This window comes from Mustelus asterias, chromosome 21 (genome assembly GCF_964213995.1).
Source record: "Mustelus asterias chromosome 21, sMusAst1.hap1.1, whole genome shotgun sequence".
Lineage (NCBI taxonomy): Eukaryota > Metazoa > Chordata > Chondrichthyes > Carcharhiniformes > Triakidae > Mustelus > Mustelus asterias.
In genome coordinates, this window is record NC_135821.1 from 70851947 (window position 1) to 70996125 (window position 144179).

Below are 144179 nucleotides of genomic sequence, written 5' to 3' on the forward strand. Positions count from 1 at the left end.
TGACCCAATCTGACAACCCCTCCCTACCCAACCCACCTGCCACCCTATCCTCTTCTCATCTCACAAACCTGCTATTCTAACCACCTTACCCATGTCACCCTATTCTCTTCCACCCCCAGTTACCCCACCCATCTGCCACACTACCCACTACCACCGAACCTACCTGCCACCCTACCTCCTTATTTTACATAGCTTTTCGCCGTAGTTCTCCTAAGATGATCTGGGACATTCAAACATGTTACTTACTGGAATACACAGTAAGTAGTCTCACTTACTACTGAGACTACTTACTGTGCCTACCCCAGTCCAATGCCAGCACTCGACATCATTACTGGAATACAGCAGCTGATGTAAAAAGGGAGTGACTTCTGTGCAGATTCTCAGCGCTGCTCCCTATGAGATTTGCTGCACTCATTCGGTTTTGAACCATCCTCCATCGGAAGATCACTCAGAAAATTCAGAGGAACCATAATTTTATGAAGGAGGAAAACATTTATAATTGTATATCAAACCAGTATTTGCTGTTGTGTATAACTAAAAACCCATTGTGATGACTATCATAAAATTTTAGTGGTGCATGTAATTTGTTGTCATGTATATCAAATGTTCTGTACATGTAGGAATAGAACTTCAAGGTTTTATGTGTAAAAGAGAATTAAAGAAAATTATTATGAGTTAATTGAGTCCAATTTACAATGTAGATTGTACAATACGTCAAATTTTAGTTGATGTTATTGCAAGTATTAGCCACTTCAAGTGCCCTACACAAAAAAATTACACAAATTATCTCGTCTTTTTTTCGATCAATATTTTAAAAGGATATACGCTTGCAAATACAGCTTTATTGTATTTACTGATTATCACCTTTCATAAATGTCCCTTTTTTGTATAAAGTATTCAAATTCCTTCATGCATTTACAATGACAGTGAGAAATACACTTAATACATCTTGAGTAGCATCAAATATTGCGGTTAAAAATAAACCCCATTTCATTTCCATCAAATGTACATTTAAAGCTGATTGGTAGAGATTGCCAGAAAACATTTTTTAAAAAGCTGGAGTCAGTGCAAATGCTTTTTGTTCTATTTGATGTGCGTTGGAGTTCAGGGAAAGATTTCAGTATTGTCGTGTGAGCTGACCTCATTCTATAAATTGCCTAGCTTGCTAGTGCAAGCCTCGCAGTCTGGAAAGAATGGCCTTAACTTGTTTTTTTCTGTTCACTTCTTATACATAAACAACTTGTGGAACTGAGAGAAGATTTACTCCCTTTCCCCATTTTGTTAATTGTTCTGCTTTTTATGCCTGTCCCCTGAATCCCCACAATTCTTTCTCGTTTCAACCCCTCTCCAGTATTACCAGGTCAGCCTTTGAAGATGTAAACTAAGAAAACTACAACCATATATCCATAAATGTTTCTCATTTTCCTTTGCATAATTACCTTTGGCCATCAATTTATTTTTTTCCCCTAGCAATAGTTATTTCATGTTGAAAATGTGTGGAGTTTGGTCATTCTCCCTATGTCTGCGCGGGTTTCCTCCGGGTGCTCCGGTTTCCTCCCACAATCCAAAAGATGTGTAGGTTAGGTGAATTGCCTATGCTAAATTCTCCCTCAATGCACCTGAACAGGTGTCGGAGTGTGGCGACTAGCGGATTTTCACAGTAACTTCATTGCAGTGTGAATGTAAGCCTCCTTGTGACTAATAAACTTGAAAACTGAGTTTTTTCCACTTTGAAACCCAGGTGGTATCTGAGCCCCATCTTGTCCTCTTGTACTTCCTTCAATTAATCAAATGTATCTTTTTGAAGATGATAGGAATGGAAGTGCCAAATCAGAATTCCTTGGATACTGGGACCAATTGAGCATCCATTGCTGTCCTAGCTGGGTTCTAATGCAAAGACCAGAATTGGCCAGTAATTTCAATACCTGTCTAGGTGTTGCCTTTTATCACTTGGGAAAAATGTTACTTGTTGTTTTAGTACCAATGACTGTGTAGGTGGCATGCAATGGGCCTCCAAGGAGGACTTAATGGGGTGATCTACATGAGAATGCAGATAAATGTACACATTGTGCTGCTTAGTGCACTGGCAGTCCTTGCACAGTCTGTTATCACAGTCAAGGAAAAGGGAGGAGATTTAGCATCCATGGAAGTTGATGCTAAATCTAAGACGGGACTTGTGGACCCAGCTGAGGTGCAGCATTTGATGGTTGCTGTCTCAGCTTCCAATGCAGTAAAGGGAAAGTCACCCAATGACAAGGGCAGCAGATAAATGGGAACACCACAACCTGCATGTTCCCCTCCAAGCCACTCACCATTCTGACTTGGAAATATATCATCGTTCCTTTGCAGTCGCTGGGTCAAATTCCCTCCCTAATGGCATTGTGGGTCAACCCACAGAACATGGACTGCAGCAATTCAAGAAGGCAGCTCACCACCACCATCTCAAGAACAACTAGGGATGGGCAATAAATGCTGGCCAGCCAGCAACGCCCATGTCCCACGACATTAAAAAAATTACAGTTTTGCAGTGGAAGCTCAGACAAAGGCCATAAGATCCATGCTTGCTGTCATACAGGCTTAGGCTGTTCTATCAGTGAACAAAGGGGTCTGAGGGTTCGCCTAATAATCTAGTAATCATCTAACAGATTATGAAGATTGGCGAGGTCCTCTCTTGGGGGAAATGCCAGTAGCTTAGTGGAGAATGGACCTCTCCTCAGGATGACAGCATTCGTGCTCCCACCAGTGTCACTTGGTGAACACCTTTGCATTATTTGCTTGTTGGTTCGCCAGCCCAGACTGTTGCTGTCTATGCCAAAGTGGTGCAAACTGAAGTTGGGTTCTAAACACAAAAGCTGCTTGAGGGTCACCTGTAAGGTCATTATGGTAGCTTGGTATGGCTCCTGCTCTGCCCAAGACTGCAAGAAACTACAAAAGTTTGTGAATGTAGCCCAATTCATCACGCAAAACAGCTTCCCATCCATTGACTCTGTCTACACTTCCTGCTACACGTCTTGGCAAAGCAGCCAGCATAATTAAGGACACCATGCACCCCTGACATTCCCTCTTCCACCTTCTCCTGTCGGGAAACAGCTACAAATGTCTGAGGTTATGTACCAACCAACTCAAGGACATCTTCTCTGCTTCCATCAGACTTTGACTGGACCTACCTTGCATTAAGTTGACCTTTCTCTACACCTTAGCTATGACTAATACTACATTCTGCACTCTCTTGTTTCCTTCTCTATGAATGGTATGCTTTGTATAGTGCGCAAGAAACAATACTTTTCACTGTGTACTAATATATGTGACAGTAATAAATCAAATCTGCAGTCTCTCCTACTGAAAGTCTTCTGCCAGTCTCGCTTGGAGGGAAACTTTCAAGTGATGGTATTTCCATGCATCTGCCTCCCATGCCCTAGGAAGTTGAAATCATAAGTTTGGAAGGTACTGTAGAAGGAGGCTTGGTGAGTTACTGCTGTGTATCTTGAAAATGGTACACACTGTTGCCACTGCATCAGTGGTGGAAAGAGTGAATTTTGAAGGTGATGAATGGGGACTGCTTTCTCCTGGATGATGTCAAGCTTCTTGAGTGCGATTGGAGCTGCATTCATCTAGGCAAATGGAGACTATTCCATCACGCTTTGACTTGTACATTGTAGATAGTGAACAGGCTCTGAGGAGTCATGAGATGAATTACTCATCTCAGAATTTCCAGCCTTTGACCTGCTCTTTTGGCCACAGTATTTATGTGGTTAGTCCAGTTCAGTTTCCGGTCAATGGCAACTCCCAGGCTGTTGATGGCGGTGGATTCAGGGATGGTGATGCTGTTGAATGCCATAGGGAGGTTGTCTCTCTTGCTGGAGATGATCATTATCTTGCATTTGTATTTTGTGAATGTTACTTGCCATTTGTCAACTCAAGCCTGCATTTTTTTTCAGGTCTTGCTGCATGCGGCAAATGTTCCTTCAGTATCTGAGGAGCGAGGAATGGAAGTGTAACCTTTGCAATCATCCACAAACATCCCCATTTCTGATTCATGATGGAGGGGATATCATTGATGAAACAGCTGCAGATGATTGGACCAATGAAACTACCCTGGGGAACTCCTGCTGTAATATCCTGGGGCAGAGTCGATTGGTCTCCACTAACCACAACCACCTTTCTTTGTGTCAAGTATGACTGCAAGTCAATGAATTCCATTGAGTTCAATTTTGTGAGGATTCCTTGTTACCACACTCTGATGTCAAGGGCAGTCACTTTCCCCTCACCCTTGGAACGTGGCTGTTTTCATGTTTGGACCAAGACTGGTGAGGTCTGGAACTGAATGCTCCTGGGAACCTAAACTGAGCGTTGATGCACAGGGTATGTCTTAGTAAGTACCACTTGATAGCACCGTCAATGACATCTTTCATCACTTTGCCAATAATTGAGAGTAGACGGATATAATGGTAATTAGATTTGTCCTGCTTTCTGTAGACAGGCCATACCTAAGCAATATTCCTCATTGTTTAGTAGATGCTAATGTTGTCGCTGTTCTGGAAAAGTTAGGCTAGTGGTGCAGCTGTTTCTGGAGCACAGTGAATACAGCTGGGATGTTGTCAGGGTCAATAGTCTTTGCTATTTCCAGTGCCTTCAGCTGTTCCTTGATATGTGGAGTATTGAATTGGCTGAAGACTGGCATCTGGAATGCTGCAGACCTCGGGAGGAAGCTGAGATGGATCATCCACTTGGCATTTCTGGCTGAAGGTGGTTGCAAATGCTTTTTTTTTTGCATGGCATCCCCATCATTGAGGATGGACATGTTTGTGGAACCTCCTCTTCCAGTTAGCTTTTTCACTGTCCACCAACATTCACAACTGGTTGTGGCAGACTGCAATGTTGAATTATCATAAGCTAATTTACCTGAACTTTCTGGCTGACTAAATTCATTACAATGACCAGCTGCATGTGGCAGCCATCCCCTTGGCAACAACACAAACATTGGTGGTTTCTCAATGTCCGGATGAATTAATAGAAAAATTACCTTGCAGTGGGGCTGAAAGTGAGGGATGCATGGATGGGGACTGCAATGCACGGCATTGCAGAGGTGGGGTGGAGCAGGGTTTGAAATGTGTATACTTCAATGCCAGGAGTATTCGCAATAAAGTGGGTGAACTTGCAGCGTGGATCAGTACCTGGGACTTCGATGTTGTGGCTATTTCAGAGACATGGATAGAGCAGGGGCAGGAATGGATGCTGCAGGTCCCGGGGTTCAAATGTTTTAGTCGAAGTAGGGAAGGAGGTAGAAGAGGGGGAGGGGTAGCATTATTGGTCAGAGATTGTATCACAGTGTCAGAGAGGAGGTTTGATGAGGACTTATCTGTTGAGGTAGTATGGGCGGAGATTAGAAATAGGAGAGGAGAGGTCACCCTGTTGGGAGTCTTTTATAGACCTCCTAAAAGTTCTAGAGAGGTTGAGGAAAGGATTGCGGAGTCAATCCTGCTTAGGAGTGAAAGTAATAGGGCAATTGTTATGGGGGATTTTAACTTGACTAATATTGACTGGAATTGTTATAGCTCTAGCTCGTTAGAGGGGTCAGTTTTTGTTCAAAGCGTGCAGGAAGGTTTTTTGACTCAGTATGTAGACAGGCCAACTAGAGGTGAGGCTATATTGGATCTGGTGCTGGGAAATGAGCCAGACCAGGTGCTAGACTTGGAAGTTGGTGTGCATTTTGGTGATAGTGACCACAATTCGGTTACGTTCACCTTAGTGATGGAAAGGGATAGGCATGAACCTCGGGCCAGTGGTTTTAGCTGGGGGAAGGGTAATTATGAGGCTATTAGGAGAGAATTAGGAAACATAGGTTGGACTAGGAGATTACAGGGACTGGGAACGTCCGACATGTGGAGTTTTTTCAAGGAGCAGCTACTGCGAGTCTGTGATAGGTATGTCCCTGTCAGGCAAGGAGGAATTGGTAGGGCTAGGGAACCGTGGTGCACCAAAAAAGTTTCTTTGTTGGTTAAAAAGAAAAAGGAGGCTTATGTTCGGATGAGACGTGAGCACTCGGGTAGTGCACTAGAAAGCTTTAGATTGGCTAAGAGGGAGTTGAAGAGCGAGCTTAGAAGGGCTAAAAGGGGACATGAGAAGACTTTGGCGGATAGGGTTAAAGAGAATCCTAAGGCGTTCTATAGGTATGTCAAGAACAGAAGGTTGGTTAGGGCAAGTTTAGGGCCAGTTATAGATGGCAGAGGGAAGTTATGTGTGGAACCGGAGGAGATTGGTGAAGCATTGAACCAATATTTCTCTTCGGTGTTCACGCAAGGGGACATGAATATAGCTGAGGAGGACACTGGGTTGCAGGGGAGTAGAATAGACAGTATTACAGTTGATAAGGAGGATGTGCAGGATATTCTGGAGGGTCTGAAAATAGATAAATCCCCTGGTCCGGATGGGATTTATCCAAGGATTCTCTGGGAGGCAAGAGAAGTGATTGCAGAGCCTCTGGCTCTGATCTTCAGGTCGTCGTTGGCCTCTGGTATAGTACCAGAAGATTGGAGGTTAGCGAATGTTGTCCCATTGTTTAAGAAGGGGAACAGAGACTTCCCCGGGAATTATAGACCGGTGAGTCTCACTTCTGTTGTCGGCAAGATGTTGGAAAAAATTATAAGGGATAGGATTTATAGTTATTTGGAGAGTAATGAATTGATAGGTGATAGTCAGCATGGTTTTGTGGCAGGTAGGTCGTGCCTTACTAACCTTATTGAGTTTTTTGAGAAAGTGACCAAGGAGGTGGATGGGGGCAAGGCAGTGGACGTGGTATATATGGATTTTAGTAAGGCGTTTGATAAGGTTCACCATGGTAGGCTTCTGCAGAAAATGCAGATGTATGGGATTGGGGGTGATCTAGGAAATTGGATCAGGAATTGGCTAGCGGATAGGAAACAGAGGGTGGTGGTTGATAGTAAATATTCATCATGGAGTGCGGTTACAAGTGGTGTACCTCAGGGATCTGTTTTGGGGCCACTGCTGTTTGTAATATTTATTAATGATCTGGATGAGGGTATAGTTGGGTGGATTAGCAAATTTGCTGATGACACCAAAGTCGGTGGTGTGGTAGACAGTGAGGAAGGGTGTCGTAGTTTGCAGGAAGACTTAGACAGGTTGCAAAGTTGGGCCGAGAGGTGGCGGATGGAGTTTAATGCGGAGAAGTGTGAGGTAATTCACTTTGGTAGGAATAACAGATGTGTTGAGTATAGGGCTAACGGGAGGACTTTGAATAGTGTGGAGGAGCAGAGGGATCTAGGTGTATGTGTGCATAGATCCCTGAAAGTTGGGAATCAAGTAGATAAGGTTGTTAAGAAGGCATATGGTGTCTTGGCGTTTATTGGTAGGGGGATTGAATTTAGGAGTCGTAGCGTTATGTTGCAACTGTACACAACTCTGGTGCGGCCGCACTTGGAGTACTGTGTGCAGTTCTGGTCCCCACATTACAGGAAGGATGTGGAGGCTTTGGAGAGGGTGCAGAGGAGGTTTACCAGGATGTTGCCTGGTATGGAGGGGAGATCCTATGAGGAGAGGCTGAGGGATTTGGGATTGTTTTCGCTGGAAAGGCGGCGGCTAAGAGGGGATCTTATTGAAACATATAAGATGATTAGAGGTTTAGATAGGGTGGATAGTGATAGCCTTTTTCCTCTGATGGAGAAATCCAGCACGAGGGGGCATGGCTTTAAATTGAGGGGGGGTAGTTATAGAACCGATGTCAGGGGTAGGTTCTTTACCCAGAGGGTGGTGAGGGATTGGAATGCCCTGCCAGCATCAGTAGTAAATGCGCCTAGTTTGGGGGCGTTTAAGAGATCCGTAGATAGGTTCATGGACGAAAAGAAATTGGTTTAGGTTGGAGGGTCACAGTTTTTTTTTAACTGGTCGGTGCAACATCGTGGGCCGAAGGGCCTGTTCTGCGCTGTAATGTTCTATGTTCTATGTTCTATGTTCTAGTTCTACCATCCATGTGCACAAAACATAAATTTGTTTCAGCTTGGTGAAAGAATCATCACCATGGTAATATGTTAGTCTGTCACCATTCCCAATCTTTATTTTCATATTTGTAACATGTTCTCGGATGAGAGTTGATTTTTTAAATCCATCTTCAAAAATGTATTTTATTTCTTTCCAAATCAGCAGTTTTTTTTTTGATAACACGATACTTTGGGTGAATGATTTCTTATATCGATGAAGTTATGCGTGTAGTCAGCTGGAAGCAGATTCCTGAACAAGTTGTTCATCTTTGATTTCTAAGGGAGCGATAAACAAAATAAAAAAGAATGATTTTAAAAATTGAAAGTGGACTAATTAAATATTAATCGTTGGAACACAACCAAATATACTCTATAGTCTTCATGTGGATTGTAAAATATATATTAGTAAAGCAAACTTTCTGATCCTGAGGTTTTAGCTACCTTTTCTAATGGCAGCCAGAAGCTGTTGTGACATTGATTGACTTTTAAACCATTTAATTTTAACTGTTCTCTTTATTTAAAAAGATTACACACAAAATATTACATTAGCCTTGAACCTATACTTGTTGGGGCAGCAAACTGGGAGAGAGTTGAGAAAAACTCCTGGGAAGAATACTAGAAACTCCAAAAGACAGTCAGGGAGGCATGAGAGAACTGGAAATTTGATGAGTTTTTGAAAACCAAAAACAGCAATAAGAAATTCTCTCACTATAACAGCAAAGATGTTAGCAAAGAAGAATAGAGATTCTTAATGGAAACAAATCAAATTGAAACAGAGGAAGAACTAAAAATATAATTTCAAATGATTACTTCATGCAAGTATGTTCTAGGGAAGACCCAAGTAACATTCCTAGTTATATATGATATAAATTTTTAAGGAGTGATAAACAGGTAGAAAAAGAGGGTGGCATCGCAGCTTTAATAAAAGAATACATCAATATAAAAATGTAAGGCTGTTCTGGGTTGTACAAAGCCAAAATCCAAATGGGTAGAGTCATGCAATGGGAAAGAAAATTGCATACATTTTTGGTGTTCTTTACAAATCGCCAAACACAAAACAGTGGAGGAAATCTGCAAACACTTCCGAGAGATATGCAAGAACAAAAGACAGTAATAATAGGTGATAACTATTTCATGGATGTGTGGTCAAAATAGGAAAGATACTTTAGAAAGTATTTTAATTTCTTGAATCAGTGTGCCTCAATCAGACCAGCAAATTTGCTTGATTTAGTTTTTGGAAATTGAGTAAGGTTAATATGTCATCTGAAATTAGGAGAGTGAATGGGAAAAGTAGAACAGGATAATGACGTGTCAAAGAAAAGTCAGTAATTCTGAAAAAGCCATGTTGTCAAAAGCTTTTCCTCTTGCACTCATCAGGACAATTCGCCAAATGGAAAGCGAATTACGATTTATACTTCATGAGAAGAGAGTGCTGGTTGCTTAGCAAGTGGACTTTGGTAGAGCTGCTGCCATGAAGAATATAGTTAACCACAAGCTTTGTTAAAATTCAAAGCAGGCAGGTTGACTGGTCATTCCCTGGGGAATGAACCAGAGAATGACCGTGGCCTCCTTTGTTTTGTTGAAACAGGCGCAATGTGTGTTTTTTTATTGTTTGTGGGTGTTTGTTTTATTTGTGGTTGTCGCTGGCTAGGTCAGCCAGGATAGGGATGTTGCCTATCCCTAATTGCCTTTTGAGAAAGTGGTGGTGAGCTGCCTTTTTGAACCGCTACAGTCCTTGTGGTGTAGGAGCACCCACAGTGCTGTTTGGAGAGGGTTCCAGGATTTTGACCCCATGTCAATGAAGGAATTATATATTTCCAGGTCAGAATGGTGTGTGCCTGGAGGGGAAATTGCAGGTTGTGATTTTTCGCACTGCTGCAGTGCATTTTGTAGATGATACACACTGTTGAGATGTGCATCAGTGATGGAGAGAGTAAATGTTGGCTGGAATTTTCCAGTCGTTCTCACTGGTCCCACTGATGGCGAACACCTGCCACGGGTTTTCCGGTGGTGGGGGGTGCGTACAACAGTTGACAGTGGTGGGACCAGAAGATCCCGGCCAATGGTGGGCCACTACAAAAGACGCCACCGAGGTTGTGGAAAATCCCGCCTGTTGAGGATGGTTGGTTAGGTGGCAGTCACGTGGGCTGCTTTGTCCTCGGTGGCGTTGAGCTTCTTGACTATTATTGTTGGAGTTGCACTCATCCAGGCAAGTGAAGATTATTCCAATACACCCTTGACTTGTGCTTTGAAGATATTGGACAGGTTTTGGGGAGTCAAAAGGTGAGTTATCCGCTGCAGGATTCCCAGCCTTGATCTGCTGTTGCAGCCCCATTATATATGCGGCTGGTCCAGTTCAGTTCCTGGTCAATGGTCACCCCCAGGATATTGATAGTGGACGATTCAGTGATGATAACACTATTGGATATTTAGGAGGGTTGGTTAGATTCTCCCTTGGAGTGGTCAATGTCGGGCACCTGTGAGGCACGCATGTTATTTGCCACTTAGGAGCCCAAGGCTGAATATAGTCGGGGACTTGCTGCAGATGGACAAGGACTGCTTCAGTCTCTGAACAGTCGCAACTGGTGCTGAACATTGTGCAATCATCAGTGAACATCCCCACTTATATCCCCACTCTGACCTTATGATGGAGGGAAGTCATTGATGTAGCAGCTGCTGATAATTGGGCCTTGGACACAACCCCAAGGAACTCCTGCAGTGATGTTCTGGGACTGAGATGATGTGCTAAGTACAATTCCAATCAGTGGAAGATTTTCCCCCGATTCTCATTTACTTCAATTTTGCTAGGGTTCCTTGATGTCACATTTGGTCAGATGCTGCTCTGATGTCAAAGGCAGTTACTCTTGCTTCACATCTTGGGGGTGATTCACCCACGTGTCCAACAGACGGGAGAATGGGAGATTTTGGGGCATACTTAGTTACACGAATCTCTGGCACTCTGTGCTTCAATAGCAGTTGTACTGGAAGAGTTTGGTTTGGGGCACAGCTAATTCTGGAGCTAAGTCTGCAGTACTATTGCCAGAATATTGTCAGAGCCTATTGCCTTTGCAGTACCCAGTATCTTCAGCTGTTTCTTGATATCACGTGGAGTGTATCAAATTGACTGAAGAGTGGCATCCATGATGCTTGGGTTCACAGGAGTAGGCCGAGATGGATTATCTACTCGAAATACTTGGGAGATATAAATAGCTGGGCTACTTGCACATTATTAGCAGTAAGTGACATCAAACTTGCCACTTTGTCTGCAAATTCTGGGCTAATTGCTTACCTTGGTGTACGTAAATGCTCACTAAAAAAATCACATTTAGCTGTTATTGAACTAGGTTTTTGAACATGCTTACATCTCTCTGATTGGGTACTCAGTTAAATAAAGTAAAATATATTGCTTCTATCTTTACCTGAATCTGATTTGTTAACCCTACATAATAAGCCCTTCCAATTCCTTCTTTACATATTTAAGCCAGTCATTATACAAAGAACAAAGAACAGTACAGCACAGGAAACAGGCCCTTCGGCCCTCCAAGCCTGTGCCGCTCCTTGGTCCAACTAGACCAATCGTTTGTATCCCTCCATTCCCAGGCTGCTCATGTGACTATCCAGGTAAGTCTTAAACGATGTCAGTGTGCCTGCCTCCACCACCCTACTTGGCAGCGCATTCCAGGCCCCCACCACCCTCTGTGTAAAAAAAATCCCTCTAATATCTGAGTTATACTTCGCCCCTCTCACCTTGAGCCCGTGACCCCTCGTGAGCGTCACTTCTGATCTGGGAAAAAGCTTCCCACCGTTCACCCTATCTATCCCCTTCATAATCTTGTACACCTCTATTAGATCTCCCCTCATTCTCCGTCTTTCCAGGGAGAACAACCCCAGTTTACCCAATCTCTCCTCATAGCTAAGACCCTCCATACCAGGCAACATCCTGGTAAACCTTCTCTGCACTCTCTCTAACGCCTCCACGTCCTTCTGGTAGTGCGGTGACCAGAACTGGACGCAGTACTCCAAATGTGGCCTAACCAGCGCTCTATACAGCTGCATCATCAGACTCCAGCTTTTATACTCTATACCCCGTCCTATAAAGGCAAGCATGCCATATGCCTTCTTCACCACCTTCTCCACCTGTGTTGCCACCTTCAAGGATTTGTGGACTTGCACACCTAGGTCCCTCTGTGTTTCTATACTCCTGATGACTCTGCCATTTATTGTATAACTCCTCCCTACGTTATTTCTTCCAAAATGCATCACTTCGCATTTATCCGGATTAAACTCCATCTGCCACCTCTCCGCCCAATTTTCCAGCCTATCTATATCCTGCTGTATTGCCCGACAATGCTCTTCGCTATCCGCAAGTCCAGCCATCTTCGTGTCATCCGCAAACTTGCTGATTACACCAGTTACACCTTCTTCCAAATCATTTATATATATCACAAATAGCAGAGGTCCCAGTACAGAGCCCTGCGGAACACCACTGGTCACAGACCTCCAGCCGGAAAAAGACCCTTCGACCACTACCCTCTGTCTCCTATGGCCAAGCCAGTTCTCCACCCATCTAGCCACTTCTCCTTGTATCCCATGAGCCTTAACCTTCTTAACCAACCTGCCATGTGGGACTTTGTCAAATGCCTTACTGAAATCCATATAGACGACATCCACGGCCCTTCCTTCATCAACCGTTTCTGTCACTTCCGCAAAAAACTCCACCAAATTTGTAAGGCACGACCTCCCTCTTACAAAACCATGCTGTCTGTCACTAATGAGATTGTTCTGTTCTAAATGCACATACATCCTGTCTCTAAGAATCCTCTCCAACAACTTCCCTACCACGGACGTCAAGCTCACCGGCCTATAATTTCCTGGGTTATCCCTGCTACCCTTCTTAAACAACGGGACCACATTCGCTATCCTCCAATCCTCAGGGACCTCACCCGTGTCCAAAGAAGCGACAAAGATTTCCGTCAGAGGCCCAGCAATTTCATCTCTCGTCTCCCTGAGCAGTCGAGGATAGATGCCATCAGGCCCTGGGGCTTTGTCAGTTTTAATGTTCCCTGAAAAACCTAACACTTCCTCTCTTGTAATGGAGATTTTCTCTAACGGGTCAACACCTCCCTCCGAAATACTCCCGGTTAACACGCCCCTCTCCTTCGTGAATACCGATGCAAAGTATTCATTTAGGATCTCCCCTATTCCCTTGGGTTCTAAGCATAATTCCCCTCCTTTGTCCCTGAGGGGTCCGATTTTCTCCCTGACAACTCTTTTGTTCCGAACGTATGAATAGAATGCCTTAGGATTCTCCTTAATCCTGCCTGCCAAGAACATCTTGTGACCTCTTTTTGCCCTTCTAACTCCCCGTTTGAGTTCTTTCCTACTCTCTCTGTATTCCTCCAGAGCTCCATCTGTTTTCAGTTGCCTGGACTTAACGTACGCCTCCCTTTTCATTTTAATCAGATCCTCAATTTCCCTGGTTATCCACGGCTCTCGAATCCTACCTTTCCTATCTTTCCTTTTTACAGGCACATGCCTATCCTGCAGCCTTATCAATAGTTCCTTAAAAGACTCCCACATGCCAGACGCGGACTTACCCTCGAACATCCTCTCCCAATCAACATCCACCAATTCCTGCCTAATCCGGCTATAGTTAGCCTTCCCCCAATTTAGCACCCTGCCCGTAGGACAGCACTCATCCTTGTCCATTACTATCCTAAAGTTAACAGAGTTGTGGTCACTATTTGCCACATGTTCCCCAACCGAAACTTTGACGACCTGACTGGGCTCATTTCCCAGAACTAGGTCCAGTATAGCCCCCTCTCTAGTCGGGCTATCTACATACTGTTCCAAAGAACCTTCCAGTACACATTTTACAAATTCCTCCCCGTCCGGACCCCCAGCTCTAAGCACTTTCCAGTCTGTGCCAGGGAAATTAAAGTCCCCCACTACAACAACCCTATTTTTTCTGCACCTATCCAGAATCTCCTGACATATCCTTTCCTCCACGTCCTGTGGGCTGTTGGGTGGTCTGTAGTACACCCCCAGCATAGTGACTGCACCCTTCCTGTTTCTGAGTTCCACCCACAGTGACTCAGTACATGACCCCTCTAAGTTGTCTACCCTCTGCACCGCGGTAATATGCTCCTTAACTAATATCGCTACTCCCCCACCTTTTCTAGCCCCTCCTCTGTCTCGCCTAAAACACTTATACCCCGGAATATTCAGCTGCCAGTCCTGTCCTTCTTTTAACCAAGTTTCCGTCACCGCAACCACATCCAAATTCCGCATAAGCATTAAGGCCCTAAGTTCGTCTGTTTTACCCGTTACGCTCCTCGCATTGAAGCAGATGCACTCCAGACCTCCAGGCCCACTCAGGTCATCCTCCTCCAGAGTGCTCCTCTTCTTAGCTAGCCTTGCCCTGGCCCCCAGCTCAACCCCAGCCTCAGTATTTACTGACCTACTGTTTTGTTCCCCACCCCCCTGCCACACTAGTTTAAATCCTGCCGAAACACTCTAGCAAAACTCCCAGCCAGGATATTTGCTCCCTTCCAGTTAAGGTGTAACCCATCCTTTCTGTACAGTTGCCATCCTGACTTGAAGATTTCCCAGTTATCTATGAATTTAAAACCCTCCCTCTTGCACCAGTCCTTTAGCCACGCGTTCAACTGTAGAATCTCCCTGTTCCGAGCCTCACTTGCACTAGACACCGGGAGCAGTCCAGAGATTGCTACCCTGGAGGCCTTACTTTTTAGCCTAGCACCCAACTCCCTGAATTTCTCTCGTATGACCCCCCTGCTCTTCCTACCTACACCATTTTCACCAATGTGTATAATCACATCCGTTTGACTACCTTCCTTTTTAAATATGCTTCCTACCCTCTCGGAGACATCCAGTACCCCGGCACCAGGGAGGCAGACTACCATCCTGGATTCTCGTTCACTCCCACAGAACCGCCTGTCCATGCCTCTAACCATTGCGTCCCCCACAACTATCGCTCTCCTAAACCCCTTCTTTCCCTTCCGGACCCCTGAGCCTGTCTCCGTGGAGGCAATCTGGTCCTCGTGGCTTACCCCTGGAGGGTCATCCCCCTCCACAGAATCCAAAACAATATACCTATTTTGGAGGGGGACAACCACAGGGGATCCCTCCACAGACTGCTCACTCCCTTCCCTTCTCCCATCTGTTGCCCATCCCTTTCTTTTATGGGAGACTGCCACTGGGGTACTTTCTGGCACGTCACCCTTCTGACTATTACCCCTCCTAACTGTGACCCACGTGTCTTCCTTCCGAGACCCTGGTGTCACTACCTGACTATAACTTTTATCTATTAATCTCTCATTTTCCCTAACTAAACTGAGTTCATCGAGCCTCAGCTCCAGCTCCCTTACACGATCCTTCAGGAGTTGCAGTTCCACGCATCTGGCACAGATATGGACTTCCGGGAGGCAAGTTGTCTCCAGGAACTCCCACATCCCACACCGAATGCAGTATACTGGCCTCCCACTCATACCAGCCATGTCCTTTTTAGTTTTTGGGAGATAAAACAAAAAAGGGGGTGTAACAGAAGAAAAACAAACAACCTTCCTCGCCTTCGCCGAAGCCCTGTGAGCCAAAGCCCTTACAGCTCACACTCTGCTCCCTGCTCACTCCACTGCCCGCTCCAGACGCTGCCCGCTCAAAAGTGCGGCCTGCTTTTAAACCCTCCAAAAAACCTCCCCAGGCTGCTCCTGGGCCTACTTCCTGTTTTGAAAAAAAAACCTCCGATTTTTAAGCCAAATTTAACTGAAAAATAAATAAATAAAATGCAGACACAATCTCTCTTACCCTCAGCCTGCTCCTGTGGAACAATGAGGCTGAAACCTCCAAGGTAAGCCCTTTTTAAACCTTCCCCAGGCTGCTCCTGAAGTGCTTATGAAGTGCTTCGAAAGGCTAGTCATGGTACGAATCACTTCCAGCCTCCCGGACTACCTGAATCCACTACAGTTTACCTACCGTCTCAACAGGTCCACAGCAGACGTCATCCCCCTGGCCCTGCACTCAATCCTGGGACACCTAGCTAACAAAGACATCTATGTCAGACTCCTATTTATTGACTACAGCTCAGCCTTCAACACCAGTATTCCCATGAAACTCATCTCCAAACTCGGTGGCCTGGGCCTCGGCACCTCCCTCTGCGAATGGATCCTGAACTTCTAAGAAGGAACTTCACAGACCACAGTCAGTAAGGATAGACAACAATACCTCCTCCATGATCATCCTCAACACCGGTGCCCCACAAGGCTGTGTTCTCAGCCCCCTACTATACTCCTTATATACCTATGACTGTGGCCAAATTCCCCTCCAATTCGATTTCCAAGTTTGCTGACGACACCACCGTAGTGGGTCGGATCTCAACCAATGACGAGACAGAGTACGGGAATGAGGTGGAGAATCTGGTGAACTGGTGTGGCAACAATAATCTCTCCCTCAATGTCAACAAAACGAAGGAGGTTGTCATTGACTTCAGGAAGCATAAAGGAGAACATGTCCCTGTCTACATCAACAGGGACGAAGTAGAAAGGGTCGAGAGCTTCAAGTTTTTAGGTGTCCAAATCACCAACAATCTATCCTGGTCCCCCCATGCCGACCCTATAGTTAAGAAAGCCCACCAACGCCTCCACTTTTTCAGCAGACTAAGGAAATTTGGCATGTCGGCTACGACTCTCACCAACGTTTATAGATGCACCATAGAAAGCATTCTTTCTGGTTGTATCACAGCTTGGTATGGCTCCTGCTCTGCCCAAGACCGTAAGAAACTACAAAAGGTCGTGAATGTAGCCCAATCCATCACGCGAACCAACCTCCCATCCATTGACTCTGTCTACACTTCCCGCTGCCTCGGCAAAGCAGCCAGCATAATTAAGGACCCCACGCACCCTGGACATTCTCTCTTCCACCTTCTTCCATCGGGAGAAAGATACAAAACTCTGAGATCACGTACCAACTGACTCAAGAACAGCTTCTTCCCTGCTGCTGTCAGACTTTGGAATGGACTTGCCTTGCATTAAGTTGATCGTTCTCTGCACTCTAGCTATGACTGTAACACTACATTCTGCACTCTTTCCTTTCCTTCTCTATGAACGGTATGTTTTGTCTGTATAGCGCAAGAAACAATACTTTTCACTGTATGTTAATATATGTGACAATAATAAATGAAATCAATTATAACTTTGAAAGACAAAACCTTCTTACAAAAATATTCCAAAAATATTAATGCTAATCCTCTCAATTTGCACCTGCTACCAAGAATATATTTTCGAGTTGGATTGGCTTGTGTACAGTTGCATTATTTATTGTATTATTTTGACTGCATATTTGATTGAATGATGGCATGGACTGCAGCATGATAGTGTTCCGATTGCTTGCACGTCGGGCATGCTTTCCTCTGGTCTCTAATGTGCAATAAAAATTAAAGCAGGATGTTGTTTGCAAATGGGTTATATAGTGCACATGAAAGGTAAAAGTGGAAAATGCTGAAAACACTCAGCAGGTTAGGCAGCATCTGTGGTGAAAAAAACAGATTTAGTTCTTCAGGTTGGTGATCTTATATTAGTCCCTATAATTACACATCTAAAGTTCTTTTGCCATCCTCTTTATCAATTCAGATGAAGAGTCATTCTGTGAAAAATTAGTTTGTCGCTTTTCAGTGCCAGCAGATGTGCTGCATAAGTCCATCATTTTCTTGTTTTGTTGTCCATTCAGATTCATTTTTGTGCTGTAAGAAATCTACTTACTCACCAGGCTGCTCAGCTGGCTTTCGAATACTAAAATGCCCATCTTTTCACTTTCTGCAAAGTCGTCAGGGCAAGTCCTTCTTTTATCTGTTCATAGTCATGATCACTGTCATCATCTGCCTCCTCTGTCATTGCTGTGAAGGAAAGAGGGGAAGAAAATATTAACATTTAAAACTATCACATCTGTTGTTGGTGATCAGAGCAAAATGCATTCTGAGAGAAGTTAAATTCTCTTCACAATTTTTAAATAACGTTATGTATGCTACCACACGCAAAAGATCAACTATGTGTTGACCACGTTCTGCGTGAGGAACTTTCTGACATCGTCCAAAATTTGACCTTAACAAATTTAATCATCTTAAACACATCCATTTGATCACCCCTTAACCTTCTTTATTCATCGGAACACCAGCCTGGTTCTGTGCACACTGTCCTCTCAATTAAACCCTTTCAGCCCTGGTATCATGTCTGTTACAGTAGGAAGGAAGTAGCTCAGGTAGCTTAATTATGCTATGAAGCAAAGCATGCTAAATTTAATTAAGCCAAATAAGTACATGTGAAGAAAATAAGCGAGATACATCCCTAATGAACTTGCCTCACTACTGTGGTTTTGGTTGAACCATTCTCTGGCGTACCTCCAGCATTCAGATGTCTCCACATTTCAAACTCAACACTAGACCAAGATATTGTTTGACCAGGGCAGGAGTGCGGTTACAAGTGGTGTACCTCAGGGATCTGTTTTGGGGCCACTGCTGTTTGTAATATTTATTAATGATCTGGATGAGGGTATAGTTGGGTGGATTAGCAAATTTGCTGATGACACCAAAGTCGGTGGTGTGGTAGACAGTGAGGAAGGGTGTCGTAGTTTGCAGGAAGACTTAGACAGGTTGCAAAGTTGGGCCGAGAGGTGGCGGATGGAGTTTAATGCGGAGAAGTGTGAGGTAATTCACTTTGGTAGGAATAACAGATGTGTTGAGTATAGGGCTAACGGGAGGACTTTGAATAGTGTGGAGGAGCAGAGGGATCTAGGTGTATGTGTGCATAGATCCCTGAAAGTTGGGAATCAAGTAGATAAGGTTGTTAAGAAGGCATATGGTGTCTTGGCGTTTATTGGTAGGGGGATTGAATTTAGGAGTCGTAGCGTTATGTTGCAACTGTACACAACTCTGGTGCGGCCGCACTTGGAGTACTGTGTGCAGTTCTGGTCCCCACATTACAGGAAGGATGTGGAGGCTTTGGAGAGGGTGCAGAGGAGGTTTACCAGGATGTTGCCTGGTATGGAGGGGAGATCCTATGAGGAGAGGCTGAGGGATTTGGGATTGTTTTCGCTGGAAAGGCGGCGGCTAAGAGGGGATCTTATTGAAACATATAAGATGATTAGAGGTTTAGATAGGGTGGATAGTGATAGCCTTTTTCCTCTGATGGAGAAATCCAGCACGAGGGGGCATGGCTTTAAATTGAGGGGGGGTAGTTATAGAACCGATGTCAGGGGTAGGTTCTTTACCCAGAGGGTGGTGAGGGATTGGAATGCCCTGCCAGCATCAGTAGTAAATGCGCCTAGTTTGGGGGCGTTTAAGAGATCCGTAGATAGGTTCATGGACGAAAAGAAATTGGTTTAGGTTGGAGGGTCACAGTTTTTTTTTTTTTGTTTTTTTTTTAACTGGTCGGTGCAACATCGTGGGCCGAAGGGCCTGTTCTGCGCTGTAATGTTCTATGTTCTATGTTCTATGTTCTAAATGATTTGCTTTTATTCGCCCTACTGTTTAATTGTACTGTTCAACATTCTATTTGTTTTGCAATTGTTCTTTTGCAATGATTGGTTGTGTTGTGTACACTGAAATATTTGGATCTCTTAACTTCGTCCTTAGCTATTTCAACACTGTCCATGAAGTATGTATCTTACTGTTGCTGACATTTGGGGGTATGATGGCATAGTGGTCAAGTTACTGGACTCGTAATATAGAGATATAGACACATGATACAAGAGACACGAGTTCAGAAACCTGCCACAACAAACAGAGAATGTAAATAAGGTAGATCTGGCATTAAAAAGCTATATGAAACTATTGGATTGTTGTATAAACCCATCTGGTCCAATAATGTCCATTCGGGAAGAAAGTCTGCTACCAGCTCTGACGAAAGGTCATCCTGACTCAGCATCGGTTCTATTCTCTCTCCACAGATGCTGTCAGACCTGCTGAGTTTTTTTAGCATTTTCTGTTTTTGTTTCTGATTCCAGCATCCGCAGTATTTTGCCTTAATCTGATACCTGTACCTGTTCTGATCTGGATGTAACTCCAGATCCACAGCAATGTGGTTGACTCTTAATTGCCCTCTGAAATGGTCTAACAAGCCATTCAGTTGTATAAGGATCAGCAGTAAATGCTGGCCCCCACAATGCAACTTTTGAATGAATAAAATAAAACTGAGAGTGATGCAAACTGTACAGGTGAATATAATATTTGAAAAGGGCATTTTTGGAACTACTTTCAGAACCTCCTCTTGAGTTTCAGTAGCTCCAGCATGTGCTGCCATTGACGCAGTATAGCTGAATAGATTTTGCAATGTAACGAAGTGGCTCAAAGGAATCTCTGCACAGCAAGCATGTCCTAATACAAATTTTACTGAAATGAAATGTTGCCACAGTCCCAGAGGATCATAGGATGCTCTCCCCTTTGAAATGAGGTGGAGTTGCCGGCGTTGGACTGGGGTGGGCATGGTAAGTAGGGTCACAACACCAGGTTAAAGTCCAACAGGTTTATTTGGTAGCACAAGCTTTTGGAGCGTTGCCCCTTCATCAGCTGAGTGAAGAGTTCGGTTCACAAACAGGGCATATATAGACACAAACTCAATTATAAGATAATGGTTGGTTTGCGAGTCTTAACAGGTAATCAAGTCTTTACAGGTGCAAACAATGTGAGTGGAGAGAGGGTTAAGCACAGGTTAAAGAGGCGTGAGGCTTGCAGTACAGTGAAGTGCTGCAGTGACTCTCCTTGATGGAGATGCATGTGTCCAAGAATGCAACCGATTCAGGAGAGTAGTCTGGAGAGACGCTACGGCAATGGATGAATGGACACCGCTCGATGATCACCAGGCAGGAGTGTTGCCTTCCTGTCGGGGAACACTTCAGCAGTCAAGGACAGCCAAGACAGTTCGTGAGGTTTTGCAAGCCCAGGAAAGTCGTGGGGGTTACAGATGGTGTGACATGAACCCAAGCTCCCGGTTGAGGCCGTCCTCATGTGTGCGGAACCTGCCTATCAGTTTCTGCTCAGCGATTCTGCGTTCTCATGTGTCGTGAAGGCCGCTTTGGAGAACGCTTACCCGAAATCAGAGGCTGGATGCCCTTCACTGCTGAAGTGTTGCCCGACAGGAAGGCAACACTCCTGCCTGATGATCGTTGAATGGTGTCCATTCATCCATTATCGTAGCGTCTCTCCAGACTACTCTCCGGAATCGGTTGCATTCTTGGACACACGCATCTCCATCAAGGAGCGTCACCTCAGCACTTCACTGTACTGCAGGCCCACGGATATCCTCACGATGTTCCACTTCTCCAGCTTCCACCCTAAACACGTTAAAGAAGCCATCCCCTATGGACAAGCCCTCCGTACACACAGGATCTGCTCAGATGAGGAGGATCGCAACAGGTACCTACAGATGCTGAAAGACGCCCTCATAAGAACAGGATATGGCGCTCAACTCATCGATCGACAGTTCCGATGCGCCACAGTGAAAAACCGCACAGACCTCCTCAGAAGACAAACAGAGGACACGGTGGACAGAGTACCCTTCGTCATCCAGTACTTCCCTGGAGCGGAGAAGCTACGACATCTCCGGAGCCTTCAACATGTCATCGATGAAGACGAACATCTCACCAAGGCCATCCCCACACCTCCACTACTTGCCTTCAAGCAATTGCGCAACCTCAAACAGACCATTGTCCGCAGCAAACTACCCATTCTTCAGGAGAACAGTGACCACGACACCACACAACCCTGCCACAGCAACCTCTGAAAGACATGCCGGATCATCGACACGGATGCCAAAATCTCACGTGAGAACACCAGGTACACGGTACATATTCTTGTGACTCGGCCAACATTGTCTACCTGATACGCTGCAGGAAAGGATGTCCTGAGGCATGGTACATTGGCGAGACCATGCAGACGCTACGACAATGGATGAATGGACACCGCTCAACGATTACCAGGCAGGAGTGTTCCCTTCCTGTCGGGGGACATTTCAGCAGTCAAGGGCATTCAGCCTCTGGTCTTCGGGTAAGCGTTCTCCAAGGCAGCCTTCACGACACATGACAACGCAGAATCGCTGAGCAGAAACTGATAGCCAAGTTCCGCACACATGAGGACGGCCTCAACCGGGATCTTGGGTTCATGTCACACTATCTGCAACCCCCACGACTTACCTAGGCTTGCAAAATCTCACTAACTGTCCTGGCTGGAGACAATTCACACCTCTTTAACTTGTGCTTAACCCTCTCTCCACTCACATTGTGTGCACCTGTAAAGACTTGATTACCTGTTAAGACTTGCATTCCAACCATTATCTTGTCATTGAGTTTGTGCCTATATATGCCCTGTTTGTGAATCAAACTCTTCACTCACCTGATGAAGGAGCAACACTCCGAAAGTTTGTGCTACTAAATAAACCTGTTGGACTTTAACCTGGTGTTGTGAGAAGCTGACTGGTGGTGATTCAAGGCTGAGGTCACCACAGGTTAAGAAAGCAGGGTCTTCATAAATAACCTCAGCCAGCATAGGAATTGAACCTGTGCTGTTGGCATCATGAACCAGCCATCCAGCCAACTGAGCTAACCAACCCACCCCCAAACTTCCTACAGTTGAATGAGTGCACAATACAAAAAGGCTCTCTCTATGGACCACTAAACATAATAGATTGACCACAATTGGAGTGTATTTAATGGACGGCATACTTTATCATCTCCGTAATGTGTCTCTCAATAAACATCAAGGTTTTTGATAAAATTCATACTGAATAAATGTAATAAATAAAATAATTCATTTTTTCTAACATTTCGATATAGTTCATAATTTTTGCTGTCATTTGTTAACAGGTCTCAAAATGTTATGAGTCTAGAACTTCTCAGTCAGAAACAGAAGACCTGATGAACAATGGTATGGAAACAGTAAGTGACCAGTTAATATCACCACAAACTAACAGAAGAGGACAGTTTTTTTGCCATGTTTCAATGGTGAATTTCTCAGAGTGTGAAATTTGTCAATAAACTATTCAACAAGCGGCCAGAACATGATGGGCGCAATCCTCCCAAAAGTTTTCCGAGGGGAGCAATCTTACAAAGAAAATTCTAAGGGCGGAATTTTATGAAAAACATTCCAAGTGCTGAACAAATGTGGAAATGTGAGAATTTCAGACTCGCGATTTGGATGAGTTTTTAAAAAAAGCAATCTCATGGCACTTAGTCAAAAATAAAAAGCCACCAGTGCCGGAAGAACATTAAATTGGGGGAAGGCTAACTATAGCCGGATTAGGCAGGAATTGGTGGATGTTGATTGGGAGAGGATGTTCGAGGGTAAGTCCGCGTCTGGCATGTGGGAGTCTTTTAAGGAACTATTGATAAGGCTGCAGGATAGGCATGTGCCTGTAAAAAGGAAAGATAGGAAAGGTAGGATTCGAGAGCCATGGATAACCAGGGAAATTGAGGATCTGATTAAAATGAAAAGGGAGGCGTACGTTAAGTCCAGGCAACAGAAAACAGATGGAGCTCTGGAGGAATACAGAGAGAGTAGGAAAGAACTCAAACGGGGAGTTAGAAGGGCAAAAAGAGGTCACGAGATGTTCTTGGCAGGCAGGATTAAGGAGAATCCTAAGGCATTCTATTCATACGTTAGGAACAAAAGAGTTGTCAGGGAGAAAATCGGACCTCTCAGGGACAAAGGAGGGGAATTATGCTTAGAACCCAAGGGAATAGGGGAGATCCTAAATGAATACTTTGCATCGGTATTCATGAAGGAGAGGGGCGTGTTAACCGGGAGTGTCTCGGAGGGAGGTGTTGACCCGTTAGAGAAAATCTCCATTACAAGAGAGGAAGTGTTAGGTTTTTCAGGGAACATTAAAACTGACAAAGCCCCAGGGCCTGATGGCATCTATCCTCGACTGCTCAGGGAGACGAGAGATGAAATTGCTGGGCCTCTGACGGAAATCTTTGTCGCTTCTTTGGACACGGGTGAGGTCCCTGAGGATTGGAGGATAGCGAATGTGGTCCCGTTGTTTAAGAAGGGTAGCAGGGATAACCCAGGAAATTATAGGCCGGTGAGCTTGACGTCCGTGGTAGGGAAGTTGTTGGAGAGGATTCTTAGAGACAGGATGTATGTGCATTTAGAACGGAACAATCTCATTAGTGACAGACAGCATGGTTTTGTAAGAGGGAGGTCGTGCCTTACAAATTTGGTGGAGTTTTTTGAGGAAGTGACAGAAATGGTTGATGAAGGAAGGGCCGTGGATGTCGTCTATATGGATTTCAGTAAGGCATTTGACAAAGTCCCACATGGCAGATTGGTTAAGAAGGTTAAGGCTCATGGGATACAAGGAGAAGTGGCTAGATGGGTGGAGAACTGGCTTGGCCATAGGAGACAGAGGGTAGTGGTCGAAGGCTCTTTTTCCGGCTGGAGGTCTGTGACCAGTGGTGTTCTGCAGGGCTCTGTACTGGGACCTCTGCTATTTGTGATATATATAAATGATTTGGAAGAAGGTGTAACTGGTGTAATCAGCAAGTTTGCGGATGACACGAAGATGGCTGGACTTGCGGATAGCGAAGAGCATTGTCGGGCAATACAGCAGGATATAGATAGGCTGGAAAATTGGGCGGAGAGGTGGCAGATGGAGTTTAATCCGGATAAATGCGAAGTGATGCATTTTGGAAGAAATAATGTAGGGAGGAGTTATACAATAAATGGCAGAGTCATCAGGAGTATAGAAACACAGAGGGACCTAGGTGTGCAAGTCCACAAATCCTTGAAGGTGGCAACACAGGTGGAGAAGGTGGTGAAGAAGGCATATGGTATGCTTGCCTTTATAGGACGGGGTATAGAGTATAAAAGCTGGAGTCTGATGATGCAGCTGTATAGAGCGCTGGTTAGGCCACATTTGGAGTACTGCGTCCAGTTCTGGTCGCCGCACTACCAGAAGGACGTGGAGGCATTGGAGAGAGTGCAGAGAAGGTTTACCAGGATATTGCCTGGTATGGAGGGTCTTAGCTATGAGGAGAGATTGGGTAGACTGTGGTACAACTGTGATTGGCATGACATTCCAAGCGCTCAGGACACACAGTGCCAGCTGTTGGTGCCCTGCAAGCCCACTGGGTCACACAACCTGGCATGACAATCCTTCGGATCCTGGGACCGCCCCCACCCTGGGCACTGCAGCGGACAGTAGTGCTTCCAAACCCACTCAGATGTGGCCCAGGTGCCAATGTGCATGCAAAGAGCAGGTCGGAGTCAGACATTTTTTGCACCAGGGCAGCAGCAGAGTCCCACATAGTGAGTCGTCATCACCCGCCTGCCTGAACCAGTAAATCACTAACACGGACACACTTGTAGACCGAGGGCTTGGAGATCCCTCAGAGGTCCCTGTTGGCGGCCTGGAAGAACACGGTAGCGTAAATGTTGAGGGCCGCCATGACCTTCACCATCACTGGGAGAGGGCGTCCCCCTGACCCTCAAGGTGCCATGTCCACTCAGACCTAACACAGATGCCACACCATTTCCTTGTGGAGCCGGAGCCTGTGGCGGCAAACACTGTCCTGCAGCTCTTCGAAGGACATTTGTGGCCTGACCACCTGAGGGCTCCAATGGCCTTTGAGCCCCCTGATGTGGCCATCGTGTCTGTTTTCTGTTTGTGGAAACTAGTGGTGATTCCTGCTGGATTCCCATTGCGACGGTGGATCGGTGAATACCGGGAGCCGTGTGAATCTGGCTAAAATCTGGTCATGCATGTTTAAATGAAGATTTAAATATGCTAATCTGGTTCACATCCTTGTTGGGTATGAGCCAGATTACATCTCTGTAGGGGGTGCGGGGAGAATCCCAAAAGCGGTTCTCCCTGGCGCAAAGTGCATAATGGCCCCTCTCGTGAGACTCTCCAAACATAACACGAGTTGCGCCTGGGCATGCGGGGCCGGAAATTCGCCCCCTTCCCCCTCCCCCCCACAACTTGTGTGTGTACATCAGGGTCGATGCTAATTGGCTTTTCTCAGCTAGTAAAATAAACTTCTCATAAACACTTGAAAAGAACAATTAGAATGAATTAAAAATAATCTTTTTGTCGTCTCTCAACTTACTTTCAGGGACTTTTGGAGCTGTCATTGTTTTCCCCTTTTGTGCTTTTGCATACTCATTGGGAGCAGCTTGTACAGGTTGTGTGGAGAATGGTTTCCTCGGACTCAGTAGCGTTGCCTCATGCTTGGTGGTAATGTCAGGTTTTAGGGGCACAGGAATTCCCTTAGTGAAATAATTCAGAAAAGAGTTAGCTTTACTCAGCCATTTTCATACTCTTTAGATTTCTATTTCTTCCGTACATACTTTCTCCTGATTACACCTCCTTACCTGAAGTCGCTGATTCTTGCAGGGGTTACTGTACCAGAAGCATCTACACATTCCCAGTATCTCAGCCATATTTTATTTATGGGTATCAATAATGACCCTCAATTTACCCATGGATCTGATCTCCACGCCAGGCATTTTCCAGCAGGGATTACTAGAGACTGATCTGGGCAAGTGCACTACTAGCCCAGTGCATATATAGAGTCATTATAGGACAGAAAGAGGCCATTTGGCCCATTGAGTCTATGCTTGAACTTTGACCAATTCTGAGGCCAAAGTTGCTGTCCAGCTCAGATCAGCTCCCTCAACACAGACCTGGTTCAAGTTCAGCAGTTTCTATTTTGTGTGATTTAATAATGTGGTGGATGTATCCATTAAGTTATTGGTGGGAATTTTTAATAAGGTGATAAGCAACAGTAGCACATTCTGTGAAATACCTTTCTGTCTTTCCCTTAACCTTTCAGACTTACACTTGAAGATCATAACTGCTTTATTAAGTTACTTTACCTGGTTCTTTTATTTGACACTTTAATTTCCATTTTGTGCTCTGTGCCTTCTAGTTCAGTCCTGAATATCTCAAGTTGACTTTACCCTACATATTTATATTTTTATTTTGGATTTCTCATCTTAAAAGGCTTCCACTCCCTTGCCTCCATTAAGACCCTCTTTAAAATCATCTCTTTGACTCTCCTATGGCTTGGTGGTCATTTCTCTCTTGTCTTTGTGAAGTGCCTTGGGACATTATTCCACATTAATGGCACCATAAAAAGAGATGTTGCTATAACATTCTTTCTGCCTCCAGTCATTTAATGTGCTAATATTCCTATTCAACCAGCAAACCAGATCTTTGGCTGAAGGACATTTATTATAGCTAATGGAATCCTTTAATATGCTCACCTCACAGTAGACAGTTCAACACAAGGGTCCTTAAATATTTGATTGCACAGTGTTTAAAATTAGAATTATGTTATTGGAATGCACAGATTGAACAGTAACTAGCATCAGCTCAGCATAAATCAGACTGCATCACTTCATTAACTAGTTACTGTTCCTCAATAATGAGACAAGTTTCAAACATGGGATTGAATTCTACTGTGAATTGAAAGAAAAAGAGTCAACGTTTCTTACTTGTTAGTGAAATGCAGTACAATGCATCTACATTTTCCATGCTACTGGGCATAGAAAATGCTAGTCGAACAGATGCAATACCCCATCTAGTTCTCGCCCACCGTCCCAGTAGGTCCGCCCACTGGCAGGCTGGGGTGGCCAGTGCTGCAGGCACGTCCAAAGACCATTCTTGCTTGCCCGGGCACAGGGGCACCCACAGGCCACTCTGTACAGGGGTTGCCCGTTTCCCATCCTCCCAATTGCACTAAGGTACATTGTGGTGGCATGGCTGCAGTTTCTATCATTTGGTTAAAAGATTCAAAAAGTTGGAGAGAAGGTTGGTATTGCCCGGGCTCTCTAAAGTTTCCCCCATGCCGGGAGAGGTTTCCACCAGTGGGGGTTAAAGTGGGGATCAGGTGTGATCACCTCGCTGGGAGTCAGAGGCCATTGGGGCACCCCCGCCCCCCCCCCGTTGGCACCCTGGCACTGTGTACTGGGAACTGGGCAATGCCAAGGGGGGCCCTACTGGGGGGGCGGGGCGGGGGGGGGGCAAGACCGATCGCTGGTGAATGGGTGAGGGGGGGGAGGGGAGGTGACCTGCTGCGCATTCTGCATTAGGGTTTGGTGGGGTTGGGATGGAGGTGGTGTGATTGGGGCTGGTCATGGGGGGGGGGGGGGGGGGGGGGTTGGACTGACTATGTGGCGGGGAGGGGGGAGTCGGGCTGGCCACAGGGCGGGGGTGTGGTCAGTTGGGTTGGCCTTGTGGGGGAGATCAGGTTTGGCCATGGGGTGTGGTGATGTGGAGATGCCGGCGTTGGACTGGGGTAAACACAGTAAGAAGTTTAACAACACCAGGTTAAAGTCCAACAGGTTTATTTGGTAGCAAAAGCCACACAAGCTTTCGGAGCTCCAAGCCCCTTCCAGGGCAGGCAGCGATCAGAGGGTGGGGTCACGGAGGCCGGCAATCGGGGTGGTGGGGGGGGGGTGTGGGCGGGGTTGGTGGTGGGTGGGGGGGGTGGGTCACGGAGGCTGGCAGTCGGGCGGAGGGGTCAGGAAAGTCATTGGGGAAGCTAGTGATCGGGAGGCCAGCGATGGGGGCGGGGGGGGCAATACACATGCACCGATTTCCCCTCTGACAGATCGGCACATGCGCACTGGCCCGCTCAGCCGGCATTTCAGCGGGATTAGGCCCTGCCAGTGTGAATCCCTCCCATGGCACTCTGTGATGCACCGAGTGCCACAATTCCACCACACTAAGTGAGCCCAAACAACTGGAGGGCACTTAGGTTTTTTTTGGGAAAATTGCCCCAGCAAGTCTGACAGTGCATTTGACAGCAAGAAGTATGTTCTGCTTAAGTGAAAGTTCAAAGATTCAGACAATATGCACTTCATATAAACTTTTCGTTTAAAATCTACATCATATTCAAATTAAATCACATTTGTTTTGAGTATCATCTGAAGGTGAAACAGTCTTTGCTGCGTCAAATTAATCTGGTTTCATCAAACAGAAATTATGATTTTATCTTGCTTTATGAAGGGATCTCTTCCGATTCTGACTAATGTAATAGCTATCTTGCACAACAATTATCTTCACTGGTTATAATTTACATGTTCTGTTATTTTCCGATGGTTCAAAGGATAAGCACACCATGTGGCATTATATAAGTTTACACAGAGCAGGAGACCTGCTGGAAAAAGCCCTGCTGTACGCATTCCTTGGACAGAGTGCCTATGCAGAAGTACACAATCTTGTTTGAATCAGTCCTGGTCCTGTGTATAATAACAGAAATTACACTCAGTACACAAGGCAAGGCCAGGAAAACAACCATCACCTATCCAATTCCTGCTGAAAGCTGTAATTTCCAAGCCCGAGCAACATTCTCCTAAATCATCTTGCTGCTCCCTTGAGAGCAATTATCTCCTTCCTGTAATGTGACCAGAACTGTGCACAAAATTCCAGCTGTAGCCTTACCAGCAGTTTATACAGTTCCACATTACATCCCTACTTTTGTATTCAATACCTCACCCAATAAAGGAAAGCATTCCATGTGCTTTCTTGACCACCTTGTAACGTATCCTGCACTTTTAAAGACCTGTGGACATATACTCCAAGCTCTCTCTCTTCCTCAACCTCTCTCAATATCTTCCCATTTATTAGGAATTCCCTTATTTTGTTTGCCCTCCCCACATTGATTACAGTAAGTAGTCTCACAACACCAGGTTAAAGTCCAACAGATTTATTTGGTAGCATGAGCTTTCGGAGCGTTGCCCCTTCATCAGGTGATGAAGGGCAGTGCTCTGAAAGCTCATGCTACCAAATAAACCTGTTGGACTTTAACCTGGTGTTGTGAGACTTCTTACTGTGCCTACCCCAGTCGGCAACTCCACATCAAATTGATTACCTAACACTTTTTGGGACTGAATTCCATTTGTCATTTCTCTGCCGCACTCAATCATTGAGTTGACAATTATCCTCTTCCGTATCAACAATGTTCATGTCATCTGCAAATTTCCCAATCATGCCACCTACATTTAAGTCTAAAACATTAATTGATAACAAACAGCAATGATCCCAACACTGAGCCTCCAGAATACCACTGGAAATTGTTTTCCATTCGCAAAAACATCAATCAACCATTACCCTTTTTTTCCAGTCACTAAGCCAATTTTGGATCCAACCTGCCACCTTCCCATTAGATTGCAATTTTCTGATCAGCCTGCCATGTGGGACCTTAGCACATGCCTTACTGAAATCCATGTAGATAATATCCACGTACTACCCTGATCAATCCTCCTTTTTACTTCCTCAAAAAAATTCTATTAAGTTAGTAAGACACAATCTTCTTCGAACAAAACCATGCTGACTATCCTGATAAATCTGTGCCTTTTTAAGGGACAGTTTTAACCTGTCTCTCAGAATTGTTTCCAATAATTTGCCCACTACTGATTGGCCTATAATTTTCTGGCCTACCCCTCACACCCTTTTAAAATAATAGTACAACATTTGAAGACCTCTGTGGTATTTTTAAAGAATAGGTTTGCAGACTACGAAGGTACAAACAAACAAATGCTTCATTGGAAAGATGGATTGCATCCCAGGCTGTTGAAGAAAGCCGGGGAAGAAATAGTGGATGCTCTGAGGATCATTTTTCCTATCCTCACTCGATACAGCAGAGGTACCAGAGGATTGGAGGTTGTTCTGTGTTCATTTTGTTCCTAGTTGGTACAAGGGCACTTTAAGGGATCGATCACGTGATGTGCTGATGACAACATCAGACGTTTGCTTGGGCAAACGGGCAATCTATCCTAACAGCCTGTAAAGTAAATATCTTTCCAACATGAACACAGAACAATCTCCAATCCTCTGGTATCTCAGCTGAATCTAGTGAGGATTGGAAAAATGATCCTCAGAGCATCCGTTATTTCCTCCCCGGCTTTCTTCAACAGCCTGGGATACAATCCATCTGGCCCTGGTGATTTATCCAACTTCAAGGATGCCATTCCCTCCATGCTTCTTCTCTCACTATGCTTGTTGTGTGTAATATTTCACACCACTCCTCTTTAACTAGAATGTCTGCAGCAGCCCCCTCCTTAGTGAAGACAGAGACAAAGTACTCATTGAGAATGTGATAATACTGTGCCTTTAAGAAATGTATTTTAGTCAGGTTTCTGTTTAGCAGTTTATTTTATTAACACCAGTACCACTGGGTCTATATCCAGCAGTGTTGTTACTGCAGCAGCATAATTGCTCTTAATTGCTAGAATGTTTGTTTTAATCTAAACTAACACTGTTATGTTCTTTTAGTGTTCCCCTGAGGTTTTGCAGAGTAGGACTTGATTAGGTAGATTGACATAAAAATCAGGTGACTGAATGGAGCTGGATTTACACATAGAAATCAAAGACAGTCTACTGCTTTGGATCTTTAAAGAGAGGCCACTTTCTCTGTGTCTCTTTCTCTCTCTGGAGTTGGAGATTGAAATCTGCCAGATAATAAGTCTCTTTCTCTAAGATTCTGCTGTTTGGGGGTGGATCTATCTCTAGAGTTGGTTATATGAGAGTCAGAAGACTATGTCCAGAGGTGTTAATAGGCTGGAAATCTACCATCCATGTGAGCATATGTGTTTTTGATGCTAACTGGTTCTAAAAAAAAGGTATTTATGTCTATGGGATGCTGCTTACAATTGGTGCTTGACACTGAGCACCTAGCAAGGAGAACAGCTAGATTCAGAAAGCTGTTGAAACAGAACTAACCAAATCCTTCATTGGTCCACCATAGCTGTGAAGGAATGAACCCATTTATTTTAAATAAAGACAGAAAATGATAGAGATAGCTAGCTGTTAAGAATTATAACTTGCCATGTTTAAGTATTTAATTGGTAAAAGTTATGCCAATTCTTTTTGTTATGTTCCAACTGAAACTTAAATGAAGTTTGTTTGGATAAAAGCTTCCCAGTTGGTCAATTGAATCTTATCTGGAGTGGAATACATTGAGCTTATCCTAATGCCAAAATCGTAAAAATTTAAGGTCTGGGCTAACTTCATAATATATCTTGGAGTTTCTGATTTGGTCTCTAACAAGGTTCCTGCCTACATCTTCTGAGTTAACCTGCGAGTTACTATTTTAATCTCTGATATGCTCTACCTTTTCTTTAGTTATTCTCTTGCTCTTGACGTACTGGTAAAACATTTGAGGATTTTCTTTTATTTCACCTACCGATATTTTTTGTTTCCTCTCTTTGCTTTCCTAATTTCCATTTTTACCTCATCTCTGTACTTTCTATACTCCTCTCTGCTTTCTACAGTCTTTCTGTAACTATCATAAGCTTTCCTTTTTGGCTTTATCACGGCCTGCATCCTTCTGGAAAACCAGGGGCTCTGAATTTGGCAGTACCGCCTTTTTTCTTTGTGGAGACATGTCTACACTGTGCCCGTAGAATCTCGTTTCTGAAAGTGTCCCACTGATTTGACACAGTTTCCTTCTTAAAGCTGTATTCAGTCCGCTGTTGCTAGCTCATCTCCCGTGTATGGTAACTTAAAAAAAAAATTTAACATGTAGTTTTGTAACTTTTGACTGGTGGCACACATTTGAAAATTACCTTGCTATCAGCGTACATAACAAAACTCATTCCATCTGGGGGTGACATCGCTGCCAACAGATTAATACAATGTAAAGTGTTAACATGAGTAATTATTAAACCAATTTGTTGCTAATTATTTTCTTCACCTACTCCTTAATAACTACATTTTACGTGTGAGAAGAGTAATGATTTGTGCAGTGGAGTCTTGAGCCCCTTGAGATATTCTATGATGTTAAAGATGCTATATAAATGCAAATTGTAAAAGTTAATGAGATTACAATGGAAGAAGCAAAGCAAAATAGAAAAATTCATAAAATCTCAATTTAAAACGTAAAATTACATGGTGCAATGCTAGCAACAAATACATGAATGTGTTTGGTCAAAATTTATTTTCCAACATTTAAAATAAATTGATAAAAGCAAGATACCGCAGATACTGAAAATCTGTTAAAAGGACAGAAAATACTGGAAAAACTCAATAGGTCTGGCAGCATCTGGGAAAGATAGTCAGACAGACTTGAAACATTGGGTGAGATTCTCCAGCCTCCTAGCCGCGTGTTTCCTGGGAGTGGAAGGCGGCGTGTTGTTCGCTAGTGGCGGGATTCTCTGGCCCCAGCCGTTAACTCTGTTTCTCTCTCCACAGATACTGCCAGACATGCTGTGTATTTCCAGCTATTTTTGATATTATAACCTCCCAGCGCCCTTGTCCAATCTCCCTGTGTTCATTTTATTATGTTCTTTATATACATTTGAGGTGTGTGCAGCATTTATGCTAATCTGCAATTTGTTTATCTAATTGCACAACTAAGCTACATTATCCTGTATTTTAATCAAAACAACTGAAAAAACAATGCTACAGCAAACGGAATTTAAATACCAGTACTAACAATTTATGTATTCAGTGCATCTTACAAAAATGTTACAAGGCAGTGTACAGGAAGAGAATTGAACATTGCAGAGAGAAAATTTAGGGGAGATGATTAATGAGATAGATTTTGAGGAACATAAAAATTTGGGCATGAGAGAGGCATCAAGGCAAACAGCCAGAAGAGGGGAATTAGTCAGAAACATCTTGCTCGTCCCTGCTTGTTACTTTACATCATGGCCTTTTTTATTTTCAGACTTCAATTATAATTCACAACATGAAAGATTTCCTTTGCTTAAATGTCCAATTAACACTAATTGTTTCTCTTCCCAGTATAACATGATCAGGTGTTGGTACAGCTGTGGGTTTTGAAACAAAGCTACTGAAAAATAGCCACAGAATCAGAATTCTACAGTGCAGAAGGAGGCCATTTGGCCCATTGAGTCCGCACTGACCACAGTCCCACTGAGGCTCTATGCCCCATAACCCCATGTATTTACCCTAGCTAGTCCCCCTGACACTAAGGAGCAATTTAGCATGGCCAATCAACCCGCACATCTTTGGATGGTGGGAGGAAACCGGAGCACCCGGAGGAAACCCACACAGACATGGGGAGAATGTACAAACTCCACATGAACAGTCACCCAAGGCTGGAATTGAACCCAGGTCCCTGGCGCTGTGAGGCAGCAGTGCTAACCACTGTGCCACCATGCCACCTCTATGTAAGGCACTTCTTATGTAAATTTAATGATGTTTAAAAAAATCTTTGTAAATCAAACTAAGTTCTAGTTTACACCTGAGCGGGGACGATAATTGGCAAACATACATTTCCTGAAAGAGGTTTATTAGTGACTGTTGGTATTCACAGTGGGTCATCATTTGCAATACCCTTTCTGAGCAAGCAATTAAACAATGACTACAAATGAGAGTATAACTTTGCTCTGTCTGATACAGGTGTTCTACAGTGCGACCAACACATGGTCGAAAACTGAATATTATGGTTCATGGAACCTGTGTTTTAATCTACAAAAGTAAATCGGTAAAATAACAAGCAAAGATGCAGTTTAAGAGAGCAGAAAATAAGTATGTTCTTGATGTGCAGTATAAGATCATAAGGTGAATTCAAGGTGAAGCCAGCCATTCAGCTCATATGGAACATACAAAACTGACAGGCAGTAAGACAGGTTCTGAGATGGCTGGCATGTCTCATGCAGGATCTGCACATGCTGCCACATGTCGGGCAGGTGGTGCTTTGAGGATCAGGTACCTGAGTTTCTTGGAAGTTTTTGTGCTCTCTTGAAAACGTTGACTTTCTTTGTATACCATCACCAAAATCTCTCTATGTGTTTGGTGCCTTCCCAAATGAACTTTCTCCGTTTTGGTCTGTTACAGCCACGGACCTTTAGGGATGCTTTGAAGACATCCCTAAAGTGTTTCTGCTGTTCTCCTTGCAGTCACTTGCCATGATCGAGTTCCAGGTAGGAGAGGTGCTTCAGGTGTCTGGTGTCAGGCACACGAATGACATATCCTGCCCTGTGAAGCTGGTTTTGAGGGATTAGCGCCTCGATGCTGACACATTGGAGATGATGACAAATACCATCATCTGTGTCTACCTCCATTGAGTGGAGGTTCCCAAAATGTTCCACACTTTCTACTATCTTGTCATTGATCTTAATAAATAGTGCAAGTATACGGTTTCAAACCGGTATACCTTTGTCTATGAACATAGAAACTACACTAAAGAATTTACCAGGCTGGTAAGACATGATTTGATAAGAGTCTCCAATTACTTTTCAATAACCAACAAAAACAGGCTATTGGACAAAGTCAGTCCACACTGGTATTTATTCCTCATGTCAGCAGCAATACCAATCCCATGTGCTCTCCTTCTCTGCATGTTCCCCTTTCCCTCACCGCTCCTTCAATCACCTAATTAACTTATTTTTAAAAGCAGATATAGAGGTGAATTTTAACTTCCTCTTGCCCAATGAGAATGATGCAAGGCTGTGGTGGGACGGGGTTAACATGAGAGGAACCTGAGACCGTACCAATTCCACTTGGCAATTATGTTGGCCCCATTAAAAATCATTTCATCATTAGCTTCATTTTTGCAGATGATTTGTCTCTGCAGTTCATCATGGGTGTTATGTTTCTGTGACTCTCTTTGCATGTACTGAGTGTAATTATATAGAACCCAGAGGGAATGAAACATTCCCTCTGGATTCTATATAATTACACTCAGTACATGCAAAGAGAGTCACAGAAACATAACACCCATGATGAACTGCAGGGAATGAAACATTCCCTCTGGGTTCATAGACATCAGAGAACTGTTCTCCCCGTGTCTGCGTGGCTTTCCTCTGGGTGCTCCAGTTTTCTCCCACAGTTCAAAAATGTGTAGTTTAGGTGGATTGGCCATGCTAAATTGCCCCTTAGTGTCCAAAGATGTGGAGTTTGGCTGATCAGCCATGGTAAATGTACAGGGTTACGATGATGGACTGGGGGTGAAGGCCGAGATGGGATGCTCTTTTGGAGAGTCGGTGCAGACTCAATGGGCTGAATGGCCTGTTTCTGTACCATAGGGATTTTGTAGGGATTCTATGAATGGTCTGTTTCTATACTTTCAGATTTTATGTAATGGAGATGTCTATGCGCTCTGATGTCTATGCTCTACATAAGCCTCTTTGCACTTTATTTTATTTGTACCAAAATATCCCTGAGATTCCTTTCTCATTCTTGTACGTACCTAGCTTTTTATTGACTTTGAAGTCAGCTGAGCCTCCTGCTGTGGATGAGAAAGGGCCTTGTTTAAATTTAAAACTTGTGGTCTGATGACAACATTGGTATTATGAGGTTTATTTTCATGATTCATGAGAGGGAGGCTGTCACGCCCAGTGCAGGCCTAAAGAAGGCACAAGTTTTCAAGCTATATTTTAAATATAGACACAAAAGCTTTTAAAATGGCTGCAGCACATTGTGTGACTTTGGCAGTATCCATTTCAGGCAGATCTGAACCTCATGCAAATATCTAATTAAATACAGACAATCACAGCCACTTGTGAAATATATATATCCTTTTGTTTAAGGATGAACCAGCCAAGGACATACATGTTTAAGGACATAGCAGCCTACCCATCTTCCTGATTCACCATGGACAATAGCTTTGTCAATACTCAATGTGTGTTAAAAGTTTAAAGTTTATTTATGAGCATCACAAGTAGGCTTACATTAACACTACAATAAAATTACTGTAAAAATCCCCTAGTTGCCACACTCCAGCGCCTGTTCGGGTACACTGAGGGAGAATTTAGCATGGCCAATGCATCTAACCAGCAGGTTTTTTAAACTGTGGGAGGAAACCGGAGCACCCGGAGGAAACCCACACAGACACGGGGAGAATGTGCAGACTCCGGACAGACAGTGACCGGGAATCAAACCTAGTTCCCTGGTGCTATGCGGAAGCAGTGTGAACTACTGTGCCGTGTTAGACAGATATGAAATCAATCTCATTGGGGGTGATCTTACCAAAAAAATTCGAAGTGCTAAATGAGCATCTAAACGGGAGAGAATTGTACCCATTTTTGGGCGAACTCCTGAGAGAAAAAAATGAAGCAAAATGTGACTTTTGCCAGTAGGGGGACTGGGCAGAGCATATTCTTGCCAGGAAGTTGACTGCTGAGCTATAGGGGCTCCATTGTGCGGGTGCCCCGATCTCCCAGTGCACTGTTTACAGTGTGCACTAGGAGATCTGTCACTTCTCCCCCACCGCCTGGACATTGCAAACCTCCCCCTCCTGCCCCTCCCACCAATCACACCCCCCCCCGCCCCCCCAATTGCCACCTCGGCCAATCAACCCCCTACCCCCTGGCCAATCGCCGCCATCGATTCCTTCCCTGGTCGATCGCTGCCCAGCTGATTCCCACCCCCCCAGATACAGAGCACCCCTCATATGGAGCTCCATCCCTGCCTCACCACCATGGCTTCAGCTCATCATGGCTCGCCCCTTCAGTCCCCACTGCTTCAGGCCCTGCACCCTCCCCTTAGGCTCCACTTCCTGGCACTGCCTGGTGGATAGTGCCAGGGTGCCTAGTGGTCACTGCTGGGGTGCCAGGCTGGCACTTCCTGAAGGGCACTGCCCATCCCTGATCCCTCAATGGCCTCTGGTCCCACCGGTGAGGCCATCACCTCACCCGCATTGGTGGAGGCCAGATGTGATCCTCGCTAGTGAGGATCTCCACCACCGAGCAGGTAAGGACAAGTGAGCCCGGATGATTGTGTCTGGGACTCATTAATTAGATTTAAAATACCTACTGAATATTTAAATCAGCCTCACGCCCTTCCCGGGCCAGAGGCTGATTTCACTGACGGAACAGGGCCGGTAACATTGTGAGAGGCGAGAAACCAGGCAGGAGCCTGATTTTTTGCCGCTCGCCCTATCTTACTGGCTTGTCACGCTGATCGACTGGCATGACAAGCTGATAAGATGGCCCCATCGACTTTTCATTATATTGTAATGGCTACTCATCTCAAACACAAAGGGCCTAGGATTTTATCTGAAGACACACATCTGTGCCAATAGATTGACAATTCTCTGACACAAATTGGATGACTAACAAGTTCAGAGTTGGCATAGGCATGTGGAAGACTAAAAAACAAAGCAACTGTCACAAACACCATCAAATCTGATGTAGGGCAGATAAATTGAACATGTTAGCCTGTAAACCCAAGTGACATTTCGCTGCGGTCAACATTTTGGTGAGTTAGTTGAAAGCATTAATAAATGATCATATCTCTGCTTTGATAGGTAGACTGTGACATTTGCCCAATGCAGTCTATAAAAGCTTTGAGATGGATCACAGGAGATAATGAGGTGTTGTAACCATCACAAATGTGATAAGTTTTATAAGTTAGAGATTAATAAGTAGCAAAAATTCTGCTTTATGACTTCGATTTTGTCACACTTTTCAATTCAGTAACAGTTATTACGGCAGCCTTTGCTCAGAGCAGTTCCTCCCACAGAGTGGTTAGGAGTTAACAACAACAAAGAACAAAGAACAATACAGCACAGGAACAGGCCCTTCGGCCCTCCAAGCCCGTGCCGCTCCCTGGTCCAAATTAGACCATTCTTTTGTATCCCTCCATTCCCACTCCGTTCATATGGCTATCTAGATAAGTCTTAAACGTTCCCAGTGTGTCCACCTCCACCACCTTGCCTGGCAGCGCATTCCAGGCCCCCACCACCCTCTGTGTAAAATATGTCCTTCTGATATCTGTGTTAAACCTCCCCCCCCTCACCTTGAACCTATGACCCCTCGTGAACGTCACCACCGACCTGGGGAAAAGCTTCCCACCGTTCACCCTATCTATGCCTTTCATAATTTTATACACCTCTATTAAGTCTCCTCTCATCCTCCGTCTTTCCAGGGAGAACCACCCCAGTTTACCCAATCTCTCCTCATAACTAAGCCCCTCCATACCAGGCAACATCCTGGTAAACCTCCTCTGTACTCTCTCCAAAGCCTCCACGTCCTTCTGGTAGTGTGGCGACCAGAACTGGACGCAGTATTCCAAATGCGGCCGAACCAACGTTCTATACATCTGCAACATCAGACCCCAACTTTTATACTCTATGCCCCGTCCTATAAAGGCAAGCATGCCATATGCCTTCTTCACCACCTTCTCCACCTGTGACGTCACCTTCAAGGATCTGTGGACTTGCACACCCAGGTCCCTCTGTGTATCTACACCCTTTATGGTTCTGCCATTTATCGTATAGCTCCTCCCTACATTATTTCTACCAAAATGCATCACTTCGCATTTATCAGGATTGAACTCCATCTGCCATTTCTTTGCCCAAATTTCCAGCCTATCTATATCTTTCTGGAGCTTCTGACAATGCTCCTCACTATCTACAAGTCCTGCCAATTTTGTGTCGTCCGCAAACTTACTGATCACCCCAGTTACACCTTCTTCCAGATTGTTTATATAAATCACAAGCAGCAGAGGTCCCAATACAGAGCCCTGCGGAACACCACTCGTCACAGGCCTCCAGCCGGAAAAAGACCCTTCCACTACCACCCTCTGTCTTCTGTGACCAAGATGTGGAGATGCCGGCATTGGACTGGGGTAAACACAGTAAGAAGTTTAACAACACCAGGTTAAAGTCCAACAGGTTTATTTGGTAGCAAAAGCCACACAAGCTTTCGGAGCTGCAAGCCCCTTCTTCAGGTGAGTGGGAATTCTGTTCACAAACAGAGCATATAAAGACACAAACTCAATTTACATGAATAATGGTTGGAATGCGAATACTTACAACTAATCAAGTCTTTAAGAAACAAAACAACGTGGTTCACGTTGTTTTGCTTCTTAAAGACTTGATTAATTGTAAGTATTTGCATTCCAACCATTATTCATGTAAATTGAGTTTGTGTCTTTATATGCTCTGTTTGTGAACAGAATTCCCACTCACCTGAAGAAGGGGCTTGCAGCTCCGAAAGCTTGTGTGGCTTTTGCTACCAAATAAACCTGTTGGACTTTAACCTGGTGTTGTTAAACTTATTCTGTGACCAAGCCAGTTCTCCACCGATCTAGCCACCTCCCCCTTTATCCCATGAGATCCAACCTTTTTCACCAGCCTACCATGAGGGACTTTGTCAAACACTTTACTAAAGTCCATATAGACGACATCCACGGCCCTTCCCTCGTCAACCATTCTGGTCACTTCTTCAAAAACCTCCACCAGGTTAGTGAGGCATGACCTCCCTCTCACAAAACCATGCTGACTATCATTAATGAGTTTATTCCTTTCTAAATGCGCATACATCCTATCTCTAAGAATCTTCTCCAACAACTTCCCCACCACGGACGTCAAGCTCACCGGCCTATAATTACCCGCGTTATCCTTCCTACCCTTCTTAAATAACGGGACCACATTAGCTATCCTCCAATCCTCTGGGACCTCACCTGCGTCCAGTGACGAGACAAAGATTTGCGTCAGAGGCCCAGCGATTTCATCTCTCGTCTCCCTGAGCAGCCTTGGATAGATTCCATCAGGCCCTGGGGATTTGTCAGTCTTTATATTCTCTAACAAACCTAACACTTCCTCCCTTGTAATGGAGATTTTCTCCAACGGTTCAACACTCCCCTCCGAGACACTCCCAGTCAACACATCCCTCTCCTTTGTGAATACCGACGCAAAGTATTCATTTAGGATCTCCCCTACTTCTTTGGGCTCCAAGCATAATTCCCCACTTCTGTCCCTGAGAGGTCCGATTTTTTCCCTGACAACCCTTTTGTTCCTAACGTATGAATAAAATGCCTTGGGATTCTCCTTAATCCTGTCTGCCAAGGACATTTCGTGACCCCTTTTTGCCCTTCTAATTCCCCGTTTGAGTTCTTTCCTACTTTCTTTGTACTCCTCCAGAACTCCCTCCGTTTTTAGCTGCCTGGACCTAACATACGCCTCTCTTTTCTTTTTGACCAGTCCCTCAATTTCCCTGGTTATCCACGGTTCTCGAATCCTATCCTTCCTATCCTTCTTTTTTACAGGCATATGCCTGTCCTGTAGCCCTAACAACTGTTCCTTAAAAGACTCCCACATGCCAGATGTGGATTTACCCTCAAACAGCCTCTCCCAATCAAGAGCTGCCAATTTCTGCCTGATCCCACTAAAGTTAGCCTTCCCCCAATCCAACACCTTACCCTTGGGACACCACTCATCCTTTTCCATCACTATCCTAAAGCTAACAGAATTGTGGTCACTATTTGCCACATGTTCCCCTACCGAAACTTTGAAGACCTGACCGGGCTCATTCCCCAGTACTAGGTCCAGTATAGCCCCCTCTCTAGTCGGGCTATCTACATATTGTTCCAAAGAACCCTCCTGTACGCATTTTACAAATTCCTCCCCATTCAGAGTCCCAGCTCTCAGCGATTTCCAGTCTATACCAGGGAAATTGAAGTCTCCCACTACAACAATCCTATTTTTCCTGCACCTATCCAGTATCTCCTGACATATCCGTTCTTCCACTTCCCTTGGGCTGTTGGGGGGCCTGTAGTATACCCCCAACATAGTGACTGCGCCCTTCCTGTTTCTAAGCTCCACCCAGAGTGACTCGTTACACGACCCCTCTGAATTGTCCTCCCTCTGCACCGCTGTAATATGCTCTCCAACTAATACTGCTACTCCCCCACCTCTTTTGGCCCCTCCTCTGTCTCGCCTAAAACACTTGTACCCCGGAATATTCAGCTGCCAGTCCTGTCCCTCTTTCAACCAAGTCTCTGTCACCGCAACCACATCCAAATTCCTCGTGAGCATTAAGGCCCTAAGTTCATCTGTCTTACCTGCTACGCTCCTTGCATTGAAGTATAAGCACTCCAGACCTCCAGGCCCAGTGAGGTCATCCTCCCCCAGAGTGCTCTTCTTCTTTGCCAGCCTTGTCCCAGCCCCAAGCTCGTCCCCAGCCTCTACACTTGTAGACCTAATATTTTGATCCCCACCCCCCTGCCATACTAGTTTAAACCCCCCTGAACTGCACTAGCAAAACTCCCAGCCAGGATATTCGTGCCCTTCCAACTTAGTTGTGACCCGTCCTTCTTGTACAGGTGCCATCCTCTCCTGAAAACTTCCCATTGATCTAGGAAAATGAAGCCCTCCCTCCTGGACCACTCCTTTAGCCAAGCATTCAATTGTACTAACTCCCTATTCTTAGCCTCACTGGCACGAGGCATTGGGAGCAGCCCAGAGACGGCCACCCTGGAGGCCCTACTTTTTAGTCTATTTCCCAACTCCTTGAATTGCTCTCGTAGGATCCCCCTGCTCTTCCTATCTACGTCATTTGCACCAATGTGTACAATGACATCCGTTTCTTTATCTTCCCCTTTTAAGATGCCTCCTATCCGCTTGGAGACATCCATTACCCCAGCACCAGGTAGGCAGACTACCATCCTGGAGTCCCGTTCGCACCCACAGAATCGCCTGTCCGTGCCTCTAACTGACGCATCCCCCACCACTATTGCTCTCCTAACCCCTCTCTTTCCTTTCCGGGCCACAGAGCCTGACTCTGTGCCAGTGACCTGGTCACTGTGGCTTACCCCTGGAGAGTCATCCTCCTCCACACTATCCAAAACAATATACTTGTTTTGGAGTGGGACAACCACAGGTGACCCCTCCACTAATTGCTCACTCCCCTCCCCTCTCACACCTGTCGCCGAGCCCTTCCTATTATGAGAGACAGCCACTGGAGTACTCTCTGGTACGTTACCCTTCTGACCTTTACTCCTCCTAACTGTGACCCACGTGTCTTCCTCCCGATGCCCCGGTGTAACTAGCTCCCTATAACTCATGTCAATTATTCTCTCATTCTCCCTGACTAGACCAAGGTCAGCAATCTGCAGCTCCAGTTCCGTGACGCGGTCCCTCAGGAGCTGCAGTTCCACGCACCTGGTGCAAATGTGGTCCTCCGGGAGGCTAGGTGTTTCCAGGAACTCCCACATCCCACACCGGAAGCACCGAACTGGCCTATCATTCATAGTTACCCTTATCCTATATAGGTTTGGATAAAAATAACTTACCCTGCCTCGCCCTTTCTGCCTAAGCCCTGTGAGTCAAAGCCCTGACAGCTTTCACTCAGCTTCCCACTCACTCCACAGCCCGCTCCCGACGCTGCCCGCTGTATAGAGTGACTTTTATACTAAAAAACACAATCTCCCAGAATCCCCTGCAGCCTACTCCCACTTCCTCAGAGTTTAAACCTTTGAAAAAAGCCCGCGGAAAAAAACGGATTAAATAAATAAATCACAGCACTTTACTCACCCTCAGTACTCCTGCTGAGAATCTCTCCCTCTGTGCTGTACCACTTCGAACAAATGACATTCTATCCCTCATAATAACAATCCAGATTTAACGAGAAACTATAAGACTTTTGTGGAACTTGTGCTGATATCCCAAAGACTGCTGTGTCGCACAGGTGTATTAACCTCTAATGTCCCTGACACGGCAAGTTACGTATTTGGCAAAGGAACAGAAATAACAGCATCTTCTACCGTAATGCAAGGATTGACTTTGCAAAGGCTATAGGGCTGATTCTTGTTTAAAAATATACAATTTCTGATCACTACCCAGTGGCACCCCCGCTTCCCCTGGTTTGTGTACATTTATATGAATATGTGGTCAGGATAAGATCAAAATGGGCAATAAATGCTGGCCCATGTCCTGTGAATGAATGAGTAAAAAGCCAGACCACATTCAGGCAGTGGATTCCAGATCCTAACCATTTGCTGTGTGAAAAATATTTTCCTCGAGTTGTTTCTGGTTCTTTTGCCTTAAGTTTGTGTCCTCTGGTTCTTGACCTTCTGCCAATGGGAATAGTTTCTCCCTATCTACTCTGTCTAGGCCCCTCGAGATTTTCACCTCTATCAGCTCCCCTCTCATCCCTTTCTCCCGTGAGGAAAACAATTCCAGCATTTTCAATCTATCCAGGTGGTTAAAGTCCCCCCTGAGCCATTCTCATCAATCTTTCTGCAACCTCCCCTAAAGCCTTTACATCCTAAAGTGCGATGCCCAGAGTTGGTCACAGTACTCCAGCTGAGGCTGAACCAGTGTTTTGCAAAGGTCCATCGTAACGTTCTTATTTTTATCCCTTCGGTCCATTTAGATAATCCAGTGTCCTTTTATTAGCCACTTTCTCAACCTGTCCCGCCACTGTTTTCAATATAATAAAACAGAGACTGCATATTGTGCCTTTCACAATATCAGGGATGCTTTTTACAGTGCATGAAGTGTTTTTTGAAGTGAAGTCAGTGTTATAATGTCATTTTACATACATCAAACTCCCACAAACATCAATAATAACCATGGATAAAAGCAAATTACTGCGGATGCTGGAATCTGAAACCAAAAGAGAAAATGCTGGAAAATCTGGAGAAACAGCATCTTATCTTCCGGCTCAGCACTTTACAGCCTTCCGGTCTCAACATCGAATTCAACAACTTCAGAATGATTTGCTCGACCCGACCTCGACCCCTCTGTTTTCATTCTATTTTATTTAATTTTTTTACTGTTCTCTACCTTTTATTTCTTTATTGTCTTTCTTCATTTTTCTTCCCCCCCCCCCCCAACTCTTTCCCCTTTCCCTTGCCTTTTCTCCCCCATTGCTTCTCCTTTTCTAAATCTTACCTCTGTCGCACCCATTCCACTGCCACCACTCCCCCCCCCACCCCCCGCCCCCCACCCCCCTCACCCCCCCCCCCCCCCCCCCCCCCCCCACCCCCCACCCCCCACCCCCGGAGGGAGCATTCAACACAGGTTAAAGAGATGTGTAGACAATACACATCTCTTTAACATGTGTTGAATGCTCCCTCCACCCACATTGTCTGTGCATTTAAGACCTGGCTGGCTGTAGAGATTTGCATTCTAATCAGTATTCTGTAATTTGATTTCTGTGTCTGTGCCCTGTTTGAGAACAGAGACCACTCCATCTGACGAAGGAGCATTGCTCCGAAAGCTTATGGTATTTGCTACCAAATAAACCTGTTGGACTTTAACCTGGTGTTGTGAGACTTCTTACTGTGCTTACCCCAGTCCAACGCCGGCATCTCCACATCGAGATCAATAATAACCAGGTATCCTGTTTCAGTGATGATGGGTGAGGAATAAATATTGGTCAAGCATATAAGCTGGGAGGGCTGAGGGCACATATGGGTTTCCCTGTTCCCTGGTTTATTTGACATGAGCTCCATGTCTATTTTTAAACCCAGGAATAGCTCTGGTCCTTTTTGCCGATTTTTTAACACACAGTGGGGAGGCTGATAGCCAGGTGGCAAATTGTCTAATTAGCTATTTTTCATGTACAGGCTAGACATTGAGAATGTTTGAAGGTATCACAGCCGAGTTGCATCCTGTCCACAAATAGATTCATTTTGTTCACCTCACAGCAGCTGCCTGGGGGGCTGCAGCTGTGTGTTAAACTCACAGGGGTAGTGTGCATTGATGTTGTGGTTTTCTATGTCAAAGTCAAAACAAAATCTGGAATGAAGAATTTACTGATGACCTTTAAATCATTGCTGATTGTCAGAAAAACCCATCTGGTTCACTAATGTCCTTTAGGGAAGGAAATCTGCCATCCTTACCTGGTCTGGCTTACCTGTGACACAGTAAGAAGTCTCACAGCACCAGGTTATGTCCACATCATGGTTACCTGTGATTCCAGAGCCACAGCAATGTAGCTGACTCTCAGCTGCCCTCTGAAATGCCTTAGCAAGCCACTCAGTTCAAGGTTAACTATGGATGGGCAACAAATGCTGGCCAGCCAGCGACGCCCATTTCCAACGAATGAATAAAAATAGCATTTCATAAATTATATTATTTATTTATAAATTACAGGTTTGATCTTCTGATCTAAGGAAGGAAAAACTTGATTGGTTGGATGTGGATAGGATGTTCCCCCTGGCTGGTGAGTCTAGAACCACGGGTCACAGTCTCAGAAGAAGGGTCAGGCCATTAAAGACTGAGATGAGGAGGAATTTCTTCATTCAGAAGCTGATGAATCTTTGGAATTCTCCAGCCCAGAGGGCTGTGCAAGCTTAGTCATTGACCACGTTCAAGGCAGGAAGCGATAGATTTCTGGATACTAATGACATTAACAGTTATGGGGATAAGAAGCAGAGGCCACAGATTTAAGGTCATGGGCACAAGAAATAATGGGATGAAGGAAAATCTTTTCATGCAATGAGTGGTTCGGATTTGGAATGACCTTCCTGAGTGTGGGGGAGGCCGATTTAATTGAGGCTTTCAAAAGGGTATTGGATCATTCTCACAAATTAACAATTTGCAGGTCTACAGGGAAAGGTAGGGGTGTGGCATTAGGTGAATTGATCCTTTCGAAGGCTAGTACAGACATGATGAGCCAAATGGCTTCCTTCTGTTCTGTAACCATTCTATATATATCATTAATAATTCCAGTAAGTTATTCAGGAGAAATGTCTTTATTCAGAGGGTGGTGGGAATGTGGAACTCACACATGCAGTGGGAGGCAAATAGCATAGATGCCTTTGAGGGGAAGCTAGATAAGTGCACGAGGGAGAAGAAAGGATTATGCTGAAGGGGTAAGATGTTAGGGTGATAGGAGGTATATTTGGAGCATAAATACCAGCATAGACTTATTGGGCTGAATGGTCTGTTTCAGTGCTGTTGGGCAGAATTCTCCAAAAATACAACTAAGCGTCATAACGGTGAGAAGGCAGGAGTGATCCATGCTGGTTTTCAGCATGTGCTGCACTGCAATTGTCCCATACTTTGTGCACTGAAAGTGCTGACACTTAAAACACGCCATTATGGGGTCCCCAGCTGTGTCACTCGCCCGAACTGTTATCCAGGGGGAGCTGCATTTAAACACTCCTGCTGCTCAGCCGGTCCATTTTTCAAGGAAGGGGACCTAGGATGGCTTCTGGACGCCGTGGAAGAGAGGCAGGCGACCCTGTACCCCTGAGATGGCAGACGACCCAGGAGCAGGAACTCAAATGCGGCCTGAGGTGCGGTGGCTACGGCAGTCAATGCCCGTGACCTGGCACTGAGGACCAGCAACCAATGCCTGAAGAAGATGAACAATCTCATTCGGGCTGCAAGGGTGACTGTCCATCCGTCTCGTCCTGGCATCAGTCCCGTCTGTCACACCTGGAACAGCCACATCAATCCACACCCTAACACCCCACAGTTGTCCAGCTCCCGACCCGTAGCATCTTCCTCAAATCCCTCTGGCAGCCCCCGCCGTCACGACCCCTGCCTATCAAGGCACGGTGCTGACATACACCTTCCCGGGCTTGCCATCCATCAAGCTCGCTATCATCCCTTTTTGTCTCTGCAGGAGAAGATGGCCCATTACAGAAGGGATCAGGAGAAAACAGGTGGGGGCATTCCTGAATTGCATCTCCTGACCCACTTTAAGGAGCGCGCGATGGAGTTCTCGGGAGGCATCCAGGTGAGCTGTGAGTGACTGAGGTCGGCGTGCACCACAGAGGTGAGGACCCATAACCTTCAGATGACCTTTCACAAGTAAGTTCCAAGCTGCCCTGATACTTGTCCCTCTTGCACAGAATTTTCTCTTGCAGGATCAACGCCTGATGAGGCCGGGTCCTCAAGAGTCAGTGCCCTCCTGCGACTCCCGCTAGCACCTCGGAGGAAAGCTCTGTGGAAAGCACTGACTAGCTATCACAGGCATCACCCACATCATCCACCAGCAGACACACACCTCGGTGGGTGGCATTAGGAGACAGGTTACGGGATCACTTTCCGGTGAGTACCACGCAGCTGCTGATGCACATCAGATGGAGGTAGGAATGTCCGAGGGATCGGGCAGGCGGAGATCTGCCGCTGCGAGGAAGCAGCTGGCCCCCAGACAGATGGCAAGCCACTGGAATCAGTTCTCACAAAGCTGCTGGAGATGCAGAAGCAGAGCCGGGGACTCAGGAGGAGCTGTCAGCAAAATTCCGGCAAATGCAAGGTGTGGTGGACCTCAGTTGTGCCTTTGTCCTATATGGACCACCGTTGTGTGTGCTTGTCATACCTGGACACATCCCCTTCCAGTTTGGGTCCTCCCCTCAGCACCTAGTATAAAGGTGGCTGTCTCCTCCCCCTTGTTCAGTCCAGGTCGGTTATTTGTTGGGATTTGCTCCTGATTCTGTTGTGAATAAAAGCCTACACTTATATTGGCATATCGGTAGTCTTTCGCCTTATTGATAGCGCATCAATTTTATTCACAACAGTTACTAGTATGGAGCAGTTTCTAAAACCCGACAAGTTAGGATTAGACCCTCAAGAGGTTGGAGCCTCTGATAAATTTGATCATTGGTTGGACTGCTTCGAAGCATTCGTCGACACCGCTACGGCCATCGACACCGACGCTGCTAAACTCCACGTGCTCCGCGCCTGGGTAAGCGAAACTGTCTATGGAATCTTCCGGGACACTGCTACTTACGCGGACGCTATCGAACTCCTAAAAGGGCAGTTCCGAAAGAGCCCTAACGTGGTTTATGCAGCTTCCCCTCCCTACTACCCTCAAAGCACTGAGGAGATGCCTGGGCTTCTTCTCCTATTATGCCCAGTGGGTTCCCCGTTATGTAGATAAAGCCCGTCCGCTCCTAAAATCAACCTCTTTTCCCCTGGCGGAGGAGGCCCGTCGGGCCTTCGACGACATCAAAGCGGACATCGCGAAGGCCGCGATGCACGCTGTGGACGAATCCATTACATTCCATTAGGTCACTCTTGTGCACAGCGACCAATACGACCCCTCACGAGCGGATGTTTTCGTTTCCCAGGAAGTCCTCCTCGGGTACTTCGCTCCCGGATTGGCTGATGTCCCCGGGACCCGTCCTGCTTCGGAAGCATGTCCGGACCCATAAGGCAGATCCCTTGGTCGAGGAGGTCCAACTGCTCCACGCTAATCCCCAATATGCTTACGTAGCGTACCCTGATGGGCGGGAGGACACGGTTTCTGTCCGTGACTTGGCACCCGCGGGTGCCCCGGAGGTCACCATGTCTTTCCGCCCCACGGTCCCTGGCGTCTTCCATTCGGAGACTGCTACGCCTCTTCCTCCCTCAGTCCCTGTCTCCAATGTAGTGCGCCCTGAGCCCGTGGCGGCCCCCCACCCCCCAGCTCCGGTTCCCACTGTTCCCCATACGCCACCAGGGCCACTGCTCACTCCTCTCGCCCCTATGTACAGCTCGCTTGAGTCGCCGGAGCCGTCGCCACGCAGTACCCGACGACTGGACGGGACGACGGATCGGTCTGCTTCACACCACCCAGCGCCTTCTCTCGACGCTCACTGTACGGAGCCTGGGCCGACATCGCTCCCTGCTCGGACGACTCTGCGACCTGCACTACGACGATCGCGATGGCGGATCAAGCCACCGGTTCGTCTGGACTTGTAATATTGTTTCCGCTTCACCCCCGTGTTGTTTTTTTAAAAGGAAGGGGTGAATGTGGTGGACCTCAGTTGTGCCTTTGTCCTATATGGACCACCGTTGTGTGTGCCTTTCATACAAAGAACAAACAAAGAACAAAGAACAATACAGCACAGGAACAGGCCCTTCGGCCCTCCAAGCCCGCGCCGCTCCCCGGTCCAGGATTGAATCCTGAATCCAGGATCCCCGCCCAATTTTCCAGCCTATCTACATCCTAATATCCTATCCACCGAGCTGTCCCTCACAGCTACGATGCTTTGTTCATCACAACCTATTAACTCACCCCCACCCCCCCATTCCAGACCATGTGATCTCCAGGGAGAGGCGAAAACCCAGAGTGAAAACCCCAGGGCCAATATGGGGAAAAGAAAATCTGGGAAATTCCTCTCCGACCCCCTGAGGCGATCGAAACGAGTCCAGGAGATCACACAGGCCCTGATCAGAAAATGCTTCCCAACCCTATTCATTTCCACTTCTGCTTTACGAACACCATCTGAATTCCCTGCCCCCGAGACAGGTTCCCAACTATCCGCAGTCTCGCTCGGTACTGGCACCAGCAAGATGATCATAGAATGAAGCCTTGAAATGAGAAACAAAGAACAATTAGCCCGCGCCGCTCCCTGGTCCAAACTAGACCACTCTTTTGTATCCCTCCATTCCCACTCCGTTCATAAAGCTGTCTAGATAAGTCTTAAACGGTCCCAGTGTGTCCGCCTCCACCACCTTGCCCGGCAACACATTCCAGGCCCCCACGACCCTCTGTGTAAAATATGTCCTTCTGATATCTGTGTTAAACCTCCTCCCCTTCACCTTGAACCTATGACCCCTCGTGAACGTCACCACCGACCCGGGGAAAAGCTTCCCACCGTTCACCCTATCTATGCCTTTCATAATTTTATACACTGGACACATCCCCTTCCAGTTTGGTTCCTCCCCTCAGCACCTAGTATAAAGGTGGCTGTCTCCTCCCCCTTGTTCAGTCCAGGTCGGTTATTTGTTGGGATCTGCTCCTGATTCTGTTGTGAATAAAAGCCTACACTTATATTGGCATATCGGTAGTCTTTCGCCTTATTGATAGCGCATCACAAGGCCACTTGCATTTCGGGTGCAGGAGATGGTGCTGACATTACGTGGCACCCAGGCCAACACTGCAAAGGTGGCAACTGCAGTGGAAAGCCTGGGGCAAGAAATGGTAGCCATGGGAGGCAGGGTTCAAAGCATGGCCGTGTCTCTGAGGACCATGGCTGAGGGCCTTGGGAGCAGGGAAGACACAGTGGGCAATTGCCGAGGGGCTCCACAGCTTGGTCCAGACTCAGAGGGCTATTGCTGAGAGCTCGCACACCATGGTGCAGACAATGGTGGACCTCCAGGACTGACAGAGCCAGGTGACGCAGAGGCTGCTGGAGCTCACCCCAGCTGCCCTCTGTCCCATGGCCTGTCCCAAGGGCCCCACAGGCACTCCGAGGGAAGAGGCAGTGCTGGAGGCCAGACCAGGGAGACTCTGGCAGTCTCCAGACCTTCTGAATCCCCCCATTTCTGACACCGGTATGTGACACCCAAGAATCGGCCAGGGCCCCCAGATCCTGGCCCACCAGGGAACGCATCCCGGGGCATCAAAGGCCACGGGACATGGAACACAGGAGATCGCCTCCATCTCTGGTGTGCATCCTGGGGGGGGTTGGGTGGGTGGGGGGGTGGGGGGGCGGGGCGGTCACCCAGACATTACACCAGGTCATGTAAGATTAAAAAGTTGGAGGGTCACCAAGAGGGCAGTGAAGGCAGACACTGTATTTAGGGATAAGGTGGTATGCACTGTACAGGATAATGAGTACAGGATATTACACCCCAAAGCCTTGACTCCTCTGTCTGTGACCGATCTCCCAAAGGGGGTTCCATACCCCATCTGAGTGTTGTACAGTGCAGGAAAGGCCCATCGAGTCTGTACCAATGATAACTACCACTGATGTTGCTCTAATCCCATTGTTCAGCACCGGTTCCATTAGCCTGACTGCCAAGATATTTTAAGTGCTCACCCAAACACCGTGGAAGGGTCATAAGGTAACCGGCTTTCACAAACGTCCCAGGCAGTGCCTTCCAAATCCTCGCCACCCACGGAGATCAAATGGTTTTCCAAATCCCCTCTGAGACTCATGCCCCTCACCCTGAAACTTTTGCCCCTTTGCGATTGACCCCTCAACCAAGGGAAACATCTGCTCCATATTCACTCTATCCATACGAGCTCATGCACCTCAATCATGTCCCACTCTAATGCAACCATTCTCTTCCTATAGTGAGGTGACCAGAGCTGCACACAGTGCTCCAGCTGTGCCATAATAACATTCCATACAGCTCCAACATAACCTCCCGGCTCTTATACTGTATGCCATGACTGATGAAAGCGAGTGTCCCACGTGCCTTTGCAGCCACCCTAATCTTCTGCCCTGCCACCTGATGGCATTCGTGAATGAGTACCCCAAGATCCATCTGTTCCACCGAACTGTCTGGTATCCTGCCATTCATTAAATACTCCTCTGTCTTGTTACCCCCTCCAATGTGCATCACCTCACACGTATCAGGGTGAAATACCACCCGCCACTGCCCCGCCCATCTGACCAACCCATCCATATCTTCCTGTAGCCTACGACTGCTGTTCTCACAATGAACCACCCTTCCAAGCTAGGCATCGTCTACAAACTGACTGACCATTCCCCCACATTATCATCTATATTCTCTATGTATATAATGAATAATAAGGGATCCAGCACTAAAACTTGTGGTATGTCACTGGGCACCAGCTTTCAGTCACCCGAACCGCTTTCTGCCACTACTCTTTGTGTCCTGTTACTAGGCTAGTTTTGGATCCATCTTGGTGAGTTCCCCGCCTTCCGTGTGCTTCAACCGGCTCAATCGGTCCCCATATGGGACCTTGTCCAAGACTTTGCTGAGGGCCATATGAGCTACAATAACTGCACTTCCCTCACCCACACACTCGACCACTTTTTGAATAATGCTAGCAAATTCGTTAGGCAGGACCTCACCCTGCCAAGGCCATGCTGACTATCCCACAATAACCCATGCCTAACCAAGGGGGCCAAATGCTCCTCTTCTGAATTGTCGCCTACAGCTCCCTCACCACTTACATGAGACTCCCCGGTCTGAAATTCTCTGGTTAATGCCCTGCTGGCCCGCTGAGTAGTCCCAGAGATGAGGGCCATAGAGGCCTGCATGGGCCAATAGCGTGGAATGGCATCCTCATCACCCACCTAACCCTGCCCCCCCCCCACCCGTCCCTGGAGCATTGGGTGGCACAGTAGTGCCCCCGACCCTCACTCAGACATGGGCCCGGGCATCTGTGTGCAGCCAGAATACAGGCAGGAGTCAGACTTCGGTAGCACCACAAACTTACCTGAGTTTTATTAAATTATCAATGACACCCTGACTGACCATGAGAGGTCGGGAGCAAAATGGAACTTCAAGAAGGTGCGAGAAGCAGGCTTTTCTGAGAATGAAAATAAGGCAGAAAAACACAAAATGCTGGAAAATCTCAGCAGGTCTGACAGCATCTGTGGAGAGAGAACAGAGCCAACGTTTCAGTCTTGGTCACTCAGACTCGAAACATTGGTTCTATTCTCTCTCCACAGATGCTGTCAGACCTGCAGAGATATTCCAGCATTTTCTGTTTTTGTTGCAGATTCCAACACCCACAGTAATTTACTATTATGCAAATAAGGCATGATGATGGGGAAGAGTTGAGGGAACTTTAATCTGAATCTTATCAAATGGGCCACTCACTATTAGAACTCCATCTCAAGTTCTGTCTTACAAGGAGGGCTAGGAAGAACAGACTCAAGTCATGTCAAATCCATATTCTCAGGCTGTAATAACAAAAGCACTCCCCCCCCCCCCCCCCCCCGCCCCTCCCCTCACCCTCGATTGTTTTAAGTCTTCAGCACCAAATTTGATGTTTCAAAACTGTTGGCCAAGTATTTGCATCCCTTGTCCAACAGTTTGCTCCTGTGCTCCTCAGCACACTCTCTGATCTCTCTCTCTCTCTATCTCCACGATACTCCCACATGACTGTGCAAATGCAGCAGAAGGGAGGCTAAAAATGTTGCAGAGACAAATAGAAGTGATGTATAAAAAGTGAACTGCAAAGGGGAGAAAAAAAAGGAGCATTCCAGAGAGTTAAGAAAGAAAACATGGAGACAGAGAGGAAAGAGGTGAAGGAGACAACAAAAGAGAAGTGAAGGGACAGAAGGAGAAATAAAGTTGTAATAGATAGTATTTTTCAACCATTGTTAATTGTACATCAGTTGAGGGCATTGATCGGGTTGTGAAAGGACACTTATTAGTTTCTGTGTTTCTTACTGATAACGTGACTGAGTTAGGACTTGGAATGTTTCATTCTGTGAATAAATCTAAAATGAAAATCAAGCACTCTTCATAATTGAATCTTTTTAATTCTGGTATCATTCTGGTGAATCCCTACTGCACTCATTTAGAAAGCCAAGTTATCCTTGCTCTGAGGTGCAGTGCCCGGAACTGAACATTGTACTTTTCAAGTCTCAAGATAACCCTTACCTTAGGGGGTAAAAGTGGTTGTTGCTGCTCACAGTCTGGAAAAGGAGAGCGATGAGGGGGTCGAACTGGGGCAGGGCCTGGCGCGACAGTACCTGTGCTTGCTCTTTTGGGTGGTCGAGGTGGGGGACACAGAGCTGGAGTAGAACATTTCCGCAGATTATAGTACATGTAATCAGTCAACTCTTCCAGTGAGATTGCACTTTTAAGGCTACAGTCTTCCTCAGTGCAGCCTTCCAAAAGGCAGACAGTCATGGTTATCCAGTCAACTGGGACTGAGTAGTACTCTGAAGGACCCTCTAAAAAACTGACAACCAAAGAGGATATCTCGATTATCTCCTCTAATTTGATTGCTGGGAAGGATGTTAAGGTATCAGTTGGTAAAGAAGGATCTTTTGATGTGGCTTTCACTTGAAAAGGGAGTTTGAATTTATTACATATTTCCGAGATTTTGTATCTCTTGGTGTCATGGACTTCTTCTACAAATCGACCCTCCAGATATAAAGGAAGCATCACAGAGTCATCCTCATTCTCATCCTCATTTGCATCCTCATCCTCTGGGATCTTATTGCACATGAGCACGTCAATATTTTGAGTTGTGCCTTCAAAGGTCACCTGCCTAGTAGTCTTAAACATGGTGACAAAACGGTCACCCACACATAGAGAAGACGATCCATCTTCACTCCACATGCAATCTTTTGTAACCACAACATTCAAAGAGTCTTCTTCGTTGATGGCATTGCAGAGATCAAACACGGTTGCAAACTCCCTTGGCCGCCTTCTGAAAGTTCCCTTGTAGGTTATGGAAATTAAGAAATGCCGGCTGACCTTATTAAGCACGGAAGTGGCGAGAACTTTCTTCAACAACTGCTTCTTGTGAATTTTCAGGACTTTACCCTTCCTCAGTGAGTGAAACCACTCACCCTTAAAGGGGGGCTGCTCTTCTGGGGCATCCAGGATTTTGACCAACATTGGAAATTTCTCATGCGGCTCATTTATAATATCAGACAATGATAGTGGTTTGATGAATGTAATGTTTTTGTGTTCCTCCGTTACATCCTCCACATCGACCTCCAGAGTTGAGGGTATTTTCACAATCTCTTTTCTGTCTGCAGGAAGATTTGTTAGCTATATTAATAAGCATGATTTCGGATGTTGTACATAAAACCTCAAATTATTCACAATATGAAACATTTTCTATCAAATAACCTTTGAAAAATACCCCATTGCAATGTCCTTTTGGCTTGCATCATGATCCCTCTTGTCATTTAATCAATCTTCCTACAGCTTAATCACAGATCTTCCCATTTGTTCTTTCCACCCCGCCCCCCACACCCCCCTTTCTCTACCTCTCTACTTGCTTTACACCTGTTACATCTCTAACTTTTCCCAATTCCAATGAAGGTGAGCAATGTGAAATGTTGACCCAGTTTCTCTCTCTACAGGTATCTCCATACATGGTAGATGGGCAGGTGCTGAAATCGGCAATGCGCTCATCATATTGAAATATGTAATCAAAAGTCCTGTACCTCACTCCAAGATCCTTTTGGCCAGTCAGGAGCAGGAATCCCACTGGCAGGCAACACCTTATGGTTGCAGGGTGGATCAAGTCAGCTTCACACCAACTTTGCTCTGGGGTTATGATGGGGTGGAGGTGTGGGTGAGGGAGGCAGGAAGGTGCGTAGGTGGGGAGCAAGAAGGGTGCAAGCCTAACCATAATTCCCTCCCTGTAACATTCAGCGCAATGTTTCTTCATATCACATCCCTGCTTCTCATTACAGAAGGGTTACGGAACCAAGAGATGCAGTTAAGATAAAGATTAGGCTTGATCTAATTGAGCGGTGGAACAAGGTTAAGAGACTGAATGGCCTACTGGACATATTTCCAAGTCAGGATGATGTGTGACTTGGAGCTGGTGATGTTTCTTTTCTTCTTCTATGGTATGCGGGTGTCACTGGCAAGGTCAGTATTTGTTGCCCATCCTCATTTGCCATTGAAATGAGAGGATTACGAGGCCATTTCAGAGGGCGGTTAAGAGTCAACCACACCGCTGTGGTTGCAGCAGTCAATTTGCGCACAGCAAGGTATCACAACAGCAATGACCAATTCATCTGATTTTTAATGATGTTGATGAAGGGGTAAATTTAGACCATTGGTACACTGGACAAACCTCTCTGCTTTTCAAATAATTCCATGGGTCTGATATTGCATCTGAAAAACAGCACCTCCAACAGTTCATCAATGTGTTGATGTGCACTGAAGTATTAGACAAGATTATCAGCTTGAAGCCTCCAGATTAGGGTTCAAAGCCATAAACTGGACTGAGAGCTTAGAGTGTTAACACTAAACCAAGGCTGATATTGTAAAGGAAATTCAAAAATAATCAATTTGTTGCCTATATTTTGTTGCCTTGGTGACAGGTGTTGTCCTTTAACCATTCAAGGCCCTGTACCTGTTGAGAAGACTCTTGTCCTAAGTCAGTACCTTCAGAGTAGAGCATGAGAGAAAATTGGAGAGGACAAAAATCTTACATACAGTTACTGTAATAATCACTACCTAGAAGGAAAAAACAATGAAACGGAGAAATAAGAATACTGGTTTGAACTGGGCGTGTATAGTTTAAAATAGAATACCAGGAAAATGGGGAAATAGGAATACTGGTTTGAACTGATCTTGTATACTTTAAAATGAAACACCAGTAAAACAGGGAAAAAAGAATACTGGTCCACACTTTTTTTCCTTCAGGGTAATTAACTGCTTCTATATTCGATAGCATTTGTGAAGCATGTCTTCTTTCAGAAAGTTGATGGGAAGTAATGAAAATATATTTTTACAATTCTTTCACACAATGTGAGCATCGCTGGCAAGGCCAGTATTTATTGCCCCATTCCTAATTGCCCTTGAAAAGGTATTGATGAGGAGCTGCCTTCTTGAATAGAACTGAGTGTCCATTTCAGAGGGCAGTTAAAAGTCAACTTCACCTTGCTCTGGAATCTCATGTGGACCAGATCTGGTAAGGACTGCAGAATTTCTTTTCCAAATAACATTTGGAGGTGATGGCCTACTAGTATTATCGCTAGACTGTTAATCCAGAAACTCAGCTAATGTTCTGGGGACCTGGGTTCGAATCTCATCACGGCAGATGGTGGAATTTGAATTCAATTTAAAAAATCTGGAATTAAGAATCGACTGATGACCATCGTTGATTGCCAAAAAAACCCATCTGATTCACTAATGTCCTTTAGGGAAGGAAATCTGTCCTTACCTGGTCTGGTCTACATGTGACTCCAGAGCCACAGCAATGTGGTTGACTCTCAACTGCCCTCTGAAATGGCCTAGCAAGCCACTCAGTTCAAGGGCGATTAGGGATGGACAATAAATGCTGGCCAGCCAGCAACGCCCATGACCCATGAATGAATTTTTTAAAAATAGTGAATTAGGTGGGTTTTCAGGGCAATCTGGTCACCATTACTGATCCTAAGTTTTTAATTTCAGGTTTCATTTAATTAAATTTAAATTCTCATAATGGGATCTGAATTTATACATCCAGATTGTTCAAATGGGCTTATGGATTATAAATCCAGTAACATAACCAACAATCATAAACATATTGAAAGCATTGAAGTAACAACTAGTCATTGATCTTTCCACATAGCAGCGATTTCAGAATTAAGATACGTTCATTACACTTCTGCAGTGCTAAAGTAACAGGAATAGCTGGGCTTTTAAAAAGGCTTTGCAGCAGAGGCTTGCAATGATCAAAAGAATGATAAATTAGTGCCCAAACCCAAAACAGAACGCACAGTTTGGACTGTGCGATCCATTATTTTGCAATCACTTTACCATTGAGTCAACGCAACCCATTTCAATTCTTAAGGAAATCTTCTACAAGTTGTTTTCTTGGCCCACGAAAATTCATCAAACAGTCTCCAATATGTCCATCTAACTTTAACTCTCCTTCTGACATGGCCAGTAGCTCAATAGAATATTTGAGTTGGTTCTTACTGAATGAGCAAATTGAGATGTGCCTGAATTTCAAAATAATGGATCTCACAGTCCAAACTGTGCTTTCTTCTGTTTTGGGTTTGGGCACTAGTTTATTATTCTTTTGATCATTGGAAATCTCCACTGCAAAACTTTTTAAAATGCCCAGCTGTTCCTGTTACTTTAGCACTGCAGAATGAACGTATCTCAAATGCTGAAATCACTGCTGTATGAAAATATCAATGATTACTTACTTCAATGCTTTCAATGGGTTTATGGTTATTGGTTATGTGCCCGAATTATCTTTTCCATCCGTTCCTATCTTGTGTTCTATCACAAGGCAGGTTTGGATGAAAAGGCCCTTTAATGCACTGAAGTTCATTCAACCACAATATCAATGCATTTCCCCATTAAAATGCCTCACTATTTCTTTAAAGTCAACTGCTCTTCCTGGAAACCGATTCCTTCTTGCCATGCTCTTGCAATGAGTCAGAACCTTATTTACTTTCCTTATTCCATTAACTATGTTACATACCTTTTATAATGTAATGTCTATTCTAGTCTAGTTTATCTAATCATCCCTCTGATGTTGAGAATCAGCCTCAACGGTCTCATTTGTATTGCCTCTAGGCTTCAGTAGCATTTGTGTGTGTGTTGGACACGGAGGCAGGCTTTCAAGGGAACATTGGGAAGAGTGTCCAGGGAAGGCAGGAGTAATAATGTCTGTGAATGGTGGGGGAAATGTCTTGGGAAGGAGGTTAAGGTCTGTGGAGGGGGGTGGGCAGAGTAGCTGGGGAAAGGGTGGAATGCTTTGGTCAGTGGTATAGTCCTGGGGAGTTAACTCAGGGTACAGATGATAGGAAGAAACAGTCATAGTCAGAAATCGGGAGTGGGGTGTGGGAGGATAGAAGTTTCAGGATGAGAGTCTGGTAGGTGAAAGTTTTATGGGGGTGGTCACAGAGGGAGACAACACAAGTGGCTGAGAGGGGGCGGAGTCAGGGTGGACACAGGGATGGTAACGAGTATCGGCTCTGTGTAGAGGTTATTCATGAAAGGATCCAGGGTAATGGCCGAAGGTTCAAGGGTGATAGAGGGGAGAGAAATGGGGATGCTGATGGGTCTATGACGATGGGAGAAGTTAGTGCTTGATGGGGAGGGTAGAATGTGGTGGAGCCAGTGTGAAAAGAGACACACATCATTTTTCCTAACTGACCTTGATTCCAAAGTTAGTCAGTCAGTGAGATCCCTCCAGGAGGGTCTTTTTGAGCACATAGGATTTAAGGTCAATACAAGTGGTGATTGAAGGGACATTGAACTAGATGTCAGTGATGTTCAGCTGTGTTCTTCTCTCTATGGTGAAGGCCACGTTGAAGCAGGCTTGTTCCAGACTCATGGATCTCATAACATCGAGATTCAAGCAAGACGCAGAGTTGCTGTTCACTCTGTGCCATTTGCCATTGGCTGCAGTCAGAGGCAGGGATGGAGGGAGAGATGGAGGTGGATGCCTTCAAGGGGCACAGCAGGTGAATGGCAGCCAACTCACAACTACAAACCTCTATCCTACTGGGCAAATGGTCATGACTGACCAGGGTTCAAGTGGATAGTCTTTCTAAGCTTCCAAGACAATGGTCCCCCTATAGAGTCTGAAGGGTAGTGGAGATGATTGGAATAGTGTCCCCATGAGGCTTCTTCCAAATGGCTCTCTTCACCTTGGTCAAAGAGCAATGCTCATTCATGTATGAATTGAGGGAACGCCCATTTCTGCTCTTCCAGGCTGTCTTTTACCTAGAAGGTATGGGGTGGAGTTGCCATGCCTTGATAAAGGCCAGATGAAGGGCTTAGCACTGGCCTGTTGGATTTGGGATTGAGGGACAACTATAGAGGGACACGTTGATTAAATGAATCACTTCAATTCCTTCACACACCCACTCAATGGTCAGTGATGTTGGCTGCAGGCAACTTTGCCTTGGTAATGCCTCTCAGCCAGATGAGAAGGAGGAGGACACATCGTAGGTTGGCACAGGGCCAGGAGGAGCAAGTGCATGAGTAGCAAGAGGCAGGGGAACCTCAGTGAGGTCAAGAAGCTGGAAAACATCAAGCATTGGCCGGACATTGGGTGTATAGCCGGCGGTACTCTTATCTAGAGATGAGTGAAAGGCGATGCTGGAGGTTCCCTCTTATGTCTCGTCATGCGATTAGTCACATCTGCTAGCTTCTCCAGTATGAGTTGTGGCAGCAAGGACTCTGGAGGAGGAGTGCAGAGCTCCTGGCCTGGAATGAGTGAATATCTGCCCTGGGAAACATTTAAAAATCGTGACAGGATCTTTGTTCCCATGAGGTCAGAGTAGTGACTTCCAGCCCACCCCACTGAGGGATTTGTGGAGCTCTCCATAGATGCATAATTAATGAGCTGAAAAGCAGAAGATTGCAAGGGTTCACCTGCCTTGCTGCCAACGGGAATCATGCCAAATTTCCCACCTGCCACTGTACTTGGGTGGGGGGGATTTTCTGCTTATGTTTTCACCGGGTGGAAATGGCAGTGGGGGCGGAGAATCAAGAGGGAATCCCAAAACACTTTTCATGCCTGGGAGCTTTCCCTGGTTGATTGTCTCCACTTCCCCACCAATGATACAATGGAGTTCCCACAAGAAAGGTTGGGAACTCATTAGCATACATTATCATATAATTAGCGGGCCTCCCACTGTACCATCCCCCCATGCAGGGATCTACCCCTGCCTTCCCCTACTTTGTGAAACAGGAACCTGGTGAATTGTCCCCACCGAGGGTGTGCAGGCCCCAGGGGGGGTGAGGGTGATGCCCAGGCAGCAATCCAGCAGTGTCCCCTGGGGAGGTTCCCTCAGGTTTCAGGGTGGGGGTGGGTTCTCCATGTCCCTGGGGGAGGGGATCCTTGTTTTATTTTTAGATCGAGGTGTCTAATCGAGACTGCTAGTGGGGAAATTCAGAGCCTGCCCCACCAGCGTGACATTGTGGGCCCCGCCTCCTGAATATTTTTGACCGTATCAAAAACTCTTGTGGGAAAAACCAACATTGGAGTGAGTGGATAGAATACCGTTCTTCCTGCCTGAATTGACAATTAGTCAAAAATGATAAAATTCCGATCTTAATATCCAGAATGCTTCAGCTGCTTCATCCACCCATGGATATTTATAGCACAGAAAGAGGCCATTTGACCCATTGTGTCTGTGTGACTTTTAGAAAGAAATTAGTCCCACTGCATTCTCCCCTAGCTTTTTTACCATGCGAGTTGTTTTTAAACTGTGCTAACTCAGGCTAACATTACTTTCAGTTCTCATTTCTCAGCTACTAACTTTAGCAACTTCTAACTGGAAATGCAAAGTAGAGATTTTTATCACTTTGAATTATTTCCAGAATCTGCCAAAGTTCATGGTGACTGAACAAGTCAAATTCTTGTAAATTTTTACCTTTGTACATCCACCCATTTTTCCAGGGATACTGCACGTTAATGACCTTGCCTATAATCTCTTCATGCTATTTTCACATATCAATGTTATTCCAACAGCAGTAGTGATGTGTTCCCAGCAGGTAGGCGTGACCTGGCCATTTAACATAGCTTGGACAGGCATTGGACAAAGTTCTGTGCCTGTATACTCAAAGCCAGGCGCAGAGAAAATGGCTTTAACTTCTGTCAGTTCTTTAACAGAATTATAAAATCAGTATTTTTCTTTCTAAGATGGAGGCTGTTCAGTGCATCAGGTTAGTGTTAGCACTCTGAATCAACTACCCATTTAAGCCTAAGCCCCTGTTCTTTGGCAACGCTCTGAAATCATTATTTTTCAAATATTCATCCACATTCCTTTCAAAAACTATTAGAACATAGAACATAGAACATAGAACATTACAGCGCAGAACAGGCCCTTCGGCCCACGATGTTGCACCGACCAGTTAAAAAAAAAAACTGTGACCCTCCAACCTAAACCAATTTCTTTTCGTCCATGAACCTATCTACGGATCTCTTAAACGCCCCCAAACTAGGCGCATTTACTACTGATGCTGGCAGGGCATTCCAATCCCTCACCACCCTCTGGGTAAAGAACCTACCCCTGACATCGGTTCTATAACTACCCCCCCTCAATTTAAAGCCATGCCCCCTCGTGCTGGATTTCTCCATCAGAGGAAAAAGGCTATCACTATCCACCCTATCTAAACCTCTAATCATCTTATATGTTTCAATAAGATCCCCTCTTAGCCGCCGCCTTTCCAGCGAAAACAATCCCAAATCCCTCAGCCTCTCCTCATAGGATCTCCCCTCCATACCAGGCAACATCCTGGTAAACCTCCTCTGCACCCTCTCCAAAGCCTCCACATCCTTCCTGTAATGTGGGGACCAGAACTGCACACAGTACTCCAAGTGCGGCCGCACCAGAGTTGTGTACAGTTGCAACATAACGCTACGACTCCTAAATTCAATCCCCCTACCAATAAACGCCAAGACACCATATGCCTTCTTAACAACCTTATCTACTTGATTCCCAACTTTCAGGGATCTATGCACACATACACCTAGATCCCTCTGCTCCTCCACACTATTCAAAGTCCTCCCGTTAGCCCTATACTCAACACATCTGTTATTCCTACCAAAGTGAATTACCTCACACTTCTCCGCATTAAACTCCATCCGCCACCTCTCGGCCCAACTTTGCAACCTGTCTAAGTCTTCCTGCAAACTACGACACCCTTCCTCACTGTCTACCACACCACCGACTTTGGTGTCATCAGCAAATTTGCTAATCCACCCAACTATACCCTCATCCAGATCATTAATAAATATTACAAACAGCAGTGGCCCCAAAACAGATCCCTGAGGTACACCACTTGTAACCGCACTCCATGATGAATATTTACTATCAACCACCACCCTCTGTTTCCTATCCGCTAGCCAATTCCTGATCCAATTTCCTAGATCACCCCCAATCCCATACATCTGCATTTTCTGCAGAAGCCTACCATGGTGAACCTTATCAAACGCCTTACTAAAATCCATATATACCACGTCCACTGCCTTGCCCCCATCCACCTCCTTGGTCACTTTCTCAAAAAACTCAATAAGGTTAGTAAGGCACGACCTACCTGCCACAAAACCATGCTGACTATCACCTATCAATTCATTACTCTCCAAATAACTATAAATCCTATCCCTTATAATTTTTTCCAACATCTTGCCGACAACAGAAGTGAGACTCACCGGTCTATAATTCCCGGGGAAGTCTCTGTTCCCCTTCTTAAACAATGGGACAACATTCGCTAACCTCCAATCTTCTGGTACTATACCAGAGGCCAACGACGACCTGAAGATCAGAGCCAGAGGCTCTGCAATCACTTCTCTTGCCTCCCAGAGAATCCTTGGATAAATCCCATCCGGACCAGGGGATTTATCTATTTTCAGACCCTCCAGAATATCCTGCACATCCTCCTTATCAACTGTAATACTGTCTATTCTACTCCCTTGCAACCCAGTGTCCTCCTCAGCTATATTCATGTCCCCTTGCGTGAACACCGAAGAGAAATATTGGTTCAATGCTTCACCAATCTCCTCCGGTTCCACACATAACTTCCCTCTGCCATCTATAACTGGCCCTAAACTTGCCCTAACCAACCTTCTGTTCTTGACATACCTATAGAACGCCTTAGGATTCTCTTTAACCCTATCCGCCAAAGTCTTCTCATGTCCCCTTTTAGCCCTTCTAAGCTCGCTCTTCAACTCCCTCTTAGCCAATCTAAAGCTTTCTAGTGCACTACCCGAGTGCTCACGTCTCATCCGAACATAAGCCTCCTTTTTCTTTTTAACCAACAAAGAAACTTTTTTGGTGCACCACGGTTCCCTAGCCCTACCAATTCCTCCTTGCCTGACAGGGACATACCTATCACAGACTCGCAGTAGCTGCTCCTTGAAAAAACTCCACATGTCGGACGTATTGGCCTAGATTTTGTGGTGGTAATGACAGTAAAATTCAGTGTTCGCCTTACTGCTCCACTGGAACAGACAACAACTTCTGGAGTCTGCACACACGCAGAATAAAGTGGAAATCCAGAAACAGGTGACAATGACTCTATGCTTCTCCAAAGTGTGTTGTTGAAGCACCAATCAATGGCAAATCTATTGAAATTTTACATTGGCAGGCTGGCATTCTCCGGCTGTTCACGCAAGTGGGATTCTTGGGCCCTACACCCCTTGCCACAGGTTTCACGGTGGCATGGGGTGACTTCAGTGGGAATTCCCATTGATAGCGGTGGGACCAGAAGATCCCATCACCAGCAAATGTCACACCACTTTCCGCCGCCAAGAAAAACATTGAGGGAGGCTAGAGAATCTCAACTTCTGTCTCTCTGCAAAAAGAGAGGGAGGGAGATGGTTGTGGTTGTGGAGGGTCAGTCATCGCAGCTCTAGGACATCTTTGCAGGAGTCCCTCCGGATAGTGTTCTAGGCCCAACAATCTTCAGCTGCTTCATCAATGACCTTCCCTCCATCATAAGATCAGAAGTGGGGATGTTCGTCAATGATTGCACAATGTTCAGCACAATTCACGAATCTTCAGATACTGAAGCAATCCATGTTCAAATGCAACAAGATCTGGACAATATCCAGGCTTGGGCTGACAAGTGGCAAGTAACATTCATGCCACACAAATGCCAGGCAATGACCATCACCAATAAGAGACACTCTAACCACCGCCCCTTGACATTCAATGGTGTTACCATCACTGAATCCCCCACTGTTAACATCCTTGAGGTTACCATTGACCAGAAACTCAATTGGACTCACCACATAACAGTGGCTACAAGAGCAGGCCAGAGGCTAGGAATACTGCGGAGAGTAGCCTTTGGGGAGTAACCCAAAGCATATCCACCGTCTACAAGGCACAAGTCAGGAGTGTGATGGAATGCTCCCCACTTGCCTGGATGGGTGCAGCTCCAACAACACTCAAGAAGCTTTACACCATCCAGGACAAAGCAGCCTGCTTGATTGGCACCACATCCACAAACATCCACTCCCTCCACCACTGACGCTCAGTAGCAGCAGTGTGTACTATCTACAAGATGCACTGCAGCAATTCACCAAAAGTCCTTAGGCAGCACTTTCCAAACCCACGACCCATGTCCATCTAGAAGGGCAAGGGCAGCAGATCCTGGGAACACCGCCACCTGGAAGTTTCCCTCCAAGTAACTCACCATCCTGACTTGGAAATATATCGCCGTTCCTTCACAGTCGCTGGGTCAAAATCCTGGAATTCCCTCCCTAACGGCATTGTGGGTCAACCCAGAGCTCAAGGACTGCAGCAATTCAAGAAGGCGGCTCACCACCATCTTCTCAAGGGCAACTAGGGATGGGCAATAAATGCTGGCCCAGGCCAGCAGCACCCATGTCCCACGAACGAATAAAAAAAAACCTTGTTGAATGAAGTGGAACTGAGTTTTTAACATTGCCCTCACTGTCCCTGAAATGCTAATTATATATTCATGGAATGTCAAATTTCTCTGTGACACTTTTCTTTTGCTGAAGGTTTCACTTAATTTTAATGCAATTAAACATTTATTTTGCTATCAGGGAACTTAAATTAAAAATAAATGAGATTTGCTGTGTTCAACATAATTGGCTGCCCCCTTCTTGCTGATATTGCTTGTGCTGGATGCCTGGAGATCCCTTTGACTTGCAGCCAGACTTGAACTGCCTTCAGGAAGAGGAAAGTTAAAGAACAGGGTTGCTAGATCTTTGTGTGCAGCTTTCTTTGAGGTCAATGTTGAGTGTCATAGAATCATAGAGCAATACAGCACAGAAATAGGCCCTTCCGCACAACCGGTCCATGTCTACCATTGTGCCCTCTCAGCTAGTCCCAATTGTACGCATTTGGCCCTTATCGCTCTAGTCCTTTCGCATCCATGTACTTATCCAAATGCTTTTTAAATATTGCTATTGAACCTGCCTCAACCACTTTCTCTGGCAACTCATTCTGTATGCGCACCATCCTCTGCATGAAGAAGTTGCCCCTCAGGTCCCTTTTAACTCTTTCCCCTCTCACCTTAAACCTATACCCACTAGTTTTCAATTCCCCTACCCTGGGAAAGACTATGGGCGGAATTTCCAGCCAAAGTGAAAATGGGTGAGTTGCTGATCCGTTTCTTGGGTGAGTTTTTACACCAATCTTATGCACATAATGCTTGAAAAAACGAGCTAGCCTGTTTCTATCTACTAGAAGCAGTGGGCGGGGTTTAATTCGTCAGCCAGCCTGATCTGGCAGCCCACGTGCAATTCCAACAGCAGAGGCCTGACAGAGAGAGAGAGAGAGAGCTGTCAGGTCTCTGCTGCTGCAGCCAGCCTCAACCCAACACCCACCCCACCGCAATTACAGAGGCCCACTGCCGATTGTGAGCCCCATACTGCCCGGAAATATCGCTCATGCGCCTGCCCCGCCGCCAAGACTAATCGTGCATCCCCCCACCAATCGCTGGCAGAGCGGCAGCGGGCACCCCTTCCCTCCCCTGACCGATCGCAAGCAGAGTGCACAATGGACCCCCTTCCCTCCCCCACTGATCGCAGGCAGAGCAGCTGCGGGCCCCCATGCCTTCACGCCCGCCCCCCCCACCCCCCCCTCCCCCCCTCCCCGCAAATCACAGGCAGAGTGTGCAGCAGGGCCTCCCCTTTTTCCCTGATCGGGCCGCCCTGGTCTGGCCCTTCCCCTCCATGCCCCGCCCCATAGATCCTGCTCCAACAGGCCCTGCCCCTTCAGGCCCCACCCCTTCAGGCCCTGTCCTTCATAGCCCCCCTTCAGGCCCCATCCCCAGTGGGCAGTGACAAAGTGCCACTTGCAGCCAGGCTGCAGTGCCAAGATGCCAGGCTGGCATTGCCCAAGTGGCAACCCCCCCTTGCCCTCAACCTCCCAGGGGAGGCCTCCGGTTCTAACAGCGAGGGCAACACGACTGTTTCCTCTTTATGGGGAGCAGGTATTTTCCTTGCTCTCCTGTTGAGGCCACAAAGTGAGCCTGGAGGATTGAATGCTGGGCTCGCTAAACAGATGCAAATCAATAATTAAATACATCTAAATAAATGATTCAGCCTCTCACCGGAAATGGGCGAGTGGATGACCGCTCCGGAAATCCAATGCTGGTAAGATCGCAAGAGCAGAGAAATCGAGTATGGTCCTGATTTCTCAGCTCTTGCGCAATTTTACTGGCTTGCTCCGGCCATCGATGGGGGGGCGAGCCAGTAAAATCGCAGCCAATGTGTGTTCATCCTATCTATGCCCCTCATGATTTTATACAGTTCAATAAGGTCACCCCTCATTCTCCTACGTTCCAAGGAATAAAGCCCTAGCCTGGCCAACCTCTCCCTATAACTCAGGCCCACTAGTCCTGGCAACATCCTCGTAAATCTTCTTTGCACTCTTTCCAATTTATCAATATCTTTCCTATAACAGGATGACCAAAACTGTACACAATACTCCAACGACTTATACAACTGTAACATTTTGTCCCAACTCCTATACTCAATTCCCTGACTGATGAAGGCCACTCTGCTAAACACCTTCTTCACCTCTCTGTCTACCCGTTTTCAACGAACTATGTACTTGTACTCCTAGCTTCCTCTGTTCCTCAACACTCCCCAGGGATCTACCATTCACTGTATAAGTCCTACCCTGGTTTGACTTTCCAAAATACATCACCTCACACTTATCTGTATTGAAATTCATTTGCCAATCCTCGGCCCACTTCCCTAACTGATCAAGATCCCGCCTGTAATTTTTGATAACCTTCTTCGTCATCAACAATACCTCCTAATTTAATACCATCCACAAACTTACTAACCATGCCTTGTTCATTCACATCTAAATCATTTATATAAATAATGAATAACAAGGGTTCCAACACCAACCCTTGAGACACGCCACTAGTCACAGGTCTCCAGTCCGAGAAACAGCCTTCAACCATTATCCTCTGCTTCCTACCATTGAGCCAATTTTGAATCCAATTTGATAGCTCTCCCTGGATCCCATGCGACCTAACCTTCTAGACTAGCCTGCCATGTGGGACCTTGTCAAAGTCCTTGCTAAAATCCATATAAATAACATCTACTTTCCTAGTCTCATCCATCCTCTTGGTTACCTCTTTGAAAACTCTAAAAGATTCGTCAGACATGACTTCCCATGCAGAAAGCTGTGCTGATTATCCCTAATGAGACCTTGACTATCCAAATGTTGGTAGATCCTGTCCCTTAGAATCCCCTCCAGTAACTTACCCATCACTGATGTCGGGCTCACCAGCCCGTAATTCCCTGACTTGTCTTTGCTATCCTTCTTAAACTCTTTGCTACCATTCTTAAAGCACTCTTGCTTTGCTACTGATTTCAAAGTCCAATCACTTTTCATCACTGTTTCTGGTCAGGCATTTCACCTGAGCAAAAATAATCTCCCAGTCTCTCCCTTTATAATGATGATCTGAAATTATGTTTTTGAGTTTCCAATAAAAGCAACTTTTCTGAATATACTTTATCAAAACTGTCATTACTTTGAACACTTCAAAATCTGGCTTTCCACTAATGATCTCTCAGTTTCCTAGTCTCTCCTCATAACCAAGCCCCTCATTACTGATGGCATCTGAGTGAATTTCTTCTACATTTTTTTTATTCATTCGTGGCACATGGGCATCACTGGCTGACTGGCCAGCATTTATTGCCCTTCCCTCTCAAGCAACCTAATGTCAAGTATCCAAATTGGTTGCAAGAAGTGTCATTTTGACCTTGGGTGACAATGTAAAACAGCTGTCAATGATTTCAGTCACCTGAAGTTAATGGAAATCAGGCGTGATGTGTAGATGTTCATTATATTTGGTCAACTTCAATCAAATTGAGCCCAATATTCTAACTGCAGCCTGAGCAATGATTTGCTTCTGAAAAGAGCTGATGACACAAGTTTTAGTGAAATATTGTGGGTTCTGCACTGACACTTATTGTGGAAAGCACTGAAAGAGCACGGTATTAATTCTGCCTCACTAACAATACCATTCCAATTAGTTTGCAGTATTACAAACATTATAGAATACTTAATGAAAACTGTCTCCATTTTTGTCTCACTCACTTGCGTAATGGACCAATTACCTAGTTCTCTCACACTTAGGATGTAAATATAATTCTACACTTGCGTCACATGATACAGTTGAAGAATGTTTTTGTCATTGTTGAGGTCAAGAAGAAGTGAGTAGTTTTGCCAGAATGTTCACTTACAGTGCATAATCGCTTGAATCTCATAAACAGGTGACAGCATTAGTGCCCCATTTAAGTGCTTGGGCATGCAGATGCCCTTTGTCTCAGCAAACTTTACTTTTCTTTTTGTCAGGATTTTTGACTCAATGACGTCTTTAACTGTGTATAGGCTGTTGTCTTCACATTCATAAAACTCCCCTTTCAACGTAAATGGCAGTGAAACTTGGACCTGCTGAAAATCACCATCAACAATGCAATCTGCGTACATCTGTCCGTCATGGGACTTAGTTGTTTTGATTCTGATGGGCTCTCCCTTTCCAATGACAACATGGTTTGTGATTATATCTCCAAGGGACTGAAAGGTAATTAATTCTGCGTTCTGATTTTCAGTTCCTAATGATTTAATGATTTCTTCAATTGATGTGAAAGGGAATCCATCAGGAACAAGCTTGAAGTTCCCTGCAAAGAAATAAAGAAATTCCATGGTTGTATAATTGTTCAGAATATAATTGTTTTGCACGACATTACATTATTAATTTTAAAAAGTATCACAGTCAAAGCACGATCAAATGCTGACCCAATCTTAATGAATCTTCTGATTTGGTATTAAACTAAACACCTCTGTGGGAAAGCACTTATTGTAAAACAAAGCAATATAAACTGATGGTGCAATTGTTGCAATATTAGATCTATAAAAGGAAATGAAGCAGCCAATCCTTCATATACTGGAGAGTGGTTGAGTTCAGGAACTTAGAGCTCACTGCATGAGGAATAGTACAAATGACATTATGTTTTTGCATTTGTCAGGAAAACAGAGGTAATTTTAAGTTAGTTTTAATACTTGTACTGGTGAATAGTAGAAATTAAGGTATAGATTTCAGTGGTTTTAATTTAATATTTCTGTGTAAGGAAGGATAAATTCTCATTAGATTCATGCTAGACAAAGGTGTTTGCATCTGGGGGCGGTGGTTTGGTTTCAGATAAAACTGCTTCTATTGTGCTTAGAGAGGTTATGGCATGAAAAATAAATAAAAGCTTGGAGAAGTAGAAAGTCATTGCTCAGCAACCGGGGGCACCTTTAGGGTGGGAATGTTTTTTGAGCGTAGATTTTAAGGCTACAGAGGGAACATTTTTCTCAGCTTTGCTAGAAGAAATGGAGTAATGATTAAGAAAACAACTGCAGGAAACTTAAAGAACAGCTAATTAAGAAAACTAGAGAAATTAAAAGTTTCCAAGAAGTATGAAGTTAAAAGAAAAAAATGGGAACTGCTTTCAAGAACAGGACACTACTTATGGAAGTTAAAGTCAGACCTGGGAAGAGAGGAGTGATGAGGTTGGCTACAGACAAGTCACATCATAGATTCCTTACAATACAAAAGGAGGCCATTCAGTCCATCATTTCTGGACCAACTTTCTGATAGAGCATCTTACCCATACCCTATCCCTGTAACCCCACATATTTACCCCACTAATCCCCCGAACCTACACATCCAGGGACAATTTAGCATGGCCTATGTTTGGACTGTGGGAGGAAACCCATGCAGACATGGGGAGAGGGTGCAAACTCCACATAGACAGCCTCCCAAGGTTGGAATCGAACTGGGATTCCTGGGGCTGTGAGACAACAGTGTTAACCACTGTGCCATTGTGCCGTCCTTGCATATCTGAAGCAATTTTAAGGTTTGGTATCCTTATTTCCAGTGTTTGAAGCAAAGATTTTCTGCTGGGGACTGAATATTTGAGTTTGTGTAAAAGCATTTAAGACAATGGAAACCTGAAAGGAGAGTTGGGAAACCTGGTGCTGTATTCTTTGTTAAAAGTGGAAGCTTCGTTTGACAGGATTGTGGGAAAACCTAGAGTGGATTTTTAATGCAAACAGCTAATTGAAAAATTTGTTTAAAAGAAGATTTTAAAGCATGATTTTTTTGACAGTGGAGTTTGGAATCTTTAATGTGATAATCATCTATGGCGGATTGTGAGGAGAAACCCATAAAAGATTGGTTGAGTGGCATCGACCGTTTCTTTCAGATTGTGGAGATGCCGGCGTTAGACTGGGGTAAACACAGTAAGAAGTCTCACAACACCAGGTTAAAGTCCAACAGGTTTATTTGGTAGCACAAGTCACAAGCTTTCAGAGCACTGTTCCTTCATCACTGATGAAGGGGCAGCGCACTGAAAGCTAGTGGCCTGTGCTACCAAATAAACCTGTTGGACTTTAACCTAGTGTTGTGGGACTTCCTACTGTCTTTCAGATTGGGCAGCTATTTTTTGAAAATTGTATACATTTGTGAAGGGGGGAATAAAGGAGTATTGTATTATAATGGAACTTTTTGAGCAGAATTTTCTCAGAAGAATTCTAACTGTTGAAAGGTTTTCTCGCCCATTCGACAAAGCATGTTTTTAATATTGAAATCAGCCTCGCGACCTCCATGGGTGTTCCGCTCTTCATGGAAATCACTGAAAATTCCACCCTTCATGTTTAACGAATGTCTTTTGTTGTTAAAAACTAATTAGTAGTCCTGTGAAGGACAAGGGCAGTAGACACATCAGAACACCACCACATGCTTAGCACTGCTGTCTCACAGCACCAGGGCCCCAGGTTCGATTCTGGCCTAGGACGACTGTGTAGAATTTGCACATTCTCCCTGTGTCTGCATGGGTTTCATCCCACAGTCCAAATATGGGCAGGATTAAGTGGATTGGCCATGCTCAGTTGTCTTTTCGTGTCCAAAGATGTATAGATTAGGTGAATTAGCCATGGTAAATGCGCAAGTTCACGGGAATAGGGGGTTGGGCCTGGGTAAGATGTTATTTCGGAGAGTTGGTGCAGACTCCTTCTGTGCCACAGGGATTCTATGGTTCCATTCTAGGATCTTACCCTTCAGTAACAGTACCAACTGGGATTGTAACACATGCAGAGCACGACATTGCTCCAAGCCAATCACCTAAGTACAGTTTTGCAGTGCGAAGGCCAGTAGCAAAATAAACACAAGCATCTTCCAGTGGGGTGGAACTGGCACAGCTGTTAGCACTGATGCCTCACAGCACCAGGGACCCTGGTCCGATTCCGGCCTCAGGTGACTGTGTGGAGTTTGCACATTCTCCCCGTGTCTGCTTGGGTTTTCTTCAGGTGCTCCGGTTTCCTCCCACACTCCAAAAATGTGCAGATTAGGTGGATTGACCATGCTTAATTAACCCTAGTGTCAAGGGGATTATCAAGGTAAATACGTGTATTATCAGGGTAAATACATGCGGTTATGGGGTTAGAGCCTGGGTGGGATTGTTGTTGGTGCAGGCTCGATGGGTCCAATGGCCTCCTACACTGTAGGGATTCTATGATCTTCCTGCCAAATTCCCATTTGTTGCTGTTTCTGAATGGGCTTCAATATAAGCATCCAACATTTCTACAAGGAACAGGCAGGAGTTTGATTAGGACACAAAGGTCAAGGGACCTAAATACAAGGAAGACTAGGATGTCATTTTAGTTTTTGGAGCACACAATCTCTCCGACTCAACTTCCACCCTGCGAACCCGCTTACTGCCTCTGAACGGAAAGTGGCCATGCTGGAAGACTTTAAAAATGTATTTGGCCAGGCTATTTTGACAGCGAGAACCAAAATAATTTCTCCTCTGGTGTCACAATAAAAATCTTCCCAATCATAGTTTCCAAAGGTTGGTTTAAAGTATGTGGGGGCCCTTTCCAAAAGCTTGATCAAAATGGGTCATGTTAAATACGGAGGCAAAAAATGCAGCTGAGGAACCATTCAGTTAAGAAAAACACACAGCTTGCAATTTATAGCACCTAACAGCTGATAAAATGTATATATTCTAAAGGTGAAGTTGATAGATCTTATGTGTATTTTCAAGCCCACTACCACCTAAAAGGACAAGGGCAGCAGAAACATGGGAACACCACCACATGGATGTTCCCCTCCAAGCCACTCACCATCCCGACTTGGAACTATGTCACATTCCTTCGACGTTGCTGGGTCACAATCCTAGAACATGAGAAGGTGGTGGTGAATTGGAGTCCATGTAGTGCAGGTACACACACAGGGCTGTTAGAGGGGGAGTTCCAGGATTTTGACCCAGTGACAGTGAAAGAATGGTGATATGTTGCAAGTCAGGATGGGTTGGGGGTGACGGTGCGAGTGTGACTTGGGGGGTAAATTGCAGGTGTTGGTGTTCCCATGTGTCTGCTGCCCTTGTCCTTCGAGGTCACAAGTTTGGAAGGTGCTATCGAAGAAGCCTTGGAGAGTTGCTGCAGTGCATTTTGTACATGGTACACACTGTTGCCATAGTGCATCAGTGATGTAGAGACTGAACATCGGAGGCGAATGATGGGGTAGTGAACAAGGGGGTGTCGGTTGACAGACTGTTCAGCAATGTAGAGCATGAGAGTTAAGCCTGTTCTCGCTTGAAATCTGCAATTGCGTACTTTCCAGTTAAAATCATTGGATAATGATCAGGGGTGATAATTTGAGAGGATTATCCCCCCTTTTTCCTTAACGCTCAGACTAATTGGAACAGAACAACTGCTGTCCCGGCTGGCAGCTGAGAACTCAGCATAAATTGCCTCTTCTGGTCTGTATAGTTTAGCAGTGCATTTCCCTATTGAGTTTGTGCACTTGGGCAATGAGGGAACTACACTCTCTGGTTTCACTCCCTAAGTGTAAATGCACTGATCCCACATTCGTAACACAGAACCTGGTGTAAACACATGAAGATAGGATCAAGAGTAGACCATTCAGCCCCTTGAACCCCTTCAATGAGATCATGGCTGATTTGTAACCTAATTCAATTTAACTGCTATGCTCCATATTCCTTCATAATAACCTTGGTGAGCAAAATCAACCTCAGAATCAGAATTATTAACTGAACAAGCATCTGCTGCTTTTTATGGGAGAGAGTTCCATACTTTTACAACACTTTGTCAGAAGAAATATTTCCTAACTTCTCTCCTGAATGACCTGGCTCTGATTTTAAAGTGGTGTCCCTTTGTCCTAGATTCCCCCACCTGCAGATTAAGCTTCTTTCCATTTACCTTATCAATTCCTTTCAAAATCTTGAGTTCTATCAGATCATCCTTTAACATTCTATGTTCCAGGAAATACTAGCCTAATTTATATGATTTCTTCTCATAATTTAACCCTTGGAGTCTTGCTAAATTCTTGTAATTCTAATGCTACACCCCTTTCAAGATCAATATATCTTTTCTAAGTTGCTGTACCTAGATGTGAAAACTTAAGTGGGTGTGGGGTTGGGAAGTGATGGGAGGACAATGTGGTAAATTGTTGTGAATGAAAAGAAACAAAAGAAAAGAGAAAAAATAAACTTTAAAAGTGTCGAGAGAACTGAAGCAATAAATTGCTAGTGGGGAATCTGTAACTAGGAACAATAAATATAAAATAGTCCCATATCAATCAAAAAAGGAATTCAAGAGAAATTCGCACCATTGTGAACTCTTTTAAAAATGAAAGATTTACAGATTTGGCCATTGTTTGCTGCTCCAATGCACCTTGTTAATGTATTAACATGAGCAGGGATACAGATTCACTGCCAGTCCATCAGTGCCTTGTCCAACTGTTAGTTCTTAACTTCAGAGCAATGGGTGCATGGGTGAAACATAACAATCACGTCTCATTTTGGGAAAAGATTGACAGGTTCTTGAAGAGAGAAGGCTAAAGGGTGATCTAGGGGGTCTTGTGGTACATAAGAACATAAGAAATAGGAGCAGGAGTAGGCCATCTAGCCCCTCGAGCCTGCCCCGCCATTCAATAAGATCATGGCTGATCTGAAGTGGATCAGTTCCACTTACCCGCCTGATCCCCATAACCCCTAATTCCCTTACCGATCAGGAATCCATCTATTCCTGGAAGTGGGGGGATGGGTTGGTAAGTTTGCTGACGACACCAAGGTAGGTGGTGTTGTGGATAGTTTGGAGGGATGTCAGAAGTTGCAGCGAGACATAGATAGAATGCAAGACTGGGCGGAGAAGTGGCAGATGGACTTCAACCCGGATAAGTGTGTGGTGATCCATTTTGGCAGATCCAATGGGATGAAGCAGCAGTATAATATGAAGGGTACCATTCTTAGCAGTGTAGAGGATCAGAAGGACCTTGGGGTCCGGGTCCATAGGACTCTTAAATCGGCCTCGCAGGTGGAGGATGCGGTCAAGAAGGCGTACGGCGTACTGGCCTTCATTAATCGAGGGATTGAGTTTAGGAGTCGGGAGATAATGCTGCAGCTTTATAGGACCCTGGTTAGACCCCACTTGGAGTACTGCGCGCAGTTCTGGTCACCTCATTACAGGAAAGATGTTGAAGCCATTGAAAGGGTGCAGAGGAGATTTACAAGGATGTTGCCTGGATTGGGGGGCATGCCTTATGAGGATAGGTTGAGGGAGCTTGGTCTCTTCTCCCTGGAGAGACGAAGGATGAGAGGTGACCTGATAGAGGTTTACAAGATGTTGAGAGGTCTGGATAGGGTAGACTCTCAGAGGCTATTTCCAAGGGCTGAAATGGTTGCTACGAGAGGACACAGGTTTAAGGTGCTGGGGGGTAGGTACAGAGGAGATGTCAGGGGTAAGTTTTTCACTCAGAGGGTGGTGGGTGAGTGGAATCGGCTGACGTCGGTGGTGGTGGAGGCAAACTCGTTGGGGTCTTTTAAGAGACTTCTGGATGAGTACATGGGATTTAATGGGATTGAGGGCTATAGATAGGCCTAGAGGTGGGGATGTGATCGGCGCAACTTGTGGGCCGAAGGGCCTGTTTGTGCTGTGGCTTTCTATGTTCTATGTTCTATCCGTGATTTAAACATATTCAACGAGGTAGCCTCCACCACTTCAGTGGGCAGAGAATTCCAGAGATTCACCACCCTCTGAGAGAAGAAGTTCCTCCTCAACTCTGTCCTAAACTGACCCCCCTTTATTTTGAGGCTGTGCCCTCTAGTTCTGGTTTCCTTTCTAAGTGGAAAGAATCTCTCCACCTCTACCCTATCCAGCCCCTTCATTATCTTATAGACCTCTATAAGATCCCCCCTCAGCCTTCTAAATTCCAACGAGTACAAACCCAATCTGCTCAGTCTCTCCTCATAATCAACACCCCTCATCTCTGGTATCAACCTGGTGAACCTTCTCTGCACTCCCTCCAAGGCCAATATATCCTTCCGCAAATAAGGGGACCAATACTGCACACAGTATTCCAGCTGCGGCCTCACCAATGCCCTGTACAGATGCAGCAAGACACCTCTGCTTTTATATTCTATCCCCCTTGCGATATAGGCCAACATCCCATTTGCCTTCTTAATCATCTGTTGCACCTGCAGACTGGGTTTTTGCGTCTCATGCTCAAGGACCCCCAGGTCCCTTTGCACAGTAGCATGTTGTAATTTTTTTCCATTTAGATAATAATCCAATTTGCTATTATTTCCTCCAAAGTGAATAACCTCGCATTTGTCAACGTTATACTCCATCTGCCAGATCCTCGCCCACTCACTCAGCCTGTCCAAATCTCTCTGCAGACCTTCTACGCCCTCCACACGATTCATTTATCCACTTGTCTTTGTGTCGTCTGCAAATTTTGTTACCCTACACTCAGTCCCCTCCTCCAGATCGTCTATATAAATGGTAAATAGTTGAGGCCCCAGTACCGATCCCTGCGGCACGCCACTAGTTACCATTTGCCAACCAGAAAAGCACCCATTTATTCCGACTCTCTGCTTCCTGTCGGATAGCCAATCACCAATCCATGCTAACACCCTACCCCTAACTCCGTGTGACCCAATCTTCTTCAGCAACCTTTTGTGAGGCACCTTATCAAATGCCTTTTGGAAATCCAAAAACACTGCATCCACCGGTTCCCCTCCGTCAACCGCACTAGTCACATCTTCATAAAAATCCAACAAGTTCGTCAAGCACAACTTTCCCCTCATGAATCCATGCTGCGTCTGCTTAATCGAACCATTCTTATCCAAATGGCCTGCTATTTCTTCTTTAATGATGGATTCCAGCATTTTCCCAACTACAGACGTTATGCTAACCGGCCTGTAGTTACCCGCCTTTTGTCCATTTCCTTTTTTAAACAGCAGCGTAACATTAGCCATTTTCCAATCTGCCGGCACTACCCCAGAATCCAACGAATTTTGATAAATAACCACAATGCATCCGCTATTACCTCTGACATTTCTTTCAGTACCCTGGGATGCATTCCATCCGGGCCCGGGGACTTGTCCACCTTCAGTCCCATTAGTCTACCAAGCACTGCCTCCCTGGTAACATTAATTGTATTGAGTACCTCTCCTCCTACCAACCCTCTATCGTTAATATTCGGTAAACTATTTGTGTCTTCCACCGTGAAGACCGACACAAAAAACTTATTTAAAGTTTCAGCCATTTCCTAATTTCCCACTATTAAATCCCCCCTCTCGTCCTCCAAGGGTCCAACATTCACTCTTGCCACTCTATTCCTTTTTATATATTTGTAAAAGCTTTTACTATCATTTTTTATATTTAGAGCTAGCCTAGCTTCATAACCTATCTTTCCTTTCTTTATCGCTTTCTTAGTCGTTCTTTGTTGTTTCTTACAAGTTTTCCCAATCTTCCGATTCTCCACTATTTTTGGCCACTCTGTACGCACCGGTCTTTAATTTAATACTCTCCTTAATTTCCTTTGTTATCCACGGCTGGTTATCCCTTTTCTTACAGTCCTTCTTTATCACCGGAATATATTGTTGCTGAGTACTGAAAAGGATCTCCTTAAAAATCCTCCACTGTTCCTCAGCTGTCCTACCTACCAGTCTGCTCTCCCAGTCCACCTTAGCCAATTCAGCCCTCATCCTATCGTACTTCCCTCTGTTCAAACAGAGGACACTGGTATGGGACCCTACTTTCTCCTCTTCCATTTGTACCAGAAATTCGACCATATTGTGATCACTTGACCCAAGAGGGTCCTTCACAAGAACATCCTTAATTCTACCTACCTCGTTACACATTACCAGATCTAAGATAACTCGTTCCCTCGTCGGTAGATGTATTTAAGGGGAAGTAACTTAAAAGAGATAGTAATATATGTTGACAGATTGAGAGGAAAGTGGGTGGAAGGTTTTTCTTGTGGAGCATAAACACCAGTATAGATAAGTTGGGCTGAATGGCCTGTTTCTGATGTAAAATGCTATGTAATCCTTAAGACAAACAGAATTGGCTGATACAAAACCAAACAGGAACAGAGTGTGGCAAAAATCCCAAAATACAAAGTGAAACTAGAACAGGACATGGATCAGACAGCACAGCACACAATGCAACAATGTTTTCAACAGGCAATCGATGAAAAATCACATCTCTTGGGGATACCTTACTGACAACCACGTTTGAAAAGAAGAACAAGAGTAAAATTGAAATTTTTGCGGTCAGCTTGAAGAATAGTAAAAGCAAAAAACGACAATTTGAAAAAAGCTGAATTTACAAGGCTTTCATCACAATGACTAAATAAAGAGGTAAAAAAAGACTTGAAGGACAAAAAGACATACTTGTTCAGGGAAACAAAAAGACAGTGAGAAATACATGACATGCGCTAGCATTTATCACCCATCCCTGAGGGGACATTTAAGAGTCAACCACGTTGCTGTGGTCTGGGTCTGGGGTGGTCACATGTAGGTCAGTTAAGGATTTCCTTCCCTGAAGGACATTAGTGAACCAGATAGATTTTTACGACAATTGACAATGGTCATCATTAGAGTTTTAATCCCAGGTTTTTTATTAAATTCAAAATTTCACCACCTGCCGTGGTGGGATTCAAATCTGAGTTCCCAGAGCATTATCCTGGGTCTTTGGATTACAAGTCTAGTGAAAGTACCACTATACCACAGCCTCCCCTGCAGTACAAATCGAAAGAAACAAATGCTGGAAATGCGGAATAGGCCAGGCAAAAACTGTGAAGTGAAGAGACAGAAAAATATATTGGTAATCTTCTCCAGCCCTACAAGACTCTGAGGATGAGTTCCTTGTGGTAAACCACTGTTAGCTTATTGCCTGTGTGTGTGACATGCCTGGACACGTCCCTGCCGGCCCTGCCCGGGACTCCTCTCCCCTCTGGTCCAGGTATAAAGGCGACTGCTCCCCACCCCCCTGCCTCAGTCTGGACCAGTTCATCGGCATGGGTGTGCTCCAAGTCTTTTGCTAATAAAAGCCTATTTGTTCTTGCATACAAACTAGTCTTTGCTTGATTGATGGTGCATCATTCCTTCAATTCTAGCCTCTTGTACATCCCCAAATTCCTTCTTCTCTGGTTGTATGTTCAGTTATCTAGGCTCTAAGCACTGGAATTTCCTTCCTAAACTTCTCAATCTCTCCACTTCTCTCTTCTTCCTTCAAGAGGCTCCTTAAAACACACTTCTTTGAACACCTTGTCTGCATCTTTCTTTGTTAACACAGTATTAATTTTGTCTGATAACTGATAAAGGTGCCATAGGCATTTTTATTTCCATTCACAAGCTGTGGGGCTTTTCGGGCAGGGCTAGCATTTATTGTCCATCCATGAGCTATTTTCTCTTGAAGAGGTGGTGGTGAGCTGCTACCTTGAACTGTTGCAGTCTGTGTGGTGAAGGTACTTCCACAGTGTGTTGGGTAGGGCCCTCCAAGATTTTATCCCTATGACAATGAGAGGAAGGGCGATACAATTCCAAGTTAGGATGGTTTGTGATTTGGAGGGAAACTTGTAAGTGATAGAGAACCACCGCAACAGAAACTTCCTGAATTATGTCTCCCTTGCCCTAAGACTGCTCACTGACAGTGAACATGCCTGTCCCATGATAGCAATGGAGGCTGTGACTTGACCAGCCTGGGAATGAGCTGAAGCTACATGACTGGTGAAAAAATTACAACTAGGTACACTGTATACTTGGCATTGCTGCTAAGATGGCGTGGCACGGTGGCACAGTGGTTAGCACTGCTGCCTCACAGCACCAGGGACCCAGGTTCAATTCCCAGCTTGGGTCACTGTCTGTGTGGAGTTTGCACGTTCTCTTCATGTCTGCATGGGTTTCCTCCGGGTGCTCCGGTTTCCTCCCCACTGTCTGAAAGGTGTGTGGGTTAAGTGGATTGGCACTTAGTAAATCGCCCCTTAGTGTCAGGGGGACTAGCAGGGTAAATATGTGGGGTTAGGGGGATAGGGCCTGGGTAGGGTTGTGGTCGGCGCAGACTCAATGGGCCAAATGGCCTCCTTCTGCACTGTATGATTCTATGTCTTTTCTGATATTTCCTTTGTTTTAACCAGGGTTCTAAACGTAAATGAGTTTGGGTTTAAAATTTAGTTTTTAACGGGAGTAACACATGGGTATCCATTATTTGGATTATCTGGAAGTAATGCATTATCCGTAATCAGAAAGACAAGAGCAGTATTGATGTTGGGAAATTGGTGAGCCAAAGAACCCTAAAGGTTAATAGCACAGCAGATGGAGATTGAGTTTGGCTGGAGCACTTTGCACTGCATCCTTCTCTACTTTTCCTCTTCAAATATTGATCCAATTCTGTTTTAAATTATGCTTATCACTGCCTCATTAGCCACTGTTGTTGAAGCAATAACCGGCTGTGTGAAAAAATATATTTTATGTTTTGGGATTGTTGGATGCACAGCCAAATCTCAGGCAGGACAATATTCAGAGTGTTTCAGTGTTTTGTAAGGCAGTGTGCAAAGCCAACACAGGAGGAATTCAATACTCACAACATTTGGAAAAGTCAAATCTAAAACATTCCAGTTTAATGTTCATATAAACTATAACATGGCCTCACTGAAAATTCATTAAGTAGGAATCACAAATATTGAATGGTGATAGTGACAAACTAGCAAGATGGAACAGTAATGGTGTTCAGTCAAATAGGACAAAGTACCTGAATAGTTCAGTGAGAGGTCAAATTTGCTTTCATTGTCCATATTTTCACACACAGCCTTCTGCAGCTCGATATGTATTATTTTAATGAGATCTCCTGTTGACAAACAGCATTCATTTCCTGATATTTCATAGACTGATCCTGTGGGAGATAAACAACACTCAATAAAGAGGAAAATCAGTGCTGTATGAGTGTGACAGTTAGAAACATTTCAAGTATGGGGGCTTAGCAATGGAGCTTTGCCCCAATCATCATGAGATGGGCTCACATAAACAGAGATTCTATGCCTTCTGACCCTATATCACTTCTCGCTATCGATTTAACTTCATTCCTTACTAACAATGCAGCCCCCGCCCCCTTTGCCCATCTGCCTGTCCTTCCGATAGGACACATATCCTTGGATGTTTAGATCCCAGTCCTGATCCCTTTGCAGCCACGTTGCTGTGATGCCCACAACATCATACCGACCAATTTCAATGTGCGCAACAAGCTCATTTACCTTGTTCCGTACACTGCGCGCATTTATGTCCAACACCCTCAGCCCTGCATTGACCACCTCCCTTCTCATACTTGTTAACTTTTTTTGCTCTGCCTGAGGTTAGATTCCTGCCAACTTTTATACTCCCTCTTCTATTATGTGGTCTGGAAACTTTACTAACCTCTCCTGAGCCCTCAGCTCCATTAACCTGCACTTCTACCCTCTCCTTTAACTTTGATTTTCTAATTCTCCATACAACTGAACCCCCCCCCCCCCCCCCCCCCCCCCCACTATTTAGTTTGAAGCCCCATCTACAGCCCTAGTTATACGATTCGCCAGGACTCTGGTCCCAGCTCCCTGGAACCATTAGTTTTATCCACTTGAAGGACCTTTCACTGAAGCTATTTCACAATGTCCTTTGAAAATCTACCAAATGTGCAATAAAACGTGGAACATTGAGTTGTGAGAATTGCAAAGTTCTCCATTCTCACTGCATACATCTGCTGCTGGGTTAACCAAAGGATATTAGGGAGTGTTTAAATTCTGCAAAATATGTTGGTAGCATTGTGGGATTTCGCCTTTGTTTTAAATGTGGAGGAGATTTATCCATCTGGGCAGGCTCTTTGTGGAGGGTTGCTAAGATACACATTTGCTTTGTTTGTAGCCCATATGGTTTTGGCAGGTTTCTGCACATGGATTTTTGTTTTGAAGTTGGGTCAATTCCAAAAATGAGGTGAGAATGAGGAAGAAGAAGATAAGTGAAGAGTTCAGCGATCTAACTTCTAAAGTAAATATATAAAAACAATAAACTGGATTGTTGAGGTTAGATTAGGCAAAAAACACAAATCTTTAAAAACAGGACAGAAGTGAGAGTGGTTGAGAAAAGGACAACAAACAAGCAAAATCATTGATATGACATTTTAAATAGAAATAGTCATTTGGTAATACAATGCATTCGAGTATTTCTGAAAAAAGAAACATGCTGTTGAGGTTTTTTATCTTGCACTCATCAGTATAGATTTGTAAGGATACCAATTTTAAAGGGAACAATAACTTATGCTGCATGAGAAGACAGTGTGCTGATTGGTTGGCAAGTGGACACGGATTGGTAGAGGTATTGCCTTGGGAAATGCACTAGGGGACAGTTAATTGTCAAGCTTTGTTTAAACTCAAACCAGGCAGTTCAATTCAGATTGGGCAAGGCATTGGCATGGAGAATGAACCAGAGAATACTTTCCCCCAAGCTTTTGCTCAGCTGAAAAAGACACAATGATTGATACAGGCAATGCCAATTAGTCAGCATTCTTTTCTCATGCAGTACAAAATTGTTGCTCCCTTTACAATTGGCATTCTTGTGTATCTGGCCTGATGAGTGAGAGATGAAAAGCTTTAACAGTATGTGTCTTTTTTCAGCAATATTCATTATAAGTAGATTGATTTTAAACTTTGTTTAAGGCATGTTTGCTGCTTTGTAAAGTGTGTGCTGGTGTTTGGTGAGCTGAAATCTTCTAAGCTGACCAGCCAATAAAATATTCAATTGCCACGACCATATTTGTACAATTTCTGGTCTGGGTAGTAATATATTTAATAGTTATCATTTTCAGAGGAAGTGAATGGTTTCTGTTGCAGTCCTCTCTCTAGAAAGGGGAACTTGTGGGTTACTTTTCCTGTTCCTTAGCTCAAAGGTTCAATGCCAAATGTGTCTTGCTGTGATCTTTTGATTCAGCATAGAATTCGGGTTAAACCAGAGAAAGTAACGATAACATAATGCATTAGGATACTTGTCACAACGTTAGGGGAAATAATATGGTCAGAAGGGATAAATGTTCAGATTGAACCTTATCTCATAGGAATAACTCCCATCCTGATTCAATTAATCTTAATTGCGAAGAGGAGCACTCCATCCCGAAGGTTTCTGGTTCAACCCCTCATCTGTGCTGAGCTCGCTAATCTCAGCCCAGGGCAATGATGTTGGCTCTTTGGGCAAAGGGGGAGAATCACCTAGGGCTCATGTTCTGTTGAATATCTGGAAGCTGCTGCTTGCATTGTGAACACTGTCGGATCTGGCTCAGTGACATCGTAAGGAGAAGGGAAAACAATCAGCCAATGAGGATGCACATTGCTCAGCAAAATATGATCACCATTCTTTGCGTAAAGGTGTAATCAGAGGTCAAATGAATTTTGAGGAAACGCTGGATACTATTTCACTGCTTTTGTTGAAAAATTAGTTGTTTGGCTTTGACCTGACAAAATCTGGGGTGTACAAACTTTTTTGCCAACTACTGAATTGCAATTGCATGGTACTTACAGCATAGAAACCGACCACTTAATCCATCAAAAATATATTTAATTAACGTTCATGTTTCACCTCATACAGCATTGTAGCCAAAATCATGATGGAACATTAAAAGGAAATTTTATCGAAAAAGGAATTGTTCTTCCCTAAACCATTATCTATTCATGTTCTAGCCTCCACTAGTGTATGAACATGAGCAAATTTCACATTTTTAAGATCATAGAAATCATAGAAACCCTACAGTACAGAAAGAGGCCATTCGGCCCATCGAGTCTGCACCGACCACAATCTCACCCAGGCCCTACCCCCATATCCCTATATATTTACCCACTAATCCCTCTAACCGACACATCTCAGGACACTAAGGGCAATTTTTAGCATGACCAATCAACCTAACCCGCACATCTTTGGACTGTGGGAGGAAACCGGAGCACCCGGAGGAAACCCACGCAGACACGAGGAGAATGTGCAAACTCCACACAGACAGTGACCTAAGCCGGGAATCGAACCCAGGTCCCTGGAGCTGTGAAGCAGCAGTGCTAACCACTGTGCCACCGTGCCGCCCAAAAGATGTCCCAAACTTTTTCCCACCCAATGAATGACTTTTGAAGTAGTCATTGTTGTTATTGTAATATAAAGGTCTGGCACATATAGGGTGAACGTGGAACTGAGTATAGAACTGTCCACACAGTGATGTAAGAGAACACATTACCCGCGCCTAGGGGTCAGCCTGGTGTTGGACAAAACCATGTGTAGAAGCAAGCATGGAGATAGCTCCTAGCTTGAACTCTTTACTGTATTTATGTTCTTTCATATAATAAAGACAAACGCAGAAGACAATTTGCACAGAGCAAGATTCCAAAATGACAACGAGAAATGACCAGTTAATCACTTTTGTAAATGTTAAGTCAGAGATGAGGTGGGTAAAATCATATTGAAACATGTCTCCGCTTCTTCGAACAGTGCCTTTGGAATCTTTAATCTAACTGAACAAGTGCCCATTTAGCAGCCCGTCTAAAAGGCCAGCGCTTCTAAAATTGCCATATGCCACCAGTACCAACCACTCTGAGAGTCAGCCTGCATTAAGAATGATCAAGTATGGGTGAAGGGCTTGAGTCTACAACTTTCTGACTCAGATTTCTGACTACCATAAATTGTTCTAACAAAGCAATGTTTAAATAAAGCTCAAAATGTAGAATTACAGTGCACAATACCTCAGAAATAATAAATCTCCCTTTTAATAACATTCTGAAACCTCTGCACATCCATGGATCCGAGCTTCTATACTGAATGAATCACTCGCAAACAAATATAATGTTCCTCTGATGTAGGGCAAAAATGTTGGGTATATCGACCATTCACTTAATTTTTTTCTCAGTATATTATTTATTATTTTTCATATTTTAGCATTTGATATTAAATAGGCATTTAGAACCATGGAATGGAATCATGAAATCCGTACAGTGCAGAAGGAGGCCATTCAGCCATTAGAGTCTGCACCAACTCTCCACAGAGCAACCCACCCAGGCCCTATCCCCATAACCCCAAGTGGATGAGAGCTCCGGGAGGTGGTTTGTTTGCTCATTTTGTCCGTTATTTTTGTTCTGAGCCGATTTCCATTTGAGAAATGCCTGAATCAGGTGGATGCCCTGGTCTCTAGGTGGTTTTAAGATGACTGCTGGTTGCCCATCTATGTCAATGACCCCATTTTGAGGTTGTTCCTGCCTCACCCATGTCAAGTGGAGGGAAAATCAATCCCATTGGCATCTGAAACTTCCGTTTAGAATTTCCCAGCAAACAAGTCAAGCTGAATTCGACTTCCCCTTCTTTTGATTTCACCATTCGAAGTTGATGACAGTACTATTAATATATGAATGATTAAGCATTTTCTGTAACTCATTATGACATATTTGGCATGCGTTAAATGTATTTAATCTTATTCATGTGGTCATGATTAGTGAACAAGCCTAATTTCAATTTGCGGCCCACTGAGATGAAGGAGATCCATTCATACGGCCCACTCACCAGCTTAGGTTTGCCCATCACTGATACAAACCCATATATTGTGGCAGAAAACTTGGAAGGCTGTTGAAAGTGACATTGAAGTCATTCAATCGTTCATTCAGTCGTTCAAAGTAACCAATAAAATTAAGGCTTGTCTAAATCATCAAATCTGGAGTCATTTTGGATTCACTCTTTCAGATGTTAAAGACACACTTCCATCAATGAGCAGATTCCAGATATTTTTGGTCTTTTGAGATTTGCTTGAATATTAGAAATTTCATTATGGAATTTTTTGAAAGTGTGAAATGATGTTTCCTTTGTAGCCTCAAGCAACAACTCACACATTTACTGCAATATGCAAATTATTTAGCAATTAATCAACCACAGTTAACTGTTTACAATTTTAGATGTTACAACTGTTCTGCAAAAGTTCCCTAGTTTGCTGATTGGGAAGTGTTTCTGTGTGTCCCGGGTGCAATTAACTATTGCTATGATAACAAAGAGGCACTCTTAATAATTAGGAACTTCTTGTTGTCATGGTAACTTGCTAATGATGAAGAGCCTAGGGTAATCTTAATATTTAGCATTCAGATCAAAGAAAATACTTAACTCTGTATCGGTCAAGTTCACTTTCTGATGGAGAGGATTTTTCATATTGTGTGCTGGAACTGACCTTTCTCTAATTCCCTGTGTGTTACAATTCCCATGACTTTGGGAAGAGGGAAATGTGGATTCCCCCAGAAAGGTCTATGAACATTGTGCTACTGTGGAAATGGGTGTGAGCTGATAATTTATTTGCATAGTTGTGTGTGGAAATTCACATCTGGCGAAATGAATGTGGAATGGAAGCTATCGCAAACGAAATCACGGTCATGTAGCTGGCTGCCTCTCTCCCTCTCTCTCTGGGCGCTATTACATTGTTCCAACATTCCAAGGCTGTAACTCTGCTGGAGGTCTGTTGAAATGGACTTTCTGCTACACTTCCAGAGAAGTGCCACTGAAGCAGGAGCAACACAGAGATCATTCGTGGCCATTATTTTTACCTCCATTGCAACACTCACTGCCCCTGAAAAAGCCTTTCATTGTGTGCAGGGTTTTGAAGAGTTTTGATAAAGCATTGTACTCAGGATTGTTGGCAAGGCCACTTTTTTATTACTCCATCTCAAGTTGCCCTGAGGAAGTAATGATGGGCCTTCTCGTGGAAGTGCTGCAGTCCTTTTGCTTATAGTGCTCCATCAATGTTTCTACGTAGGGACTTCCAGTGTTTTGACCCAGGTGAGATAATGGGAGCAACAGTGAAATATGTCCAAGTTAAGATGGCATGTGACTTGATGCTGATGACAATACTGTACTTGTTCTCAGCAGTGAAGGTTGTACTGTTGAACTAAACTCAGGATGTCGCTGCAGTGGTTACATCCTGTGAATAGCACATTGTGCAGTCACAGTGTGCTTGTGGTGGGAGGGGTGCAATCAGAGTTTGCTTGTTCAGAATATGTCTATAATTATAATTGCAGTCACACACAATCTGAGGTGAGATATTTAATACAAAGAAAAAAGAGCAAAGAAAATTACAACACAGGCACAGGCCCTTCGGCCCTCCAAGCCTACAGTGATCATGCTGCCTGACTGAACTAAAAACCCCTACCCTTCCAGGACCATATCCCTCCATTCCCATCCTATTCATGTATTTGTCAAGATGCCCCTTAAAAGTCACTATTGTATCTGCTTCCACTAGCTCCCCCAGCAGCAAGTTCCAGGCACACACCACCCTCTGTGTAAAAAACTTGCCTCATACATCTCCTTTAAACCTAGCCGCTCGCAGCTTAAACTTATGTCTCCTAGTAATTGACTCTTCCACTCTGTCCATGCCCCTCATAATCTTGTAGACTTCTTTCAGGTCGCCCCTCAACCTCCATCGTTCCAGTGAGAACAAACCAAGTTTCTCCAACCTCTCCTCATAGCTAATACCCTCCATTCCAGGCAACATCCTGGTAAATCTTTTCTGCACTCTCTCTAAAGCCTCCACATCCTTCTGATAGTGTGGCGACCAGAATTGAACACTATATTCCAAGTGCGGTCTATCTAAGGTTTTATAAAGCTGCAACATGGCTTGCCAATTTTTAAACTCAATGCCCCAGCCGATGAAGGCAAGCATGCCGTATGCCTTCTTGACTACCTTCTCCACCTGCGTTGCCACTTTCAGTGACCTGTGTATCTGTACACCCAGTTCCCTCTGCTTATCAATACTCTTAAGGGTTCTGCCATTTACTGTATATTTCCTATCTTTATTAGACCTTCCAAAATGCATTACCTCACATTTGTCTGGATTAAACTCCATCTGCCATCTCTCCGTCCAAGTCTCCAACTGATCTATATCCTGCTGTATCCTCTGATGTCCTCAGCGCTATCCACAAATCCAGCAACCTTTGTGTTGTCCGCAAACTTACTAATCAAACCAGTTACATTTTTCTCCAAATCATTTGTATATATTGCAAACAGGAATACCTGGTTCTATGGACTGGTTTCATTGGCCAGGGGGAATCAATAAAGAATTTTTCAGATCTTTCCTCCTTATTGATTATCACACCTTCAGTTGCCTAGGTCCAAACCTTGATATCCCTCCCTAGACCACTCTGCCTCTTCACCTCCCTTAAGAAAGTCATAAAAACCTATCTACCAACTTTTTGTCATCTGACCTAATATGTGACTCGGTATCATACTTTATTTTGTAATGTTCCTGAAAGCTTTGCCGAATGTTTTGTTGTTGTTGTTACTGTTGCTGCTTTTCTCCTGCTTTTTTTGTTCCTCAGATTTCATGCCTGTTGGTGGATCGGATGGGAGTTCTGATGCGTCTAGTCATGATGATCCAGGCATCTTATAGGGCAGCATTAGTGGGCCAAATTATCTTTTCTTGTTCATCATTTTTGTATGTTTGTATGATCAATGCAGGGGGCAATTAACTCATTTGGCTAGAGGGCCTGTGGTGTGGTTCAGAATGATGCTGGGTTAGATTCCTGTTCTGATTGAGGTAGACTTGGGACCTGCCTCCTTGCCCTGCCTTGAGTTTGGAAGGCAATAAGTTAAATCACCAATGACATAAACTGCCAGGAAAAACAGCTCATGACAAAGCACAGCAGACAATGAATCAGTGACCTGCCTTTGGGAAGAACACTCATGGAATGGAATGATCGATGCCATCAAAGTTAAAAATATGTCGGGTACTAAAGAATTTTCTTTCTGTCCTAGCTGTGCATTGCACATGGTAAACTGGATGTTTGCACTGTCCAGTCTGTGGGATAATTTGTTTATGGTAATCCTCACAAAATGCTATTCGCTTCTTGTGAATCTGCTCTCTCTTGAGTGAAACTCTTACTGAAAGATAAAATGAGTAATATATGTAGTGCAGCTTTTGAGAGTGGAAACCAACCCAAATAAATATTATTAAAGTGATTGAAGAGTTATTGTTCATAGTACATTTGAGCACTAATGGTCACCAGTCATTCTTTGCCCCTTACCTGGGAGCACTGACACTTTGGCCTACTTGAATCCAATTAGTTCATTGGGTGGAATTCTCCCATCTGGGGATTAAGTGCCACGGTGGGAGAGGGAACATGGAGTGTTTCCTGCTGCAAAGGCTAGTGGGAAAACACGTCCAATCTTCCAGCCCTGACCTAATTAATTATGTACCCAGGTTTTTCACACCGTATTCAGTGGTGGGGCAGGCCTGGACGGCGTGTAATCTGCTGTCCTGTCCAGGTGCCATATTGAAAAGGCGCAAAACATCACCGACCCACTATTGAAGAAAGAAGATAGACCTCCTGAAATTGCAGGTAGATCTCGGGGGGCACTCTGAGGCTGGGAGACGGACTTCCTGAGAACGTAGATCGATCTCTTGAGAACAGAGATTGATCTCCAGGAACATTCTGAGGCTGGAAGATGAGTCTCCTCCAGGAGACTCTGGAAGGACCATCTATAGATCCATCCCTGACCCCTGCCAGTACAGCGGGGAATCTATGTCGGGGCTTGGATCTTCACTTACACCCCATTAATACAAATGAGTTTCATGCGGTCTCTGGCAGTTTTTCCGATCTGTCATGTTGGGCACCAGTGGGAAATCCTGCTGCAAATTCACCCTGGTGTGAAACTGATTTTTGGGCCTCCTGTTATACTTCTACATGCCCACCATCGAACATGCCGGCGGAGGTCTTTTTTTCATCTTAGCACAAAGTCATTCTTGAAAATTAGTGATGTTTCAAAGAATGACCTGGATGGTGGCACAGTGGTTAGCACTATTGCCTCACAGCGTCAGGGACCCGGGTTCGATTCCCGGCTTGGGTCACTGTCTGTGTGGAGTTTGCACATTCTCCCTGTGTCGGCGTGGGTTTCCTCCGGGTGCTCTGGTTTCCTCCCACAGTCTAAAACTAGAGGACATAGGTTTAAGGTGAGAAGGAAGAGATACAAAAGTGTCCAGAGGGGCAATTTTTTCACACAGAGGGTGGTGAGTGTCTGGAACAAGCTGCCAGAGATAGTAGTAGAGGCGGTTACAATTTTGTCTTTTAAAAATCATTTAGACAGTTACATGGGTAAAATGGGTATAGAGGGATATGGGTCAAATGCAGGATTAGCTTAGGGGTTTTTTAAAAAAAAGGGCGGCATGGACAAGTTGGGCCGAAGGGCCTGTTTCCATGCTGTAAACCTCTCTGACTCTATGACTCCAAAAATGTGCGGGTTAGGTTGATTGGCCATGTCAAATTGCCCCTTCGTGTCAGGGGGATTACTGGGATAAATAGGGCATAGGGCCAGGGTGGGATTGTTGTTGGTGCAGGCTCGATGGGCTGAATGACCTCCTTCTGGACTATAGGGATTCTATGATTCTATGAATTGGAAAGGGGGAATCAAACATCGCTTGCAGAGCGATGCCAACTGTGCAGGTTGAATTCCCATACTGTCTGAAATTATTCATGAAGGCCCTGCCTCTCACTTGAGATGTGATAATCCTCAGGTTAAATCACCACCAATCAGCTCTCCACCTCAAAGGAGTGAGCAGCCTCTAGTCATTTGGGACAATGGCGACTTTTTTACTCATTAAAGAAATTAACTTGAAATTTTGTTCCATTTTTTTATTTTCTGGGAAAATCAGTGGTAAAGATTTCTCAATTGTAAAGAAACATCTCTGAAAGCTTTCTCGGGTGGCAAATGAAGCATGAGAGGGGGGGCTGGGGGAATGGTGGAAGAGTACAGATTGAAGAGGTGCAGCCAGAGGCTTATAGCTGGAGGATACTTACTGATGAAAAGGTCATTAGGCTCATCTTCACCCAGATCTTAAAGTCTCATTATTTCTTCAACCAATTATTTCTTAAAAGATACTTGGGATTTTGCCACAACTGGTCTTATCTGGACATCTTTGCTGACATTTTCCTAAATTTGCTCTTTAATAGTTTGAACGTATGTCCTCTTGTCCTAAACTCTGTACTTCGCTTAAAATCATATTCCATTTTCTTATTCCATTAACTATTTTATATACCTCTACAACAACATTTCCTGGCCAAGCAGATAAGCCCAAGTTTCCAATCATGAACAACATTAATTTACAATTTACTGGTGCCTCTATCTTAGTAAAATGTTCCAAAGCCTTTTTCAGACGCATTTGACATTGAACCAAGCAAAATGAGATGAGGACAGTTGACCAAAAGTGTGGTAACGGAGGTGAATGATAAAGAATTCCATAACGGAAGAGAGAGAGAGGTATAGAGGCAAAAAGGATCAGAAAGAGATTTTGCAGAGCTTATGGGCTAGATAGCTGAAGGTTCAACTGCCCATTGCAGAGCCAAGAAAAAAGCCAGAGTTAAAGTTAAGTTGTGCAGAGATTTTAGAGGGTTGCAGGACTCATAACTCAGATGTCTGACACATGGGGTCAGCCTTGTGACTCTTTGCCGCAATGCCTCCAAGGCTTGTGACTCCGTTGCTAAAGTGTGTGTTGGATATGATCTAATCAAAATATTATGCAGTTTATACAAATTTTCTCTGACTGTTTTGAATGTAGTCCAACATTCCATTGACCTTGCATTAATTCAATATGAATTCAAAAATGCCGGAATACTATGTTCACACTCTCAGTATCAGGTTTCAAATCTTGAGACTATGCAGATCAAAGAGTGGTGTGATAGCGTAGTGGTTATTTTAACACCTAGTATTCTAGAGTCTTGGATTATAGATACAGAAAGAAACAAGAGGCAGGGCAGAGTTTTAAAACAAACACTGAAAATACGACAAAAGCAAAATACCGCAGATGCTGGAAATCTAAATTAAAAACCAGAAAATTCTGGAAATACTCAGCAGGTGAGGCAGCATCTGTGCAGAAGGAAACAGTTAGTATTTCTCGTCAATGGCCTTTTCATTCTGACAAGATTGCATTCTGATTAACGTGTCACACATTCTGTCAAGGGTGAGTCATAAATTTTGAAAGAATGAATACAATGAAATCTCTGAGGAATTAAATCATTTTCAACTTCTTATGATTAGTCTACATTGTTAGAATGCACATAAATATGTAAAATAAATTGCTACACTGAAGGGTCCTTGCCATGGACTTTTTTTTTGCTTGTACAGTATGCGTCAAAGTCTCATTGACTGTTCAAATGTTGCATTATATTGTGACCCAAACCATAGCCTCTCTTTATCTACCATGCACTATGGCATTTTAACACTTCCAATTGGAAAAATGAAACTGGGATCTGTTAGTATGGAGGACTCTTCCTCAAAACGGGAATATTATTCACTTGACTTCTTGGTATAAATTGGTCTTTTTCTGATTGGCAGGCAGTGACTAGTGGGGTACTGCTGGGATTTGTGCTCGGACTCCAACTGTTCACATTATATGTTAATGATTTGGAAGAGGGAACTAAGTGTATTATCTCCAAATTTGCAGATGATACAAAGTTGGGTAGAAGGGTGAGCTGTGAGGAGGATGCAGAGATGCTTCAGTGTGATTTGGATAAGCTGAGTGAGTGGGCATATGCATGGCAGATACAGTATAATGTGGATAAATGTAAGGTGATCCATTTGGTAGCAATAATAGGAAAGCAGATTATTATTTGAATGGAGGTAAATTGAGAAAGGTGGATACTCAGTGAAATCTTGTGTCCTTGTGCATCAGTCGCTGAAAGTAAGCACGCAGGTACAGCCGGCAGTAAAGAAGGCAAATGGTATGTTGGCCTTCATAGCAAGAGGATTTGAGTATAGGAATAGGGATATTTTACTGCAATTGTACAGGGCATTGGTGGGGTCACACCTGGAGGACTGTGTGTAGTTTTTGTGTCCTTATCTGAAGAAGGATGTCCTTGCTATAGAGGGAGTGCAGCAAAGGTTTACCAGACTGATTCCTGGGAAGGCAGGTCTGTCATATGAGAAGAGACTAAGTCAGTTAGGATTATATTCATTGGAGTTTAGAAGAGTGAGAGGGGATCTCATTGAAACTTATAAAATTCTAACAGGATTAGACATGGGAGATTCAGAGAGAATGTTCCCAATGGTGGGGAAGTCCAGAACTAGGGGTCATAGTTTGAGAATAAGTGGTAAACCCTTTAGGACTGAGGTGAAGAGAAATGTCTTCATCCAGAGAGTGGTGAATGTGTGGAATTCACTACCACAGAAAGTAGTTGAGGCCAAAATGTTGTGTGATTTCAAGAAGAAATTAAATATCTCTTGGAGCTAAAGGGATCAAGGACTATTGGGGTGAAGGCGGGATCAGGATATTGAATTTGATGACCATCCACGAACATAATGAATAGCGGAACAGGCTCGAAGGGCTGAATGGCCTACTCCTACTTCTATTTTCTATGTTTATATGTTTCACTTATCAACTGCCCTTTCAATTTTTCATTCTGAGTGCGGATTTGAGATTGGAAGCCTGTCCCTGTATTATGGCCTGTGCGTGTGAACGGCCCCCAGCGTGGAGCACAGCCATTGCAAACCTGATAGGAATAATCTTTGCATCACAACAAAATTTAACTCCTCAGTTTATTATTTTGTTTTGCGATACAGTGCTTCTTGATTTGAAAAGATTCTAACGACAATTACTCAGAAGAAAAGTCAGCGGGACTATGGGAAACGAGCAGCGACCTGGCACTGCTTGATTGCTCTTCAAAGAGCTGACACAGATTTCTGGACTGAATGGCCTCCTTTTGTGCTGTTAGATTCTGTGATTAGTGGCCCCCGAGTTCCAGATTCTTCAACAAGAGGAAATATTCGCTCCACATCCACCCTATCAATATTCCTCATTATTTTAAAGATTTTGATCAAGTCACCTCATTCCAGGTATTAGTCTGGGAGACTTTCTCTGAACCACTTCTAATGCACATAGATATTTCCTTAAATAAGGAGACCAATTCTGTACACAATACTCACAATACTTAGAATAACATTCTAAGCTCAGAGATGTTTTTGATTATCTCTAGGGGCTTGATCCTAATTACAGCACAGCTATCTATAGTCTAGTGTACTGCATCGCAAACAATATAGAAAAGCAGGCTACTGAATTAAACTGCCCCCCTGGTTAGCCACTTGTAGTAGATTTTAGATATTCAGTCTTTAAGCACAGTATCTCCCCTTCCAACAATGCAGCCACACTTATCCTGTGTCCCTTACAATGGTAACGTTTAGTTAAGCAGGTAACAATGGAGGATAGTTGCTTCATTTGACCGAAAAGACAGTAAATGAGCTTTTTCTAGGTCTGAGCCAGGCCAACTGTATTGGCTGTGTTTATGATGAATAAAAAGTTGAGTAGATCACAGTGCATGACTGCAGAAGGAACCTGTCCAAGCTGCGTGGACTTAGGGCACCTTCCCCAATACAACAACATCTTTCGAACATACAAATTAGGAGCAGGGGTAGGCCACACCTCCCTTCGAGCCTGCTCGCCATTCAATAAGACCATGGCTGATCTGATTGTACCCTCAACCCCACATTCCTGCCTACCTTTCACCCCATTGTTCATCAAGAATCTATCTAGTTCTACCTTAAAAACACTTGGAGACCCGTCTTTTTAGAAACAGAATTCCAAAGATTCATGACTCGCTGGGAGAATAAAAATTGCACCTCTGTCTCAAATGAGTGAACCTTTATTTTTAAACAGTGGCCCCCGAGTTCCAGATTCTTCAACAAGAGGAAATATTCGCTCCACATCCACCCTATCAATATTCCTCATTATTTTAAAGATTTTGATCAAGTCACCTCATTCCAGGTATTAGTCTGGGAGACTTTCTCTGAACCACTTCTAATGCACATAGATATTTCCTTAAATAAGGAGACCAATTCTGTACACAATACTCCAGTTGTGGTTTCATAAAATCATAGAGTGTAGAAGGAGGCCATTCGGTGCATCAAGTCTACACTGACTCTCTGACAAAGCATCTTACCCAGGCCCTATCCCCATAAGCCCATGTATTTACCTCACTAACCTACACATGTTGGAATACTAAGGGGCAATTTAGCATGATCAATCCACCTAACCTGCACATCTTTGACTTTGGGAGGAAACTGGAGCACCCGCAGGAAACCCACACAAACATGGGGAGAACGTGCAGACTCCCACAGTTACCCAAGGCTGAAGTTGAACCCGGGTCCCTGGCGTTATGAAGCAGCAGTGTTAACTACTGTGCCACCCGTCTCACCAGTGCCCTGTACAACTGAAGCATAACCTCCCTACTTTTGTATTATTTGGATACTTCCTTTATGTAATATGCCTCAAGATCCTTCACAGGAGAGATATCAAACAAAATTTGACATCAGACCAAATAAGGAAATGTTTGTTCAAAGAGGTAAATTTTAAACTGCCTTTAAAAGAAGAGAGATGTAGAGAGGCAACTAGGGAAGGAGTTCCACAGCTTAGCGTCTAGGTGGCCCAATTAAGTCAGAGGTGAACAAGAGGCCAGAATTGGAGGAGCACAGAGATACTATAGGCTTGGAGGGTTGAAGGAAGTTATCAAGAATCAGAGAATCTTACAGTGCAGAAGGAGGCCATTCAGCCCATCGAGTCTGCACCGACCACAATCCCACTCAGGGCCCATCCCCAGGGTGTCCTCGTGCAGCAGTCACTGAAAGCAAGCAGGTACAGCAGGCGATAAAGAAGGCAAACGGTAAGTTGGCCTTCATAGTGAAAGGATTTGAGTATAAGGATAGGGGTGTTTTGCTGCAATTGAATAGGGCATTGGTGAGACCACATCTGGAGTATTGTATGTAGTTTTAGTATCTTTATCTGAGGAAGGATGTCCTTGCTATAGAGGGAGCACAGCCAAGGTTTACCAGGCTGATTCCTGGGATGGCAGGTCTGTTTTATGAGGAGAGACTGTCATATGAGGAGGTGGGTGGTACGTGCCACATATAGCACTGCTGCCTCACAGCACCAGGGAACTGGGTTCAATTCCCAGCTTGGGTCACTGTCTGTGTGGAGTTTGCACATTCTCCCCGTGTCTGTGTGGGTTTTCTCCAGGTGTTCCAGTTTCCTCCCACAGTCTAAAGATGTGTTGGTTAGGTTCATTGGCCATGCTAAATTCTCCCTCAGTGTACCTGATCAGGTGCCGGACTGTGGCAACTAGGGGATTTTCACAGTAACTTCATTTCAGCGTGAATGTAAGCCTTCTTGTGACTAATAAATAAACTTTACTTTACTTTTAGGATACTAGTGTCTCTCAGTTGGTCACGTTGCTAGGCTGGCACGATCTCCAGGACCGAAGAAAGGTCCATAGGTTGACGTGCCTCTATAAGATTTTGAATGGACAATTAAATATTTCTAAGCAGTACTTCAAGCCCAAAGGTGACTGAGCTTGAAGAGTTCATAGCCAACAGCTTCAACTGTATACACCCCAATGTGATTCCTTTGCTCACTTCTTTTTCTCAAGAGCAATTAAGGACAGGAACAAACTTCCACAAACCTTAATTTTCATGCCCTCTAATGATTCATTTAAAGAAAATCTGTTGAATGTTCTTAATATGACCATCAACTACACTCATTGTACAACCCCTGTGAAACTTCCCGAGTGGAAAATGACAGAGAAAAATTTTACCAATTACCAGTGTCAATATTGAAACAGAGAAGTGCTATACCCTTGAACATAGAGTAATATTGAAAAGTGAACAGAACACAGCCATTGGCAATAATAAGAAAAAAGTCTAATAGGCAAAAAAATTGTCAAACGGAACACAATTCCAATGGATCTTAAAAGGAGTAAATAGGAGGAAGCTCCTAGTTTCACATACCTTGGAAATAAACTCCAGAATGGATCTCCAGAATCCTGGGAAGTGTGGAAAGGTCCAAAGAACAAATATAATCTTGTAATGAGATGATCTGTGAATCTGGATGGTAAAAGTCTGCCATTGCCACTAGCCACTTGCATCACCAGCTCCTCACCAACATAACCATGCACCTCAGACGTAAGTAAGACAGTGTACCAAGAACTCAGTTGATGCAATTATAATTTCAGAGAACACTTCTGGTTTGAATTCTGGTCATCGTAAGTCACTGCATGAGCTGACAATGAATCTGGCGAGGTGCCAATAGCCAAAATAAATACTCAAAAGAGAACCAACACCAGATTGGTTTCAACATACTAATATGATTTACAAAACTGGTGCTTTGCAAGATTTATAATTAAGGATGAGTGAGCCCAAAAATGCAAATATTGCAGATACTTGAAATCTGAAATAAAAACAAATGTTAGAAACATTCAGCAGGTTAGGCAACATCTGTGGACAGAGAGAAACAGAGATAATGGGTGGAATCTTGTTGAGTTGTCAGGGGTCTTGCCTGCTGGTTAGAGAACTGCCTATTTTCGGGAAATCTTGCCAAATCACAAACCAATCAGGCAGTGAGTGGCAAGACCAGCAGTATGGGGGCAATTCTCCCAAAAAAATTCTATAGCCAGAATTTTACCAGCCCGCCTGCCAACGGAATCGGAGCGGGTGAGGGACAGACCATGGAAAGCTCCTAAGTATCAGATTCATGGGAAAACTGGAGTAATTCACGCTGTTTCTTTCAGTGGGAGTTCACAATAGAATCTCCCACACTCTGTGCAATGCAGAGGCCACCAGCATGAATCTCATTAGATTTCAGGGGGTGGGGCCTATTCCCACTGGGAGGTTAAAACCAGCGGGCCTCTGTGCATGCGCAGTGGCCCTGAACTGTCAGCCACCAGTTTGCTGGCCAGCTCAATCACTGGCCAACTTGGGATCCTGCAGTGCTGCACCCCCAACCCCCCCCACCCCCCGATTGCAGCCTCACCAACCATTCACGCCCTGGCACCTGCTCCGCCCCCCCCCCCCCCCACCCCCCGTCCTGGACCGCCCCTAATTACAGGCCTCCCCCTCTTCCCAGCAGGCCGCCCCATCCCCACCTCACCACCCCACTCCACAGGCAGACCCCCTCCCGCAGGCTGACCCCTTCCCAGCTGAACCCCGCAACCATCCCCCACCGATCGCCGGCCTCCCTCCTGCCTCCATCAATCTCCATACAGAGTGGCAGCGGAACACCTCCACCCCCGGTGATTGCCCCCTCAGCCCTCAATCAGGCCCCGCCTCCATTGCACCCCGCCCCCTTGGCACTGCCCGATGCCCAGTGGGCAGTGCCAAGGTATTGGCACTTTACCTCTTGGGCGGTGCCGGGGGCACAGGCTGGTACAGCCAGGGTGCCCATGCCCGGGGGCACCACTCCCCCACAACCCATCCCCCCTGGGGGGCCTCAATTGCCCGGTCTTCACTCCAGCGGGGTCGTCCCGATAATTCCTTGAAAGTGGGGACCTAACTTAAACTGCGCTGGAGTGAAATACTCTGGCGGGGTAGGAGAGGCTAGCAGGCCTGGGACTGAATTCTCCAGGCCCACTAACCACATTAAAATTACATTAAAAATAGGTGTAAATTACTTACCTGGTGTTCCCGCCGGTTTCCAGTGCGGATCTGACAGCGCCCGGAAATTCAGTGCTGGGAGATGTGCATGCGGCAGGAACACATGCGCGAACGTGACATTCATAGAATCCCTACAAGCAGAAGGAGGCCATTTGGCACATCGAGTCTGCACCGACAACAATCCCAGCCAGGTCCTATCCCGGTCACCCCACGTATTTACCCCACTAATCCCTCTAACCTACGCATCCTGGGACACCAAGAGGCAATTTAACATGGCCAATCAACCTAACCCGCACATTGGAGGGACCGACAGGAAGGTAAGGGAGGTGGTGTAGCTCTGATATTTAAGGATGACATCAGGGCGGTAGTGAGAGATGATATAGGTTCTATGGAAAAAAAGATTGAATCCATTTGGGTGGAAATTAGAAATAGTAAGGAGAAAAAGTCACTGATAGGCGTAGTCTATAGGCCACCAAATAATGACATAATGGTCGGGCGAGAAATAAACAAAGAAACAACTGATGTATGTAAAAATGGTACAGCAATTATCATGGGGGATTTTAATCTACATATCAATTGGTCAAACCAGGTCAGTCAAGGCAGCCTTGAGGTGAAGGTCATAGAATGTATCCGCGATAGCTTCCTTGAACAGTATGTAATGGAACCGACAAGGGCACAAGCTATCCTAGATCTGGTCCTGTGTAATGATGTGGAGATGCCGGCGTTGGACTGGGGTAAACACAGTAAGAAGTTTACTGTAAGAAGTAAGAAAGCTTGTGTGGCTTTTGCTACCAAATAAACCTGTTGGACTTTAACCTGGTGTTGTTAAACTTCTTCATGTGTAATGAGACAGGAATAACTAATGATCTTGCAGTTAGGGATCCTCTTGGAAGAAGCGATCACAGTATGGTTGAATTTAAAATACAGATGGAGCGTGAGAAGGTAAAATCCAATATCAGTGTCTTGTGCTTAAACAAAGGAGACTACAATGGGATGAGGGAGGAGTTGGCTAAGGTAGACTGGGAGTAAAAACTTTATGGTGGGACAATTGAGGAACAGTAGAGGGCTTTCATAGCGATCTTTCACAGTGCTCTGCAAAAGTATATACCAGCGATAAGGAAGGACTGGAGGGAAAGACATAAACAGCCATGGATATCTAAGGAAATAAAGGAGGGTATCAAATTGAAAGAAAATGCATACAAAGTGGCAAAGATTAGTGGGAACATAGATGATTGGGAAATCTTTAAATGTCAGCAGAAAGCCACGAAAAAAGCTATAAAGAAAGGTAAGATGGATTATGAGAGTAAAGCTCAGAGTATAAAAACAGATAGCAAAAGTTTCTACAAATATACAAAATGAAAAAGAGTGGCTAAAGTAAACATTGGTCCTTTAGAGGACGAGAAGGGGAATGTAAAAACTGGAAATGAGAAAATGGCTGAGGCATTGAACAGGTATTTTGTGTCGGTCTTCACAGTGGAAGACACAAATAACATGCCAAAGGTTGATGACAGGAAGGCTATGGCAGGTGAGAACCTAGAAACTATCATTATCACGAAAGAGGTAGTGTTGGACAAGTTAATGGGGCTAAAGGTAGACTAGTCCTGATGGAATGCATCCCAGGGTACTAAAAGAGATGGCAGGAGAAATAGCAAATGCACCAGTGGTAATTTACCAAAATTCGCTGGACTCTGGGGTGGTTCCCACAGATTGGAAAACAGCAAATATGACGCCACTGTTTAAAAAAGGAGGTAGACAAAAGGCAGGTAACTATAGGCCGGTTAGCTTAACTTCTGTAGTAGGGAAAATGCTTGAATCTATCATCAAGGAAGAAATAGCGAGACATCTGGATCTAAATTGTCCCATTGGTAAGACGCAGCATGGGTTCATGAAGCGAAGGTCATGTTTGACTAATTTGGTGGAATTCTTTGAGTACATTACATGTGCAGTGGACAATGGGGAACCTGTGGATGTGGTGTACCTGGATTTCCAGAAGGCATTTGACAAGGTGCTGCACCAAAGACTGCTACATAAGATAAAGGTGCACAGTGTTACGGGTAATGTATTAGCATGGATAGAGGATTGGTTAACTAACAGAAAGCAAAGAGTGGGGGTAAATGGATGTTTTTCTGGTTGGCGATCAGTGACCAGTGGTGTGCCTCAGGGATCAGTGTTGGGACCGCAATTGTTTACGATTTACATAGATGATTTGGAGTTGGGGACCAAGTGTAGTGTGTCAAAATTCGCAAATGACACTAAGAAGGGTGGAAGAGCAAAGTGTGCAGAGGACGCTGAAAGTCTGCAAAGGGATATAGATAATCTAAGTGAGTGGGCGAGGGTCTGGCAGATGGAGTACAATGTTGGTAAATGTGAGGTCATCCATTTTGGTAGGAATAACAGCAAAATGGACTATTATTTAAATAGTAAAAAATTGCAGCATGCTGCTGTGCAGAGGGACCTGGGTGTCTTTGTGCAGGAACCTCAAGGAGTTGGTTTGCAGGTGCAGCAGGTAATTAAGAAGGCAAATAGAATTTTGTTCTTCATTGCTAGAGGGATGGAGTTTAAAAACAGCGAGATTATGTTGCAGCTGTATAAGGTGCTGGTGAGGCCACACCTGGAGTACTGTGTACAGTTTTGGTCTCCTTACTTGAGAAAGGATATACTGGCACTGGAGGGGGTGCAGAGGAGATTCACTAGGTTGATTCTGGAGTTGAGAGGGTTGGCTTATGAGGAACGACTGAATAGACTGGGACTATACTCATTGGAATTCAGAAGAATGAGGGGAGATCTTATAGAAACATATAAGATTATGAAGGGATTAGATAAGATAGAAGCAGGGAAGTTGTTTCCACTGGCGGGTGAAACTAGAACTAGGGGGCATGGCCTCAAAATAAGGGGAAGCAGATTTAGGACTGAGTTGAGGAGGAACTTCTTCACACAAAGGGTTGGGAATCTGTTGTGCCCAGTGGAGCAGTTGAGGCTACCTCATTGAATGTTTTTAAGGCAAAGATAGATACATTTTTGAACATAAAAGAATTAAGGGTTATGGTGAGCGGGCGGGTAAGTAGAGCTGAGTCCACAAAAAGATCAGCCATGATCTTATTGAATGGCGGAGCAGGCTCGAGGGGCCAGATGGCCTACTTCCGCTCCTAGTTCTTATGTTCTTTGGAGTGTGGGAGGAAACCGGAGCACCCGGAGGAAACCCACGCAGACACGGGGAGAACGTGCAAACTCCACACAGACAGTCACCCAAGCCGAGAATCGAACCCAGGTCCCTGGCGCTGTGAAGGAGCAGTGCTAACCACTGTGCCACCGTGTTTATAAGTTTATTTATAATTAGTGTCACAAGTAGGTTTACATTAACACTGTCATGAAGTTACTGTAAAAATCCCCCAGTCGCCACACTCCAGTGCCTGTTCGGGTACACTGAGGGAGAATTTAGCATGGCCAATGCACCTAACCAGCACGTCTTTCAGACTGTGGGAGGAAACTGGAGCACCTGGAGGAAACTCATGCAGACACGGGGCGGCAGGGGGGGGGAGTGCATCAGATTGGGTGTGAAAACTCGCCCAAAAAACAGATCAGCAACTCTCCCATTTTTACGCTAGCTGGACACTTAGAAAAAATCTCATAAAATTCCACCCTATGTCTCTTCCCCTCCACATCTGTCTCTTTCACTTTAGTTCTTTCTCTCTCGTTTCTATATTCCATTATCTCTCTCCATCGTCCTGTCCCTCTCTGTCTTCCAGATTCCCTGTTTATTTCTGCATTTAAAGGTTTAATTTAAAATAAGGTGACAAACTGTAATGAAATCCGATGTTAATATTTAAGTGGCGGAAGATGGGTGAAGGATTGGACCCCGTTTGCTACTTCCAATTCTGTGCATTCACTTTGTTGTGAGCTGTGGAAGGAATTGGCTGTTTGTCTGGAGCCTGTTCTCATCAGCGAGTGTATATGCAGAGTCTGTGAGCATTCTCTGCTTTGAGATGTTAATGCTGCAGTAAAGCTCATCTTTCTGGTATTCTGATCAATGAATACTCCACAGATATTACTCAAACAGTTTGATCTGAAAATAATCGTGGTTTTAATGTTTAAAGTTTATTTATTAGTGTCACAAGTAGGCTTACATGAAAACTGCAATGAAGTGACTGTGAAAATCCCCAAGTCGCCACACTCCAACGATAAGTGATAAAAATCTGTCTATCTTAGCCTTGAACATATTGAAGGATCCAGCCTCCACAGCCCTCTATGATAAAGATTTCCACAGATTCACTGCCCTCTGAGAGAAGAAAATCCTCCTCATCTCTGTGTAAATGGGCACCCCCCCCCTCCCCCCCCCTACTCAATGGGTGACCTGCATTTATGAAGATAAACATTTCCACCATGCTGCTAAGGTAATGATTACATGGAGAGAATTTTCCCAGCCCTGTAGGGGCAGCTTTGGAGGCTGGGATGGAGAGGAGGGGTGTGGGGTGTGGAGTGGGGTTGGAGGAGAAGTAAGAAGTCAAGAGGTTTGGAGAAAAAGTGTGTGGATAGTTTCCTGACTGTTCCACCTCCTTGTGATTGGAGGTGGCTTTGGGAAGATGACAGCTATTCCCCCAGCAATGAGAGGAAGATGTCTGTTGGTGGTGGGGAGGGGAAGAGAGAGGGAGATGCTGGTGATGACTGATGGTGGGTGATGCCAGCTACGATAGTGTGGGGGATACTGCCTACTATCAGGGCGGAGGAGGTGGGGGGTTGGGGGTTGGTGAGCAGATGCCATCATTGATCGGGGAAGGGGTGGAGCACCTGAGACCTCATAAACTCTGGAGACAAAACCTGCAGTTCCCCTGTTTCTCTGGAGGGATACATACCCAGTTTTCAGTCAGATCCTAACATTGTCTTCAGTCCCTTTGTTCCTTAGCCACCGACTCCATTCTTGTCCCTGGCAACCAAACTGTTTACAACCTTAACATTGTAGCTGATTCACCAAGAATGCCTATTCCCATATCTGTAATTTTACCTGACTCAGTCTCTGCTCCAACCTGCTGCTGAAACCCTCATTCATGTCGTTGCTGTCTTTAGATTTGACTGTACAAAAGTGGCTCTCTTGGTCAGTTTTCTACCTTCACCTTTCACAATCTTGAGCTCATCCAAAACCTCTTAAGCCCTCATTCTAAGTGGCATCAGGTATTGTTCACTCGTCATCCCTGTTCTCAAAAACTAATTCACACACTACAACATCTAATCCCTGTATTGGCTCCTTTCCCTCTTCTGTTTTCATCTCCTTCAGTGAAGTGTGTGAATCCTCCAGTTGCTCCAAAGTGACTTGTGGAAATCTCATTCTTGTAGGCTGTAGATTAGCAGGAACTTCTGTACTTCCAATCAAGGTTTCTGATCATTTCCTTTTACTAGTTGAAAGTTATATAGCACCAAGGCAACTCTATCCCAGCTCTCAGCTAAACCACAAACCACCATGCTGAGATCATGCACATTTTCTTTGGACTATGATAAAACTTCCTTAAACTTAAAACTTCCAGTTGAAATGGTGTATTTCTTGTTTCACTGTAAGCTTCTGCTTTTGTTGCAAGATTAAAGGAAAAGGTTTGCTGCAATGAGCAATGAGGGGAGGGGCGGCACAGAGGCACAGTGGTTAGCACTGCTGCCTCACAGCATCAGGGACCCGGGCTCGATTCCTGGTTTTGGGTCACTGTCTGTGTGGAGTTTGCACATTCTCCCCGTGTCTGCATGGGTTTCCTCTGGGTGCTCCGGTTTCCTCCCATAGTCCAAAGGTGGATTGGCCATGCTAAATTGAGCCTTAGTGTCAGAGGGACTAGCTAGAGTAAATGCATGGGGTTATGAGGATAGGGCCTGGGCGGGATTGTGGTCAGTGTGGACTCGATGGGCCAAGAGGCCTCCTTCTGATCTGTAGGATTCTATGAATGCCCATTTATTACTTCATTCCTATTCTTTTAACAGCCCTCAGGACAAAGTATGCAAAGATCAGAGAATGATTGGGAGCGAGGGGCTAGTCAGAAGAGGGGAAGTGATTGAGAAAGGAGGGGAAACGATGGGGAATGGTTTTCAGGGGAGGGGTAAGTGATCTGAGTAGAGAGGGGATTGAGAGGTAGACAAAGTGACTAGGAAGAGGAAAAGCAATCAGGTGGGAGGGAGCCTGTTGCGAGATTTGGCAACAGTCTTCTGCAGTGGACAATGTAACTCCATTCTGGGTAGTCCAATTTTGTAAAGGGACAATGTCTGTTTCAGAGAAAATAAAGACACATTGCCTGGGCATCTCTTTGTCTCCTATTTTAATATGGTGCATGACGTACATCTGGCACAAAATGTTTGCATGTGCTGTCTGCTATATTGATTTAATTTGATTTATTATTCAGATGTACTGGGATGCAGTGAAAAGTATTGTTTCTTGCACACCATACAGACAAAACATACCATTCATAGAGTACATAGGGGAGAAGGAAAGGATAAGGTGCAGAATATAGTGTTGCAATTAAAAGTAGGGTGAAGAGAAAGATTAGCTTAATATATGATAGGTCCATTCAAAATTCTGATGACAGCAGGGAAGAAGCTGTTCTTGAATCTGTTGGTACATGTTTTTAGACGTTTGTGTCTTTTTCCCGACAGAAGAAGGTGGAAGAGAGAGTGTCTGGGGTGCATGGGGTCCTTAATTATGCTGGTTGCTTTCTGGAGGTAGAGGGAAATGTAGATGGAATCTGCGGATGTGAGGATGGTTTGTGTGATGGACTGGGCTATGTTCACAACCCTCTGTAATTGCTTGCGGTCTTGGTCAGAGCAGGAGCCATACCAAGCTGTGATACATCCGGATAGGATGCTTTCTCTGGTGCATCTGTAAAAATTGGTAAGAGTCGTGGTGGACATGCCAAATTTCCTTCGCCTTCTGAGAAAGTAGAGGTGTTGGTGAGCTTGCTTAACTATAGCCTCGGCGTGGAGGGTCCCGGACAGATTGTTGGTGATCTGAACACCTAGAAACTTGATGCGCAAGCACGAGGTACAAGGCTTCAGCGATTGAAGGCTTTTATTGACAAACAATGGAACTATCTAAACACGAGTACACCATTCCAGACTGGAGGGGTCCCGCCTGAGCAGAGGGTCTTATACCTCTCCCAGGAGGCGGGGCCCGACCGGGATGTGCCATAACAGCATCCACCACAGGTATATTAATCCCACAGTGTAAACACCCTAGCCCAACAACAACATTATAACCACCCCACAGTGTCAACACCCTAACCCAACAGCAACATTGGAATAACCCCACAGTGGTAACCAACGATGGTTCACCACATTCACCCCTCCTTTGAAAACAAAGGCCGGCGGGGTGCGAAAACAGATTACATATATACAAAAAAATCTACAAGTCCAGACGGTCTGGAGGACCGCACCGTCGCTGTGATCTCCTCAACACCGGTTGTGACACCGGAGCAGGTGCTTGCGGTGGCGTTCTCTCCAAAACAGCGTCCGGTTGTCCCCTCGAGGACTCACGGGCCGGTTGACCCTGGTGAAGCGGTGGTGCAGGGGATCCCGGTACCTTCTGTGGTGGCGCCGATCTCCGAGTCTCAGGCAAGCTGTACATGGGAGTATAACTGTTATGCACTGGTCCCGGTGCTGACCGCGCCACGTCCGGGGAAGAAATAAGTGATAGGGGATTCGTGACAGGGGGTATGGGAGCGACAGGAGTTGCTACGTCCCCTGCGGGCGCCAGGTCTCGAATCGAGACTGTGTCCTCTCGCCCGTCAGGATATGCCACATAGGCATACTGAGGGTTGGCGTGGAGGAGTTGGACCGGTTCGACCAAGGGGTCGGACTTGCGGGCCCTTACATGTCGCCGCAGAAGGACGGGTCCTGGGTACGTCAACCAGGCTGGTAAAGATATCCCCGAGGACGACTTCCGAGGGAATGAGAACATCCTCTCGTGGGGAGTAGCATTGGTTGCCGTACACAGGAGGGAGCGAATGGAATGAAGCGCATTTGGAAGGACCTCCTGCCAACGGGAGACTGGAAGGCCCCTGGACTTCAGCGCCAATAGGACAGCCTTCCAGACTGTAGCATTCTCTCTCTCCACCTGTCCGTTGCCCCTAGGGTTGTAACTCGTGGTTCTACTAGAGGCAATCCCGTATGAGAGCAGGAATTGCCTCAAGTCGTTACTCATGAACGACGAGCCCCTGTCGCTATGTATGTAGCAGGGGTACCCGGACAGGGTAAAAAGATCACGGAATGCCTTGATCACCGTGGCAGTCGACGTGTCCGCACAGGGGACAACAAACGGGAACCGGGAGTATTCATCTATGATATTGAGAAAGTACACATTCCGGTCCGTTGAGGGAAGGGGGCCCTTAAAATCCACACTCAGCCTCTCGAAGGGGCGAGTGGCCTTGACCAATTGTGCCTGGTCAGGTCGATAAAAGTGCGGTTTGCATTCCGCGCAAATCCGACAGCTTCTCGTTACTGACCTGACATCCTCCACCGAGTAGGGCAGGTTGCGGGCTTTTATGAAGTGGTAGAGCCGAGTGACCCCAGGATGGCACAGGTCATTATGGAGGGCGTTCAAGCGGTCCTCCTGCATGGTAGCGCATGTTCCGCGCGAGAGGGCATCCGAGGGCTCATTGAGTTTCCCTGGACGATACATAATATCGTAATTATAGGTGGCGAGCTCAATTCTCCACCGCAAGATCTTGTCATTCTTGATCTTGCCCCTCTGCGTATTACTGAACATAAACGCCACGGATCGCTGATCCGTGATCAGGGTGAACCGCTTCCCCGCCAGGTAATGGCGCCAGTGTCTGATGGCCTCCACAATAGCCTGGGCCTCCTTCTCCACCGCTGAATGCCGAATTTCGGGACCTTGAAGGGTGCGGGAAAAAAACGCGACGGGCCTGCCTGCCTGGTTTAGTGTGGCGGCCAGGGCGAAATCCGATGCATCACTTTCCACCTGAAAAGGGATGGATTCATCCACCGCGTGCATCGTGGCTTTCGCAATGTCGCTTTTCAAAGCCTTGAAGGCCAATTGGGCCTCCGGCGTGAGTGGGAAAGTCGTGGACTTGATGAGCGGACGGGCTTTGTCCGCGTAGTTGGGGACCCACTGCGCATAATAAGAGAAGAAGCCGAGGCATCTCCTCAGTGCTTTTGCGCTAGCGGGCAAGGGAAGTTCAGTAAGGGGGCGCATACGGTCTGGATCAGGGCCGATGACCCCGTTTTCCACCACATATCCCAGGATAGCTAACCTGCGCGTACGGAATACACACTTCTCCCTGTTATAGGTCAGATTCAGGCGAGACGCAGTGCGCAAAAAGTTCTGGAGGTTTGTGTCATGGTCCTGCTGGTCATGGCCGCAGATGGTGACATTATCCAGGTACGGGAAGGTAGCCCGCAACCCGTTCTGGTCCACCATTCGGTCCATAGCACGCTGGAAGACCGAGACTCCATTGGTGACACCAAATGGAACCCTAAGAAACTGATACAGACGACCATCCGCCTCAAAAGCCGTGTATTGTCGGTCCTCTGGGCGGATGGGGAGTTGGTGGTAGGCGGACTTAAGGTCTATGGTGGAGAACACCCGGTACTGCGCAATCTGATTGACCATATCAGATATGCGCGGGAGAGGATACGCATCCAGCTGCGTATAACGATTAATGGTCTGACTGTAGTCGATGACCATCCGGGGTTTGTTCCCGCTTTTAACCACCACGACCTGTGCTCTCCACGGACTAGCACTGGGCTGTATGATCCCTTCTTTGAGGAGCCGCTGAACCTCAGATCTGATGAAGATCCGGTCTTCAGCGCTGTAACGCCTACTTTTAGTAGCGATGGGCTTGCAACCTGGTACCAGATTCTTAAATAAAGAGGGTGTGGTGATCTTTAGTGTGGAAAGATTGCATGCGGGGCGCTTTGGACGATTTGGAGGCTGCGGCTGATTCCCTACTGCCAGCGAAGGGAGTGGCCCACCGTACTGTAGGATCACACTCTTCATGTGGACCATAAAGTTTAGTCCGAGGAGAATTGGCGCGCAAAGGTGCGGCAACACAAGGAGCCTGTATCGCTCGTAAATTGTGCCCTGCACCTCCAGAGTTACCACACAACGTCCTTGGATCGGTACAGACCGGGACCGTGATGCCATAGAAATTGTCTGTTTGGCAGGTAGAACCCGGAGTCCACACCTCTTTGCAGTGTCAGGGTGAATAAAACTCTCGGTGCTCCCACTGTCAAACAGACAATACACAGTACGACCATTTACCTTGATGTTCATCATTGAACAGTCAAGCCTGTGATGCTTAGCCTGGTCCAGAGTGATCGACGCCACCGTTGGCCCTTGGACGTCACTGCAGGCAGCCGAGGTTGATACTGAGGACCCCTGCTGGTCGCTCCTGGTCGTCATCGACCAAGATGGCCGCCCCCATGAATCGCACGTGGGTGAGGGTGCCAAGCGTAGCGACTCCTGGTGGTCATCCTCCTCCTCCGCCAGCCACAATGGCGTCGTCCTGGGTTCGCACGTGGTCGGACCTCGTGGGTACTGCGACGCCGATGGAGATTGTCTCCGTTCTGGAGGGTCACAGGCTGCACTGCCGTTCTTGGGCTTCGATCTGCAGACTTTCGCGTAGTGCCCCTTTTTGCCGCACTGACTGCAGATCACCGTTTTAGCTGGACACTGTTGCCGTGGATGCTTGGCTCCTCCGCAAAAATAGCACCGCGGGCCGCCTGGAGCTGCCACCGTCGTCGGGTCGATATGGGAGCGCGAGCCCGTGGGGCGAGGAGGGATTTGTGCCTGCTCCTGCCACGTTGTCTCCACGTGGTCTTCTGGGTACAGAGCCAAGCTTTTCGACGCAGCCTCCAGCATCTCAGCCATCTCCATCGCTTGGGTCAGGTTGAGATTCCCTTTCTCCAACAGCTTGAGCCGGATGTACGAAGACCCTACCCCTGCTACAAACGCATCTCGGGCGAGGTCGTACATGTACTGCTCAGCCGACACAGCTTTGCAGTCGCAGCCCCTGGCAAGCTGCAAGAGCTCATTGGCGTAGTCCTCCATGGTTTCGCCCGACTGCCGACGTCGTGTAGCGAGGAGGTAACGAGCGTGAATCTCGTTGGGTGGTCTCGTGTATCGCTTTTTCAAGAGCTCGATGGCCCTCGGGTAAGTGGTGGCGACACGAATAGCGAGGTAGACCGTGTCGCTTACCCTCGCATGGAGGACCTGGAGTCTGTCGTTGTCCGTAGTAACTGCTGCAGAGGCTGCCAGGTAGTCCTCGAAACACTTCAGCCAGTGGTCGAAGGTGTTAGAGGCGCCGACCGCACGTGGGTCCAGCGTCAGACGCTCTGGTTTCAGCATTTGCTCCATACTCTCTTTACTGTCGAGAGTTTCGTGTTTGTCAATAAAATTGATGCGCGACAATCAAGCACGAGGTACAAGGCTTCAGCGATTGAAGGCTTTTATTGACAAACAATGGAACTATCTAAACACGAGTACACCATTCCAGACTGGAGGGGTCCCGCCTGAGCAGAGGGTCTTATACCTCTCCCAGGAGGCGGGGCCCGACCGGGATGTGCCATAACAGCATCCACCACAGGTATATTAATCCCATAGTGTAAACACCCTAGCCCAACAACAACATTATAACCACCTCACAGTGTCAACACCCTAACCCAACAGCAACATTGGAATAACCCCACAGTGGTAACCAACGATGGTTCACCACAAAACTTGAAAAACTCGACCACCTCCACTTCAGCACCGTTGATGTAGACAGGGGCATGTTCTCCACTACGTTTCCTGAAGTCGATGACAATCTCCTTTATATTACTGACATTGAAGGAGAGATTCTTGTTGTCGCACCATTTCACCAAATTCTCTACCTCTTTCCTGTACTCTGTCTCCTCATTGTTTGAGATCTGACCCATGACAGTGGTGTCATCAGCAAACTTGAAAATGGAGTTGGAGCAGAATTTGGCCACACAGTCATAAGTATGTAAAGGGTATAGTGAGGGGCTGAGCACACAGCCTTGCGAGGCACTGGTGTTGAGGATAATCGTGGAGGAGATGTTGTTGCCTATCCTTAGTGATTGCGGACTGTGGGTTAGGAAGTTCAGGATCCAACCACAGAGGGAGGTGCCAAGCCCCAGGCCACAGAGTTTGGAGATGAGTTTTGTTGGAATTATGGTATTGAAGGCTGAGCTGTAGTCAATAAATAGGAGTCTGACATAAACGTCCTTATTATCTAGGTGTTCCAGGGTTGAGTGTAGGGCCAGGGAGATGGCATCTGCTGTGGACCTGTTGTATCGATAGGCGAACTGCAGTGGATCCAGGCAATCTTGGAGACTGGAGTTGATTTGTGCCATGACTATCGCAGCACTTCATAGTGATGGATGTCAGAGCCACCAGGCAGTAGTCATTAAGGCACACTAAGGCACACTGTCTGGCTTTTCTTTGGTACTGGGATGATGGTCATCTTCCTGAAGCAGGTAGGAACCTCAGATCAGAGTAAGGAGAGGTTAAAGATGTCTGCGAATAGCTCTGCCAGCTGGTCCACGCAGGATCTAAGTGCTTGGCCGGCAGACCACATATGGGCCAGTCGCTTTCCATGCGTTAACTTTCAAGAAGGCCAATCTGACATCTGCGATAGTGACCCCAGATACCGGTGCGACTGAGGCTGTCGGGACAAATAACATCCTTTCGCTGACAAGTTGAGCTCATTGGGGAGGGGTGCATTGTTGCACCTTGTAACCTGTTATATCGTGTAGACCTTGTCACAATCGATGAGTGTTCGTGTGGTTAGCCTGGGATTCTAGCTTGGTCCATCCGGTGCTGTCTCTTGGCATCTCTGATGGATCTCCGTAGATCGTATCTGAATTTCTTGTATGGGTCCGGGTTGCCTGACTTAAACCCCTCAGACCTGGGCTTCAGCAGGCAGTGGATATCCCTGTTCATCCATAATTTTTGGTTGGGAAACACTTGGATTTGCTTCTTTGGCACAGTCTTCTACACACTTACTAATGAAGTCTGTTACTGTAGTGGCGTACTCATTTAGGTTGGTCGCTGAGTTCTTGAATATTGACCAGTCCACTGACTCAAAGCAATCAGTAGGATCTTTTGACATCCATTTTATGATAGTGGCATCAACCAATTTGCAGGCCAATGACTCCAAGCCTATATCTATAGCATTTCTAAACATCCTGACCACTGGAATACACATGAAAGTGACCTGAGGTGACACATTGGCCGGTACTTTTCGGGCGCAAAAAATTGGTAAAGTTGGACGTGAGGCGATTAGTGTGATCTGCACCCGTTTTTGCGCCAGTTCTCACTTTACCAAGGCCAAACAATCGGCGCGATTGGGAACCCACCCAAAATGGGCGTGACGTCAATTTAAATATTTTTGCAAGCATTTCAATCCAATTAGTGAGCTCCACATCCCAATTTACCAGCACACCTGCCTTTACCACCGCGTCTGCTCTAGCCAGATCGGCCTGAAACACACATGCTCTATAAGAGTCAGATTCTGGCGCTCCATCAGTGAGGGTCAGTGACAAGGTAAGTGCCTACCATTGGACGGCTCCATGCTGCTCAGAGGGGGTCATTTCATGGCGGCCATGTTGTGTTTTGGGTCGGGAGGGCTCTGCAAGTGTGCCGGGGCGGGGGGGGGGGGGGGGGGGGGTGGGGGGGTGGGGGGGGGGGGGGGGGGGCAGCGGTGGGGGCTATTGCTGATCACACTGTCCGATGTCCGAGTCTCAGCACTGACCTCGGGTCTTGGGGATGCTGCTGGACCCTAGTGCACACAGCACTCTTCCTGGTGGGGAATGCACTCGAAACGCTTTGAAATGGCAGTGCTGCAGCCTCAGGACTTTTCAAGCAGCAGTGTCTGTGGTCACTACTGCATGAGTTCTGAGTGTGTGTTACTGGGTGGATGATGGGCGGGTTGTGTTGTTGGGGGGGGGCCTGTGAGGGGGGGGGGGAATGGGAGGACTGTGTTATTGGGGGGCAACACCTGTGCCATTTGTTGCAGGACCTAGCACCTCGGGGCCGGGGGGGTTGGCGGGGGGTGGGGGGGCCTGCCGTCGCACCTGCTTCGAGCGTGGTTCGGATCGCAGTCGTTTTTGGGCCTTGGTAAAGTGGGCATCTGCGCGGACGCGGGCACGGATCGCGCTAATCAACTCAAGCCAGACTTTACCAAGTTTTCGCGCCCAAAAACGGGCACGACACAATGGTAAAATCGGGCCCAGAGGGCGTGTTTCTGAATGGAGGGCTGTGACAAGTGGCGTTCCTCAGGGATCAGTGGTGGGACCTTTGCTGTTTGTAATATATATAAATGATTTGGAGTAAAATATAACTGGTTTGATTAGTAAGTTTGTGGACGACACAAAGGTTGGTGGATTTGCGGATAGCGATGAAGACCATCAGAGGATACAGCAGGATATAGATCAATTGGAGACTTGGGCAGAGAGATGGCAGATGGAGTTTCATCCGGACAAATGTGAGGTAATGCATTTTGAAAGGTCTGATACAGATAGGAAATATATAGTAAATGGCAGAACCCTTAAGAGTATTGATAAGCAAAGGGATCTGGGTGTACAGGTACACAGGTCACTGAAAGTGGCAACTCAGGTGGAGAAGGTAGTCAAGAAGGCATACGGCATGCTTGCCTTCATCGGCCGGGGCAATGAGTTTAAAAATTGGTAAATAATGTTGCAGCTTTATAGAACCTTAGTTAGTCCGCACTTGAAATATTGTGTTCAATTCTCCACCTTCTTCAGTCAGGAAAAAGATACAAAAGTCTGGGGTCACATACCAACTGACTCAAGAACATCTTCTTCCCTGCTGTCATCAGACTTTTGAATGGACCTACCTTACATTAAGTTGATCCTTCTCTACACCCTAGCTAATACTGTGACACTACATTCTGCACTCTCTCGTTTCCTTCTCTATGACCGGTATGCTCTGCCTGTATAGCGCACAAGAAACAATACTTTTCACTGTATGCTAATACATGTGACAATATTAAATCAAATCAAATCAAAGAAGGATGTGGAGGCTTTGGAGAGGCTACAGAAAAGATTTACCAGGATGTTGCCTGGTATGGAGGGCATTAGCTATGAGGAGAGGTTGGAGAAACTTGGTTTGTTCTCACTGGAATGACGAATGTTGAGGGGCGACCTGATAGAAGTCTACAAGATTATGAGGGGCATGGACAGACTGGATAGTCAGAAGCTTTTTCCCAGGGTGGAAGAGTCGATTACTAGGGGGCACAGGTTTAAGGTGCGAGGGGCAAGGTTTAAAGGAGATGTACGAGGCAAATTGATTACACAAAGGGTGATGGGTGCCTGGAACTCGTTGCCGGGGGAGGTAGTGGAAGCAGATACGATAATGACTTTTAAGGGATGTCTTGACATATACACAAATAGGATGGGAATTGAGGGATATGGTCCCCGGAAGGGTAGGGGGTTTTAGTTCAGTCGGGCAGTATGGTCGGTGCAGGCTTGGAGGGCCGAAGGGCCTGTTCCTGTGCTGTAATTTTCTTTGTTCTTTGTTTTTTTGAAAAAAAAAGTATAATTGGATTTCCAAAAAGCGTTCAATAATGTACCGCACAAAAGGCTCCCTAATAAGATGGGAATCCATGATGTTGAGAGTAGTATATTACCATGTATGGAGGATTGGCTAAGTAATAGAAGACAGAGAGTTGGGATAAGAGATACATTTTCAAGATGGCAACGTGTAACTAGTGGAGTGCCACAAGGATCAGTGCTGGGGCCACAATTATTTACAATATATTAATGACTTGGATGAGGAAACTGAATGTACAATTGCCTAGTTTAGGGATGGCACAAAAATAGGTGGGAAGACAAGTGGTGAAGGTGACACAAAGAGTTTACAGAGGGATATAGACAGGTTAGGTGTGTGGGCAAGAACTTGGCTGATGGAATACAATGTAGCAAAGTGTGAATTATGCACTTTGGTGGAAAAAAAGGAGCTGAATATTATTTGAATATTGTTTGAAAGACTGCAGAAAGCTGCAGCACGGAGAGACTTGGGAGTCCTCATGCATAAATCACAAAAAGCTAGCAAACAATCTCAGCAGGTAATAGGGAAGGCAAATAGAGTATTGGCCTTTATTTCAAAGGGAATGGAGTATAAAAATAGGGAAGTCTTGCTAAAACTATACAAGGCACTAGTTGGACCACACCTGAAATACTTGTGAACAGTTTTGATCCCCTTATCTAAAGAAAGATATGCTGGCATTCCAGAGAAGGTTCATTGGGTTGATCCCAGTGTTATAATTCAGGTCAGAAACTCCAAGATGTTTGATGAAGTCCACCTGGATCATAAGTTTAGCATTTTGAATTTGGCTAGTGAGCATGAGATGCTTCACTTCAGGTATGCTTCAACTGACCCGCTAAGGAGCTTTTGTTAAACAAAGTTTATTTAAGTATACAGTTAACATGTATAGAAAGAAAATTAGCAATAACTTGTACCAATTACAAACAAGAAAAAACCCAACCATGATATTGCAGAAACCTTAACAGCTAAACACCATTCCAACCAAACACATCCCATAAACACCTTTACCACATGTTTAATACATAAAATATGAATGCTCACATGATGCTGGAACTTTGTCCTTTGGGTGGAGAATTGAAACTCTGACTTCCCAGCCTTGTAACTTCTAGCTGTCCTCTGGATAAACACCCAGAACAGCTTCCCAAAACACCAGGGAGAGAGAGACTCTAGGCCAGCCAACCACCAACAGCAGATTTTCCACTTCAGGAAGGCCAGGAGACCTGCTTCCAGCTAACAGCAGAATGTCCAAAACCAGGGAGAGAGAGAAACACTGTTTTCCAGTCTGCTGACCACCCCGTTCTGAATCAAAACTGAAAATGAATCCTTAGATTTTTTTTCCTGGGGAGGAACCACCTGACTTTGGCTTGTCAATCAAACGTCCCTCTCACAATGCAAGGTCATAAAAAATTCCAGAAAGTACCTGAGGTCCCAGGGTTAAAATGCACAAAACCCCATTTAAGCCATTGGAGCAGCAATATAAGAACTTCTCCAGACAATCTGGCAACAATGAGAAAACTGAAGCTGTGATAGCTGCAGACAATAGGATTAAAAACAACAGTTTCTTAAAGGTACACTAACTACTAAGGGTAGATGTTGAGAAGATGTTTCCTCTTGTGGGACAGTGTAGGTGGGATTTTATGGACTTGCTCATCCCGAAACCGTAAAATCCCTCCCGAGGTCAACGGACCTTTCCATGGACCAACCCTTGCCCGCTCCGATTCCCGTGGCGGACAGAACAATAAAACTCCGACCTCTAAAACCAGAGGTCATAATCTCAGAGTAAGGGATTGCCCATTTAAGGCAGAGATGAGGAGGAATTTCTTCTCTCAGAAGGTAGTGAAGTATCGTAGAGGGCTGTAGAGGCTGGGTCATTAAATATGTTCATGGCTGAGATAGATTTTTAATCAGTCAGGGAATCGAGGGTTATGGGGATAAGGTGGGAAAGTGGAGTTGAGGATTATCACGTCAGATCAGTCAAGATCTCATTGAATGGTGGAGCAGACTTGATGGGCCAAATAGCCTACTTCTGGTCCTATGTCTTATGGTCTTGTCATGGAGTGTTGTAAAAACACATCTGGTTCGTTAAGGCCCGTTAGGAAAGAAAATCTACCATCCTTACTTGGTCTGGCCTACATGTGATTCCAGACCCACAGCATTGTAACTGTTCTCTGAAATCGCCCAACAAGCCACTCAGTTCAAGGGCATTTTGGGGTGGCAACAAATTCTGGTCTTGTCAACGATGCCCATTCCCATGAAAGGAAAAGAAAAAGTACAGAGCTTTGCCAGAAATACTTTTGCTGTGGTATAGTGACATGTTGAAAGTCACTGTAACCATATCTCAACACTGGTTGTGTGCCATTTATTGACTGTGAAATGTCAGTCTCAATATTATTCTGAAACTTTTGTTTCAGCTTTGTATGCAATTTAAGATAACTTAAGAGAAGCAAATGAATTGCAGGACTTTACCCTGCTGTCAAATCCATTTTCAGACGTCTTTGTAGCAAAGGCCTAGATTGGCACAGTGGTTAGCACTGCTGCCTCACAGCCTCAGGGACCCGGGTTCAACTCCGGCCTTGGGTTACTGTCCGAGTGGAGTTTGCATATTCCCCTTATGTGTGCATGGGTTTCCTCCGGGTGCTCCGGTTTCCTCCCACACTCTAAAGATGTGCGGGTTAGGTTGATTGGCCATATTAAATTGCTCCTTAGTATCAGGGGGATTGGCAGGGTAAATACATGGGGTTACAGGGATAGGGCCTGGGTGGGATTGTTGTTGGTGTAGGCTCAATGGGCTGAATGGCCTCCTTCTGCACTGCAGGGATTCTATGATTAACATGAGTCAAAAAATAAATTCAACATTGCTGATAACTCTGATTCTCTTCTCAATAAGAAACGGAGTTCCCTGATTTGTTCCAGAGTCATTGAAATACTTCTTCACTTTGTCTCCATGTAACTAACTGTGCGAAGTGAGATTTTCCCCACCGAGAAGTTATGAAGCTGTTTGAATGCAAAGCGTGTGCTAGCCAGTGAAGTATGGACAAGTTGTCAAGTGTTCCTTTCTGTTCAAGTTTATTGAGTTGTATTGTAGTGGTACTATATTAAGTATGTTGCTTTCTGCCTTCAGAAATATATTAGGTTAGCTAGGAAAATAAAATCTTTTTGTTCTCCGCAATAATACTGGGGGTGAAATTGGGCTACAGCAGTAAGGCAAGATAGGTTCTTAGTGAATTATCAGCAAATTTTCCGTTGAATTGATGTAGAGCAAAATGAATTGCTGATTTGCCATTTGCCTATTTAGCAGAACAGAGGTAGGTCACTCGCAACCCCACCAGCGCATACATCTCTGAAGGAAAACGCAGGAACATATCTAGGAAACTCATCTAAAATAATAGTTAATGGCATGGATTTCTAAATTTAGTGTAACGGGAGCTCCAGTACCCCTTATAATCATAGAACCAAAGAATGATACAGCACAGAAAAAGGCCATTCATCCCCTTATGTGTATTCTGGCTTTTTGACAGAACTAATTGTCCAATTATTTTCACTCCTGCTCTTTTTGCACAGCCCTGCAATTTTTCCATCTTCAGATATTTTGCAGTTTCCTTTTGAAATTTGCTGCAGATTTTGCTCCCATCACCCTTTACAGAAAATCACTGTGTAAAACAATATTTCCACAAGCTATTCTGGTTCTCTTGCCATTCCACTTAAACGTGTGCCCTCTGGTGACTGACTCTTTATACCAGGAGTAGGTTCTCCTTACTTAATTTATGAAACCATTCACGATTTTGAACGCCTCTTATCAAATTGCCTTTTAACCTTCTATGTTTGAAGGGGACCAATCCCCATGTTGTCCATTCTCTCCACAGTACTATTGTGGTAAATTTTTGTTGCACCCTCTCTAAGGCTTTGATATCTTCCCTCAGAGTGGTGCCCAGAATTATACAACATACTGAGGCCTACCCAGCATTTTATAATGGTTTAGTATAAAATCCTTGCTTTTGCACTCTGTTCCTCTATTAATAAAGTCAAGGGGCTCAAAGGCTTTTTAGTAACTTTGTAATTATATTGGAAATCATATTCCATTGTCCTTCCTTTATTGTGATATCCAGTTGTATGCATGAAGTCTCAATTACTCCCATTTATTTGTAGCAAAAATTTACAAAGGCAACAATTTCAGACCCCAATTTCCTGAACACAGCATATATGTTTGTGACAATCAGAAGAGGCATTCACACTCCATATGACACGATTGAAGTATCACAAAGTAGAAGCTTGCCTCAGAAACAAATCTCTCTATTCCAACGATTTAGGTAATATTAGTGATCCCAAGCCATTAATCAGTGAAACACAGGAATTTTGCACTGGTGTCCCGGCCAACATTCCTCCCTCATTTATCTCTTGTTTCCAGAATCTTGCCGTGTGTAGAATGACCACCATTATTTTGTACATAGTAAAAGGTGTTACACATCAAAATTATTAATTGAGGTGAAACTCATTTGATTCCTTACACCTTCAGTGATTACTGAGAACTTGTTTAGATTCTCGCTCCTGAAAGCTACGCAGTGATCCGAAGTGGAAAGTGGCTGTCAGATGAGGACGAAATCGAGCTCAGCTGTGCTGCTTCTGCAGTCAGACATCACTGTCGAGGCCCACATGCCAAGAACAGCCACTTGTAAGAAACACCAGGTTATCAGTATGCGACGATACTGTGCCTTTAAGAAATGTATTAATATTATGGCTCTTGTGAAGGGTATGTTTAAGGGCCCACTCTGTTTAATTGGTGCTGATCTGTCTGCTCCAGGCAGTCCACATGCTGAAAATGCAGAATAATTGATCCTAGTTATTGGGGTGTTCGTTTTAGTCTGAGATAATGCAGTTTTGATTTTTTTTTAGGTTGTCCCCTGGGGTTTCAAGTAGGACTTGATTAGTTGATTGACTGAGGTTGAGACATGTGTTAATGGGAGGAGCTAGGCTTACAGAGACAAGCAGATGGTTTTCTGCTTGGGTCTGCAAGGAGCAGGAACATTCCCAGAGGATAGAAGATTGGAGGAAAAAAATATATTTTTTAATTAATTTAAGGGATGTGGGTATTGCTAGCTAGGCTGACATTTATTGCCCACCCCTTATTGCCCTTGAGAAGGTGGTAGCGAGCTGCACCCTGCAGTCCCTGAGGTCCAGGTACACACACAATGCTGTTAGGGAGGAAGTTTCTTCTCAAAGAGCACCTTCCCAAAGTCAAATAACACATTGCAATAAAAATGTTTATGAACCTTATAAATAGATATATTGGGGATAAAAAAAAGATTATTTTAAACCTTTAAGAATAAAATTTTGGTTAAGCCTTAGCTCGATTATTGTGTCCAATTGTTGGCAACAATCTTTAGACAGGCTGGAGAGGTTGTGCAGGTGATGCACTAAAATTGTTCCAGGGATGGAAAAACCTGACTTACATGGAGAGACTAGAGAAACTTGGATTGTTCTCTTGAAAACAAAGAAAGTTAAAGGGAAATTCAGTTGAGGTGTTCAAGGATTTTGGAAGAGCGGTTGGGAAGAAACTGCTTCCACTGATGACAAGGGGATCAATAACCAATGGACACAGATTTAAGACAGCTGGCAAAAGAAACAAGGGGCAGAATTTTTCCATTCCACCCTCCACAGGAATCATAGCGGGCGAGACATGGACCATAAAAGGACCATCGACCTCAGGTAGGATTTTCCAGCCTTGGGGTGAGCGCGGATGGAAAATCCCGCCCAAGGAGTAAGGTCAAAATAGTTTTGCAGCACATCGTTTTGATTTGGAATGCAATGCCTAAAAGATTGGTGGAGACAGATTCAATCTTAACATTCAAATGGGGATTGGACATTTGTTGAAAAGGAAAACATTTGCAGAGCCATAGGGAAAGAATAGGGGAATGGATTAATTGGATAGTTCTTTTAAAGAGTGTCACTTAGTGATATGGCTGTATACCATACCATACGGATAGAAATAACTTGTTTCAAGTGTTAAAACCTGTAAACACTAATTACAAAGCCTCTAAGAAAAACAGAAAATTTACCACACTGCCACAAGATGCGGTTTCCTTCCTCCCCATCACTAGAATACTGGAGACAAGAATAGCTTATGTTTACCACATGCTCTACCTACATGAAATTTTAATTGCAGTTTCAATTTAAAATGTACATCTCCTTTTCTGGCTTGCTTACAGTAACTTCTTACAAAACACCTATGAGCCCCTAACACATAGGAGCAGAAATTGGCCATTTGGCCCATGGAGTCTACTCACTTGACGTACATTTAGTTCTGGTTTCTGATGTAAGATTTAGGACAGAATTTTAATTTGCAGTAATGTGTGGGTTTGGGAATGGAAATATATATTACATATTATTTCATAAGGCAAAATACAGAGCATTCAGCCCAAATGGTTCACCTCAGTGTTTATGCTCCACTTGACCCTGCCCCATCTTTCTCCATCTAGATCTATCAGTGAATGCTCTATTCTTTTCTTCATATCTTATCTACTTTCCCCTTGAATGCATCTATATTACACACTTCAATCACTCCCAGTGGCAGTGAGTTCCACATTCTCACCACTCTCTGGGTAAAAAGGTTTTTTCAGAATATCTACTGGATTTCTTGGTAATTATCTTATTGATATATTGATGGCCCCTACTTCTGATCTTCGCCACAAGAAGAAATATTGCTCAGGATTCACCTGGACCGCTAGCCCCTGGTGAGAATCCCAACGGCCCGTTGAATTGGGCCAAAATGGGATTCCCGCCGGGTGATAAATGATTCCCCACTCCACCTTGCCGGTCCCATTGAGATTCCCACCCAGAGTTGGGGGGGGGGGGGGGGGGGGGGGGGAACCCGAGGAATATTCAAAAATCCTAATATACATGTGATTATCAGGCTGGAGGCCCGATTCTCCCGCGACGCGCACATCTCCCCAGCTGGAAGTCACGCGGGTGTGATTTGGTGCAGGTCCTGAAAATCAGGGACCTGGTGCCATGGACTCGCAGGGGGAGCAAGTTGATAAGTGCCACTCTCGACTTTATTCTGGGGTATACAGGGTGTTGTGCTAATCATCTGGGGGGGGGGGGGGGTTCATATTGGTGAAAAGGGGGTGACCTCGGGGGGAGTCCCATCTGGGACAGGGGTGCCTTGGCTGAACTTCATGATGCAGTTAAACATTAGCAATGCACTCAATCCAGTATGTTTCATACAACAATCCATTCACAATCCACTCTGAACCCCTTTCCCTGACAGGATATGTCACTTTCACTAGGGCTCTCTCTCTCTTTCAGGTTTCACTGAACACATGCTGCTGGCATCTCTTCGATCTCCCTTCATTGACAGCCCCACAACAGATGAGGGAGGGCATAACTGAGGTTACTAGTCACAAGGATCGGGTGCACCAGTAACAGCTGAAAGCTGTGTTGGCAGACAACCCAAGTTAGAGTTCACTGTTGATACAATCAGTCAATGCTGACTTATGCAACCTCACTCAGCCTCACAGCTGGTGGCTCTGCCCTCATCTTCATCCCACTGGGTCACATTTATAATCTCTGACTCTCCCTAGAGATCTCAATAGCATTATGATAGGACTCTCAGTTTAAATACTGACTACAGCACTCAATGCTGCAAAGCTTCCAGCAAAGGCACACACCTCTGAGTAACAGTAATCTTTAGTCTGTGGCACCAGTTTAGCTTCTTCAGAAGAAGCCGCATGCATTGACATCTGCGCCACACAAACAGCTGCCATGGCTCACACAAGAAGGCACAAGGGTCCCTCACTGGAGTGTGGCCACGAGCCAGAAGGAAAGTGACAAGATGGTCAGTCCTCATCATACACCTGGCATCCTTCTTCGCCTCTGAGAGTATCTGTGCCCTCTCACATTCCTGCTAACCCGGAGCTTCCTATCAACTCCCCATCACTATTGACAAATCAGCTAGTCCCAAAGGCATTAAATCTATGTCTGACTCAAGGGAAGAGACAGTCCCAGGCAGGGCCATGGGCTCGCAGCCATGAGGACATCAAAGGCTGCTGTCCCTTTGCACCAGAACATGATGTGCGCCTAACTGGTGAACTAAAGAGAGGGATTAGCCAGACCGAAGCGGGGGGTTGAATGTGAGGGGCCATGTCCATGAATGCTAGCTGATATGGGCAGAAGCTCTTCAAGCCTGTGTCGGGCGGCGTAAATGATGAAGGTTCATAGAATCCCTACAGTATAGAAGGAGGCCATTCAGCCCATCAAGTCTGTACCGACCACAATCCCATCTGGCCCTAGCCCCGTAACCCCACATATTTACCCTGCTAATCCTCTGACACTAGGGTCAATTTAGCATGGCCAATCAACCTAACCTGCACTTCTTTGGACTGTGGGAGGAAACCCACGCAGACATGGGGAGAAAGTGCAAACTCCACACAGACAGTGACCCAAGGCTGGTTGGCCTTCATATAGAACATAGAACATTACAGCGCAGTACAGGCCCTTCGGCCCTCGATGTTGCGCCGACCAGTGGTACCAATCTAAAGCCCCTCTAATCTACACTATTCCAATATCATCCATATGTTTATCCAATAACCACTTGAACGCTCTCAATGTTGACGGGTCCACCACTGCTGCAGGCAGGGCATTCCACGCCCTTACTACTCTCTGAGTAAAGAACCCACCTCTAACATCTGTCCTATATCTCTCACCCCTCAATTTAAAGCTATGTCCCCTCGTGCTAGCCAACACCATCTGAGGAAAAAGGCTCTCACTATCCACCCTATCTAATCCTCTGATCATCTTGTATGCCTCCATTAAGTCACCTCTTAACCTTCTTCTCTCTAACGAAAACAACCTCAAGCCCCTCAGCCTTTCCTCATACGATTTTCCCACCATACCAGGCAACATCCTGGTAAATCTCCTCTGCACCCTTTCCAACACTTCCACATCTTTCCTATAATACGGCAACCAGAACTGTACGCAATACTCCAAATGCGGCCGCGCCAGAGTTTTGTACAGTTGCAGCATGACCTCCTGGCTCCGAAACTCAATCCCTCTACCAATAAAAGCTAACACACCGTACTCCTTCTTAACAACCCTATCAACCTGGGTGCCAACTTTCAGGGATCTATGCACATGGACACCCAGATCCCTCTGTTCATCCACACTACCAAGTATTTTACCATTAGCCCAGTACTCTGTATTCCTGTTACTCCTTCCAAAGTGAATCACCTCACACTTTTCCGCATTAAACTCCATTTGCCACCTCTCAGCCCAGCTCTGCAGCTTATCTATGTCCCTCTGTAACCTGCCACTTCCCTCCGCACTGTCTACAACTCCACCGACTTTAGTGTCATCCGCAAATTTACTAATCCATCCTTCCACGCCCTCATCCAAGTCATTAATAAAAATGACAAACAGCAGTGGCCCCAAAACAGATCCTTGCGGTACACCACTAGTCACTGAACCCCAGGATGAATATTTCCCATCAACCACCACCCTTTGTTTTCTTACAGCTAGCCAATTCCTGATCCAAACCACTAAATCACCCTCAATCCCATGTGTCCGTACTTTCTGCAAAAGCTTACCATGGGGAACCTTATCAAACGCTTTGCTGAAATCCATATACACCACATCAACTGCTTTACCCTCATCCACCTCTTTGGTCACCTTCTCAAAGAACTCAATAAGGTTTGTGAGGCACGACCTACCCTTCACAAAACCATGCTGACTATCCCTAATCAAATTATTCCTTTCTAGGTGATTATAAATCCTATCTCTTATAATCCTTTCCAATACTTTGCCCACAACAGAAGTAAGGCTCACCGGTCTATAATTACCAGGGTTGTCCCTATTCCCCTTCTTGAACAAGGGGACAACATTTGCTATCCTCCAGTCTTCTGGCACTGTTCCTGTAGACAATGACGACACTAAGATCAAAGCCAAAGGCTCTGCAATCTCCTTTCTAGCCTCCCAGAGAATCCTAGGATAAATCCCATCCGGCCCAGGGGACTTAACTATTTTTACCCTTTCCAGAATTGCTAACACCTCCTCCTTATGAACATCAATACCATCCAGTCCAACAGCCTGCATCTCAGTACTCCCCTCAACAACACTGTCCCTCTCCAGTGTGAATACCGACGAAAAATATTCATTTAGTGCCTCTCCTATCTCTTCAGACTCCACGCACAACTTCCCACTCCTGTCCTTGACTGGCCCTAATCTTACCCTGGTCATTCTTTTACTCCTGACATACCTATAGAAAGCTTTAGGGTTTTCCTTGATCCTACCTGCCAAAGACTTCTCATGTCCCCTCCTGGCTCTTCTTAACTCTTTCTTTAGGTCCTTCCTGGCTAACTTGTAACTCTCAAGTGCCCTAACTGAGCCTTCACGTCTCATCTTAACATAAGTCTCCTTCTTCCTCTTCACAAGAGATTCAACCTCCTTAGTAAACCACGGTTCCCTCACACGTCTGCTTCCTCCCTGCCTGACAGGTACATATTTATCAAGGACGCGTAGTAGCTGTTCCTTGAACAAGTTCCACATTACAATTGTGCCCATCCCCTGCAGTTTCCTTCCCCAACCTATGCCAGCTAAATCTCGCCTAATCGCATCATAATTTCCTTTCCCCCAGCTATAACTCTTGCCCTTTGGTATATACCTATCCTTTTCCATCGCTAAAGTAAACATAATCGAATTGTGGTCACTGTCACCAAAGTGCTCACCTACCTCCAAATCTAACACCTGGCCTGGTTCATTACCCAGTACCAAATCCAATGTGGCCTCGCCTCTTGTTGGTCTATCTACATACTGCGTCAGGAAGCCTTCCTGCACACACTGAACAAAAACCGACCCCTCTAAAGTACTCGAACTATAGCTTTTCCAGTCAATATTTGTAAAGTTAAAGTCCCCCAGTAGAACTACCCTGTTACTTTCGCTCCTATCCAGAATCATCTTTGCAATCTTTTCCTCTACATCTCTGGAACTTTTCGGAGGTCTATAAAAAACTCCCAACAGGGTGACCTCTCCTTTCCTGTTTCTAACCTCAGCCCAAACTACCTCAGTAGACGAGTCCTCATCAAATGTCCTTTCTGCCACCGTAATACTGTCCTTGACTAACAATGCCACACCTCCCCCTCTTTTACCACCTTCCCTGCACTTACTGAAACATCTAAACCCCGGAACCTGCAACAACCATTCCTGTCCCTGCTCTATCCATGTCTCCGAGATGGCCACAACATCGAAATCCCAGGTACCAACCCATGCTGCAAGCTCACCCACCTTATTCTGGATGCTCCTGGCGTTGAAGTATACACACTTCAAACCGCCTTCCTGCCTGCCAGTACACTCCTGCGACTCTGAAACCTCATCCATGACCTCACTGCTCTCAACCTCCTGTACACCGGAGCTACAATTCAGGTACCCACCCCCCTGCTGAATTAGTTTAAACCCTCCCGAAGAGCATTAGCAAATTTCCCCCCCAAGATATTGGTACCCCTCTGGTTCAAGTGCAGACCATCCTGTTTGTAGAGGTCCCACCTACCCCAGAAAGAGCCCCAATTGTCCAGGTATCTGAATCCCTCCGTCCTGCACCATCCCTGTAACCACGTGTTCAACTGCTCTCTCTCCCTATTCCTCTCCTCACTATCACGTGGCACGGGTAACAAACCAGAGATAACAACTTTGTTGGTTCTCGCCCTAAGCTTCCACCCTAACTCCCTGAATTTCTGCCTTACATCCCCATCCCTTTTCCTACCTATGTCTTGAGTGCCTATGTGAACCACAACTTGCGGCTGGTCCCCCTCCCCCTTAAGGATATCGAAAACACGATCTGAGACATCGCGGACTCTGGCTCCTGGGAGGCAACACACCAACCGCGAGTCTCTCTCGCTCCCGCAGAATCTCCTATCCGTCCCTTTAACTATGGAGTCCCCAATGACTAATCCTCTACTCCTCTCCCCGCTGAATCAGAATGGGATTAGGGAGGTTTGAGGGTTAAGGATGGATGACCTTGCTGAGTTTCTCGCTCCTTACCACCTCCTCACAAATTGAAGATGAATATTGGTCTCCAGCCAGGGCTGCTTGCTTTGTTCCGGCTGATTGCTGCTGAGGCAGATGGATGGTGGCGAGAGTGCCAGGGCCAGCCCAGGCCCTGACCCAGCACCCCGTGCACCAGACCATCAGGAGACTGCCAAAGAGTCTCAAGTGCCGGCCAGGCCGAGGAGGAGGTAAAGAAACAGTAATACTGTAGGCCACGTGTCTACAGGAGGCATTGGCCTCATCACAAGCTGTCAGACAACATCTGCCGCCAAAGACTGCACCTTCACTGGGACACAGTATGGCTCCTGTACCAGGTTCTCACACACCTGGCACCAAAGAGGAGGAAGACACCCGTTGCTGCTAGCTGTGAATGTTACGGCTGCTCTGAACTTACTCGCCACTGGCTATTTCCAGGACTCTTAGAAATCTTAGAAACCCTGCAGCACAGAAAGAGGCCATTCGGCCCATCGAGTCTGCACCGACTACAATCCCACCCAGACCCTATCCCCATATCCCTACATATTTACCCACTAATCCCTCTAACCTATGCATCCCAGGACACTAAGGGCAATTTTAGCATAGCCAATCAATCTAACCTGCACATCTTTGGACTGTGGGAGGAAACCGGAGCACCCGGAGGAAACCTACTCAGACACGGGGAGAATGTGCAAACTCCACACAGACAGTGACCCAAGCTGGGAATCGAACCCAGGTCCCTGGAGCTGTGAAGCAGCAGTGCTAACCACTGTGCTACCGTGCCGCCCTCGAGCGGAATTTGTGTGGGATCTCACAACCATCACCGCAAAAGTGCATCCAGAAGGTGACGGATGCCCTATATGCCCGTGCATCGGACTACATCACCTTTCACCTGTAACAGGCCTACGGATGCCCGGACAGCAGGATTCTCTGCCAACGTCGGGATACCCCAGGTCTAAGAGGGTGATTGATGCCACCCATGTGGCCCTGAGAGCACTGTCTCACCAAGTAGTGCCCTTCATATACAGGAAAGGGTTCCACTTCTTTAACATACTGCTGGTGTGCGACCACGAGCTGAACATCATGCACGTTATCCTGGGAATGTGCATGATGCCTACATCCTGGGACACTCAGAGATATCTTCGAGGGTCACTGTCGGCTGAAGGGTTGACTAACGGGGGGACAAGGGAAAGCCGTAATGGTTAATGACACCTGTGTGGAGGCCCAAGACCAAGGCTACAACCTGCTACAATAACGCCCACTCTGCCACTAGGAACATGATTGAGTTGTGCATTGGCCTTCTGAAGATGCAGTTCCGCTGTCTGGATCGCTCTGGTGGGGCCCGACAATACAGATCCAAGAGGGTCATGTGGATAGTGGTCACATGTTGTGTCCTCCACGATTTGGCACAGCAATGGGATGACATGGTGGAGGATGAGAAGGAGGAACAGGTGGCCTTATCGGAGGAGGAGCTTGAGGAGCAGGAGCCCAAGGAGGAGCTCGGAGGACGCTGGACAGGTGGTTGCCAGGGTTTAACAGGGCTGGAGGACTAAGGTCGCCTCCTGCACACCGGAGCGATCCAGACAGCGGAACTGCATCTTCAGAAGGCCAATGCACAACTCAATCATGTTCCTAGTGGCAGAGTGGGCGTTATGGTAGTGGTTTCTGAGAGATGAAGGGGCTGCAAACTTTTTTACAGAGATTGTGAATCAACATTGGGGATCATAGGATCGCTGCCTCAGAAATGTTTGTTGAGGAGATGGTGCCCTTAGCATGAAGTTGAAGCCATGCCATGGCAGCTTAGCTGAAAGTGCATTGAATTAAGGTATCCATACAGAACCCCATCAATCACTGACTGCTAATCAGAAAAAGACCCATTTATGCCAAGTCTTTGCTTCCTATCTGCTAACCAGCTTTCTATCCATCTCAAGACATTATCTGCAATCCCATGTGCTTTAACCTTACATAGTAGTCTGTTATGTGAGACCTTGTCGAAAGCCTTTTGAAAGTCTAAATAAACCACATCCACTGGTTCTCCTTGGTCAACTCCACTGGTTACATCCTCAAAAAATTCCAATAGATTCATTAAGCATGATTTCCCTTTTGTAAATACATGCTGACTTTGTCTGATTATACCACTGCCTTCCAAATGCCGGGTTATGAAATCCTTGTTAATAGACTCTAGCAACCTCCTCAGTACCGACGTTAGACTCACTGGTCTATAGTTCCCTGTTTTCTCTCTATCTCCCTTTTTGAATAGCGGGCTTACATTAGCTGCCCTCTAATCTGTAGGAACCAGTCATGAGTCCAAAGAACATTGGAAAATAACCACCAATGGACCTACTATTTCCAGAGCCACTTCCTTAAGTATTCTGGGATGAAGATTATCAGGACCTGAAGATTTATCCACCTTCAATCCCATCAATTTCCCCCAAACCATTTCTTTCCTTCAGCACCTCTCTAAAACATGTTTCTCTCAGCACTTCTGGCACATTGCTTCAGTCTTCACAAAGGAAGACATGAATAAAGTACAAATTTAATTCCTTAGCCATTTCTTTATTCGCTGTTATGAATTTTCCGGTGTCTGACTGTAAGGGCCCTACATTCATTTTTGTCAATCGTTTTCTCTTTACATATCTATAGAAACTTTTACAGTCAGTTTTTATGTTCCCTGCTAGCTTACTTTCATACTCCATTTTTCCCTTCTTAATAAATCCCGTGATCCTCCTTTGCTGAATTTTAAACTGCTCCCAATCCTCGGGCCTATTGCTTTTTCTCGCCAATTTGCATGCTTCTTCCTTGAATCTGATACTATCTCTAATTTCCCTTGTAAGCCATGGTTTGGCCACAATTCCCTTATCACTCTTGTGCTAAACAGGAATAAACAACTTCAGGAGTTCACCTATTCGTTCTTTAAATGCCTGCCATTGCATATCCACTGTCTTTCCTTTCAGGAATGTTTCCCAGTCCATCATGGCTAATTCATGTCTCATACCATCATAGTTACCTTTATTGAGATTCAGGACCCTGGTCTCAGAATCAGCGACATCATTATCCACCTTGACAAAGAATTCCACCATATTATGGTCACTCGTCCCCAAGGATCGTCTCACAACCAGATTGTCAACTAATCTTTTCTCACTGCACAACACCCAGTCCAAGGTGGCCTGCTCCCTATTGCTGTGAAGCCTGCTGGCTTTGCCCATCCGGTAATGAATGAATGTGAGGACCTGTCTGAACAGCACGTCAATCATGACTTAGGACAGCTGTGTTCAGCTGATTGGGACACTCCACAGAGATTCCCTATTGACCCATGGAAAGATCTGGATGCAAAAAAAATACAGGGCTACTGTGACCGTCAGATCCATTGGCATTGGGTTCCCTCTCACACCGTTGGAGGTGATCTCCGATCCAATCATTTGGAATAGTGATGTCATGGTATTCCCAAAGATGCAGAGCTCCTGCAGCACTGGACCTCGGACTTGTTGAGGTAACTGGATCGCTATCTGGACACTCTGACAGAAGGATAGTGGCATCTTCTGCAGTCTCCTCAGCCTTGTTTTCCCGGAACCCTGCGCTGCGCCTCTCTTCTTATGGGCCTCGCCCTGTATTACTGCATCTAGACATCTGGCCTCCTCTGTTTTCTGACCCTCACTTCCTCCTCCTCCTCCTCAGAGGCGGTGCCTCCAGCAGAGTACACAATCCCCATCTGCTGAAATGCAGCTGCCACTTCCCCGTGCACTGAAGGCTGCAAAGGACAGAAATGCTCTCAGAAAGTTGACAAAACAAAAAGAGTCCTTAAAACAAAGCTAACAAGGGAAATATTTCTGAAGAAACCACAGAAAAATGTGTGACATCTCAGCAATAAAACAGCAGCAAACCATCAACTGACACCTAACAATTCCCACAGCCAATGCTCCAGACGCCCTTTTAACCTGTCCTTGAGAAGCGAGAAAAATTGGATTGACTACTTGTGCATGCACTGAGCGCCAAATCATGTGGGCAAAGTAAAATTGATTCAATTAGGTTGTTAATGGGCATAATTGCATGTTCAGTTGTCAGCGGACACACTTCTGATTCTCATGCGAGCCCTACAACTGTAATAGAGTCATACAGTACAGAAGAAGCCCTTTGGCCTATAAAGTCTGCAACGACAAAACTACACCACATCTACACTAATCCCGTTTTCCACCACTTGGCTCCCAAGAGACTATCTTACGACCTCGCCCCAGCCAACATTCGGCAAGGTGAGGTGGTAAGATCGGGTGAGGCACAAAATAAAAGAAACATGCCCAGTTTTTTTTGCCTCTTCTGATCGTACCGGCCTTGGTTTACCTGCGAAATTGGCATGGCATCCTTTCTGGGGCATGCTTAACATGTCATTAATGAGTCCCTGACGCTATCGTCCGGGCTCATTTACCTCACCCACTTCACCAGTCGAGGTTCTCTCTGGCGAGAATCACAGATGGTCTCCACTGGTGGAGACCAGACATGATGGCATCGCCAGGTGGATTGGAGGCCATTGAAATCCCCTGGATGGCTGGGGACATGGCTGGGGAGTGCCCAAGGGGTAGTGCCTGCCTGGCAGTACCTGCCTGGCACCCTGGCACTGCCTGCTGGGCATCCTGGCATTGCTCACCAGATACCATAACTGCCAGGGGCAATGCCAAGAGGGGTGGGGCCTGAGGGGAGGCATAGCCTGTGGGGGGCAGAGCAATGATAGGGGTAGGGAAGGAGAGCTCTGCAGGGGTGGTGATCAGGGTGGGAGGGAGGGAAGGGAACTCTGCCGGGGTGGCGACCAGGGTTATTATTCAGCTACTAATCTTAACACCTTCCAAGCATTTCAGTTTCATGATACAAACAAGAACAGGAGTTGACTCTTAATTAACCCAACAATTTCTTTCTTTATTTAACACTTTAGGTACCAACGCAAACTTCAACAGTTGCAACTCATTAACTCTTTTACTGAACTATAACGCTTCACTGAACACCAACTTTACTGATCTTTAACATTTAAATGAACATTAACTACAACTGAACATTAACCTTAATTCTTCAACTGAAATTGGTTACTACCGAATTTAGGGAAAACCTTGGCCAAGGAATATTCCCGATATAGAATCTAACTTCTTTCTGAAGAGTCCGTCAGGGCACTCTTCCTACAATGGCTAATGTTGTTGGCAAACAAAGAACTGCAATTTCTTTTATCTACAAATTCTCCGCTTGCTTCCAGAAGATTCTCTGTCATCCAGCCAATTGCGTAACCAGGAACCGATCACATGGCTCAAACATCCAATGAAATTGCTTATAAATGACACTATTATGCTCAGATGATGAGTGGTGCTATCACATTGACTGGACAGTAAACAACTTGCCTTATTTAGTCAACACAGGAAGCTTCAGGTCACAGTTCCCAGACCAGGTCCTGACTCAGAGTAACTTTATGACTTGCATCGGTTTTAATTATAAGTTGACCAAAAACCCCAGCATGCTTCACTCTCAGCCAGAATGGCCATTTTAAAGCCAATGTTGCCATTATTGTTATTAAATCATTGTTGTAGTCATTCTTTCTCCATCTACAGGGTGGCAGGTAGGGAAAGGAACTCTGCCAGAGTGGCAATCTGGGTGGGAGGGAGGGGCGGGAATTCTGCCAGTGTAGCAATTGGGGCGGGAGTGAGGGATCTCTGCAGATGGGCGGGCGATCAGTGAGGGGACGGGGGCAACTCTGTCACTGGAGGCGATCGGTGAGGGGAAGGGGGAACTCTGCAAGCGGAGGTGATCAGTGAGGGGAAGGGGGAATTCTGCAGATGAAGCGATCGGCATGGGGGACGGCGATATCCGTGGACAGGTGGTGGGGTAGACCAGCAAATGTGATTGACACGGGGGTGGGGGGGATGGGTGGGGGGGGGGGGGGGGGCGGCTTCGTGGGGCGGGTATGGGGAGGGGTGGGAGTAGGCGATCTCCCAATTCACTAGTTTATCAGGGCGCCTGCGCAAAGGTACCCCAAGAGCTCAGCAACTGGTTTCCCCAGCGATCCCTGGTTCCATGCTCCCCCCCCTCCCCCCCTCCATTGGCAAGAATTGCATCCTGGCCCTTTTTTTGCACTAAGCGTCATAAGAATGCCACTTGCAACTCATCCAAAAAACCAGCATGATTCCTGTTTTCTCGCTCGTCGGCACTTAGAATTTTTTTTGTAAGATCACACCCTATAGTCTTTAATGTTATGACATTTTATGTGCTCATCCACATATTTTTCTGCCTCTGCTACTCTCCCAGGCAGTGCATTCCATAATCCCACCGCTCTCCAAGTGAAACATTTTTTCACAGATCCCCTCTAAACCTCCTGCCCCTCATCTTAAAATTATGCCCTCTCGTTATTGACGCCTCAACTAAGGGGAACAGTTACTTCCTATCCACCTCAATCTTGTCCCCCACTCAACCTTCTCTGCTCTAAAGCTCATCTAGCCTCTCTTCACAGCTCAAATGTTCCATCCCAAGCAACATCTTGGAGAATCTCCTCTGCACCCTCTCCAGTGCAATCACATCCTTCCCTCAGTGAGGCAACCAGAACAGCACACAGTTCTGCAACCTCTAACCAAAGTTTTGTACAGCTTCAACATAGCCTCGCTACTCTTACAATTTATGCAATGACTGCTATGTTAGGACTGGCTTTTCTGTTCCTCAGTGCGGTCTGGGTGCAATACAGTTTGTAACACCCTTTCCCCACCACTGATAAGAGTTGCTGTTCTTGTGAAATTTTGGAACCCTTACAAACCTACTTTAAACTTTCTACTAATGTTATTTATGAATGCTACGGGCTCGATCTTATGAAAAGAAAGTCTAGGGTGCCGAATGAGCTGGAAAACAGGAGAGAATGGTGCTGGTTTTTTTGGTGAGCCGTGAGTCACAATCATACGGCACTCTCCCATCTGCGGAGTTCCCCTCCTGCTGATCATCCCGCATCTGCTGAGTTCCCCCCCACCAATCAAACCCCTGCAGAGTTCCCCCATTTGCTAAGTTGCTTTTCCCCCATGAACCTCCCCCCTTGCCCCCCTGTCAGTGCCTCACCCCCCCACTCAGGCCCCAAACCCCCCTCAGGTCCCACCCCCTTGGCACTTATGCCAAGTTATGGTGCCTGGTAGACAGTGCCAGAGTGCCATGTGGGCAGTGCAAGGGTGCTCAGGGGGCAGTGCAAGGGTGCCCAGTGCATGGTCACTGTCCAGCCATTCCTCTGACCACCCAGGAGTTTCAATAGCCTCCATTCCCCACGGCATGGCCATCACGCCTGGTCCTTGTTGGTGGGGACCATGAGCGATTCTCGTCAAGGAGACCTCTCGCTGACGTGGGACGAGAACTGTCTGGGAGTGCCAGATGCATTAATGACATGCAAATCATGTCATTAATATTTAAATCGGCTTCATACCGGCAAAACAGGGCTGGGAAGATGGCTTTTGCTGTGAGACCAGTTTGCGCCTGGCGTGAATGCCTTGTGCGCTTTCTTCCTGGCTCACTGTGCTAATCGATCAGCGCAGCGAACTGAAAAGATCTCGCCCCACCTGTCCAACACCAAAACTCAGGGGGAGGCGAATAATATTGGTCTACATGTGATTTCACTGAGACATCTAGCTCAATCTTATGGCCAGTACTTTACATTGTTTGAACAGGCACGTACCTGATCCAAGATGGTGCGAGAAGACGTTGGACACACATCGTTGCACAACAGCACAGTTGTAGGCCTTGCATGAGAGTTAGAAGTGTGCCTGCAAACAATGGAATGGGAAATTACGCTCATTAACAACTGTTTAGGTTTCTTGTTTAACTTATTGACAATTTCATAATTTTGACATCGAGAATGGAAGAACTTTACATTTATTTTTGAATCTGCCTTCAGAGAGCCAGAACCGGAATATTCAAAACCATGCTGAAGTACCCAGTAACGAATGACCTGTACAAAGTTGTAGGCTAAAGTTTTAATTATTCTCTGCTGTTTTTGACAGCTGCTGACTCTCTTACAGCTATCAAAATCCACTCAATTTCCACTGCAGTCCTGACACCATGTCCACATGTTCCATCTGGTGGATGGAATGGCTTTTGCCCTCATGCAGTTATATATCGAGGATAACATGAGAGGTCATAGGACTATAGCAGGTCACATTAATCAAAGGAACTTTTCCACCATCCTCCCCCTACCACTCCCAACCCCAAACCAAACCCTGTTGGCTGCCCTTTCCACTCCAGCCCCCTCCAGGCCCAACCTGCCTGCCAAATATTAATGGAATGAGTATTTCCATCTTTTTCTGTTTCTCTTGCAGAAAGCCATATGCTTATCAGACCACAATCAGTAAGGATAAGCAACACCTCCTCCACAATCATCCTCAACATCGGGGCCTCACAAGGCTGTGTCCTCAGCCCTCTACTATACTTCTTATACACCTATGACTGTGTGACCAAATTCTCCTCCAACTCGATTTTCAATTTTGCTGATGACACCACCGTAGTGGGTCAGATCTCAAACAATGACAAGATAGAGTACAGGAATGAGATAAAGAATTTGGTGAACTGATATGACGATAATAATCTCTCCTTCAATGTCAACAAAATGAAGGAGATAGTCATCGACTTCAGGAAGCGTAGTGGAGAGCGTGCTCCTGTCTACATCAATGGGGATGAAGAAGAAATGTTTGAGAGCTTCAAGTTTTTAGGTCACCAGACCACCAACAACCTGTCCTGGTCCCCCCATGCCGAGACTATAGTTAAGAAAGCCCACCAACACCTCTACTTTCTCAGAAGGCTAAGGAAATTTGGCATGTCAATCACAAATCTCACCAACCTTTACAGATGCACTATAGATAGAATTCTTTCCGGTTGTCTCGCAGCTTGGTTTGGCTGCTGCTCTGCCCAAGACCACAAGAAACTACAAAAGGTCATGGGCGGCACAGTAGCATAGTGGTTAGCACTGCTGCTTCACATCACCAGGGACCCGGGTTTGATTCCTGGCTTGGGTCACTGTCTGTGTGGAATTTGCACGTTCTCCCCATTTCTGCGAAGGGTTTCCTCCGGATGCTCTGGTTTCCTCCCACATCCTGAAAGATGTGTTGGTAAGGTGCATTGACTCGAACAGGCGCTGGACTGTGGCGACTAGGGGAATTTCACAGTAACTTCATTGCAGTGTTAACGTAAGCCTTACTTGAGATTAATAAATAAACTTTACTTTACTTCACTTTGAGTGTAGCCCAATCCATCACGCAAACCAGCCTCCCATCCATTGACTCTGTCTACACTTGCTGCTGCCTCGGAAAAACAGCCAGCATCATTAAGTACCCCCGCACCCCGGACATTCTCTCTTCCACCTTCTTCCGTCGGGAAAAAGATACAAACATCTGAGGTCACCTCCCAACCGACTCAAGAACTGCTTCTTCCCTGCTGCTGTCAGACTTTTGAATGGACCGACCTCGCACTAAGTTTATCTTTCTCTAGCTATGACTGTAACACTATATTCTGCACTTTCCTTCTCTATGAACGGTATTCTTTGTCTGTATAGCGCGCAAGAAACAATACTTTTCATTGAATACTAATACATGTGACAATAATAAATCAAATCAAATTAATTGTGGAACATTCTCGAGAAAATTTGAGCACAGGTCCCTAGCTCTGGAATGAAACAAAATAATGTTGTGACTCTGCAACAAAATTACTAATCATCTAAAACCGGAAGATAGAGTCAAGTAGTCTGTTGGATCTTTCACCATTACTGGGTACTCTTTATTCATCATTTCAGTGTAAATCCTGTCGTCCGACACAACAGTAAACACGTGACTCGGCAGGAAATAATGCAATATTTGCATATTTTGTTGTTTATCACAACTTTAGTTCATGCATCTTGAAGGTGCCTTATGCCCACTTATACTCAATGAGACAGGGCGAAAATCTGAAACAATACAATGCACAACCGGACAGAGATTCAGGGTTGTGAAAGGCAAGTTTAAAATAAGCACCAGGAAGTACTTTGTTGCAGACAGAGTGAGTTGTTAGAAATTGTCCATGAGACAAAGGCATTGGCCTTGTTTAAGATATAACTAGATACGCAATGCGGATATGTTAGGGGTGGGATCCTGGAAGGATGAGGTCAAATGAACCAAAGGGACCTCTTCATCCTCTTAAGCATTTTGGCAAGAGGCATTTATGAAACTGTTGCTATAAGTACCTTCCACTCTTTTCTCAGTTGGCACTGTGAATATCTAACAGTGTGACTGGATAAATCCCACTATCGTAAAATTAATACAACCAACAAACTGGATCATTTTAACAATTTTACATTGATCTCCTTTACAGCCAAGAAGGTGCCTTGATATGCAGCATGCATTACTGTAAACTCCATTGAACTGACTGTGTCATAAACAAGCTGGGTCAGGGAGAAGGGAAGGGGGAAGGAGAAAACTCCAATTGAATTAGTAACATTCCCGACAACTTCAATGTCAACTTAACCCCAGAACTCAAGGTCTTTAAGATGTTTATTTTTTATTAAATGAGCAACATCCACCATAAGGCAGGTTTCCAATTATTCCAAATGGTTTGATTTACTTTATTTCACACATACAACAGTGCCACAGGTACAAATCCAACCCTGATATAGTAACCCTTACAGAAATTTAACTAATTCTATCACTGAAACAAAAACATCAGGCCTTTACAGACCGCACAATAATGACTTGGTACAAACCCAGCGCTGATATAGGCTGGAATTTTCCGGCCGTTCACGCCAAAGGGATTCTTTGGTCCCGCTGCAGCGAATGGAGATTTGACTGAGCACCAAATTCTCCGTCCTCACTGGTAGCAGTGGTGGGGCGTGAATGGGTGGCAAAAAGCAGATGCAATAATAACTTTCAAAAAAGGAATTTCAAAAAGGAGAAATTTGTGTGGCAATGGGGAAAGACCAGGGGAGTGGGGCTAATTGGACAGCTTTTTCAAAGAGCTGGCACAGACACAATGGGTTGAATGACCTCCTTCACTTCTGCACTCTTCTATAAAATTGCATAGGCTTATAGAGGATTTATGACACAGAAACAGGCCATTTGACCTATCATTCCACGCTGGGGTGTTTATATTCTGCTTAAGCCGCTTCCCATCTTGTCTCATCTAAATCTATTATTGTAACCCTCCATTGTCTTCTACTTCGAATGCTTATTTAGCTTCCCTATAAGTTCATCTATAATATTTTCTTCAACCAAACCCTGTGGTAACGAGTTACACATTCTCATCATACTTTGAGTGAAGAGATTTCTTCTGAATTCCCTGTTGGATTTCCTTGTATTGATGGCCTCTAGAATATGCTCTTCTCCACAATTCCCTCAGTATCTACTCGATCAAAACCTTTCATAATCTTAAAGACGTCTTAATTCGGAATCTGGGATCTTGAATGATCTTGGAAAAAATACTCAATTGATAAACAACCTTAGCCAAGAAGTATAGGGAGACCCTACCAAGAGAGAGACTGGACAACATAACAGGCAAATAGAAACTCTGCGTTAGTTGAATTCATCAATCATTTATTTTAGAAGGAGTGCTGGGCATGGTGATGACTTTCTGCAAATATCTGATACCTAGCTCCCAGTGCCTAAAACTAACTGACTGCGCAGTACACATCCTATGTACACAGAAACCCTAACCATCATGTTCCTTTGAAAACTATAGTCGGCACAATTTGTCACAAATTAAATACTTATATTCTGTCTGTGCTATTTCAAATAATGATGAACAGGATTTTACTGGTAACTACTAGTTCTATGTTATAATTATCGTAAAAAGGCACTCTGCCATGACCCCAAATAAATGCTATTTAACTTTAATAACAATGTTTATCAATGCAGTCATTTAATATTCAGCAAGCATTCTACTTTCCAGTGGAACATTGGCAGGATATTCCTTGCAATTTCTCATTCAGTTTAGGCTATAGTAGATGTGTATCAGTGACAATACACAATGATTATTGACCTCAGTCAGTATTTGTGAGCTGGGAAAATTTAAACAAAATAATCAGTCTGGACCCTAATCTCTGAGCATGATGCGGTGCTACCTGCTCTAAAGAGAGAACTTTCTCAGGAATAGCTCATTCAATAGCATTCTCAACTGAACCAAAAGGTTACAGTTTCAAACCTCACTTCAGAGATGTGGGCAGATAACTGAGGCTGAGAGTCTAATGAAGTACTGAGGGAATACAACGCATATGCTGTCTTTCCGATCAGATGTTGAACCAAGGTTCGTGTCTACCTTCTCAGGCGGATGTAACAAGTTCCAGGGCACTATTCAAAGAAGAATACCAGAATTCTCCTGGTGTCATGGCCAATATTTGTCCCTCAACCAGCATCACAAAAACAGATTATCTGGTCATTATCATATTGTTGTGTACAGGACCTTGTGGCACATAAATTGGCTGCTGCATTCCCGATATTACAACAGTGACTGCACTGTAAAGGTACTTCATTGGTTGTAAAATGCTTTTGGGTATAATGGACTCATGAAAGCACCATAAAAATACAAGTTATTTATTTTGTTCTCTGAATGTTCCTTCCGGTCTCTCTAGAATTGGCTCACCCACTCTGTTTACCGTGTGCTCCCCACTTTTCTCATTAGCCCTCTTCTCACCCTCGACCCTTTAATATGTCACTCTCAACTTAGTTGTCTAGTTCTCTGGAGAAGCTGCTCAGTTCCACTCCTCTTCTCTCCTAAGGAGCAAACTATCCATCAGCTTTTGTTTAAGTGAATGTAACTTGCCAATTTTACTGTAATGAGAATCAATCACTAAGACCAATCAGGCTCCCCACTCCTGCTGCGATCATTCCATCTGCTGGGTGCCCTAACTATTCTCATCTCCACTACCCTCCCAACCCCTTTGACTATTCAAAAATGTCCATCATCATCCTGCAGTAATGTATAAGTGACAAGTTGAGAGAGGCATGAGTCAAAAGTGAACCTACTAAAGGCTTACAAATAACCATGGTGGGCGGGACTTGCTGGCCTCACTCATCCTGAAATTATAAAATCCCACCCGAGATCATTGGACCTTCCCATTGTCTGCCCCTTGCCCTCTCTGATTCCCGTGTCAGGCGGGGTGGTAAAATTCCGTCCCATATCTCAGTCAAGTCTCTGGAATACCAAATGCTTTAAATATTATGGATGAAAATTGCAGAGCCTTGGTGAGTTGTAAGGTATAGCACTGATGGATGAAAATGAATACTTTCCATGATTTATTATAAACTAAATTGACATTCAAATGTCAATGAACAGCAATGAGAGGTCACTAAGGTTCTGGACCAATATGTTGAGGAATTAACTAGAGAACAGGCTATCCTATTGTGCAATGTGAAAGGAATAATTGGCAATCTAGTTGTGCGAGGCCCCTTGGGAATGAGTGACCATAATATGACAGAATTCATCATTAAAATGGAGAGTGACATAGTTGATTCTGAAACTATATACCCTAATCTAAATAAAGGAAACTATGATGGTATGATGTGAAAGTTGGCTATAATGGATTGGGGAATGTTACTTAAAGGGATGACGGTGGTTAGGCAATGGCAAACATTCAAAGAATGCATGGGTGAATTGCAACAATTATTCATTCCTGTCGGGCAGCAAACCATAGCTTACAAGGGAAATGAGAGATAGTATTAGATCCAAAGAACAAGAAAAGAACAAAGAAAAGTACAGTATAGGAACAGGCCTTTTGGCCCTCCAAGCCCATGCCGATCATGATGCCCTAACTAAACTAAAAAAAACCTTCTGCCCTTACTCGGTCTGTATCTCTCTATTCCCTCCTGATTCACGTACACATCCAGATGCCTCTTAAACGTTGCTAATGTGCCTATTTCCACCACTTCGTCTGGCAGTGTATTTAAGGCATCCACCACTCTTTACGTGAAAAACTTCCCCCGCACATCTCCCTTCAGCTTCCCCCTCTCACCTTGAACCTTGTAATTGACACTTCCACCCTGGGAGAAAGCCTCTGACTATCCACCCTGTCTATGCCTCTCATAATTTTGTAGATCCCTATCAGGTCTCCCTTCAGCCTTTGTCTTTTCAATGAAAACAATCCTAGTTTATTCAACCCCTCCTCATATCAATACCCTCGAGACCAAGCCACACCCTGGTAAACTTCTTTGCACTCTCTCCAAAGCTTCCACGTCCTTGAGGTAGTGTGGCAAACCGAATTGCATGCAATACTCCAAATGCAGCCTAACCAAGGTTTTATATAGCTGCAACATGATTTGCCAACTCTTGTACTCAATATCCTGGCTGATGAATGCAAGCATGCCATATGCCTTCTTAATCACCATGGCCACCTGTATTGCCACTTTTAGGGAACTAGGGACCTGCACGGCCAAATCCCTCTGTATGTTAATGTTCCTAGGCAATGGCAAAGGAGAGGCATACAAATTGGCCAGGAAAGAACAACAGACCTGAGGATTGGGAGCAGTTTGGAATTCAGCAGAGGACAAAGGGAATGATTAAGAAGGGGTAATTGAAGTATGAGAGCAAGCGAGGAAATGGTGTTGGAAATTGATGTGATTGAAGGCTAATAACTCCCAGAGCCTGATAATGTATATTCCAGAGTATTTAAGGAAATACTGGATGCATTGCTGGTCATTTTCCAAGATTCTATAGCCTCTGGAACAGTTCCTTCAGATTGGAGGGTAGCTAATTTCAGTCCATTATTTAAAATGGTGGTAGAGAGAAAACAGAATTATAGACCAGTCAGCCTGATATCAGTATTGGGGAAAATGCTAGAGTCTATTATAAAAGATGTAATAGCAGAGCACTTGGTAAACAGTGGCAGATTGGACAGAGTCAGTATGGATTTACAAAAGACTTGGAAGGTCTGGGCCCTTCAACAAAGGGTCATCTGGACTCGAAGCGTCAGCTCTTTTCTCTCCTGACAGATGGTTCCGGACCTGCTGAGATTTTCCAGCATTTTCTCTTTTGGAATTAAATTTTAAAATTTTGCCACTGCTTGTTCTGGGGCTTCTCCTGCGATTTCCAGCACCCTCTCATCAAAGTGGGTGAGGACCTGTCGCTCAGGTATGGCACTGCCCATCTTCCTACGCTCACTCCTGTTGTTGGCTATCCTACGGGGACACAAAGAGGACATGGTGAGACGGTGGCCTGGTGGGTATAGGGACTTCACAGCAGGTGGCATGTGTGGGCACTGCGCCTAGCCTATGAGGGTTTGTGACGGGGATTGCTGGGGGGGAAATTTGGATTCTGAGGGAGATGATGGGAGTGATGCCAGGGGCAGACAGGTGGTGACTCACCCTTGCAGCTCGGAGGAGGTCATTCATCTTCTTGCAGCATTGAGGTCTGGTCCTCCTGGTGATGCTGCTTGGACTAACTGACTCTGCGACTGCATCCCAGCCTCCGACACCACATTGGCTGGTAGTCTCCCTTGGAAATATGGTGGCTCTCCTCTCCTACACGGCACCCAGCATTCAGTCCACATCTGCACCCAGGAACCTTGGGGCAGCTCTTGTGCAGCCATGTTGCTGGCTGGAACGAGAGTAGGTGCTGAAAGGAGCTTTTATATACAGCTCCCGCTTGTTTAGGGCTAACAGCTGATTCCTGAGTCCAGCGAATCAGGCACTGATGGAGTTGGGAAATCAGCATGATTCACAAGGGAGTGTGCTGGGTCTTTTGAATAGGTTGAATGGGGCCTGTTCAGTGCTGCCAACACTCAGAGTTTCCTGCTCGCATCAACGCTTTGAACCAATTTGGGAGAACCATACCCATTCTCTCTGTATTCACACTATTAAAACATTTTAAATACGTCTGTTAGGTCAACCCTCAGCTTTCAATTATCAACAGAAAAGAGACCAACTCTCAGTACTTTTCATGTTCTGTAAAGCCTAGTATTTCTGATGTTATACTTGTAAACTTACTTTACATACTGTGAGGAATCTCTATATTCCTTTTATAATATTGAAACCAGAACTGCACACAGTGTTCTAAGAGCAGGAATTTACAGTTCCCCATCGACATCAGCGTCTTTGTAGGCAGGAGGGTGGGCATAAAATGTCCCAGGTAGACTCCCAGTCCTGACCTTTCTGCAATTTTACATATGGTGGGTGAGGCCCTTTTCTCATTGAAATCCAGCCACTTATGAGCTGCTTCCTGGGTCAGCTCAGCTTGTGGGACGGTGGAAGGAGTTCAGGCATCATGGGTTTGGGCCGTGGGAGGGGGGAAGACTGGAAGGTCAACCTATGCAGGCCTCAGAAGGGAAGGTGGGGAGGAAGGTATCTCCCTCAAGGTCTCCCTTTCTACATTGGATGCTCCCCCTCCTCCCCACCCCAAGGTCTTCCCCATGGATATGCCCTCTCATTACCTCTGGCCTCACCACCAAGATACTCCATCGTCCTTGGGCCTCATCTGCCCTCCTTGCTAAGATCCCCCGCCCCGAACCCCTTCTTCCAAACCATTAATATATAATGTGAACAGTTGGGGTCCCAGCACAGATCCCTACAGAACCCACCAATCACTGACTGCTAATCAGAAAAAGACCCATTTATGCCAACTCTTTGCTTCCTATCTGCTAACCAGCTTTTTATCCATCTCAAGACATTAGCTGCAATCCCATGTGCTTTAACCTTACATAGTAATCTGTTATGTGAGACCTTGTTGAAAGTCTTTTGAAAGTCTAAATAAACCACATCCACTGGTTCTCCTTGGTCAACTCCACTGGTTGCATCCTCAAAAAATTCCAATAGATTCGTCAAGCATGATTTCCCTTTTGTAAATCCATGCTGACTTTGTCTGATTATACCACTGCGGGTTATGAAATCCTTGATAATAGACTCCAGCAACTTCCTCAGTACCGACGTTAGACTCACTGGTCTATAGTTCCCTGTTTTCTCTCTATCTCCCTTTTTGAATAGCGGGCTTACATTAGCTGCCCTCCAATCTGTAGGAACCAGTCCTGAGTCCAAAGAACATTGGAAAATAACCACCAACGGATCTACTATTTCCAGGGCCACTTCCTTAAGTATTCTGGGATGAAGATTATCAGGACCTGAAGATTTATCCACCTTCAATCCCATCAATTTCCCCAAAGTCATTTCTCTATTTACGCTGATTTCCTTCAGCTCCTCACTAAAACATGTTTCTCTCAGCACTTCTGGTACATTATTCATGTCTTCCTTTGTGAAGACTGAAGCAAAGTACAAATTGAATTCCTCGGCCATTTCTTTATTCCCTGTTATGAATTTCTTGGTGTCTGACTGTAAGGGCCCTACATTTATTTTTGTCAATCATTTTCTCTTTACAGTCTCTACTTTTACTTTTACAGCCAGTTTCTATGTTCTCTGCTAGCTTCATAGAAATCATAGAAACCCTACTGTGCAGAAAGAGGCCATTTGGCCCATCGAGTCTGCACTGACCACAATCCCACCCAGGCCCTACCCCCATATCCCTACATATTTACCCGCTAATTCCTCTAACCTCCGCATCTCAGGACACTAAGGGCAATTTTTAGCATGGCCAATCAACCTAACCTGCACATCTTTGGACTGTGGGAGGAAACCGGAGCACCCGGAGGAAACCCACGCAGACACGAGGAGAATGTGCAAACTCCACACAGACAGTGACCCAAACTGGGAATTGAACCCAGGTCCCTGGAGCTGTGAAGCAGCAGTGCTAACCACTGTGCTACCATCCCGCCCATTACTTTCATACTCCATTTTTCCCTTCTTAAACAATCCCGTGGTCCTCCGTTGCTGAACTTTAAACTGCTTCCAATCCTCGGCCTATTGCTTTTTCTTGCCAATTTGTATGCTTCTTCCTTGAATCTGATACTATCTCTAATTTCCCTTGTAAGCCATGGTTTGGCCACAATTCCCTTCCCACT

General features: G+C 45.3%; 1 protein-coding gene across 1 annotated transcript; it reads right to left on the reverse strand.

The window, feature by feature from the left end:
* Positions 1 to 8039: 8039 nt before the first annotated feature.
* Positions 8040 to 97235, reverse strand: themis2 (thymocyte selection associated family member 2). The gene is made up of 7 exons (XM_078237199.1): positions 97090 to 97235; positions 81056 to 81196; positions 69193 to 69630; positions 53958 to 55063; positions 26106 to 26265; positions 17775 to 17904; positions 8040 to 8270 (listed from the first exon to the last, which is right to left on the reverse strand). Exons 1-6 carry the CDS (start codon positions 97205 to 97207, stop codon positions 17801 to 17803), a joined length of 2067 nt encoding a protein of 688 aa, XP_078093325.1. The 5' UTR covers positions 97208 to 97235; the 3' UTR covers positions 8040 to 8270; positions 17775 to 17800.
* Between the last annotated feature and the right edge of the window lie 46944 nt (positions 97236 to 144179).

Excerpts from the sequence above, each read along its gene's own strand:
- themis2 (XM_078237199.1), bottom strand. The coding sequence starts at position 97,207 with ATGGCAGACTTTTACCATCCAGATTCACAGATCATCTCATTACAAGAT. Across the intron at positions 55,064-69,192 it reads GATTCAAGCGATTATGCACT|ACAGAAAAGAGATTGTGAAA; the intron begins GTAAGTGAACAT and ends ATCTTCCTGCAG. Across the intron at positions 17,905-26,105 it reads AGCTCCAAAAGTCCCTGAAA|CAATGACAGAGGAGGCAGAT; the intron begins GTAAGTTGAGAG and ends TTTCCTTCACAG.